Source organism: Esox lucius, chromosome 21 (genome assembly GCF_011004845.1).
Source record: "Esox lucius isolate fEsoLuc1 chromosome 21, fEsoLuc1.pri, whole genome shotgun sequence".
Lineage (NCBI taxonomy): Eukaryota > Metazoa > Chordata > Actinopteri > Esociformes > Esocidae > Esox > Esox lucius.
The window spans coordinates 10442546-10584981 of record NC_047589.1 but is presented as its reverse complement, the minus strand read 5'-3'; the positions used below and the strand labels follow the sequence as shown (position 1 = coordinate 10584981).

Here is a 142436-nt window from a genome sequence, read left to right as displayed (position 1 = left end):
CTGTGAGAGACGGAATCTAAAACAAAAATCCAGAAAATCACATTGTATGATTTTTAAATAATTAATTTGCATTTTATTGCATGACATAAGTATTTGATCACCTACCAACCAGTAAGAATTCCGGCTCTCATAGACCTGTTAGTTTTTCTTTAAGAAGCCCTCCTGTTCTCCACTCATTTCCTGTATTAACTGCACCTGTTTGAACTTGTTACCTGTATAAAAGACACCTGTCCACACACTCAATCAAACAGACTCCAACCTCTCCACAATGGCCAAGACCAGAGAGCTTTGTAAGGACATCAGAGATAAAATTGTAGACCAGTTCCCCCTGTGGTAATGCACCTTGGTGTCCCTGCTGTCCCAAAGGCAAAGATAGCAGGGAAACTTGGTAAACCCGCCTTGGAGACCCATCAGGAATGCCACAATTTCGAAATCTCCTATGACTTCCCAGCCTTACTGGTCATATGTATCCACTTAGACAGCTGGAACTATATTGAACTGGTGGGCTTAAGGCCCCTGTATTTATACTACTATTTATATTACTGGAATGCCATATTCCAGATAGATTCTGTGCTGAGTAAACTTTCTATAACCGTTCTGGTCAGACAAGCAATGTTTGTGGGGAATAATAGCCATTTTCTATACTTTTGAGACATAAGCATTTAGGAAATAACACTTACTCCCCAGGAACCAAATAAAAAATCGTTACACAGTGTTTTCAGTTTTTCACAAAATAAATATCAAAACGTCATTTTGGGGAATTTCGAAAATTGACTACTCTACAGGGTCTTTTTATTGGAACTGCCTTTTTGGGCTCAATAAGCCTATGTTTTGTTTACACTAGCAACTGTATATGGGCTCTGACATTGAATTTCAACTAGTTACCGGCCGTGAAACAACATTTTGTAATTACGGAAAACATATCAATAAAGTACTGGGAAAGAAGTGCTTGAGAAAGTATCCTCGGTTGCATAATTCTTCTCACAAAATTATCAGAAAATGTATACAAATGATGAGAAAAGGGCGGCCTCAACCCACATCAAGATGCAAACCAAATATTTGGCCTTAAATGAAAAAAGCTTCATGGTTTTGTAGCACATAAATATTACCTAGTTTTATGACTACTCAGCCAGGCCGCAAACCCGCCATGGCACAGACACAAAACATTTCAGCCAATCAGAAATGAAAGTCAACACCTAGCCAAGCTGCCATGTTTCGTATTGAATTGAACTGTGAAACCAGACAGCAAAAACACTGATGAGTGTCAAAGTCTAACAAAGGGTAAACTACATGGATTTTCCAAGGCCAGAGTTTAGCCCACTGCAGATCTCACGTAATCCCAGAACTATCAAAGTGCCAACATTTCATTCGTATAAGGTTAGTCCTATGTATGATTATCTGCTTTCTCGTTCAGAATTGTCACTGAAATAGCAGTCAGTTGATATCCTTGTTAACTGCCATAAACTCTCTTTTTATCTCTCTCTGCTTGAATGTACAAAATCAATATCATATTCCCACAACCAGTTGCTTCATTTATCCTGTGTGCTGTAGTATTATTATAATTGTAATTGGGATCAATTTTCCCATATTTCTCTACAACATCGTTTCCTACCAATTTATCTATGCCAGGTGGAATGGAGCCCCCTACCCCCCACAGTAAAATATAAACACAGCTCATCCATATTCTCTGAGAGTCAGTCCACTTTAATATTTGACAAGTGTTTTTCTGTGACCCTTCTGAGGGGATTATTAGACATACAGTTAGGTCCGGAAATAATTGGACAACTGACAGAGGTTTTGTTATTTTGGCTGTTTACCAGAGAATATTCAAGTTATAGTTAAATAATGAATATGGGCTTAAAGTGCTGTCTCTCCGCTTTAAAGTGAGGGTATTCACAACCAACTGGGAGGAAGGGATTAGTAATTACAGCTCTATAATATGTAGCACCCTCTGTTTCAAGGGACCAAAAGCAATTGGACAGTTGACTCAAAAGCTGTTTCATGGACGGGTGTGGGGTATTCCTTAATTATGTCTTCATCAATTAAGAAGGTAAAAGGTCTAGAGTTGATTCCAGTTATGGCATTTGCATCTGAAAGCTATTGCTGTGAACCCACAACATAAAGGAGCTCTCAATGCAAGTTAAACAGGCCATCCTTAGGCTGCAAAAGAAATACAAATCCTTCAGAGAGATGTCAGGCACATAAGGAGTGGCCAAATCAACAATTTGGTACATTCTGGGGAAAAAAGAACACACTGGTGAGCTCTGCAACACAAAAAGGCCTGGATATCCACAGAAGACAACAGTGGTGGATGATCGTAGGATCCTGTCCATGGTAAAAAACACTTCACAATATCCAGCCAAGTGGAAAACACTCTCCAGAAGGTAAGCATATCATTATCCAAGTCTACCATAAAGAGATGATTCACCACAAGGTGCAAAACATTCATAAGCTTCAAGAATAGAAAGGCTAGATTTTGCCAAAAAACATCTAATAAAAACCTGCCCAGTTCTAGAACTACATTCTTTGGACAGATGAAATTAAGGTCAACCTGTACCAGAATGATGGGAAGAAAAAGGTATGCTGAAGGCTTGGAACAGCTCATGATCTGAAACATACCACATAATATTTTAAACACGGTGGAGGCAGTGTGACGGCATAGGCATGCGTGGCTTCCAGTGGCAATGGGTCACTAGTGTTTATTAATGATGTGACAGAAGGAGTTGGATCAATTCTGAAATGTATAGGGATATATTGTCTGGTCAGATTCAGCCATATTCAGCGAAGGTGATTGGATTTCGCTTCACTTTACAGATGGAATATGACACAAAACAATGCTGCGAAAGCAACCCAGGAGTTTTTTAAGGCAAAGACGTGGAATATTCTGCAATGGCCAAGTCAATCACCTGATCTCAACCCAGTTAAGCATGCATTTCACTTGCTGAAGACAAAACTTAAGGCAGAAAGACCCACAAACAAAAAACAATTGAAGACCGCTACAGTAAAGGCATGGAAAAGCATCAGAAAGAAGGAAACCCAACGTTTTTCGTGATGTCCATACGTTCCAGACTTCAAGCAGTCATTGCCTGCAAAGTGTTTTTGACAAAGTGTTAAAAGCAAAAATTGTATTTATGATTGTGTTCATTTGTCCAATTACATTTGGGCCCCTGAAATAAGGAGTCTGTGTATGAAAATGGTTGCAATTTTATTTTATACAATATTTTTGATTCTACCCCTTGAATTAAAGCTGAAAGTCTGCACTTCAATTGCATCTTGGTTGTGTCATTTCAAATCCACTGTGGTGGCATGCAGAGCCAGAATTATGAAAATAGTGTCATATTTCTGGACCTAACTGCATCTTAGGATGCATCTGCATCCTAACTGCAGTTAGCCAGTTGAGTTTGGCGTGTAGCTGGAAGATCACCGGTATCAGCCATCCCATTAGCCTGTTGGAACCAATGTTCAACCAAGATGAGCTACCCAGTGATATTGGTGGCAGCAACATCATTTACATTACAGTGGTACAGCGTCACACACTACCTTCTAATGGGCACCTTCACATATTCTTGAACTGAAAGTGACATTGCATTCATGTTACAGGGTGGTTAAAAAAAATCTTGAAAAGTGGTTTGCTCAACCACAGAGAACAGCTGTTGACCCTCACAGATGAAATTATTGACGTGCTTGTCAAGGTTGGCTGTGAGTCATGTCTGCCTACATGTCAGATATTTTTACGTGCTTGATGAAGGGCTGTTTGGTGGTTCCTTGGGCCGCTTGTTGTGGTCTGCTGAGGTGAGGTTATTGTACGCTGTCATCTTTGATGGATGTCTCTTCTGTGAACAGATATATTCCGTCAGACCGTCCAAAATATATGGCGCATGACCTCATGATGAAACGCCCAAAGTTTAAACCAACCCATATATCGTTCTCTCTTTTACACAAACACAATGAAATAGGTACAATGGATGGACCAAACATTACACCGATGTTGAATGAATATGTCAGTCATGCAGGTTAATGTTATTAGTATCAGTCTCCATTCAGATGGGCCTATTCTATGACATTTTTGTTTATGTGAATACTATATACACTACATACATTAACATGTATATATACATATTAATTATCTAAACAGTGGATTTGTTTCCTTAGCCTAATTGCAATTTAGTTTTATTAATAAAACTATAGTCTTACATTTGTGGTGCTTTATTTCTTGCTGGCCAAGTAAGTGTTGGTGCAGCACGTTCCTATTTGTTTGCTTATCACTTATTTAAAATATGCAAGCTGTAATGTAGGCCTATATCAATATTAAATAAATATTCAATAATATAAAATAAAATTCTTATTTAAAACAGGCTATACAAAAAAATAAAAAATTGGACAACAAAGTCACCACTTTTGGTTACAGTGCCATTTATGGGGACGTTTTAACAGTGTTATGTGCTTTGGTTTACAATATTGATTTGGAAAATAATTTATAACAACCCATAACAACCCATGAATAATTATTTGGTTGCACAGCTTTTGGCCAAGATACAGAGCCATCAGAAATCATCCAGACTCTTTCACTTTCTTTGTGGCCCTTTGCTATGACACTCCAAGTTGAGCTAAGATGAATCCTGTGTCCTTTGATCATGCTTGATGTCACTAGAACTTGATTGGAGTCCACCTGTAGCAAATTAAATTAATTGGATAAGATTTAGAAAGACACACATCTGTCTGGGGAAGGTTATAACAAACTACAGCTTTTAAAGTATCCAGTAGCACAGAGGGCTCTGTCAAATAGAAAAAGGTTGGAACCATTAAGACTCTTCCTAGACCTGACCGTCCAGCTAAACTAAGTTAGAAGGGCCTTGGTCAGGGAGCTGACCAAGAACCCAATATACTCTCTAAAATAGTTTCAGAGTTTCTCCGTACAGTTGTTTTGGGAGAACCTGCCACAAGGTCAACCACCTTTGCAGCACTTCATCAATGAGGCATTTATGCTGAGTAGCCTGACCAAAGGACCTCCTGAGTATAATGCATACGACATGCTGCATTAAGGACACTGAGAGCATGTGGAAAAAGATTCTCTGGTCTGATGGACCAAAAGCACACAGTGAAGACAAATGCAGTCTGTGAATGTCCTCAGGGGGAAACAGCCAAAGCCCAGACTTGAACCTGATTGAAAATCAGTGGGGGAGACCTGAAGGTCACAGTTCATCGACACTCCCCAAACATTCTGACAGAGCTTGAGAGGATCTGTAACATAGAACAGGATAAACTTCCCAAATCCAGGCATGCATAAACACATGCGTTTATAATGCGTGGAATGGATTCCTGGTTTGATGGTCCCACGCAGTGGGGAGGGGCGTATCAGTTTAGCAAATTCAGGGCAGGTATTTTTAGAAGGCAGCAGCATCACACCTCTCTCGGCAGTGTTCTGCCTTGAGCATCTGAAGATGTCTGGTTTCCCCGAAAAAACTCTCTCATGACAGATACTGATGAAGACATTTTCCCACGATGTACAACTGGAGGAAATCTTACTCAGATGCAGCAGACGTGAGAAAACTTCCCCACACCTAGTTACCATTGTTAGAATGGCGTCAGACTGGGAAACAAACAAGAAACGACACTACAAAAAAGACACAAACCTACAAATGTTGCCGCTAGCTTCATCCAATAAAGATGTTGGAACAAGATGTAGAAAGGACCACTAGCAAACTAGCACTGACTACGACCAACTTGGACTTTGTTTAGGCCCATTAATACACTACTACTGACCAGGACCAAATAGGACCTTGTTTAGTCCCGTTAGCACACTAGTACTGACCAGTACCAACTAGTACTGTACTGAGCATCAACCCTGTTGTTGCTTGCTCTTTGGAGTTTCAGGCTGGGTGTTTTTTAAAAGCACTTCATGACAACTGCTGATGTAAAAAGGACTTTATAAAATGTATTTGATTGATTGAAAGAGGACCTTGCTTAGTACTGAGCAGTACCAACTAGTACCTTGTGTAGGCCCAGTAGCACACAAGTATCGATCAGTACCAACTATTACTTTGTTTTGGCACACTAGTACAGACCAGTTCCCACTAGTACCATGTGTGGTCCCAATTGCACATTAGTACTGACCAGGACCAACTAGGACCTTGTTTAGGCCCGCTAGCACACTATTACCGACTAAGAGTTTGCTGAGCACCACTAGCAAGCTAGTACCAACCATTACCAACTAGCAGGTTGTTACGCCCCAACAGTACGCTCGTACCGACCAGTACCAATTAGGCTCATGTTTAGGCCCAATCGTACACAAGTTTTAAATCCACTAGCAGACCAGAAGTATGATTAATTGAAGTGAGGGAATTAGAAAGTCATAGAGAGAACGTGTTTGTTTGAGCACGTAATTTTGACACCTATTCTCTACAAATAAGAAACACATTTCATAGCTGCCCATGCAAACCTGACTTGTATTTCCTGTGTAAACAGCCCATACACACAATGGGTGCAGAAAATCTCTCTCACGCGCACACGCATACACACGCACACACACACACAAACACAAACGCACACACTGCATCACTGCATGCGTAGCTGCCTGGGGCTGCAGTGCTGACCTCCTGTCTCCCTGTTCCCCCTGGTTTTCTCCTAGCCGGCAGCGCTGAGACTGTGGCATGACTGTGATTTATCTCCTAGGGTTCAGGTGATCCGTGGCAGCTGCGCAGGAGAGAAGAAATCAATTTTAATGTCACCGTGCAGCTTCAGACGCCCAGGCACCCCTAGAGCCCAGGCAATTAGTGCTGCTTCCCTCCCTCCAGTCCCCCTCTCTCTCTCTCTCTCTCTCTCTCTCTCCTTCTCCACCTCTCTCCCTCCATCTCCCTCAGTATATATGCGTGTCTTTTCCTGTCTCTTTCTCTGTGTCTATTTATCTCTATCTCTCAATCTCATCTGTCTCACTATCACATTGGCACCACTCGCTTTCTCCCTCTCTTCATCGCTCTCAATCAACAATGATGATGACGAAGTGCTTCCTCTCTGTTCACCTAGATAAGACACAGCCGGATGCAGAAGGGGTGGGGTGTGTGGATGTATGAAACAAAATTAACCTCAAGGGGATTGGATCTTGTTGATTGATTCAGCTCACTAAAGTTACATGCAGGAAATCTGAGGGAAGTTGATAGTATCTTGATTTTTGGAATGTCCTACATACAGTAATTAATATTGCCAGATTTTGGATATGGTGGGAGTCAATTTTACAAACCGTGTTGTAATTTCCTGTGTTTTAACCCACAACAATGTCATACAGCGCCATGGTTGTGGGCTTGTTGCCCACGGGTGGCTAGTAGGAAAACAGATGCACTCTCTACTGTAAGTCACTTTTCATATGGACATAAATTACACATATCCTCTAAAAGCTGAATAACCATAGTGTTTAATCATTATACTAATATATCTATTTTAAAGACAAAAACTACTTTGACAGACCGTCAAACAGAATGGGTCAAAATATTTGAAATGTATATTTAGTCAATGTACTGTAGTTGTTGTCTGTAAAAATTGTATGATCAATGTAACAATTGCGATAGTAACAAACAAAATACACTAAAGGCTCCTTTTCCAACATGTCATTTACAGTAGATACTAAATGTTTGTTTTTACCCAGTGTACTGGAGACACACCTACCTCCTGAAGGAGTCCTTGTATGAAGACTTTCGACATGACAGCATTTATTGGGGATGCCACATCTCATTGGCAACGTACTGTGCTGTGGAAGCATATTTCTGTCTGGGTCATTGTTACATTCCCTCATGAATAAACATCCAGAAACCTTGTCGTTCAAACAGAATGAATGTAACAAAGATGTCTCAGACACTCACAACAAAAGAGGGTATCCACTGAAAGTTGCAAATAGTATGGGATGCCCACAAAATTTACCTCAAAAAGGGAAAACCAAAATAAATACCCACACCAACTAAGCATAGGGAATAAAGATGTGAGCAAACCAAAACTGGAGAACAAAAGTTTGTAGTAGCTTTCGTGGGATCTTTTCCCCTGCTGAAGCTCTGTGCCTGCAGCTCCTACCAGCTGACAGGTGAAGCCACTTCTGACCACCACATACAACAGGCAAAACACATCCTGACCCATGAGGAAGATGTCAACCAGGACAGACGCTAAACAGAACCAAACTTGCAATATAATACAAATTTGAAAAAAGCTTTTTGCAGTCATTTGCATTTGCAGTTGTGGGTACACTGAATGTATAAGCTGTTAAACTGAGCATTGAGGCACAATATTAAATGTCTGAAAACTGAAAGTTGCAAGTAGAAGAACAGGAAATCTTATTTAGGATGTTGCTGGGGAGAAAGAGAGCAGATTTAGCTTGTGTGTCTGAGAAAAACAGGAAACAGATAAACAACACACACATATATTGGGGGAATTCAAGATATAAAACATCAAGGGCAAAGATGACGCTTGTGCTGCATTTACACATATAAGGTATAGAACATAAACTGGACCAATGGCACACTTGCTTGGCTACCTTAATGCCCCCACTTTTAGGTGTGTTTGAAGTATAAATAATGCTGATGTGACTGCTGAATTTCAGACATTGTGCAGCGACACTCTGTCTCCAGAAGCTTCTGTAATAAACGGATGATACGGAATTGATATTGACCTGACTCCTGGTGTTATTCTACTTTCCATCAAACCAGTTTATAATATGTTGTTTATGTGCATCATTTATACTCTAAGTAGAATCACTATCATACCTCATTAAGCCATGAAAATCCAAGTTTGAAAATTAGGTTCTGATGAAATTGGGCACATAAAGTACATTATATACTGTAGTACACAATATATGTATACAATAGCCCGTTTTTGCTTGACCACTTTTACAACCAGTGGCCATAAATCCCAGAATGCATCTTCAAAGGATCTTAACAAATTGGAAACGTGGTCTAAAGTCACTTGTCACCTTGCTAAGGCCGTTATGGATTAGATCTTTTGACTTGAGGTTGGTTTACATCATATTCCAAATAAGTACACTACAGTTCAAAAGTTTGGGGTCACTTAGAAATGTGCTTGTTTTTGAAAGAAAAGCAAAGTTTTGACCATTAAAATAACTTCAAATTGATCAAATAAGAAATGCAAAAAAGAAATATAGTGTATTGTTAATGTTGTAAATGACTATTGTAGCTGGAAACTACAATAGTCATTTATTGATTTTAATGACTTGCCTTCTAGGCAGAGTTGCAAAGAAAAAGCCATATCTGAGACTGACTAGTAAAAAGAAAAGATTAAGATAGGCAAAATAACACAGACACCGGACAGAGGGAGATTGGAAACTCTTTTGAGCTGTTGTGGGAGCAGGTTGACCGTAATGATGCGTAAGAACTCTCCATAAAGCCAATGCAACTTGTGGGAGGTGATTCAGGAAGGATGGGGTGAAATCTCTTCAGATTACCTCAACAAACTGACAACTGGAATGCCAAAGGTCTCCAAGATTGTAATTGCTGCAAATGGAGGATTCTTTAATTCACAAAAGCAACATATGAAAACCACAATTATTATTTCAATTAAAAATCATTGCATGACTATATTTCATGTTCATTTTGTTGTATTTCCTGTTTAAACTAATTTAACATAAGTTTCATGGAAAACAAGAACATTTCTAAGTGATCCAAAACTTTTGAACGGTAGTGTACCTACAGTGGATATAAAAAGTCTACACACCTCTGTTAAAATGCCATGTTTTTGTGATGTAAAAGAATGAGACAAAGAAAAATCATGTCAGAATTTTTCCACTTTTAATGTGACCTTGAATATGAACAATTTAATTGAAAAACAAACTGAAATCTTCAAGGGGGGAAAATGAAAAATAAAAACCTTAAAATAACCTGGTTGCATAAGTGTGCACACCCTCTTATAACTGGGGATGCGGCTGTGTTCAGAATTAACCAATCACATTCAAACTCATGTTAAATAGAAGTCATTACACACCTGCCATCATTTAAAGTGACTCTGATTAATCACAAATAAAGTTCAGCTGTTCTAGTAGGATTTACCAGACATTTTCTTTGCATCTCAGAGCTAAAGCCATGGTCCGCAGAGAGCTTCCAAAACATCAGGGGGATCTCATTGTTGAAAGATATCAGTCAGGAGAAGGGTACAAAAGAATTTCCAAAGCATTAGATATACCATGGAATACAGTGAAGACGGTCATCATCAAGTGGAGAAAATATGGTACAACAGAGACATTAACAAAAACTGGACATCCCTCCAAAATTTATGAAAAGACGAGAAGAAAACTGGTCAGGGAGGCCTCCAAGAGGCATTCAGCAACATTAAAGGAACTGCAGGAATTTCTGGCAAGTACTGGCTGTGTGCTACACGTGACAACAATATCCCGTATTCTTCATATGAATGGGCTATGGGGTAGGGTGGCAGGATGGAAGCCTTTTCTTACAAAGAAAAACATCCAAGCCCGGCTGAAGTTTGCAAAAACAAATGTGGGAAAATGTGTTATAGTCTGATGAAACCAAGGTTGAACTTTTTGGCCGTAATTCCAAAAGGTATGTTTGGCGCAAAAACAACACTGCACATCACCTAAAGAACACCATGCCCACAGTGAAGCATGGTGGTGGCAGCATCATGCTTTGGGGCTGTTTTTCTTCAGCTGTAACCGGGGCCTTTGTCAGGGTAGAGGGAATTATGAACAGTTCCAAATACCAGGCAATTTTGGCACAAAACCTTCTGGTGTCAGTTATAATGTTGAAAATGAAGATTCACCTTTCAGCATGACAACAACCCAAAGCACACATCCAAATCCACAAAAGCATGGCTTCACCAGAAGAAGATTAACATTTTGGAATGGCCCAGCCAGAGCCCAGACCTGAATCCAATTGAACATCTGTGGGGTGATCTGAAGAGGGCTGTGCACAGAAGATCCTCACAATCTGACAAATTTGGAGCAATTTTGCAAAGAAGAGTGGGCAAATATTGCCATGTCAAGATGTGCCATCCTACCCAAAAAGTACTATCATTTTAACAGGGGTGTGTAGACTTTTTATATCCACTGTATTCTTCATCTTATTACTATTGTCCAGAAATGATTATTAATCAGTTGGCCGTGATAACTGCAATCATTTGTGATAACTCTAGGCAAAAGCAATGTTTCTTTGGGTGTTTCTGCTCTTTAAACTTTAAACAGTCATAATCATCTAAAATGTGCTTCACTATGATGAGTTTGGTAAAGAGGAATTACAGAGCTTTTGCCTCTGGGGGTGCAAAATGCATGCAGAAATTTTGTCCGGAAATTACCGAATTGTAATGAAAGTAGCAAACACATGAGCAAAATAATATGTATGCCTGAAGCTAAGGATTTTTGTGGTTTCATAAAATAAAATTATTCATAATATATATACAAATTAGATGGCAAATATTCAAATCAAAATGAGCTATGAAAAAATGAGCAAGTTTTATTTATTTGTCAAATGGTGGAAAACACAGAAAGCTTACTGATAACGTGACATTTTGATAAATAACCAGGCAACACCAGTGCAGTCGGTCTTGGGGGAAACACTGTAAGTCCACCCTAATTCATTTATCATGATCAAATGACATCTAATCAACATCAGATACATGTGCATTATCAATCACTTTGACTTCTGCCTGTATCTTTCACCAGTTGTGTTTGAGTGACACATTTAAAGGTCAGTTATTGATGTGTCAGATGGACAGGAACAAGAAGAGGAGAAAGTGATGGAAATGTAAACTACAGTACTTACTGAAAATCTACACTGCTTTTGCAGTCTTCACTTTTAGCTGCCTTATTTAAAATCTAAAGAATTGATTGCATTATATTTGTTTCTACAGATCTACACAACCTAGTTGAAATTTTCAAAGAGAAATTGATGGAACATTAAAAATGAATACAAATGTAAATTATAAAACAAAGATATGTTGATTGTGAGTGCCTTCACACCTCAAAGTAATTGTTGGATGGAAGAATCCATCAATGCACCTTGGCAGCTGTTACAGCTGTGAATCCATTTCAATATGATTTTGCAAACTTCACACAGCACTTAGGGCAAGATATATATATATATATATTGATAGTTTTTGGAAAAACTTGGTTGGCAATCATTAACAGACAGCCATATTGGAAGCATCTCTTTGATTTTCTCAATGTTTTTGGTTTCTTGTATTCTGATCTTGACAAACACACTCTTCCTTCTCATATCAAGCATAGCCATAACATGCTGCTACCACCAGAATACTTAAAAAAATACCAAGGAATACACAAAATGACATTCACTTGGAAAAGTACAAAGAATGTGTAGAAAGAATGTGAGAAAAATATTTGCACAAACCCGAATTTTGTTTGTTAGTGCCACAAGAGGACTCAGGAAATGAATGTACTTTTGGACCATATCTGAAAACTGTAGGATTCTGTGGAATTCCATACAACACATCACTGAGTTAAACTATCTGTATTCAAAAGGGTTTTGTTGGCAGCATTAAGTTAAAGGCATGCTTGTCAAAAGCAAGGCATTATAAATCGTATAGGGAGCACTGCCATTTGGGAAACACACATCCCTGGTTTTCAATGTCATGCTCATCACATCTCTTGTCTCGAAGCCCATCCCTAGACACTGACATGTGGCAACCGGATAATAGTGTTGTGTACCTGCACTCTAAAGCCCATTCTCTCTCACCATGAAATATGCTGAGAAAGCACTTTTGTCATTGTGAGGTTCTGAATTGATTTGTTTGTTTGTCTGAAGATAAAATGTGATGAAGTCATTAGCTAACTCCGCCAGGCCCAGCAGCCGGAAGACATGTAAAGGACAAATGCTCACTATTCCCTTAACACCCCCCCCAAACCACCCCTCCAAAGTAATGGCTTCTCTGTTGAGAGTTGAGGGTTAGTGCTGTCAGGTTTGTGGAAGAATGTTTTTTCTCTTGTCTGAGTGAAATTGTATGTCCCTTTAAAGGGGTGCACTTTAAAATGCCTTTTCAAAGGTGTTGAGATTCAATCATTTCTTTTGATCTCGCATTCTAGTTTGGTGAAATCTATGTGATAGCCAATTACTGAGACTTATCAATTGCATCATCGATGGGAGATTGTATGGAAGCCTGATTTATCCAGATATGAAAATCATTCCAAATAGTTTAGTTTGTGAGGATGTTTTGAAATGGTGTATTGGGATCCATAATTGGGAAATTGTCCAATTTAGTGGAGGGTTCTCACGCTGTTCTTGATCTTAGGGATAAATGTTTACTGCAAAGACTATGTATCAGACCTTATTGACTCATCCCTGGCAGGAGATAGATGGTGTTGTGAGCTTAGTTTGAGCTGTTGTCTTTGTTCTGCAGCTTGGCAAGCAAGGCTAGGAACTGTTGGAGTGCTCAGTGGTCCTGACTGAATGGCTTAGCCGTACTCAATCTGGAATGTGACTTCAAATTTGCCTTCAATTTGCTTGTGTCTGCTATTTTTGGGATTGCTCCTTCTGTACATCAACATGTTCTTCTTTGGTGGTGGAGTTGAATGCAGCAGCACCTGACAGGAGACTGCTGCAAACAACAGAAAGCTGATTTGTGAAATCCTTAAGTAATGTTTGCTAGCTATGAACTTTGCAAACTGTAGCTAGTTAAAATGTATCACTGCATTAAAGTTCATCCTAAATCCTCTCATCCACTGTGACCTTAAATCCAATGTGGTCGAGGAGAAGTCATTTAGTAGGTAATTGCTGAATTTTGTCAAGAATAATCATGTGAATCCTCACAATTTGAATCTGTTTTTGTTTTGTTGAAAGATAAAATCATCCACGTAATGGGTTGTCAGTTCATTTCTCTGTATAGATGAAGGTCAAATACAAGAAAATAATAATAAACAATATGGTAATACTGTTTTATTGAGAAATTCAATTTTCTTTAAATCCACCCCAAAAGTGATTTGCATATAAGTGAATTTTTTTGCACATTCACTTATCGGCTCCTGTCCTTGAATATGATTAAACTTCTTATAAAGTAGGCCAAAAAGGACATATTAGAGAAGAGGCATTAGGAACATATATTTTTAAAATAACATTGGCAGCACCACTAGTTAGCTGGTAACATCCATTTTGTTTCATATGAAGGATGACTTCTTGGCTCAACTGGCTAGCTAGTTACCCAACTGGATAGTGTTCATAAACAGTGCTGAGGAGCCCACAAAATATTTTCTAGATATGTAATTATATGACAATGACATTGTCATCGAAGAATGTCACAATGATTCATATTTATTTAGTTTTTATTTTATAGCTTATTTTAGACTCTGGACAACAGAGATCTAAAAATGGCACTGTTATGTTGTGTTATGTTACTTGGGATCCAAGTATCTGGAGCTGATTGAACAGAAGGGCTGGGTGGTGAATTAGGCTATGGTCCTGGATGATTGGCTTAGAGTGTTAACAAACTGCTACGGTGATTTGATCCAGAACTGGGATTACGTCAAACTATCAGTAGAATTCCGATCCCTTTCCACAGACTTAAAGATAAGATGAGTTGAACTTGTGACACACCACAAGATACGTTAGCTAATTAGCACTCTCTACACACGTAAACACCACAGACCAAAATTCACCCAAAGCATTGAGGAAAACACCTTCAGAATGAACAGCAGGATTGGGCAGTTAGCTGCTATCCATGGACATGGCTGACGAAAGCTAGTCGGGTCTAGAACACATCCTTTCCTATATTGAAAATGTTGGCTGTCACAACCTGCCACACTAAACTACTGAGTTGAAGCAAAGGTCAGATACTCTTCAGAGAAACTCTTAAGTAAAACTCACATCATGCAAGTCATAATATAGGGATTTTCTGAAGTATGAACCTAGGGACAATTTGACATCAGTACCCAACCTCAACACAGTAAGAAGGCTCATTTCGTAAGAGAACACATTGAAATGTAATGCATACCCTTTAGTCTGGCATAGGTACATTGGAACACTGCCAAAACCAATTTGAGAAATGTAATATGTTTGAAGTGTCCATAAGGAATATTCATCATCTTGCTCTTTTAAATTTCCTAGTCTGCATTATATTCTGATCTTGGTGAACTACTGGACAATTTTGAAAATGGGAATAGCCTATTCATCATCTTTCTTGGCATGCCTGGACATTTTTCCCTGCTTTATCTTTTTTTGTATTTTTGGCGGCCTTTTACAACGTTCATAATATGAGAAATCACAGGGATAGGTTACTTAATATCCTGATTTCACATGGTGCACAACCAAAATTACAAAGAGAAAAATTGACAGTTCCATACATTAATATAAACAGGCATTAGAGAAGTATGGGGCTTCTGTGTAGATTACAGTGATGCTGTGATCCGGATCAGTTGTAGGGCTCAGCTCATCATATATTGCTGTGTAGCAAGTTTAGAACGGGTAAATGTAGCTGCTTTGAATATGCAGAAAACACATTTTACAGAAAGCATGAATTTGTAGATGGAGTCATCGAAGGGGTACCTAAACTTGTTGGGGAGTTTGTTAAGGAAGGTGGTTATGTGTATTGCAAAACAGAGGACTGTTGCATGATATCTCAGACACTTCAGGCACTATTTGCACTATATGAAAGTGATTGAAAATGCTAATATTACAGTTTCACTACCCTTTCTCTGTGTGTACTAAAGACATGAAATTCATTACAGTACACCGTTCTTTGAATTTGTGCCATTAGGATCTTTTGCACAGATCGTGATGTGAAGCATCTATAAACAACGTTCTCTCAGTGCAATATTTTACAGGCTTGTACCTAAAGCATACATATTCACTTTGGTGTGGTCTGGTACATGAATACGTATAGACGAGTCAAGGGTATTTGTTTTGTAACAACATTTGGTACCAATTTCGCAAACACAGCCAAGACTCCATGCAGGAACTTTGATATCACATGATGGTGATGGTACAGCACATTTATATTGCTTGTTTGATACCTGTTTGATACAGTAATGGCATTTTGCACACATGCTATGGGATAGCAGCCTCGTTAACTCACATTATATCTCTGACACCACTGGCCTGAATTGGACTAAACTCATGAATAATGCATATTGTGGTTTAGATCCAGCATTTTCAATATGACAATGATTGGGCCAGGGGATTGCCCCTTCATTTATGATGAAATTATATGCTAACTTTTGTCAAGTTTTTATGATGATTTGGGGGCGTGAGTACAATTCTTTGTCATTAGATTAATTCAGGATTGACCTATTCATGTGTAAGTGTTTAGAAAGATATTATCTTGAAATAATTTATTTCTATGAAGTGCTTGACTTGGGCTGGGGTCCGAACCGTGTTCCAGTAGGCCTGCTTCTAATTTTAGGCAAATAGTGTTCCGGTTCCTTTTTTAGGCATAAGAGCAAGCCTTATTGGAATAAGCCTCATTAACACAATTTTTTATCAACATAGTCTAATGTGCGATTTGACAGTACCTACACTTATTTTATCCCAGGTCAAGCGCTGTCAATCGCTTGACGTAATTGTTGCTTATACTCGGTTGTAGTACAATTTTAATTCCCCAATACAGAAATACATTTGTTCCCAATACTATTGGTGCCCTAAAATATATATATATAAACAGTGCTTTTATTTCTAAACGGCTGAGGCTCTACAAGAAGAAAGTGCGTCATTGTTTCAATTCAAGCATGGGGATGTATTTGCTTTAAAAAACTCTTACATGCCATAAGAGGCTCATTCTTACAGATAGCATACGTCATGTGAGAGTATGTAGATATTAAGTTTGAACTATTTCAGAGTAGTTTAGGAAGGAACGTTTTTGTCACAATGCCAAACAAACCTGGCAAAGTGACCCGGTCTGATTTGCTATGTCCTTAAATTTGGTAGAAATGCCGTATCGCTAATCGTTTGAAGAAATACGAGGTTATGCGGATCCAGTTATAGGCCCCCTTTTAGTGATGTAAGAGTTTGGTAATTATAGTAATAATTTAGAGGAAATGGCACAACTTATGTCTTAATAGGCCACAGTAGTATAGACTAACAGGCAGTGCCTTATTAAACACCGGTAAGCTCATGCTTTGAGTAGAACTAGGAGAAACCTCCGGAGTAGCATGCATTTTTAATGACAACTTTAGCGGGATATCTCGCTGAGTTGATAACAGTGGCTCAATAGTGTCTGTTGGAACTTGTATTTCTGATATTAGATTATTCACCTGTAGAAAATATGGAGAAGGGTTGCTATAGCCTGTTATTTTTGACTGGGAGAAAGTTAGGCTCATAGGCTCTGCCAAAAAGAAGATAAAATATACAAATATAAGTGCAAATGCTTAATTGAACTGAAATAAGGCACGTTTCAAATTAAAATAAATAGATACACGGAAATGTGTGTTGGTCTACTTCTGTTCCTAGAAGGACAGCCATTTTAAAGTAGGCTACACAAAGCATTAGAGTTTTGTAATCGAATCCGCATTCCATTGCAGAGTAGAAATATATAATTTCTGATTGATCTGTAAGCAATAATCGAATAAAAGGGTTTCTGTTAGTGTTAGTATTTTTCTATTATGCTATTCTCCTGTAGAAAATGTGGATGCCTCTGATACATGGGTTCGCGTCAGGCCGGATGATCTTATAGCAAAAACTCTTCTCATCTTTTCACACTGTCTATGTCAAGTAAAGCATAAAAGCCGCCCCTCCAAAAAATATATATTGTTATTTTTATTATTATAATAAGTACGACCAGGCTATGGAATATTAGAAGTATGATTTATTAGGGTTGTAGGTAATCTTATATAGGCCCTACAGATAAAATCCAACGTAAACATCTGCGTGGAATTACATACTTTTGCTCTTAAAAAAACGATTGGAAAGAAAATAATTAGAAATATAGTCAGGCTTGTAAGTCTCTCTTGGAAGGACAGTCATTGTAACTTCTATCCATATTAATGCTTAAGCACGCTTTTGTAATCAAATCTGTAGCCTCAGTCTAATCACCTCCTTTGGGAACAGGACATAGAAATTAGGTGATTGACGACAGCTTTTTTTGAAGGATGTTAATTTAAAATGATTTATTTGCTCTACCGATACATATTTTATATATATATATATATATATATAGATATATTGGTCTTTATCTTGTGTTTTTTCAGTGGGATTTTTTTTTAGATATCCCAAAATGAAACGTTTTTGAATTAATATTAGAGCATGTAACACCAACGCCTGTTTCCTGTCACTCCTGGTTACAGTTTAATTTTATATTTTGCACGGTCATGGACTCGTTGAAGTCCTCTTTCAATGTGGTAGTCGATGATATTTGTTTAATACAAAATAACGCTATAATTTAATAACCTATGTGCATCAAAGTTCCTACAGTAACCAGTAGATATCACGTTTCTTTTCCCAGATAGACAAACACCAATAATGATGGGGTTGTTGCTTTCTCTCCCCTGTCCAAATCAATATTCGATGCCGGGGTTGTTGTAGGACATACTCCACATATTAATAATGCAGGGTGTGTGTCTCTGTCTGTATGTGTGTCTGTGTGTGTCTGTGTTCGAGTTAATGCTAAACGATTGACTGCATCTCGCTTTCAAAGCAATGAATGAAACATCCAAAAGATGGCGTCTGAAAAGTCTTGAGTACCGTTTTGCACATCACATTTGGAAAAAAACAAAACATTGGTAACATATTAAAATCAGAACCACACACTTATTTTCAAACATTAACTGTTTTATTTAATATCTTCATAAGTTTAGCAATCTGATTTTTTATATACCTGTATATAGCCTATTAAATCTGTTTTATAAACCTTTTGGGGTATCTATATATATTTTTCAAAATGTATTTGTTATACACAGTCTCTTATTTACTTATATTATTTGGAATCAGGTACTACTATATGCAACATCCCCAAAAACAAACAAATGTAATACACATTTTTTGAAGGCAGGTGAAACGTGGTCTATGCCTTGGCAACATCAAATAAAGCTAGCAAAATGTCACTTCATCCAGCTATTGATTTCGCGTTCTGAGTATTCTCGTGCTACTGTATGCCCTAATTTTGGGATGTATGGTTTCATGTAGGCTATTCTCTAGAGGTAGCCTATCTTGTAAATGGATGTCAATGCAGGAAATAGAATGGCAACAGTCATAACTACTGATATTCGTTACATTGGCCAATTTGAAGTCGTTGTATTGCGGTAATTTTTTAGCAACCAATTAAATCCTAGAATTGAATGCCTGTAGTCATTCCTGAGTTCTATGCTATTTTATATATTTTTTATGTTAATGATTATAATCATCGTATGAAAGTAGAAATATTTGATCCTTAGACAACCTTTTCCATGTATACTTGGCTCGACATTATACATTAGACAAAATAAAGTAAATAATATCTAAATGGTGAATATAGGAGACCAACCCAGAGCAAATTGCCATTCTGATGATGATTTCGTAGCTATATGTGCCTCGCATTCGCTTACAGGGTATGAGAAGCTTGCAATCACCCGAAATAACAGGGATGTCTATAGGCCAGGGCTACTAATATAAATAATGAATCGTCGAATGTAATACAATGTAACTCCACGATTGTAACAAGGCGATGGTCCATCAACATTTCATCATTTGAACTCAACACCAGCTAAATATTTAATGTAATTGACCCCAGGTCAGACAAATAATGGTGGCGCAATCCCTGAAGACCGCCTGCCAGTGTCTCTTGCAAAATCAAGTCGCCTTCCCCAGATGAAGTATAAATCCATTTTGGTTTAGATGAATTCAAACGTCTCATTTGTTTTTTTTTGTTTTTTTGTTTTTTTTTTGTGTTAATAGCTAGCACTCGTTTTGTTTTCTTCTTTTGTTTATTTGTTTTTCACTTGTATTCTTGTTTTTTTTCTTCTGCTAAAATGCAAGCCAAGTCACTAGGGCGGAAAGTGCCGTTAGCATCATGGTGAGACCGAATGGGACCGTGGATTTGGAGGCCCCGTTCCCCCCGCCACAGAGTTCAAACAAGCTTCCTCGGAACTCCAAATTTCTGGACTCCTTTTTGAGCTTCTCCCATAGGTCTGTTGCTCCCTCTTGGCAGTCCGCAAGCGCAGTAGTTGCACATGAGTGGAAATCATCCCAATATCTGCAAATCAAATGCAAAGGCATTACAACATCATACTAGAATACTGTTGTCAGTCATCCTCAGTGTGACAGCTTTAGAGTTTCTTATAACACTCTGATTATAATCTATTAGTAATAGTAGTAGTGGTGGTAGTAGAACTAGTACTACTATATATATATATATATATGAGAGTGAGAAAGAGAGAGAGAGATAATCATAATGTAATTCTATTACATTAAGTAAAGTTGTGTGACTTGCTTTCGTGGTTCAAAAGTATGTAATGTTGGATGAAGAAGTTTAGAAGTTGAGAAATTCAAGTTTAGTATCATACTCACGCTTTTATAAAGAATTTTGGATTAGTAATGCCATTGGTGGGATAGGAACTTCAGAGATAGTGACTGCAGTAGTAATAGTAACACAGTGTATAATGAGTAGCAAGATGGTATTCTTTACTGGGGAAGTAATGGCTGCAGTACTGGTGGTAGTATAAGTAATACATTGTATATAGAGTAGTGGAATAGTAGCATTTAGTGGGGAAGTAAAGGCTGCAGTACAAGTCTAATGGAACTAATGGGTCTAGAGCGTTAGGTTGTTACATAGAGTTAGTTATGTCAGTTGTAGTGAAGCATAAATAGTCTTAGATTGTTCTTCTCCAGTGCTATAATTAAAAAACAAGGCCTGAGGAGATGGGGTATATGTTCTTTATATCAGGGCCTAAGGCTGGTGATAGGCACAATGCAACACAGAATGCCTGAATACAGCTCACAACCTTTGTTTATTGGCCATACACCACAAATCCTCAATATGCCTTATAATTATTGTAAAATGAGTACCAATGAAATTAGCACAGTGTGGCTTGAACAGTAATTTGACCCATAATCAAGTGGTTTGGTGTTATTGTATATTGTCTGATATACCACACCTTATAGCCAATCAACATCCAGAACACCATCTCAGCTATATTTATATAATTGGACAAAGTTCCATGTCAGTGTATTTGAAAGTAATTGATAATGTTATTGAAAAGCTGTCATTCTGGATTGATAGACAATTTCTGTTCTGATGGCTTACCCCAGTGCTATAATTTCACATTTCACAAATGTTCATGACAAGTCATTCAAGGTAAAGATGTGTTTAGCTTTTGTGTGATTTCAGCCATGCACTTGTGAGAGTGGTGCTCATGAGGTGAAATTTGATGATATCTCAAATAGATTTTCTAACATATTACCCAAATTTGGTGCGTTTTAAGATCCTAAGTTGTATCTTTAATAAATGTTGTTGATGTGGTTAATAAAACCCAGTACTTCCTTTTTGGGTAGAAGTGTTATGTCTTCTTAGTAGACAAAGATTTTGTACACAATATAGAACTTGTCTGAACCTACAATATAGGAGAACTATTCTGCATTCAGAATCTCAGGCATTTATTCTCGAAGTTAAGAGGAAAGTTTGTTGATGTTACTAAAACATCTGTTTCGATATCAGACTTGTAAAGTATAGTTGGAGACTTCATATGCATATGGTTCTTCTTACGATGTTGGAAAGGTAGGCTACTCAATTTGTGTCCATTTTTTTTACAGTGAGAATAAGTCATATCATTTTTTTACTTCGGTATCTTGAATGGATGGGTAATAAAAAATATGGAGAAAGAGTGTGATGTTTTTGAAAAGTAGAAATGTTTTCAAAAAGTTAGTCCAGATAGGTCTGAAGCCGGATTTAAGGTTTGAATGATATTTCTTAAAAAGAGAACTTGCGCCCTAAAGAATAGAACTAAATAACGCAGATACGTTGCAAGCTACACAAAATAATCAAACTAATAACTGTATTACATTGTTCATTGTTATCTCGTTGGGCAAATAGTAGCTTAGCTTATAGTTATTATATCCCTGGTAGGATAAACAAAATCTAAGTTGGTTATAGACCACACATTCTAAAAAAGGTTTCCTTAAGTCACTTGACAGAATCCAAACCCTTACTCTTTATATTTCTCTTTTGTACTCATCTCTCTCTCTCTCTCTCTCTCTCTCTCTCTCTCTCCCTCTCTCGCTCTCTCTCTCTCTCTCTCTCTCTCTCTCTCTCTCTCCCTCTTCCTCAGTTTCACACGCATGCCCACGCGCACAAAACTCACACGCCGCCAACGTATTCACGATTTGCATGACTGCACGTATTCTCCTCCGTTCCCATTATTATAAGGTTCAAGTAACATACATTTCTTGTAACATTGTAAGAACAGGAGCTATATTTTATTTCATTCACACAAGCTATCCGTTTTTACCAGTAGCTGCTCCAGTTCTTCATAATTGAGACACCCACTGGCGGGTGGCTCCCCCTGACTCCGTATCTAATCAAATCTAGGCGATTGATGTTGACCCCCTTAACCCCGCGTCATGTCGATGGTATATCTGATAGCAATTAAGGGGTGAGCTGCAAATAGGGAGAGTTTCATGATGGAGCTTCCGAATTAAACTGGGGTCCCTCGTGCCATCTGGCGCGAACCAGTCTGGTGTAGGGTGTGGTGCGCCTGCCCCATTTTTTTGGTTGATCAAATTATGCATGCCTCCCCCCTATATCTTTTTTTAGAATTTTAACTTACGTGCAGATGGTGTGTAGATTTTCCTTTTCGTCTATCTCCTGTGGATAGTTGGCCATATTCTCCCCCAGTCTCAGCAAGCAGTTGGAGAACCCTTTGAATACTGTATCACATTTCCCTGTCGCTCTCACCGCCTGTAGCAGATAAGCTGGAATTCGAGAAAAAAGGGAAATTATTTCCTTTTTTAGGAGGATTGTTTCCTGCCATTTTAATGACGACGCCCTACCTCTCGATTTTCGATATCGCATGTAGTACCTTACTACGTCAGGCTAAAATAATACTTGTCTTTGATGGTGATTCGTTCTAATTTGATTTCGTTTGTTCATTTTTTTAATGTATTTCCTTGATTGATTCGGATGTTAAAGAAATAGCAAAAATGTAACCATGTAACTTTCGTCAATAAATTGCCTATTTAACGAATTTTCCATAAAAATGTTTTGTTGTTTTAATATGTTTAACTGTTTCTTCAGTAGCACTTAAACATACACTCTGGAGAAGGTGTAACGCCAGCCCACAACATTGCACATAACGAAAATGTCTGCAACAGCGACAAAGGATGATGAGGTAATGCACCGCCGAGTTACAGTGAGAAAAGGGTGTGTGTATCTCACAGCATGGCTTCGTGTTTGTGTGCGCGTGTGTAGGCTATGTGTGTATGTAATGGGTGGAGGTCTTTGGGGTGCAATCGCAGTCGACATAATGTGTGTGTCTCTGTTTATTCAACCAGATTGAGGGGCGTTCAACTTCTCTTCAGATTATTTTCACATAGAAAATGACAAGATTTTTGCTAAACGTACATGCTTTCAATCGAACTCAATTTTGAGGGTGTCAATGGTGGGACGCACCGAGCACCTTTGGTTCGTTAAGCAGGAGATTCGCTCGATTGACTATTGGTTACAACCGTGCCCCATGTCTCTTGGTTGCAAAATAATGCACCATGAAGGCTACACGGTAATTTATCCAAGAATAACAAGGAAATGACAGCGATTTACTGGGTCTATTGTACTTCATCAATGTAGTCCAGGATAGCCCTGCCTACAATTGGTTATTGCGAGACACATTTTGTCAAATTACTAATAGTAAAATCCTTTATGTTTAGGTCAGTTATGTGGTAGTAATATCATCACATTTCCGTTAAAGTGCGCTGTAAAATAATTGTGATGCTACAGTCATTGTCACCCTGCTCTAAAACACATTTGCCTGTAGCCTACAAACATTCCAATGTCAGTAACATGTGATATGCAGAATTGTGCTCTAGCGTCTGACAAGGTCAAGTTACTGCGTAAATTCTAAATACTTGGTATCTCAATCAACCTGCGTGCATTTTACAGGCGTTTTGCGGAAGTTACCTTCAATTATAAAACGGCAAAGCCCTTATGGTAGAATTATACGCAATGCCGTTAGCAGTTAATATGTGCCTTTCTCACTTCGCACAAACCAAGTCTTGATACATTTGAATGAAATCTAATTGCCATTATGGTCAGAAGTTGATGCTTAAAATGTTAAGAATTTCTGCTACGAACTACATGTCCCCTTCGAATTATAGGATGTTTACCTTAGATTGACTACAGTCTATGGAATGATGCAGAACAGCAAATCAAGACAACCTAATATGGCATTTGTGATTTTTTGCTTTAGTAAGACCAATAGCCTACTAGTGATGCGCAAAATAGTGTGTTTAGGAATGGTTATGCCCATGCCATTTTCTTTTTAGGGGCAATTGCAGCCAACATTGTGGGCACTGAAAAGTGTCTCAAAGGATCCATCACGTGTTTCTCGCATCCCTCGCAGGCAACCACAGCTTGAAAAAATGGCATATTGGGCCTACTACTATAAGTCACCAGCCCAACAGAATGAGCTAAAACAGAGTTAATCCTAGCAAACGCTTACACCACACATAAGCAAAAGAAATGTAATTTGAATACCACCTTTGCAGACCACCCAGTTAAATACCAAACACCAGCTGTACGCTAGTAGTCTACCCTAACGTCCAAGTGATAAAAACGACTCTGTTATAGCTCACCACGTTGCACTTCCGTAGGCTAATGCTATGGCTAGGCAATTTCTACCTGTTAGCAGGTACTACATGTCAAATTCACCATGCAATGCTTTACTATTAATAGCCTACATTCTTATGAGGAAAAATCACAATGTTACAATCGAAATTATACCCTCAAATGGAATAGGCCAGAAACATATAGTACTGAAAACCGTATGCATGTAGTCGCCAATAGGCTACATTTATAATATTAATAATATAAAAAAGTGTAATATTAAATATTATTCGAAATAAATGGTAGGCTATATCCTAACGTATAGTCATATCCTAACGTTAAAAATTATATATTTTCTCGAAATCCTACTTCACTCTAGAAAATGATAATATTTTATAGCCTATAATAAAGAAACAATGCACATGCCATTCAATCATTTCGTGAACTCCATCGCGTTCGGACGCTGCGTGTCTTTTTGTTAAATTGTTTATTCACATGTCAAGTCGAAGCATTTTTTTATTTATATATATTTTTTTTTTCACAACGACTCGAGCGGCTGCTGTGTCGTAAATTATTTATAAATCCCTTTCCTCTACAGGATTCTGAGAAGCAATAGCCTTCCATTGGCAGCGTTTGCGTTATGCAATTAAAACAAAATATTGGCCCATATATTCGTGCTAAAGTCCGCATACACGTTTCCACGAATAAATTACAGGTAGACTAAAAGAATAAAACCAAAATAAATATAATGTTAAAGTTTCCAATCGTAGCAAGTTAACAAAAACGTGTAATGTTATAAAACCTTTGGCTTGTAATGGCTACCTGCTTCTATGGGATGAAATTAGATAATGCATCCCGCTGCATAGCTTTAGACAAAAAGTTAACTGATTTTATGAATCCCCCCCAACACCCCCCCCCCCACACACACACACACACACACACACACACGCACACATAAAGCACAAACAAACACACACAAAATAGTTTATAGTTTACAAATGTAAAAACAAGAGAATAAAGAATCGACCATGAAAGAGTCACTCACCTAACTGAACAGCAAGAAACAGTGAGATATATTTGCCGGACCAAGTTAATCCCATTCTACGTGTGGTAAAACCATTGGCGTATGCAGATCTTAAAAACTTGGATGGAAAAACGAGGTTGAGGTCTGAGCATCACACATAACCATCAACTTCCAGAAGCATTCATAGACTCTTTCCTCCGGTTTGCCTGATACACTCACAGTGCGTGAAATGGTGCACCCCTTGTAAAGCGAAGGCGGCGATTCCTCGCCCCCCCCCTCCTTTCACGCCCACATCGCATGCTTGACGTAAAAGTGACTGTCGGACTCCCCCTTTCTCCATTTTCTCATTTGCTCGACTACTATACTCCCCCAGTTCACGTCGTGGATTAATTCAAATACCTGTAGTGATATCCATGTCTTGGTCAACCGCACTCGTGCGCGCCAAGGACCGAACTACTGGTGACTGAAGAGGTGAAAGGTGAAGTTAATGGTTAAGTTTGTACTCAGAAGCCCCTGTCTATACCTGTGCCAGTACGACATTGCTCTGATCAGATGTTAGTGGTGTCTGACAATTTTTAATAATGAAAACGAAATAAACACAGTGGTGTATCGTGCAGTTCCATTCCTGCACGAATCATTACTACAATAACAAAATCGGTTACTTTAGCATCTTAGACCTAGAATCTGGTCTAAGATGGTAAGGCAATATAATATTATTATTATATTTTTCACGACAGCTTTTAATAGGAACAGTCATATCAAATGCTGTGGCTTCGACATAGATAATTTCACTGGAACTCAATTATTTATTAATCAACTCTCCTTTTTCATCAACGCTCAGGTCTGACCTCTGGAAACGAATGCTGTTTGATAGCAGGGTACTTATAGTCTAATCCAAGATCAGATATGCTTGCTTGCTACATTTTCCTATTTGATCAATGTGTTCAATAGTAGCAATATAGGCTATTCTTAAAATATCTAATTGGCATATGCCTTACTCACGTCGAACACATATATGTGCATTTCAAGTGTAGACTATCTTATTGGTCGCATATGTTGTTTTTTTTTTACAGAAAAGGAAAGGGGAACCATCATTTTCACTCGACGTAAAAAATCCTTGTGACCCAGTAATTTCAGATTAAGTGCCAGTTGCAAGGTGTCTATGGGAACCTGTTTGTATATGTGTGCGCTGCATGCGAGTGCATTGTGCGTAGGTGCGCGTGTGTGGAGGGCTAGGTAGCCAAGATGTGTGTGTGTGTGTGTGTGTGTGTGTGTGTGTGTGTGTGTGTGTGTGTGTGTGTGTGTGTGTGTGTGTGTGTGTGTGTGTGTGTGTGTGTGTGTGTGTGTGTGTGTGTGTGAAAAAGTGAGGGAGAGAGTGGGGAAGTCAGACTTACAAATTGATCGCATAATGAGTGACGCTGTAGGCCTATCGGTAAAAAGAGATGGAGGAAAGACATCTTGCTCTCTTCCCTCGCTGACGTCAGCAGAATTTGTAGCGAGCCAATGAGTTTCACTTTTTTCTGTGCCAGACCCGCTGCACCCGGTAGAATACTAAAAAGTTCCCACAGGCGGCTTACTGAATGAGAATATTCTTAACAGAACTGCGCGCGGCGAACCCCCTCGTCGTCTGCAGTGAGTAATTAGGTCCCCCGACAGTTTATTTAGAATGACGACCACCCTACGATAAGCTTTTAGTGAAAGGCTAGAAACTGTAGGCTAATATTTCCTGGAGCCCGAAATACTTTCCCACTGCATTTTCTGAAAGGTTACATTTTGGTTAAAATTTAGTTTATTATTAATATTGTATGTAATTGTTGTTTTTTAACTCTGGTTCTTTGCCCTTGTTTTAAATAAAATGTTCCTCCCTGTTAAGCAAACATCGTAACATAAACCGCCTTCGGTAAATGTTTGACCTATCGTCGAATTAATAGATCCTTAATATGCAAATGATAAACACGTGGGCATAGGCATGTTGGTGTATTCTCATCAGCTCTGTGTTACAGATATTCAGAATAGCCTATCATGTCGCATCTATCTGATAACTAACCATGTTCTGGAATGATCATCTTACCATCATTAACTACAGCAGGTTATTGCCGTGAGGACTATACGTCATCATCGGATGTACTAGGCTATTCCTCAATGATTCCTCAATGAGCGGTAGCGGTAGTAAAGAATCACTCTTGATATTCTGAATTTAGTCGCTCTCTAGTGGTCGATATTTGTTTCTACCGTGTTTATCAAATCAAGGCCAATGGTCGCATTCATAGAATAGACTAGAGCAGTTAAAAAGGGCGCGGTGAAATGCATTATTTCAAGCTCACCTGAACAGTACAGTAAAATCCGAATATAAATTTACAATTTAAATAAAAAAATGTTGATACAAATAAATCGCTGTACTAAAATATGTAGGCATAGGCCTAGCGTGTGTAGCCCGCACTATCGCATCCTAGGCTATATATGACGTTATCAGTATTAAGACTGCGTAAGCCAGTCTTTCTGAAAGTCTGTCTCTGTGTCTATATGTTTGTACATTTGGATAGGGTTGGGTATGGGGAGTTAGAATGTTCATTGTTACACACAGACACACAAAAACAAACACATCTATCTTACTCTTGTCAGTTCCCACCAAGTTCACACAGCCATTGAAGATGAGTGGCACAACTTTCCACAAGCCAGGGTCTTGATCAACTTTATGGGAGGTGGAGGCTGCTTTAAGCCAACGGTGGTGACACCAGATACTTTTTCTAACCCACTCAGTCATGTCAAATCTGTAGATAAGGGCCAAATTAACTTATTTCAATGTATATTCTTGTGAGAGCCGTAATTCATTAAATTCTGTGAAATTTGGTGAAATTCTTACGTTACGTTACTTCGTCACTGTTTACAATTTGAATTATCCTGTTCCAAGTCGAGGGCAGCATAGCTTGGTCCATCATCTCCTTTTTCTTTTCCAAATACCCCAGGCTGTTCTGCTGGTGTCTTCATATACCTCCCCTGAGGAGCTCCTTATGGGAGGAGGCTGTGCAAGCTTGGGGCTGACCTTACTGATTGCTTTCCTCCTTGGGGGCATTGGTGTGATGCTGATGCAACAGGCAGGCGGGGTGCGTTCAACTTACATTGTTCATATTCACACACATGATACCAAGCATGACATCTCCCCATGCATATGATATCCAGCTATTCTTCCTAAAATCTTAGCAAACTCAACCTCAAATTCTGTAAATCGTTTAGCCAAATTAAGGCTAAAAATGACCTGGGTCAAGCCCGCTGTTTTACCTCTCTTTAGGAAACTGGCAACACTTGGGAGTTGATATACTAGGCACAATCCATTCTGAATTGCCAATAGTGTTGACAATATTGTTACTTGCTGTCAGATATGAAAAGTTGGATTACATTTCCAATTTCTTTACCGGGAAATTACAAATCTGTATGACTAAATCACAAATCTGTATAACTAAATATCTCCCCAACATGTATTTTAGGTCACGGCGCCCTCTGGCACCACCTATTGGATATTGGAAAGAATTTGCATTCCTTCTCTCAAGGGGCCTGTTTTTCAAAAGTTATCTGGTTGTATTATTTCAATCAGATCTGATTTTATATTAGAAAATAGGGTTTTCAAAACAAAACAATAGGATTCTGTAGCTCTGAAAAGAGAGAAGGACATTGTAATCATTTTCCCTATTTCATGACCTCGCTGGGCTATGAGGATTCTGACCAGCTGGCCTCATTTACATGTATGTGCTTATGCACACATGTTTTTATGGGGCTAATATTAAACCTATTTTTTAATGGTAAAAATTTATAAAATTCTTATGAGGCATGAACACCACAACCTATCATTATGTTTGAGCTGATTGTCAATCAAATTTATAGTAGGCCATGGCTATTATCTTTAATAATAAATCTTCTAAACCAAAACAGTGCACTTGTGCAGTAAGCAACCACAACATGCTTGTTCCCAGACTGGAAAATTAAACTTTATGAAAAAACATAAGACATAGTCTCAAAGCTGTAAGTTATGTCTCCCTAAATGAGGAAAGGAGGGACCAGTATAGGATGCATATGCTGTTCTATTGGCATTCGTTTCAAGGTGAATAAGGATTTGAGAACGACTTGATACCGAGGTGGTACTGTAAAATCATGGCTCCGCCCTCAGCACACAGGTCCTCTCTTCATCATTCGTTAATGGTGGGGGGGTCAACCGTCACTTCAGTATAACTCATAATAAAGGACTTACAATCACACCCCAAGCCTTGTGAGGCAGGGCGCAATGAACACCTGTGTGCTTTTCCATGTGTCCCGTGTAGCTTAGTTTGTAATCATAAAGCTGGCATTGCCAGGGTTGCAGGTTTGAATCCCACAGGGGGTTAGTACTGAAAATGTATGAAAATGAATGCACTCAGTACTGTAAGTCGGTCTGGGTAAGACCATCTGCTAAATGGTGTAAATGTAAGCTGGCCATGCGGAACACTCAACAGGGCTGTCCCATGGCGGTCTGGTAAGAGGGGAAGTTCGAGTACGCCTGCAGTATTCTAGAGCAAGGTAGAATACGCAGGCTACCTACTCAACCACTCCTGTCTAGCCCAAAAGCAGGGATTTAGAGCACCATTGTTTTGCTCAAGTTTAATAATACAAATTAATTTCCACAACCTGGGATAAAATGACCCTGGCTCTATGTTCCAAGTACAGGTTTCTTTTCTCCCAGTTTCTATTGCAAATCAATTTTCACAACAGGAGTCAAGTTGGGAAACACTGACTAAACATTGACCATTATGGCATTAGGGATGGAAACCTACAAGAGGTTAAAATAAAAAATATATATTATATGTGTACAAATATATTTTCTTACATTAGGGATGATGTTACACATTATCCTAAAAGTGTGATAAATGTGTTATCACTTTACTGTTGAATTAAAACAAGCTTTTCGGTTATGTACTACTCTCTGGACGTTGGGCCAAATGCTTGCTCTGGGGGAGGGCTGCACCAATGATATGCTAGGGATTTCATCACATTAATTTTACAGAACAGTGTTAATGGACCATTTTGGGGAATTAAATGAACAACTAGATGTGTATTTATAAAGGTAGCTCTCTATTAGGGTTTAACAAATGGAACAGGTATATCAAGATTCACTCCCATTCTTGGTACAGAAACTGTCAAGAAACGTTAAATTATAATAAATTATTAAATGGACAGCATGGCGAAAAAACTTCACTGATAATGACGAACAGCAGGGCTTAGATCTGGGCGCCAGTGATAAAATAAATAGCTGTTTATGGTTTTGAATCTCCAGTAGATGTGTTAATAGTGGACAACCAGATACTTTCCTTGCAAAATGACCACCACAAGCGAGTTATCATTAAGTATAGACAGCCAAACTCTGAGCCAAAAAAAGAGAAGGACAAAGCTGCGTCTTTCATTCAAAGGTGAGCTAACACTAATGTAATTATCAGTGTGTAGCATTATATCCTTATAATATTTGCATATCATAGAAGGCTCTGTGTTTAAACTAGTCTACACAACCAAAATAATGTGGTGACTGACAGTCTTCACTTTTAACTGAGTTGACTACTAAAAAATTTAACTTCCATGTGTATTTCTTAAGTGGGCATTTCTTGCAATTATTTCGGGAAGCACATTTGGTGTATTCCCTGGAGAATATTAAACACTACTCTTTATATGAGGTATAATATATATGGGGCCAAAGAGCAAGCAATATAGTCACTCAGTCACTGTTATCATGGCAATACCTCAGGGCTAGAAAAAGAAAGATTGGTCCAGATAAACAGTACATCTGCATCATACAAGCTATATCATCAGACAGTGGAAAGCAATTTGCTCATGACTTGGAAAATGATCATTGTTACTGGAATGGAAGAAAGCATTACTATCCCCCTCTTGTTTGATAAGTCATGTTATTTATTTAAATTCAGTTTTGTAAACATTAGAGGCAGGAATCTACGCATTCCCCTTAAAAAAAACTCTAAAATTGAAATAAAAATTGTTTCATGAGTTTGATTTTGAAAAAGCTTTTATTGTTAATCAAAAGCAGTGAGCAGCTGCACTGTTACAAACAATTAAGCAGTTAATTAAAAAACAAACACAAATAATTATGAAATTAATTATTACTGATATTATATGTGTATTTAATCAATTAAACAAAAAACAAAGGAATTACTTTTTGTCAATTACATGTTACTTTTTCCTGCAATATTTGCTAGACAAAGAAAAAGAGAGATTTATTTTCTCAAATTTCAGTGGCTTCTTTAAAAGTTGTACATTTTCATTATGATTAAAATCTACTAAAGTTAACACTGGGGTGTTGATTAGAATGAAGGTCATGATTGCATGAGAAAATGAAAGTCAGCAAAGGTAAGCTGGAATAACAGTCAGCTCATTTTAAAAACCAAAATCCCTGGGTGTTATGTATTATCTAATTTAAAGGCATGAAAAACTCTTAATTTCTTAGTTTTTTTAAGTTTTGCATTTTTTCCCATGAGAATCGTGATAATACTGGTAATATATAAAGGGCAAAGAATTTTAAATTACCTGTTTATTAAAAACTGCAAGTTTAAATATGTTTTAAATCAAATTACATGCATTTAAAATTATATGCTGTCACATAACTAAAAGTTCATTCCTAGTTAAACTGATCAGATATGACTAATCATTTTGAATGAAGACCTTATGGAAGGGCCCTTGAATGTCCAGTATTAATGTGATTGCTATTTAGCATTGCAGAAGAAACAATAAGATAAACAAATGCGCTTTTTGCTGTTTGGGGTTATGACCTCCCAGCTCCATTTCTGGAAAAATCTGATCAGTGATATGGTATTAGCTTCACCCCAACCAATCATAGGCTTGGTGGAATTGCTTATTGACCAATCAATTCCTTTCAGATGGTTCTCAGACATTTGTACGTGGGGGGGCTTTCCCTGACAATTCTCATGGCTGGATGGAGATGATCCAGTTGCCTCGCACGTTCCCCAACTTTGGGCAGTCCAGGACAGCATACAGCATGTTTTCCCCAGACAATGTAGGAGTACAGGATTCCGTCCAGGAGATAGTGGCCCCAGGTTCGATCAAACTGCACACGCACACACACAGATTGGCATACTAAACAGATTATTTTTCTGAATGTAAAGTCTTTCATTTGAAAATTGTAATTCCCATACCTGAAGGTCTTTTTTCTATGTGACATGATTCTGGGTCCTGTCATGGCCATGTTCACGTCATGCAGGGCAAATGTGAACGGGTTGGTGAACTGCACTGTGACAAATGTCACCCGGTTCATCCTCGCTGGTCCATTCATCTGTTAAAGTACAACCCATTTACAACAGTCATATAGTAATATACATAATGTATGGCAGTACTCTAAGGTTTATCAATGTTCTTGGGTGAAAAAGACCTCATTATTTTATTGAACTATGTATAGTAAGAAATTAAACACTGCCTGATTAATAGGACTAGTTAAACCAGACGAACCGAAAAGACAAACTCGGGGGATTCCAGGTGTAAAGTGTCCATAACCATCAAGTGCTGGCTATTTTCCATGCAGGTGGCTGTCACAGTGAAGCGCACGTGGGACTGGAAACTCATATGGGGAAGGTATTCTTCTGCCAGCATGTCCACCTGTACTCTCGATGCTGTTGGTTACAAAAATACAGTTTTGAAAAACAAACCCTGAAACAGACAGATTCAATCAGTTCAATGAACAAGAAAAGTCTGGCAGCACCTGACTTTCATAATAAGGGTCCCTTAATCTTAACCCTTAAAATACCCCAAACTCCCAAATCTAAACATAACCATAACTCCTATACCTAACCCATAAGGTGTGACCTGATCTCTAATTCTAACAAATCATATTTTGTGAGGATCACTCCTCAAAACCGGTCCTCACTTCCCCAGAATATTATTTAGGCAGTGTGTAAAACTAAAACATATCCTCATCTTCCCAGGAATTTGTCTACACACACACATACAGTATATACATGCAGTGTTGGTACCACACAACTGTAAAAGGACTGTCAAGTTAATTATTTCCTGTTGGTAATGGAGGATTTCATTTTTAGAAAAGTTGTTTGAAAATGTATATAAATAGAATTTGAACTTAAGGATTTGAACTTAAAACCCCAAAAGACATGTGGAGTACATCACAACGCCTCGTTGAATGGTAACACCGGTTCCTACTCACTCTCCATGGGTTTCAGAGTGATTTCGATGTCCAACTCATTAACCTTCGCCGTGTGAATGTTCGTGTAGTACACCACAGAGCCCACCATGTAGGCCTGGATGGTGCGTGTTTCTTGGCTCCGGTTCTGAAAGACCACAGTGACCTGGAAGGCGTCGCCCAGCCGTACAGGATGCACCGAGCGCTCCAGAGTCATCTCCACATTAGGCTCCTCGCCATCGTCTTGCATTTCACTCACCGTCCCGTAGGTTTGCTCAAGTCTCTGCATGATCTCTTGCTTCTCTTTGCTGCCTGTTTTGTGGGGAGTTGGAGGGTTTACAGTTAAAATCAGTGATGGTCTAGCAGGATCTAAATCTCTCCAGAACACACATCACTACAGCAGGGGTTTGAATCTGGCACGTGGCTATGTTAGCAAGTCTCTCTAATCTTATTCTCTATCCAATACAATAAACCCAAAGAAATACTAGAGGAATGTTAAAAGGAATTACACAAACAATCTTAAGTTTCAGAAATAAACAGACTTTCTTAAAATGTGGAGTAACACACTTGCTAGCCTACTATACAGGGGTCACTTACCTTTTGGGTATTTGTATGTCTCTGTAATGTCCACTGGGTCATAATTGTTTTCGCCAATGGATTTTGTGATGATTTTTCGGCCAACATATTCTGTGTCCACTTTAAATATCTCACTTTTACCAGTTTTTGGATCAATCTTGTGCATGTTAACCTTGCTGTTCACCTGAGGTTTAAATGAAGAGACATATTTGTGACGGATTCTAAATATGTAATGTACTTTATAAAGCATAATCCATCATAAAAATCTGTTGTTTTACCTCAGCAAACACAAATATGGAATCATATTGATGGCTGAGCAATCCCTCCTTGACAGCTTTGACAGAACAAGGTCCACAGCGGTAATATCCTGCACGGATAATGACAACAACTAATAATGTTTTCCACTTATTTGGACTGTGGAAGGATCGATCAGACAGTAGTTTTGGTCAGAGTCCCATTTCAGAGATTCAGAGATTGGTCATTTCAGTCCCCCCACATAGATTTTTGTTTTAAAGATTTGATAGGGAGACGGTTTAGAGCACATTTTGGCGTTTCCGACCACTGCAGTATATGGCTCGCGCACACAACAAGACGGCCAAATATATCTCAGAAACTGAACTTTACCAAAACAACTGTATGTGTAAAATAGTAAGTGTAAAATGATGTCTAACATGCTAAAAAATGAAATATCCCGTTAGCCATTTGTTTGTGGGCCTTATGTACAGTGGATATAAAAAGTATTACCACCCCTGTTAAAATGCCAGGTTTTTGTGGTGTAAAAGAATGAGACAAAGATAAATCATCTTTTTCCACTTTTATGTGACCTATAATGTGCACAATTATGCAACCAGGTTATTGTAAGGTTTTTATTTTTCATTCTTCCCCCTCAAAGACTGTTCACGTTATAGGTCACATTAAAGGTGGAAAAAGTTCTGACATGATTTATCTTTGTCTCATTCTTTTACATCACAAGAACCTGGCATTTTAACAGGGGTGTGTAGACTTTTTATATCCAGTGTATGTTCTCACTTACCATCGCTGGTTTCCTGGGGGGTGGCATCTACCACCTGCCATCCACCGAGGTTATGGGCAGCAGGGAGATCAGGCCTGGACATATATGCCTCGTTCCAGCAGTGGTAGTTCCTATGGAAACAATGGAAACCTCTGTTAAACATTATGTGGTACCTTGCACCAATCAGGAAAACTATCTGGCACCCTACACCAATCAAAAAAACTATGTGGCCCCCTGAAACTATCAAGAACACAATCTGGCCCCCTGTAACAATCAAGAACACTATCTGACACCCTGTAACAATCAAGAACATTATCTGACACCCTGTAACAATCAAGAACATTATCTGACACCCTGTAACAATCAAGAACACTATCTGACACCCTGTAACAATCAAGAACACTATCTGACACCCTGTAACAATCAAGAACATTATCTGACACCCTGTAACAATCAAGAACATTATCTGACACCCTGTAACAATCAAGAACATTATCTGACACCCTGTAACAATCAAGAACATTATCTGACACCCTGTAACAATCAAGAACACTATCTGACACCCTGTAACAATCAAGAACACTATCTGACACCCTGTAACAATCAAGAACATTATCTGACACCCTGTAACAATCAAGAACATTATCTGACACCCTGTAACAATCAAGAACACTATCTGACACCCTGTAACAATCAAGAACACTATCTGACACCCTGTAACAATCAAGAACATTATCTGGCACCCTGTAACAATCAAGAATGCTATCTGGCCCCCTGTAACAATCAAGAATGCTATCTGGCACCCTGCACTCATATTTTCTTTCATTTACAACATTTTCACCTTCACCATGCAACCATACACCATGCTAAGCTGTTTACAGTATCAAGGTATTTCATTATTATTCAGAGTGAAAGAACGAGTTGGAATATAACTACCAATGCAGAGCTTGTGCTTTTCCCTGGAAATATTTATAGTTAGTAATGATATATATGTATATATATAACTACCAGACAGAATCCTTGGAAAGGCTTTCATTCAGCTCAAGTCGAGTGCCATTGAGAGTGAAGATAAGATCTGTTACTATATTCCCATTACTGTCATGAGCAGAGTTGAAGTTGGTGATCACCCTGGCAGGGATGCCCAGGCACCGCAGGACTGAGGGAGAGGAGAGGCAGGGTTAAAGAGGATAGACAGCACATACAGTACCAGTCAAAGTTTCGGTCCCACTTAGCCATTCACTTGATTGTGTATTTGTTGTGTATAAGAATGTTATTCAGATGAAACCAGATCAAAGGAAGAAAATATAATAATAATATCATGAACTACTGCCCCCCCCCACCCCCCCCATGTAAAAATGTGCAGTCAGAAGGTTGTTTTGTGACATCACAAAAAGCCCTTTTAATTTTAAAGTGGCCTATTTGGTCTCTATTTTGGCACATCAGGAGGGTGGATTGTATCAGCAAATATGAAAAGGAATTTTTCCAAATAATCCCAGGGTAAAAAATACATAGCGTTTCTTATTTCATGTGTCTGGTTTCAGCTATTTACTAATTAACTAGATCTTCAGTCAGTATGGAAAAAAGCCAGGCTAGGTTTTTCCCAAAACTCTTGTCAGTTGTCAGATCATTAATATACTTCTATCATTATTGTATTATGGATTGGTATGTTTTCCATCTGGTTGATGTTCATTTTGTTCTTTTTGGAAACACCACCGAACAGCTTTGAGGGGATCCACTCTTTCTGACAAAACAGGCTAATTGCCAAGTGTACCTCAGACTAGTCTCACTACATCAAGAGACATCCTAACCCGAAAATTCAAACCTATCTTGACATCACTGATTGGATATATGATATGATAATATCTTTGATAATATGATAATACGTGGAATGTGATCAGACCTCACCTACTACATCTTCTTACTAAAAAGTCTATTTTCATAATGTGATCATATGAATAATATTTAATGTGGCACTCACAGGTGTTGAACACTCCAGCAAAGACCCAGCACTGGGCATACTTGACAGGTCCCTTGCTAACATACTCAAGCAAGATTTGGACACTGCCGATCCATAAGGTTGGTGCTTTGCCATTTGAAAAGTCTTTGCTCCAGTTGCCAACCAGGACCCCACGATTCCTCTGAAAGTTAATCTTTTTCCACAAATAAGAAAAATAAGAAAAAAAGAAGTCAGTGCACGATATATAAGGATATGTTCTTCTGAAATAAAATGTTGACTGCCATTGAGGCCTTGGTTGTCCTCGAGGGATTGGTTTTGAGTTTTCAAACTTTTGCAAGACAATATTTGATCAAGCTACCACACCCCTAACATGTTAATTATTTTCTTTATTCAAATTAAAATCAACTATTACAAGTTTGTATGTAAACAAACAAACATTAATTTTGTTTACACTTGTTATGGAACTATGATATACAAATAATAAAGAAAGAATAAAGGAAGAAGAGGCTAGTTGTGAACCAATCTGTATGTTTTCTCTCTCTTGTTCCAGATGAGAGAAGACAAAAGACAGAAACCCAAAATCCTGACAGCAGCCATCAGGGCCCAAAGGCTGGGAGGTCACCAACCAGCAGCCATCAGGGCCCAAAGGCTGGGAGGTCACCAACCAGCAGCCATCAGGGCCCAAAGGCTGGGAGATCACCAACCAGCAGCCATCAGGGCCCAAAGGCTGGGAGATCACCAACCAGCAGCCATCAGGGCCCAAAGGCTGGGAGGTCACCAACCAGCAGCCATCAGGGCCCAAAGGCTGGGAGTTCACCAACCAGCAGCTGTTTCATTTTCCCCTTTGCCTGTTTTGGGTTAATGAACGCCTTCTGGTACCTCACACTAAATCTAAGTTTTGTGCCTCCACCCACTACAATATATTCTATAATTCTCACTAACCATTGAAGAGCCATTCCGGCTAACATGGAAAACATTGCCTCTGCTTTTTATAGGCATTTGTGAGTCGTCCAAGATCCGGATACAGGCATCTAGGACTCCTTGCTCAAACTACAATTGAGGCAAAATAGAAGCACACTTTAAAATTAACACAAATAAAAAGAAAGAACTATAATGACGCCACCTTAAATGTATATACAACGTTTACATTGTTCTACAATATTTGATCATTGTGTGTGTGTGTGTGTGTGCGCGCAAGTGCGTGTGCATGTGTGTGTGTGTAGTCATTCACTTCACCTGCCCAAAAAGCCATAGTTTTCCAGAGCCTGAATCGTCCTGGTACATGCAGCCCTTTTCATTCATCACATACTCCTGTCTGTCTGCTTCATCAGTCATAAACACCTCATCTTCTGCAGATATCAAAAATACATTGCAGCCTCAAGATGTTAATATACAGGTTCATTCATCTTTCCAAATAATTAATGTAAGCATGTATTTACTGTGTTCTTGCTGAGAACCTGTTACACATTCGTCATTTAAAATGTTTTTATAATGCATGTTTGTCTGTTTTTATATATTTACTATAAGCTCTTGCAAGCCATCATGGTCAAAGGTTTCTTATGGTTAATCTTTGGCAGTGTACAGAGGGAAACCAGATTGGGCCGGGGTAAAACACTACAATGACAGATTTGACTCACCAGGCACCCAGGCGTTGAACAGGATATATAAATATATACTCGGTGACCTGTTTACTCCGCGGTTACCAATGATGGCCAGATTCATCTTGTGCTTTCCAACGATAGTGCTCGGAGAAGGAGTGATGCCCACCACGCATATGTCTCCTTCTTTTTGGATTATTTGACCCGTCCACTTCCCACTTCGAGACGAGGTGCTGTCAAAGCTGACAATGTTCTTTGTGCCATTGGTAACGCAACAATTGGTACCTAGGGTGAAATGAAAAGGTCGCCACTCATCTTCCAGGTGTTTCCACATTATGTTATTTGTTGTATTAGTTAAAAGAAATCAGACCTCTCTGAAAAAAAAATTATAGGCTGTTCCAGATCTTCACCTATACAGTACGCCAACAGCCTGGATATTGAAAGACCTTCATTACAATAAAAGCCTTGCATAAATCTACATTTTATTTTTCATTCAGTTGCCTTTACAAAAGTTGCCTTTATAAATGCGTTTCCTACCATTCAACTTCATTTTCCCAAAATGGGAAATCATTCATTTTTCCTAAAGGGGAACCCTTTTTCGATTTTACATGGAACACAAAATGATTTAACCAGGAACCAAAATGTTTTCCCCTACAATGACAGAGGAAGCTCCCTTTAAGAATCCTTTTTTATCGACTGTAAAATAAGTTGTAGCCCAAGGAATTCTCAATTACATCAAGCAACTATTGCTAGTCATTTGTTCATAATTGCACATTAATTTAATTATGAATTTGACTGCAGGAGGAACCTGCAGATCATCAATAAGGGATTGTCAATTAAAGATACATATTATTGTAAGTTTAATCTAATAAGATTTCCTTAATTCAATGAATGAACTATGTTGTCCTTTGTCACCTACAGTTATTAATTCATTATAAGAAAACTTTTTTTATGAACAATATAATATAACATATAATATATAACAATATAAAAAGCAGACATGAAAATCAATGGAAGAACAATGGCAAAAAAAATCGTACCAATGTAAAACTCCATCTGGAACTTGTCGTTGGGAGTTATAGGCTGGTTGAAATGAAGGGTTATCTTGAACTCCTGACCCCTTCGGATGATGAGTGTGTCTTTCATTCCAGCGTACAAGTTAGTGTTATGGTCCCTCAAGTTCTCATTTTGCATCAAGTCCATGCTAACACAGCTCAGGTTGGCTGAAAATAAGATCAGAGGATAAACAATGATTTTTAAACCATCAGGTATCATGTGAAATGAGACGAGGACACAGTAAATTAAAAATACTCTAAAATGTCAAGCAGGTGAAGTACCACTTTGTCTCAAAGCAATTCTATGGAGAAGTTACTCAGGTCTATTAAATTATGCAGTAGCCACTGTGGTGCAGCATTGCAGCAAACAGTGTTCTAAAGCATTTTACAGATATAAGATTTTATTTTATGATGGCGGGGTGTTTGAAGGAAGACTGAAGACTGTTGTAAATCTTAATCCTGGAATACTGTGCATCAAGGAAGTTTTGACTTTCAGGTTTGTCATTTTTTCTGAAATATTGAAGCTTTATTTCATGCAGGGCAAAGACAAAAATGTTGGTTTTCAGAATGAAAAAATCCAAACTGAAACATGATTTAAACATCTTGTTGGGCCGGCGGATATCACACAATAGCCCTTTGAGGCCAAGGGGTGTCAATGTACATTATTAAATAAGACCAATGACTTGTGAAAATATGCATCAAATAAATATGTTTTGATTACATATAATCTCCTGATTATCTGTATCACACTGACAGACAGACACACACACTTGTACCATCTGTGAACGCGCCACGAGGCATTGGCCCCATCGTCCCAAAAGACTCAAACTCCAGCAGTTCCTGGTGCTCAGCATTGGAGCAAGGCAAGGGGCTTTTGAGGCGTCCACTGAAGTTTTTCCATGGCTGTTGCACAGAGTGAGACATGATGAAGGCAGGATTCAGTTCTGTAGATTGAAAGTGAATAGCTCGGTTTAAGGGAAAGATACTATTTACTGTATTCACTGGCAGTTAACATCTATGACAGCATTATCCTACTCATTGATATGATATTGATATGGCTAGCTAAAAAGGTGGAGAATTTCAGTGTGAGACACATTTCTGAACTACAAAATTTTAATTATTAATTTAAGATGTACAACTAAACTGGAAACACTGTACAGGCATGTTAATATGCACTAGATAAAATTATTTGACAAAAACTAAACCTACACGTCCAAATATGTTTTTTTAAATAATTCTTCAAATAGTATGCATATGCATAGTTACAAATGCAAATGCATAGTAACAAATGCAAATGCATAGTAACAAATGCGAAGGTTGAGCAATGTTCAAGAACTTTGAAAAGTTGTCAGAATTCCCGTGTCTGTCTTCGAAGACAATGCATTTAAGGTTACACCCATTGTAGATCATTTTCAGTGCTATGGAATGATTGGGACCTCATTGAAATCAAGCCATATGACAAATATACATATCCTGCCATACAGCATCTTGTCCCAGATTAGATCTTAATCACCATAGGAGCAGTTTCTCAGATACAGATTAAGCCAAGTTCCAACTAGACAGTTGAAAAACATATTTTTAGTCAAGAACAAGGCTCAGTCTGTGTCCTGGAAAACAGGCCACAAAGTATTGAGCTGATCATTTCCACTTACCTTGAGAAGTCAAAAGCTCAGGTAGAGATGAGGTTGGAGGAAGCGTCGCACCAACAGATGCCAAAGGACGTTGCCATTGTGTTTATATAGGTCTTTGAGTTCCCTCTTTCAAAACCTGCCCCAGGCGGTGTCAAATCTACCCCAGGCGGTGTCAAATCCACCCCATGTCATTTAAGGAAGTTTCAAGTCTATAGTTGCTGATTGTACCTTTTTTTTTTTAGATTAGGGTGTCCTGACCTTCGTAAAAACATTGAAAACTAAATATTTTTTTAGAACTTCTAAATAAACAATCAGTAGTATTGTAAGTGGGAAAGAACAAAATCATGATGATCTACACAACTAGTTCTTCGGAAGTGAATTTATATTGACATTTATAGAGTGTGGTTGGTTTATGGATTAACCATTTTTATATTAACACTTAATATAAAATAGAGTGGACACACCTTATTTTTATTGTTTTTTACAAGGCTTTCATTGACAGTAGAAATCAGATGGAAACATGTCAAGTGGTGACACAGAGGTGAAGGTCAGAGATGGGTATTCAACCTTGGTCTCCAGCAGGGAGCTTCATTGGCGCATGGAGCCAGAAATGTTACTACTGGTCCACAGCTCATCAACTTAAATACTATTTTTAACAGTAGAACGTTTAGATACCGTTGTTTAAAGCTACGGTATCATGCATTTACCTCCATTTTTTTAACACAAGGATGTTCTGAAACTCATATTATAGGCCTTCAAGTAGACATCAACAATTCCAATATCTTCTCTAAAATCTGTGTGTATGCTAGTTAAATATATATGGATTACCTACTTGTTTTCTCCCATTTCCAGGAATCTTACCAACTGGTAAATGTGTATTGGAATCCAACTATTTAAGAGATCCAACAGTTGGAAAGTTTATTTACCCACAATGTACAGAATGACTTCCTGGGTTTGAAACACTTTTGAGACTCCTAAACCCTTTTAAATTAAACAGCAATTAAAAATAACAGGTGTGAAAAAAATATTTTAAATTACAATTGTTTTGGTTCTATCCATTTGAGTAGCACAAGATTAATATATAACCAATGCTGGAACTCTATTGCACATATGCATTTTTAAATGTTTACAGTGTGTGCCTCGATTAGGTAAAAAAAAGAAAATGTGTACAACTAAACTGAGTGTATATTAATGTAAAACAATAGAACATGTGTTTTAAAACTAAAATAAAGCCACAAAATACCCAAGATGATTTACAACAACTAACACATACTGCAAAATACTCCAAATTATTGCAGACACATAATAATAAAAAAACCTGAATGAGATAGTTTAGAGCCTTTGTATTTATTGTTTAACATGCTTAAACTCCTTTTCAGAATGTATTTGGTAATAGCAATAGACGACTAAACTAAATGTGACAGCTACTCCGGAATTACAAGAAACCTTTTCAGAGATCAACTACAAGAAAGAGTGAGAATAAAGCCACATGGCTGGATTTATAGCTAAGAAATATGAATATTTTATAGCCTATATACATATTGGAGATAAGGGTGTATAGATTATTTTTATTCAAAGTTTTATTCAGATTGGAAATTGGAGAGGCTGTAAGCTGATATAGGCTATTTAGTTGGAATTTTACTCTCAACGTATACAAAAAAATTATAATCTGGGGTGAATTAAATATACCATAACAATGAATGTGTAATACATCATTAGAACACTTATATAGTTCTGTATTTTTATGCATGTCTTCCTTTAGAACAGCAGATACAGATTTGTTTGACATCTTCCTCTCCAAATGTCAGAGATGAAATACAGACAGTGCAATTTCTGCAGATAGTTGAAGTTCCTCATTTCAACAATTTCTGTAACCCTGACTGAGCAGTAAGCCTTCCAGCTGGGTCACTCTGACATTTTTTCAGTCACTGGCTGCTGAAAGGGCTTTGACATGACCCGCTCATTCAATAGACTCAGCATGACCTGCATTAAGATTCCTTTAACGTCTTGGTTGAAGACTCCACAAGCAACTGTTCCCATTGAGATTCAGAGTCCAATAATCTACAAAATCCATTAATTAAATAAGCACATTTAATATTGCATTCATTGACAAACATGAAACATAATCCATATTAAGTTACATGTGGCAGAAACATTGGCATCAGAAAGTACCAAAATAATTTTGCTGTTTTATGGTCTTAATTTAGAATTGGTTAAATATATAATGTGTATGTACAATGGGGAGAACAAGTATTTGATACACTGCCAAACAAAAATCCAGAAAATGTCATTGTATGATTTTTAAATAATTAATTTGCATTTTATTGCATGACACAAGTATTTGATCACCTACCAACCAGTACGAATTCCGTCTCTCACAGACCTGTTAGTTTTTCTTTAAGAAGCCTTCCTGTTCTGCACTCATTACCTGTATTAACTGCACCTGTTTGAACTTGTTACCTGTATAAAAGACACCTGTCCACACACTAAATCAAACAGACTCCAACCTCTCCACAATGGCCAAGACCAGAGAACTGTGTAAGGGATAAAATTGTAGACCTGCGCTAGGCTGGGATGGGCTACAGGACAATAGGCAAGCAGCTTGGTAAGAAGGCGCAAACATTTTCTAACTGTTGGCGCAATTATTAGAAAAATGGATTAAGTTCAAGATGATCTCTCCCTCGGCCTGGGGCTCCATGCAAGATCTCACCTCGTGGGGCATCAATGATCATGAAGAAGGTGAGGGATCAGCCCAGAACTACACGGCAGGACCTGGTCAATGACCTCAATCAATCAATCAATCAAAATTTATTTATAAAGCGCTTTTTACAACAGCAGTTGTCACAAAGTGCTTTACAGAGACACCCGGCCTTAAACCCCAAGGAGCAAACAACAGTAGTGTTGAATTTCAGTGGCTAGGAAAAACTCCCTAAGAAGGTCGAATTTTAGGAAGAAACCTAGAGAGGACCCAGGCTCAGAGGGGTGACCAGTCCTCTTCTGGCTGTGCCGGGTGAGATATTAAGAGTCCAATTGGAATAATAAATAAATTTCTCTTGGCTAAATCCAGAGTATATTCGATTTTAGACTAGGTCAGAAGTATGACCAGGTGGACAAGGACAGGAACAGCAATGGTCCCCCCAAACCAGGTAATCCGCAGGTGTGGACCAGGACCTCATCTCCTTCTAAAATTTAAAATTGGAGGAAACTGAGAAAAGTTAGTAGTACATCCCTCATGTCCCCCAGCACAATAATATAGCAGCGTAACACCTTGGAAACTGAGACGGGGGGGTCCGGTGACACTGTGGCCCTACCCGGGGGAGGCCCCGGACAGGGCCCAACAGGCAGGAAATCAATCCACCCACATTGCCAGGCATCAACCAAAGGGACACCCACCAACCGCAACCCCCCTGAATGAGGGCCGAGTATTGCTAGCAGCGTACAGCCCAACTGCACAAGTGCGCAATAGAGAGTCAACAACAAGCCAGTGACTCTTCCCCCGAAGGGCATTGGAGGGAGGGCATCCCAGTGGCGACGAGAGCCCACCTGGCAAGACAGCAAGGGTGGACAGTATCAAGCCTACTGGTCACCTTCACGCCCCCGGGCCAGGCTACACCTAATTATAAACCGTGCTGTAGAGATGAGTTTTTAGTAGACACTTGAAAGTTTGCACTGAGTTTGCATTTCTAACCTTAATTGGCAGATCATTCCACAGGAGTGGAGCTCTATGAGAAAAGGCCCTGCCGCCAACTGTTTGTTTAGAAATTCTAGGTACAATTAAAAGGCCTGCATCTTGCGATCTAAGGTTACGTGTAGGTATGTATGGCTGGATCATTTCAGCAAGGTAAGTAGGAGCAAGTCCATGTATTGATTTATAGGTTAAGAGTAAAACCTTAAAATCAGCCCTAACCCTAACAGGCAGCCAATGTAAGGATGCCAGGACAGGAGTAATGTGTTCAAATTTATTTGTTCTAGTTAGGATTCTAGCAGCTGTGTGCAGCACTAATTGAAGTTTATTTATTAATTTGTCTGGATAACCAGAGAGAAGAGCATTGCAGTAATCTAATCTAGAAGTAACGAAAGCATGAATTAATTTTTCTGCATCAGTTTTTGATAGAAAGTTTCTCATTTTTGCGATGTTTCGAAGATGAAAATAAGCAACTCTTGAGACATATTTTATATGTTCTTCAAAGGAGAGGTCAGGGTCAAGGGTAACGCCAAGGTTTTTTACAGTTTTTTGGGATACGACCATGCAGCCGTCGAGGTTCACAGTGAGATCTGCTAACAAAGCTCTTTGTTTTTTGGGTCCTAAAAGGAGCATTTCTGTTTTATTTGAGTTTAAGAGCAAGAAATTCTCTGTCATCCACTTCCTAATATCTGAAACGCATGCTTCCAAAATAGCTAATTTAGGGGCTTCTCCATGCTTCATTGAAATATATAACTGTGTGTCATCAGCATAACAGTGAAAGTTAATATTGTGATTTCGGATTACATTGCCCAGAGGGAGCATGTATAGTGAGAAAAGTAATGGGCCCAGAACCGAGCCTTGAGGAACTCCAAAGCATACCTTTGACTTGTCAGAGGTTATGCCATCCACACTAACGAACTGATATCTTTCAGATAAATAAGATTTAAACCAGGCTAGAACATGTCCACGTAGCCCAATATTGGTTTCCAGTCTCTCTAAGAGAAGGGAGTGATCAATAGTGTCAAAAGCAGCACTAAGATCAAGAAGCAACAGGACGGATGCGGAACCTTTGTCTGAGGCCATTAGAAGGTCATTTGTTACCTTCACGAGTGCAGTCTCAGTACTATGATGGGATCTAAAACCAGACTGGAATATTTCATAAATGTTTTTTGTCTTTAGGAAGGCATTCAGTTGTTGGGAAACACATTTTTCTAAGATTTTTGAGAGGAACGGGAGGTTCGATATTGGCCTATAATTGTTTAATATGTCGGGATCTAGATTAGATTTTTTTAGAAGAGGCTTAATTTCCGCAATTTTTAGTGAGTTTGGTACGCATCCGGAGGAAAGGGAGCAATTTATTATGTTCAGCATTGGCTGACCTAGCACAGGAAATAACTCCTTAAGTAATTTTGTAGGAATCGGGTCTAGCTGAGAGTTTGTGGGTTTAGAACTCATTACAAATTTTGTAAATGTGTCGAGCGATAAGGTATCAAAAAACTCAAGTGTCCCCATTGACACCTGATCAGGGAGGTTCCGGAAATTTTTTGGACAACTGAGATTTTTAGGACCATAACTATTTAAGGATTCAGTTATTTGTTTTCTAATGGTGACGATCTTTTCATCAAAGTAGTTCATGTATTCATTACAACTAAAGTGAAGACCCACTTCACTTGCTAAGCTTTGCTTTTTTGTTAACTTTGCAACTGTATCAAAGAGAAATTTTGGATTGTTTTTGTTCGCCTCAATCAGGTTGGAGAAATAAGCTGATCGAGCAGACATGAGGGATTTTCGGTATTGTACTGTACTGTCTATCCAGGCTAGTCTAAATACTTCCAACTTGGTGGAGCGCCTCAAGAGAGCTGGGACCACAGTCTCAAAGAAAACCATTAGTAACACACTACGCCGTCATGGATTAAAATCCTGTAGCGCACGCAAGGTCCCCCTGCTCAAGCCAATGCATGTCCAGGTTCGTCTGAAGTTTGCCAATGACCATCTGGATGATCCAGAGGAGGAATGGGAGAAGGTCATGTGGTCAGATGAGACAAAAATAGAGGTTTTTGGTCTAAACTCCACTTGCCGTGTTTGAAGGATGAGTACAACCCAAAGAGCACCATCCCAACCATGAAGCATGAAGGTGGAAACATCATTCTTTGGGGATGCTTTTCTGCAAAGGGGACCGGATGACTGCACCATATTGAGGGGAGGATGGATGGGGCCATGTATCGTGAGATCTTGGCCAACAACCTCCTTACCTCAGTAAAAGCATTGAAGATGGGTCGTGGCTGGGTCTTCCAGCATGACAACAACCTGAAACACACAGCCAGGGCAACTAAGGAATGGGACAAAATCCCTGCTGCAGTGTGTGCAAACCTGGTCAAGAACTACAGGAAATGTATGATCTCTGTCAATGCAAACAAAGGTTTCTGTACCAAATATTAAGTGTTGCTTTTCTGATGTATCAAATACTCATGTCATGCAATAAAATGCATATTAATTACTTAAAAAACATACAATGTGATTTTCAGGATTTTTGTTTTAGATTCCGTCACTAACAGCTGAAGAGTACCTATGATAAAAATTACAGACTTCTACATGCTTTGTAAGTGGGAAAATCTGCAGTGTATCAAATATTTGTTCACCCCACTCTGTGTGTATGTATTCTTACATCAATCTAAACACGATACAACACAAAAACAAGTTTTTAAAAATGTGTGCCAATTTATTTAAAATGAATAACTGAAATATCTCATCTACATAAGTATTCTAACCATTTTCCATGACACTTCAAATTGAGCTGAGATGCATTGTATGTCCTTTGATGATCCTTTAGATGTCTCTAGAAGTTGATTGGAGTCCATCTGTGGGTCAAATTCAAGTGATTGAACATGATTTACAACTAAATGCAAAAGATGGCTGATTTGCAGCTAGTCTGTAAAGTCATGAATCCAGTGAGCGTTAAGTGGCAGGGGGAATTACTCCTTAAAAACAAAAAATAGATCCTCAGATGAGGAGGGCTCATGCCTTGCTAATTCTAGACCGATGGTGTTTTGTGTCCCTCCATTTTAAATGCCAACTATCAGCAAATACCTTGTTACCCCCATCAGATTTTTGGGATGCATAGTTTAGTAGGGTGTGCCTTTCATTCTTAAACCAGTACTTGAATGTTTGGTACTTTTTTGGAATGGGTGGTATTAAGTTTCCTGAGAATTTCTTAAAGTTGTAACTGACATATTTAAGGGATAGTAGTAACAATGCCAACAGAATAAAAGCCATTTTGATAGAGTTTGTGTTGTCTAGTTATGTCTATTTTAAGCAGCAGTCACTTATCTCCATTAGAGAGCAGTTTTACTTGGGTTAGAGGTCAGGTGGTATGTTTGGTGTATAAGGTCAGAGATAATTATTTTATTAATTAAAAGAGAATATCTCCCAGCTATATGCGACTGGACATTTTTCCTTAGCATGTCAAAAATACTTTTTCTCCACTGATGCATCAAGTGGCAAAATGAAATATTGCAGTAACCTCTACAGAGAGCGTTCCCTAACCAAACCAATTCACTTTTTTATTGGCTGATGATATGGTTTTATTTTAATGTTATTTGACCAGGTAAGTCGACCTGGCTGAAGGGGCTTTTAATGGCACGACAGGACAAGACACAGCACAAATACACAGCAAGACCCAGATTTATAATTGTTTCCAATGTCGGCAACGGTTTTGAAATAGTTGTCCATACAAAGTGTATAGAACAAGAAACTGCTGGAATTAAGTTTAATTTACAAGTGGGTTTTGGTTATGAAACGAGAGCGGTACAGCCATTACCAACAGGCCAGTTGTATAGCGTTTTCGACGGTATATCAGCAGCCCGAGTAACCTCTCAGAAGCATGTCACTGAGTTTATTAATTAGCTTGACAAGGTTGTTAGAACCTTTAGGCTTTACCGTAATGAAACAATCTAAACAACACATAGGGAAAAATACTTACAATATATCAGTAGTCGTTTAACAATACTTTAAAATACTTCTCGACTCAACGGGATCTGGTTTGGACTGTTACTGTTAAAGTATGATAGGTTTTTTTAGTCAACATTTTTGTTTATTTAGCAATGGTATCAACAAGTTCTCCCCTCTGCATTTCAATATCCATACAGTAGATGGCGAAATACACACGAATTCTTGAAAAGGGCATTATAACCAGAAAATGAGAAGTGGGAGGGAGTATTCTACTTTCGTCGTCGCTGTTTGTTTATCCTTCGTCCATCTTGCTAACGAGAAAATAATATTGGGACTTAGAGGTAGATAGAACAATATAAAAGTGCAAAGTGATCGAGTTGCTTCGAAAAGGCAACTTGATTAGACAGAACTTACTGTAGCCAAGAAGCTACCTAACGACGTTAGCCAGCTAGCTAATCTTGGTGAAAAGGGATGCCGCTGCAAACCAAATCAGACGGATTCGGACAACCTTTGTACTTAATGTCGTCTCATTTAATCGGCAGAAGCAGTTTTTCGATAAAAGCTTTGACAATAAATCAATGTCAAACTAGCATCGTTTTAAGTTGCTGAAGACTAGCTAGGAAGATACATTAGCCATTCATACAAATGAGCTAACTTCAATGCTAACTAACAACAACATATTTTGTACATCACAATCTCCAAAGAGACCTCATCATTGCAGTTGGTGAAAACGTTATTTCTGTTCTACAAAGACTTTCGGCATTACCTTTGGTAAGAACAATATGACTAGCTACTGCTGTAATGTTTTTATTATTGTGCTGTATAGCCAACGGTAGCTAACAAGCGTAGTTTCGAGGGGGGAGGGATTAACTAGCTTTGAAAGAAAGAGGAAGGGTTTTAAGGGCTTGCCTTTTTGTTTACCTTCCATATGCTATGTCCCCTATGGTGGGCCACCATTTTATCCTGATTCAAATGTAGGTCAGTGGAACCAGTAGTAACGGTAACTACAGTAGCTAATAATGTATCTGGGTTTTATCACATCCTTTTCGTCGGTCCGTTTTTATTCAGACTATTATTGCAGTTAACCTACTTAACTGGGCGAAGATTAATTACCTTGGCCTGACCCTGACAGGTTGCGGCATAGCATAGAGATACCATTTAGTTGATGAATATATGAAACCCTACAGTAACGTTTTCCTGTCCTTTCACAGGCAGCGATGAAATTGCTAGAAAATAGCAGTTTTGAAGCTCTCAGCTCTCAACTCTGTGTTGAAACGGGAGAGTCTCACATCATTGGCAGGTAATTTCCATCACAACATTGTGGATCAAATGACCTATCTAATCATGTGGCTCAGAATGTTCTGTAAAGCCTGTCTCGCTGTTGCATTACTAAAACCAGTTCCAGTTTTAACAGGGTCTGAATGTGCCATCTTTTGGTGGAGTTGTCTATCAACTGCAGGTATTGGTGCGTTCAGTGCTGCTCCTCAGGTGCATTTCTGATTGGGTTTAGACATTCCGTTTAAGTGGGAGCATCAACAAAACCTATATTAGGGCTGTTCAACTCTGGTTCCTACCAAACACCCAAACTCCTGTCACAGATTGGTGTAATGAAACCTGGCTAGGGTGTCTCTTTGTGAAAGATCAGTATTGTAGTTGGCTACTTGATAAGAGCCCGGGACAAATGATTCCGTATTGGCCGTTATGCGTTAGGTCTGCGGTGTAAATGCGATAAATGGTTCTATGGACAATTGTTGAACAAGTGTTCACCCCACCAATATTCTTGGGAATTAATTATTTATATTACTCAACTAACGTACTAAACAGCAACCGGCCTTCGGCAAATGGCAGTAGCTGGGATTGTGTTTTAGGAGCAGTTGGTTATGAAACCAGTGGGTGCTGTGCAGATTGAGGTCATGACCTGTGTCCTGGCCTGTGACTCATGGCGGTAGTCTGATGCTGGACAGGGTGTCCCCTGACAGGTCTTTGTGGCTATTTGCAGACTGTAATGGAGCCTAAACACACTCACACCTATACAGCTGCCAAGAGCCTGTGTATAGTCTGCCTCTTCCTGGATTATTATGGGCCATGATGGCCACATTAATGCGGCACTTCGAAGCCGTTTTCCAATCCATAAAAACACACATGGAGAAATTTAGTTTTCCCCTATGAAATCTGTCGTTTTTTAATTTAACTCTTTTACTTATAGGTGGATGTATTTGCGACTAGGCCTGATTATTAACTCTTGTACATATTTTTTATTTTAAACTGCGTAGTGGTGAGAGACGCGGACCGCCGCAAAGGAGACCGAGTATCTAGTCAGGGACAGGGATGATCATCTGAGGGCCAGCAGGCTACAAGCATCAGTAGCTACATACAGTAAACCAAGCAAACAAGCCAACAGGAAAATACAGCCGCGTCGGCTGAACTCGCTGTGGAGGCAGTAAATTCACCATATGCGGTTCTGTTTATAGGCAATTGAAATGCAGAGCTAAAATCCACTAGTATGGAATTCCATTTGGGTCTCAGTATGAAAGGGAATGAGCCAATTGACCAATCAGCCCTTGAATATGACCTGCTGTGACTATACGTGTACAGTATTATTACCCACTGACATAAGCTAGCTAAAAGGGATTAGCTTCTCCAGCATTTTTTTGTTTTCCCTGCTTGACCAGCAGTCTTGCAATGCCGACATCTCTGCCTAGGGAGAATTCTGCTCCATTGAAAATGAATGAGCCTCCCCGCCCACCACTTGCTGTCTGAAACCACCTACAACCGTTAACCAAGCCAGAACTAATATAGCTTGCAAATACAATTATTTCTGAGGGTTTATTTCAAATTATATACCTGTACATGGTAACATCACTGTTTTACGCTGTTTTATGGTCTTCCAATCCTTCTAGCTATTAAATAGTTACGTTCCAGTCTGACCAGACTGCAGACTTTATTAACAGAAAGGCGAGGCTTAGTGGTTTTAGTTCCAGACAGACAATGCTGGATCATCTGGTTGGCTATTTTAATAAAATCATATGCAGAGATGGGGCATTTTATAGTAACATGTATGCCTTGAAATTCTAGCGCATGCATGCTTTAACAATGAAAAGCGGGCCGGGTGAACGAGGCTTGCCTATTCTTTTCCCCTCGTTTTTTATTTTTATTTCCTCCAATTTCTCTGTTAATGGAAACTAGGCCAGTCATGTGGTCCCTGTGATCTTTGCTCTTTCCTATTAATACTGGTCCACAGTCTTCGAGCCAGAGTTTGGATTGCGCAACATTTGTTTTACATAATGTGGCGGGGGGGGGGGGGGGGGGGGTCATAAACACAGCGCTAGACTCATCTGGTGGCTTTCTACTCACACCCTACAAACACACTAAAGCTGAGACAGAGGCCAGTTCAAAGCAATTAACCCAGAATAAACACACCACTTTCGAGGGCCAGGAAATGTGTGTTCACTGTATTGCAGTTTGGACATGACTAGACCGTCACAACACGTCCTCCAAGGTCTGTGGACACGCAAACATTCATTTTCAATACAACGCCTTAGGTTAACTTTTTTTTTGCCTCTGTGTCTTCAGGATCGAGAGTTACTCCTGTAAGATGGCTGGTGATGACAAGCACATGTTTAAGCAGTTCTGCCAGGAGGGGGAGCCACATGTCCTAGAGGCCCTTTCACCTCCCCAGTCCAGTGCCACCAGCCCACCCCAGTAAGTCCTGCGGCCATGCCTGGTAGCCGTCTTTATGGCACACGCAAATAACCCTACAGGAAACTGAAGCCAACCATGGGAAAGATCTGCACTTGAACTCTATGCTGTGCTGTGCACTAATGAATACAGCTCCGAGTGGATGCTTGTTTGTCTGTTATTTGGCACATAAATGGCATATAGTCTGTCTTTCTCTTTCTAGTTCTCTCTCTTACTATTCCCCACCCACTCCCCTGCCTCTTTCAGTCTCTCTATTTCCATTTAGTTTTAATAAATAAACCTAAATTGAAGAAGATTTGATTCTAATTCCCCTTCCCTTGTGCAGACTGGGTAAGAGCAGCGAAGACGGTGAGAACCCACTGAGTGACAAGTGCTGCAGGAAGACCTTGTTCTACCTCATCACTACGCTTAATGAGTCATTCAGGCCCGACTATGACTTCAGCGCTGCCCGGGCCCACGAGTTCAGCCGGGAGCCCAGCCTGAACTGGGTTAGTAACGAACGGTTCAGCTCCTCTCATAACACACCTCTTTAAATCAACCCAAATGGAATCTTTTTCAAGAACCATTTCTGAATGACTCATCCATATAAAGATACTTTGAACTATCCTAATTATGTCCTGAAATCATATTGTTTATAAGCACTATTGTTATTATTTTTTTATACCAGTGGTATATTTAATGATTGAGGCCAAGGTTTTTTTTGCCCAATGACCAATTTTGATGTCAGAAAAGTATAGTGGCCACAAAATGTGGGGGGGAAAGGCAAAAACTATAATTTTATGTGGGGACATTCGTCTACAAAATATATCCAGAGAATGTCATCAGGCAATATTTGGATGTCATGCTCTGTTTGGAATGTATCTTTCCATGAATACCTATGTGGAGATTGCATTAGAATAAAAGTGTACTATGTCTCCCCCAGGTGGCGAATGCAGTAAACAGCAGCCTGTACTCCTCAGTTGGAGCCGAGTTCAACTCCCTGGGGCCGGAGTTGTGGAACTCCATCGACCAAGAAATTACCCTACAGGAATGTGACATTTACAGGTTTGTCCACGTTTGCTTTTCTGTTTCCTGCCAGACGTGTAAGTAAGCACTCAGGCACGAGGCTGTGTGGCATATGGCCAATATACCACGCCTAAGAGATAGTTTTAGACCCAAGTGTACACAGCTCTTAGCTGTGGTATATTGGCAATATATGACAAACCACTGAGATTCCTTATTGCTTTTCTAAACCAGTTAACAACTCATATATGTATTCAAATGGGTGGTTTGAATATATGTATTTTTTTTAAAAATATATTGTGTGTATATATATATATTGTGTGTGTGTGTGTGTGTGTGTGTGTGTGTGTGTGTGTGTGTGTGTGTGTGTGTGTGTGTGTGTGTATGTGTGTATGTGTGTATGTATATATGTATGTATGTATGTATGTATGTATGTATATATGTGCTTTTTGTCCTCAGCTACAACCCTGACCTGGACTCAGATCCCTTTGGAGAAGAGGGCAGCCTTTGGTCCTTCAACTACTTCTTCTACAACAAGAAATTGAAAAGGATTGTATTTTTCACCTGTCGCTCTGTCAGGTGAGCAGTTACCACAAGCTTCAGTCTAGTCGCCTGTATTCATTGGTGGACTTATGATGCAATTTCGTGGTCCACTGTGTATTTTTCACCATGTGGGTAAGAACAACATGTCTTTGCAGGTAGCACTTACGGTTTAGAGGGTGTCTTTCCATCAGAATGCAGCAGGCGATGATTGGGGTTGATGCGAGACAGCTGGTACACAAACCAAAGCCTGGTCTCCCCCCAGTATGAGACTGTTATCCATAACCAAATGGACCAAGGGTGTGGGACTAACAAATCTACTTTAAACGAGGCCTGGCCGATGGGACGACAGGAGAAACATCTATAGTTTCAGATTTAAAGATATTTGAACTGTTTGTGGCTTTTAACAACTGTTTTATGAATAATATGCGTTGCCTCATTCTTGCCAATCCTCTGAAATTTTGTAAATCACCTGGACGTATTTTAAACCTCTTCAGAAACAATCCAAATCAAGTACACAGAGGACTCTCTATTTTCTGCTTCCTCTCTGCAGTGTCCTGAGTGGGTGTGGCCGCGGTTGTCTGGACAACGAGTTGGACATGGAGCTGGATGATGACGAGGAGACTGATGGATTCACAGAGGACAGGTTAGATTGTCTTACCGACATTCCCTTACGATGCCGCCCAGCCCAGCGGTGCCGCCCAGCCCAGTGGTACCACCCGGAATGAGCTGGCGTGGTCCGGGTTGACTACCCGCTAACTCCTCCAGGGCGCTGATGTGCATTGGGTTGCATTGAGGTTTTCTAGCCAAACCGAACCCTGCCTGACGACAACCTTGTTTTCTCTCTTCGTCTACAGGTTACCCCGAGCCCTTTGTGTGTAACACGTTCCTTGTGGAAGTCATGGCAAGGCCCAAGCTTTAGACCCCCTCTCCCTCCAAATCCATTGTTTTCTTTGAGCATCTCTGTCTTGATATTCTGTGCAGCCTGACCCAGGAAGCAGTCCTCCCCTTGACAAGTTCCTGTTTCACAACTGTCACGTCAGCTGGTTCAGACCCTTTACCTTGTAGGACATTGAATGCCCAGGGTTCCTGGATTCTAGGTTGTCTGGTACATGAATGGACCCGCCGTCTTGTCATTTGATTGGAGGACTTCTCGCTGAACTCCAAGTCCTTTCGAAGCACATTCTCTTCACCTTATACCAAGCCTGCTTGGATGCTGCACTCTTTGAGAAACCTATTTCATTTGTCTTGGAGATTGTCAGGTAAGGATATGGACAGCTAATCCTGACAAAGCACACTGTTGTTATATTGTAGACCCCCCAACCCCCACCATATTGCTTCAAAGAAATGTGGGTGGAGATAAAAGTCCACAATCAGACACACCAGCAAAGGTGGGAGCAATGGAGGGGAAGGGCTACATGAACCCCCCCTCCAATCCCAGACTGCTAGAAGGTGGGGCATGGAAAAAGATTGACAGTTTGTCATCTCATTTCCTTTCATGATTTGGCTTCCATCATTGTGCAGCTTTTACGTTTGACAGCGGTGTTACTGTGAGAACCCGAACAATTTTATAGCTCAGAGTTTTGAAAAACATTGCTGCTTTTGTTATGGAGTCCTTATGTTCAATCTTATTACTGTGTCTGACTTCTGTGTAGACTGGAGATGATACTGCCAAGCAATATGACATCAGACCTGCAGCTTATACAACATATCTCATTTTAATTAGACCCCGTTCTGTCAACGAGTAACCATCAGTGTGTGATTTTTCTTTCAGTTTCCCCTTATTGAGTTGATGCCGATCTAACGTAAAGCTTGTGTGCATTTTCTACTGCTGCAATCATCCTTGTCTCTAATGCCAATAATTGCAACAGCTTTGGTTTGAAGTACAAGTGAATGTACTGAACAAAGGCCACACAGTCATTAGATATTTTAGTAATGGTAATTAAAATGTTTTACAGTATTTTTTACATATAAAGACCCATTTATTTCTGTGTTCCTCGTGTATGGGTTGTAAACTCCCTGAGGTCCTCTGTCCGGGACCTGTTTTGATTATGCTGTATGTTAATAAAGTGTTTGAAACCAAGTAGTGTCTTCTGTGTTGTCAGAGTGGACACATGCAACATGTTTCTAATGGTAATGACTAGGAAATGGTACAGCCAAACATGCAATTTTCCAAAAAGAGGAACGTGTTATGTTACAGTCAAATCTCGTCCTCAGCCTATTGGATACATCCTGGCTTGACCACTTGAAATGTATTTTCCCATACACCACCACCACCAGCCTGCACAGTGGTAACAAGGCATGATGGATCTATGTTCTCATTCTGTTTACACCAAATTCTGACTCTACCATCTGAATGTCTCAACAGAAATCGAGACTCATCAGACCAGGCAACATTCTTCCAGTCTTCAACTGTCCAATTTTGGTGAGCTCGTGCAAATTGTAGCCTCTTTTTCCTATTTGTAGTGGAGATGAGTGGTACCTGGTGGGGTCTTCTGCTGTTGTAGCCCATCTGCCTCAAGGTTGTGCGTGTTGTGGCTTCACAAATGCTTTGCTGCATACCTCGGTTGTAACGAGTGGTTATTTCAGTCAAAGTTGCTCTTCTATCAGCTTGCATCAGTCGGCCCATTCTCCTCTGACCTCTAGCATCAACAAGGCATTTTCGCCCACAGGACTGCCGCATATTGGATGTTTTTCCCTTTTCACACCATTCTTTGTAAACCCTAGAAATGGTTGTGCGTGAAAATCCCAGTGACTAAGCAGATTGGGAAATACTCAGACTGGCCCATCTGGCACCAACAACCATGCCACGCTCAAAATTGCTTAAATCACCTTTCTTTCCCATTCTGACATTCAGTTTGCAGTTCAGGAGATTGTCTTGACCAGGACCACACCCCTGAATGCATTGAAGCAACTGCCATGTGATTGGTTGATTCGATAATTGCATTAATGAGAAATTGAACAGGTGTTCCTAATAATCCTACAAATAGGAAAAAGAGGCTACAATTTGCACGAGCTCACCAAAATTGGACAGTTGAAGACTGGAAGAATGTTTGGCATAAACAGAATGAGAACATGGATCTATCATGCCTTGTTACCACTGTGCAGGCTGGTGGTGGTGGTGTAATGGTGTGGGGGATGTTTTCTTGGCACACTTTAGGCCCCTTAGTGCCAATTGGGCATCATTTAAATGCCACGGCCTACCTGAGCATTGTTTCTGACCATGTCCATCCCTTTATGACCACCATGTACCCATCCTCTGATGGCTACTTCCAGCAGGATAATGCACCATGTCACAAAGCTCAAATCATTTCAAATTGGTTTCTTGAACATGACAATGAGTTCACTGTACTGAAATGGCCCCCACAGTCACCAGATCTCAACCCAATAGAGCATCTTTGGGATGTGGTGGAACGGGAGCTTTGTGCCCTGGATGTGCATCCCACAAATCTCCATCAACTGCAAGATGCTTTCCTATCAATATGGGCCAACATTTCTAAAGAATGCTTTCAGCACCTTGTTGAATCAATGCCACGTAGAATTAAGGCAGTTCTGAAGGCGAAAGGGGGTCAAACATAGTTTTAGTATGGTGTTCCTAATAATCCTTTAGGTGAGTGTATTTTTATGTATAAATATACAGTGGATATAAAAAGTCAACACGCCCTTGTAAAAATGCCAGTGATGTAAAAGAATAAGACAAAGATAAATCATGTCAGAACTTTTTCCACAAGCTTTTGTTTTCTAGTAAGCCCGAAGTCTATCTAGAGCCATAAAAACATTGTTTCTGCTATGTCCCTTGTGGAAGCTAGGGGTGTCAACAAACCAATATCTCCTTCCAATGTGTTAGCAGTGAATTGCTGTTGAACATTTTAATATTAAACTAACTTTACCACTGTAGGTTTCCACAGCGGTTTTCCATTATGATACTGTTGAGATCTGCATTTTTGGCTTGTATCTCATAATTTGTATCGACATTACCTGTTTCAGTTCTGAGCAAGAACAATTGTGTAAAAACGTCTAAACCTTAATGTGTAACTCCTAACCGGTCAGCAATGTTAGAGATGATGTATTTGACATTAATTAAACCATTACTTTATACATCAACTAATTTTAGCTAAATACAGATTATTAATAATAAAATATGTAAAGACAGATTATTATCTCTGCTAAAGCCCACAATTTGCTGAATTTTGATTGGGCGATTTAAACGCATGCGCAACATAGTTCATGGATAACACCCATATAAAACGTCATCATCAAGCAACCATATATCATAATAAACAAGTATGCGATGTGGTCGTGTGTAGTTAGCTAACATTATGTGCAATTGAAACACCCAGGTTTTGAGTTGAGATATTTCCAGATGTTTATTACTTTGTTAGATATCGGTTCTATTTGATAGCGCTTTATTTTTTTGTTTATTTCAACCGCAGTTCACTGTTGTTAGCCAGCTTATGCAGATACTTTAGATTGCGGATGAAAGTTATCCAATCCATATTCCATTTAATTATTTTGGGGATATATTCAACGTCAGTGAATATACGTTTATTACCTTCTAAACTGTGGGAAGGGGATACACTTCCAAACGCTCTGTGATGGTGCTTCCCTTGGTAGATCTTTGTGCCAAGGAGGTGGTGAGTGATCACAGTTCCTCTCCAGGCTGGCTTGGTTGCGTACCCAGGGAACTGTACAGACCTCTTCTGGATGCTGCCTTCACCAACTGTCGCCCGCTAGCTGTCGGGGAGTTGGTGCAGCGATGGCCGGAGCGGACTCTGCGGGTTGGCGGCCGGAGGAGGCAGGGTCAGAGTCCCCCAAATCGACTGTGTGTCCAGGCTCTCTTGCTTGCAGTGGTAAGAGGATTGGCGGACAAGAGGTAACACAATCCATCCTTTGTTTTATTATTTGACAACATTCACAACTCTGGGTAAATATCAGAATTATTGTTCATCTTAAGTAGTAAAATCAAAACACAATCCAATATGCCAATCCAATTACGTTTTTGTTGTCATTCAACAGATGTTTTTAACCAGTACAACATACAGGAGCAACTGCGTAGGGACAGTGGCAGATTTTTCACCTTGACAGTTCAGAGATTCAGGGATTCCATCTTGCAAACTTTTGGTTTATCTGCTAACCCTTATCCAGACCAACCCCCCCTGTGAGAAAAGCATCCACACCCTAGGGTTTCAACTAATCTACAAAGAGCCGACACACACATGAAACATCCCGACCGGGACAACAAATGTCTAGTCTTTGAGCACGTAATCACTTCAGTATGCCTCCTTTCTTTTAGGTGTGCTCTCCAGGTGCTGGATCTCTGTGGGCTGCAGAGTGAGGAGGGGGGAGTGGGGGACCCTATGGGCGGTTGGTCCCTGACCGTAGCCCTCTGCACCATGGTTGTACAGGCCAGGGCCGGAGCTCAGAGGGCTCTCAGGAGGGATGGAGAGCGGGAGAGGAAGAGAGTGGCGGCCATGGAGAGGGAGAAAGACCTTGTCAAACGAGAAAGGGAGAAGCCAGCGAACGAGGAGGAAGAAGGAGGCAGGCCGCTGGCGAAGTGTGTGAGAACCGAGAAGGCGGGTCCTGAAACGTCCGGGTGTCCGGGAGAGGGGGAGCGGGTCAAGGGGGTGAGGAGAAGGATGGAGATGGAGAGACGGAAGGAGAGCGCGGCGGCGCCGGTCGGCGGCTCGGCTGGCGAGGAGTCTGACCACTCTGAGGACACCGAGGTGGTGGTGGTGCACGTGCGGGCCGACCTCTTCGTGAACGCCCGCTCCTGGGACCGCGCGCGCGCAGCCCTGGGCACGCCGGGCCCCCTGAAGCTGCAGTGCAGGTACATCCGCGTGGAGGAGCTCTCCGTCTCCAGCATCAGATCCCTGCTTGACCTCCTGCCGCGCAGCTGCCTCATGGGAGTGGACATCCGCTACAGCTGCCTGGGGGTGGCCGGCCTGGCTCTCCTCCTGCCTCAGCTCGCCGCGTTCCCCGCGCTTTCTTCCCTGCGCCTGCACTACTGCAACCTGGACGTCCGCAGGGACATTGCCGGCCAGGAGGGGGCGTTGAGGGACTTGTCCCGGGGGCTGGGACAGCTCGGCCAGTTGCGCCGCCTCAGCCTTACTGCCCTCCGGCTACCCGGACACCTAAGGATGTTGCTCAGGTAGGACACAACGTTTCAGGACAGAGGTTGCGTTCACATTCTTCCAAAGCACTCAAAAAGGCCTGTTTTTCTTGTCGTTTTGTCCCGCAGCTCTCTGTCCCAACCACTCGAGGTCCTGGAGCTCCCTTACCTGAGTCTGACCCCGGCCGACCTCGCCTACCTGTCCTGCAGCCCGCACGCCTCCTCGCTGCAGCAGCTGGACCTGAGCGAGAACCGTCTGGACGAGTCGGCCGTGCCGTCGCTACGTCAGCTTCTGTCCCGGGCCTCCGGCTGCCTCGTGCACCTCTCCCTGAGCGGCTGCGGCCTCACCAACGAGCTGCTGGCGGCGCTGTTGCCGTCGCTCGCCCGCTGCCGGAGCCTGAAGAGCCTGGCGCTGGCCCTGAACCCGCTCCACCTGGCCGGGCTCCTGGAGCTGGTGAGGACGGCGGTCGGGATGGCCTCCCTCCGGCAGCTGCTGTACCCCAATCCCCTGGAGGACTACCAGCCCGGGCTGCCCCCCATGCCGACCAGTGCCCAGCTGCTGGACTGGCCTCTGGATGAGCTGGTGGCGGTCCATGAGGCCACCAGTCTTCAGCTGGACAGGGTGGTGGGGGAGAGCGGCCGCTCGGACCTCTTCCTGACCAGCGACCTGCTCAACTACGATAAAGGCTGTTGAAAGAACAAATGGGGGACCCCCTACTTTTGGAGTCTATCTGTGCCTGCCTGCCGACAATCACTAATAATAATTAATGTAAAACTTATTTCTCAATGTTTGAATACCTCAGTATTGTCGGCAATACTTTTTAGAATGCTAAACAGGCTGGTGAAGGGAGTACAGCAATGGCTGGAATGGAGTTGATGAAATCGTTTGTTTTCAAAATGGTTCCATTCATTCTGTTCTAGAAATGTCCTACGAGATAATCCTCCCATTCAAAGTGCCACCATCCACCACATGTAAAATATTTCTTATTACACTATGCGGACATCTAGAAGAAAGCAAAACAACTGATATTCACCCAGTTCAGATGAGTATCAGCGTCTTGGACGAAAATACTTCAACAGATGTTACTTAAATGCCAACAGAAACTCTGAATAGTTGTTTACATATTCAGTTGTGGATACACTGTACGTATGTCTGTGCCAAATGTCACTGGATATCCTCTAATTATAAGCAGGGGTAACATAGCTCGGATAGAGAGATCGTTATCACTCCAGACCCACCAAGTTAAGGTTACAACCTCTACGGTTGTGATGCTCACCGTTTACGTCATATGCTTTCCCATTTACCACAAGTGCCCGTGTATAACTGTTGCCTAAAAACAGCAGGCGATGTGGTTGGTTGACACACCTCCATTAGCCCTAGTTAATCAGAAAACATTTGATCATGTGATATGTTACCGACATATTGTGAATGCAGCAATCATATTGAGAGCGATAACCCTGATTGTTTGTGGTGGCCATCGGCTTTATGATTTCAAAGCTTTCTACGAACTCTGACAAGGCAGATATGTTTTCTAAGAAGGACATTATATTACTGTATGCATCTTTCCTTAGTTGTTCCATACTTTATCCATTAATTCCTCTGCCTAAGGTTTCCTTTTCATCCTTTAAGGTGAACTGCTTTGACATAATTTTGCTTTAACTGATGTCCCAAAAAGCTAAATACTGTAAGGTCATTTTTTTTAATTGTTTGCTTTAATACAAATATCTCTGGCATAACCATCCATATCACATCTGTATTTCCCATGTACAAATCCACAACAGTTGAACTTGAATCAGTGAACGGAGTACTTTTCAAACCAACCCAAATGGACTAAAGATATGTTTCATTTAAACAAGGCGTTTTCTGTTTGGCTGGTCATTGTTGGAGAGGTGGAAAAATCTTGGCTGAGGGAGTAAAACCTGGCTGCCTGGGAGACTTATCTGTAATAATTCACATAGGACTGCTCCAGGAGGAAGTAGCGTCGTGGTGAGGCCTCAAGACGGTGCTGGTCCGCGTGGACCCGAAAGGGGAGCGGGCTGACCTTGGGCAGGGGCAGGGTGAGGAAACGGGTGAAGCCCATGAGAACAGGCCGGTTTGGGAGAGGGGGCAGGATCACACCTGTTTTGAATGAGAACCGGACCAAGATGAGATGATACGTACCAGCTCTTCACTGAACCGCCTGTTGAGGCTGTTCGATTGGTGCAACGGTGAGGGCTCATCTTTACCTGGAGGTCTGCGTATTCTCGACATGGTGTAGGTCTCTCCAAGACGCTGGATTGGCTTAGACCTAGATGACGACACACGCGTGTTCAACAAAGTGTCAGATTATTGGATCACAAGTGGAACTGGTATGGTTTGTTCAGTTTCTGTCCGAATGGTAACATCTTTCAGGGTACCTGAGGGATTTAGGGAGGAGCAATACAGTTCTTTTGCGTCCCTCTTGTGGGATGGGCGGTGCATTCAACGACTCTGCCCTTTCCTGGCAGAAGTAATTGAGCACGTCCACACATGTGAATAGGTTTTTATTCCCGGTCTCCGTTAGAAATATAGCCCGGTTCTGCATCTGCATATCAGAGAGAAGAGACCAGCTATCACTGGTGGCCGGTGGCACTTGAAATCGTACGGGTTCGAACACTTGGTTTCTATAAATCGGATAAACGTTACGTTCAAGTTATGATCTTTTTACCAGCCTCTTGTCAGCCGTTGGTTGACAGGCCAACTCTGTTAAATGCACAAGATCCAGTTTGTCAGGGATCCTGTCGAGTCACCCTGCGCTTGTCCGTCACCTATACCTTCACAGGATCTCATATGCTCCTATTTAGAGGTGTCAGGCTCAGTGGAAAGGACATTGGCAGCATGGGGTGGTGCACAGCTGATTCAGATAAAGGCAGTAGTCTTCTGTTCTTCCAGCACCTGCTGTTATACTTCTCTGACCGGGCTTCAGTCAGATCCGCTTAAACAATGTTTTGCCGTGGCTAAATTTACATTATTAATACCATGCTCACACACACACACGCACGTACGCGTCTCATTTGGGAAAGTGAAAGCGTTCCTGTTAAGGTGGGTCAGCCTGGTAGCTGTTGTTGTTTTTTAGTACCCAAGACCACCCAAGATAAAAAAAAAGCTAGTGTGTAAATACTGCAATGCAGGTTTGGTTGAATTCCGCCCTTTCGGTTCATAGTAGTGGTTGAGGTAAGTTCCCCATAACTATGTAAAAGCAACCTTGAGCCACTGGAAAAGTACTATAGAAATCCAGTGAAATCTAACCTGGTATTTTGAGGTCAAGCAATCCAGCCATTCTGCAGCCATCTCACTCAGGCTCTCCCAGCAGTCGGTTTGGTCCCGGGCTATGGAGCCCCAAGAATCAACCTGGAGGACCAGCCATGGGTCAGCCTCCTTCACGCCCATCTCCTTCAGCAGACACAGCACCATGCTCCTGTTGAGCGGAGGACCGGACACGTAGGGTTAGAGCTCAACGATCATGAAATATGCAACCCAAATGGCACTTCACTATCCAAAAAGAGCACACGTTTTTATTTTCTCTGGCCCATGTGTCTGGTCGATAGTATTGCGCTATTCAGCGAATAGTTTATTAGCGTCACGCAATCACAGCCAATCAGAGCTCAGCCTTCACAGGAGGCAGATTTCAGGATTCCTAGGTTAAGTTGGACCACGCAGCATAGACTCACCGTAGCTTTAGGTCTTTGTGGGCCAGCAGAGTGAGTAATGTCATGATGATCTCGTTGCTGTCAGGACTCACACACACCAACACATTGACAATTTCACTTACCACCCGCCGCTCATCGTTGGTCTGAAACACACACACGCATAAACAATTTAAGGGCTAAATCCTTTCTACCGTTACCTGCTCTGTGTTTTGGTGATGTTGGAGGTGTAATTACGTTGGAACTGTCGAATCATAAAACAGCTCCCAGCCTAAATCTTGAGCATGAGTGGGACGGGGTACAGCAACCACTCACTGATCTGACCGCCGTAATACTGTTCCACCTCAGACACCAGATATGCCAGTGTTCATCCATCTTAGGCCAAATAAGTCAACCTAGGCCTGAATTCAAAGGGCAAACAAAGCAAACGGCAGCTACGAAGATACGAAGCATGCCGACTCTACTAGAAAGGACCTACCATATTCGATGAGATGCTTTTGCGCAGAGTGACCAAAAGCCCTTTGCTGAGCTGCTTTGTGTCATGTAGCTCCCCCTGTTGGCACAGAGCGAGCAGCGCATCCAGCATCTTCAACTTGGGCTGGTCTCCACAAGCCTGCATGTGTTCCAGAATCTGCATGGAGAATTCTTCTGGGCACAGTGACCCTTGGATAAGCTACACGCCGTAGAGTTAGGTATAAGAACAGGAATATTCTTAGAATGGTTTTAAAGTCAACCATTTTGGCAAGAGAGCTGGTCAACCATGGTTTGCCACTGCTAAGTCATTGTATAAAAAAATGAATTTGACGAATGGATCTGCACTACGCGTGTTTGCGTTAGCTTGCTAGCAAGATATTTTAGAGGGTATTTAAGTAAAAAGTATAAAACTTGTTAGCGTACGTGTTTTCTGTTAACATTAACGTATTTAAGGTTGGCAGTAATTCAGTTGCACAGTTTCTGATACGTCTCATACCTTCAGGGATTGCACTGACAGCAAAATGCCTTATGGGTAGAAAATATATGGCGTGGCTTCTGAAGTTCTATCCCCAATAGAAAAATGAGTGACCTTCAGGTCAGAACACTCACCCTTTGGTCTGGGTAGATGCCCTTAAACCAGTCCTCCTCCAGAAACTGTCTGAGGAATCCAGGGATCTCTGGGATGGATGTGCGAGGCGGGGACGGTGTCCATGTTCTAGGGGGAGTGGGTGGTAGTGTTCCCGGTTTCGGTGTCTTTGTGTGAGGGGAATGCAAAGGAATGAATGTGTTTTGATATCAACCCGTATTCCATTCGAACCATCGCAGTGAGCCCACCAGCCGCCGCTGTCCAACGCCCACTCACCTTCTCTGCGTAGGCTGGTTTCTCAGGCAGGGGAGGGGGAAGCGGGGGGCTCTCGTGTTCTGGGGGGGTACCCACCAGCATTACAGGGGGACATATGTCCAGTTCCTCGTCGATCCGATGAACCAGAAGCTTGACGTCATCGGTTTCATCCTGTGAGAAAAAAAGACTTGAGCCTCTCTCATTTCATCAGACAGCCAACACAGAATAGGTTGTGTTCAGAAACCGTCCTACCGCCACCTCCTGCTCTGGGCACGGGGGTTCCCTAAATGTCAGCCTAAATGTCTTCTTCGGGACTGTGTTCTCCACCACCACGTCTGGCCACAGCTGGCCCACCAGCACCGAGTTAGGTTTGAAGCCCATTGGGTTTCTCTGCGCTGGAGCTGGCTCACCAACCTGCAAAGTGTCAGACAATAGACCGAGGTGTGGTTGGGTTCTCTCTTACTTAACTGGAAAGAGAAGGATGACAGGTTTTGGAGGTCTTTCACGTCTGAAACAGAAGATATGATCTGACCAAACAGATCTCACCTGCCCCGGATTGGTCACGGGTGGCAAAGGTTTGGCCAAATTGGAGTTCGGGAAGAAGCCCTCCCTGGAAGCGGGTGGGGTGAGCGGGCGAAGCTCGGGGAGTTTCGGAGGAAACAGAGCTGCGTGAAGATCAAACATGTCCTCATCGCCGACCTGCTATGCAATCAGAACCAACTGTCTCATTATGCATTTCCACACGCAAGTAACAACATTTTTACACTTTCACTAAAATATCGGTGATGACATATGAGTATACAGAACGTATACTGCCTGTACATAACAACGCTGACTCCCTGACTCCCTTCGGCAGAAGGGCAACGATACTCGTTTTTTGCTCAGTTGTTTTCCATTTTAGGAACCTTGATATTGAAAAGCGGGCTGTAGATCATCCTCATGTAACGGTCGAAGGCCTCCTTTCTGGTTATTGGGGTAGCTGGGGGTTTCCTCTTCTTTCTCTCTGCGGTGCCCTCCTGAAGTGATGCCAGGTCTCTGTTCCGAGCCAGCAACCCCTCGTACACCTTCAGGACAGCAACAAGGTGGAGAATCTCTCAGTGCACCACAGGCACATTTACTACGCCGTAACACACACATTTAGCAAACATCAAATATAACCGGAAAAACAACGCAACGCTGGGTATTGATCAATATTCATGTAATAGCTCCTTCAAATCCCATGTCTGCTCTGGATGCTGCCACTTCTCCCCTTAAATCATGTTCATTTCTATGATAGATTGATACAGGAGCTATTCTCTGTCTTTCTTTTCAATAAAACCTTTTAAAACAATTATTTGGCATTATATGACAATGTACAGTTACATATTTCCAAAGCCTACTTCAGGAAATAATTGTTAATTTACAACATAACCTCATCATTAAATGAATAATAAAAAAGATCTTCAAGTGGTAAATTATTAGAACAGTAATCACAGTAAGATATAATCAGTCTTCTCTCGGGTTGCACTCACAGGGTCTTTGTTCAGGTCTTGCTTTCCCTGGGGTTGTTCCTCTGGCATGGCAGAAACCACAGGCCTGATGGTAGACAATAGAATGCCCAAGAGGGACACTTAATGATTTTGGTTTAACCAAGTGGACCAGATGTGTTGAATTTAGTATATTACTAAACTTATTAATTAGCTCAGCTCATCTGGTGTGTTACCCCTGGTTAGGACAAAATCCAGGGGTGTATTCATTCCAATTCCCCCACCCCCTGCAACAGGGAGAAATGTTGCCAAACAGAAGCAAATAGGACAAAGAAAAATTAATTGGTGAAATGAACACATCCCTGGCTTCCTTGTGGCCTTCCAGAAGCCTTTCCCTGCTCTACAGTAAATGTAGCATGCAATATTAATGTAAATGAAAAATACATTGATTCTATGTCTGTTATTTTGGCCCAAAATGTCACTTTAGCCCTGTCCACACACAGTTTAGATGCCCTCTGCTGGCAGAGCTAAAGAGTGTCTCTCTCACTGATAACACCATAGATTCACACCATAGATTCTGCAGTATATCAGCTGGAATGGTAGTCTGTGTTTATTTGACACTCTACACATTAGGCTTAACTAAACTGACTGAATTAGGTCCTGTTGGAGATGGAGGGTAGCTTACTTGGTCTTGGTCGTTGGGGTGGGATTGATGGGCTGGTCAGGGACAGTATCTGACATCTCAGTACAGAGCTGTGGATACATACGTAGTCAGAGCACAGTATCGTTACAGAAGAACAATTTGCTTAACCTAACGACTATCTGTTGAAATATGCCCGAACACCCAGTTTTTCTCCCCAAATTAAAAATATCCAATTTGTGATTAGGGCCCTGCAGATTCGGGACAGTCAATATCAAGATAGGTGTCTCCCAAACCTCTCCAAAGCATTCCCCAGCCATTGTACCTGGAGATGGAAGTCGTGGGGCAGATGGGTGCTGCGTATCCTGTACAGGTCCCCTCTGATGCCCAGGAGCAGGTCTCCTCTCTCCCCACTGTAGGCCAGACACTCAGGCTCTGCACTCAGGTGGATGGTCCTTAAAGGGACAAAAGCTGAAGAAATTACAAACACACACACACCGAAAACACACACAAACGTGCACACACACATGAACACACTGAACTCAGACCTGAGGAGGCAGTTCTCTTCATCCCAGAGGCGAACTGTTCCGTCCTGACTGCTGGAGGCAAAGACTCTGAGAGGCGGGCACACACAGAGACCTGCAAATTCAAGGGCACACATGAATAAAACAATGGAGAAACCCTCGTTGGAGGAGCACCTGTGTCATTGACATACACTAACTTCTTAAGTATCTCATAGGTAATAATAATGTACAAAACAAATCAACGGAATTCATGTTATGCATCTAGTGTCATGTTAAGACCATGGTTTTGGGGTGTCCAATACCCTCTCATTCTAACAAAAGCCTGATTTAGGGGTACGTCTTTTCACATGGTATTCCTTGATTGTTTCCATCGTGTCCTGTCTATTGATTGCGTTGGGAGCGACCGATTTCTGTATCCTGATCAAGGTTACTCCCTATCCTGTCAATTAATTGTCCAGATCAACTGTAATATATGAATGTGTGCTAACCTAGGCTACGTTGATTGAAATGAGCAGGGCTGTAGGCTGAGGACAGTATAGTTTGTTAATGTTTGCTGGATGTCAAGTGATACTTAAGAAGCTAGACCAAAAGTGAAGCTTTGGGTGAGGATAAGTGAATCATGTAAATGTGTGATTTTGTTCACACCTTTTCTAACAAAGATTCAATCTTTTAATCAAGAATACATAAAGCCCCTTGTAGCCATCAGATTTAGAGCAACCTATCCGGCAATTAGTGCATCTTCTGATTCTGACTTCAAATTGACTTGCTCCCGTGCAACCGAATAAATCGACATAACCAAATACTACTTACGTTTGAACGTTTACAATTTTATTACTCAGAGAAATGTGTTGTGTTTCACCATTCAAAAGTACACACTTATACCCCTTAAACCCTACGGAAAATAACTGCTGCATTTTGGGAAAAACGTATGGTGTTCTGAATTAACATTAACTGACCACAATACATAAACCCCACTACACTGAAGCGTTTGATACGCACAGTACACCAAAGCGTTTCCAAGTCTAAAACGGTACACTGTGTTACGGTCCCTTCTGTCGCCGTCTCACCTGTGATAGCGTCCAGATGGTCATCGCTGGGCTCATGGTCGGCACGACTCTGGTTGAGCAGATTGAAGTGCACCAGCCCATAGGTGGCGGTAGCGGGCTCCTGGAAGGCCAGGGCCAGCAGAGGCCCCAGCAGGGCCAAGCGGAGCGGAGGCTGCCCACAGACGATGTTCAAGAGCAGACTGAGACACTCCTGGGCGTAGGGGAACACCTTCCAGACCAGCACCGCCTTGTCCTCGCCTGTGAGGGAGCGGGAGGATGAGGATCACTGTCGACATTATAATCGTCATGGTCACCGTGGCCGGGCTCCAGCAGAGTGCCATGTACCTGCAGTGAGTAGGTAGCTGTGCTCCGGGTCTGCCTCCAGGGAGGGGATTCTCTGGCCGTGGTGGGCTGGGGTCCGGTACTGCAGCTTGCCCGTATCCAGCCTCAGCACGCTCACACAGCCATGGTCGTGCCCCGACATCACCAGGAACCTGTCCCCGGGGAACAGTCTTAGGGAGTGAGTCATAGCCACACTGCAGGTGGGCTGCCCGTTGTTTTGAGCTCCGCGGCGACTTTGTCTCGAGATTCAGGCGTACAGTGATTGGGATTAGTGGAGATGTGTTGGAGAATGGGAGAGGTCACTTTTAGACAAGGTGAAATCACTTTTGATGTAGTCTGTATTTTTTTGTTTATAAACCCCGCACGTTGGTCTGGATGTGTAATATGTTCTTTATTTCTGCATAATCTACAACTAGAATCACTATCATACCGCTGTTAGCCATGACATTCTAAGCTTGAAAGGTTTGAAATGGGGTAAATATCAGCATCTAAATGACATAGTACAACATTTTCAAGGACTCGTTTTGGCTCAACAGTGCCACTTTTACCCCCAGTGGCCAATGATCCCAGAACGCATCATTAAAAACTGTGTTTTTGGGGGAGCTTGGCCATTACAGTGGGGCGTTCATGTGACTGAAGTGCATCTTTAATATTAAGGGACGGTGAATATGAAGACAAGTACGGGACACGGTTCTTACCGATTCTTGGCGTCTTGAAGAGGTTTCTTGTTGCTGGGTCTTTGGCCTCTGCGATCCTGCAGGCTCTTCCAGTCCTCCAGTGCTCTCTGTCCGTCGGCTATGTTGCTGTAGAGTACCATGCAGGAGGCCGGGCCGGGCCCTGCGAGCCCCTTATCCCCCTCAATGTCTGTCTGCTCCTCCCTCTGCCACGGCCGCTGCCCGAACCCCTCCAGCTCATCCACGAGTGTCGCTGGATTGGTCAGCGTGCTGGCCCAGATCAGCGCTCCGTCCTCCATCAGGACCAGCGCCATCTCTTTAGTCAAGCAGTACTCTGCGCACCTCACCCGCCGCCCTGCGCTGAAAGAGGTCAGGACGTCCCCCGTCTCCGCGGCGACCAGTGTGATGTCACTGTCCCCACTGACACAGAGCACGCGTGTGGGGTAGGGAGGCTGGGAAGGGGTGACCAGTATCTGTCTGACCGGGCCGCCCAGTTTCCCTCCAAGCCTGCAGTGTAGATCATACAGGCTGGTGCTGGTCCAGAAGTCCACCCCACGCTGGGAGAATGTATAGAAGGTGGCCCCTTTCATGGGACCCCCCAGGGCCACAGGGGGCGCCACTCCTTGGAAGAGGACACACTGAACCTGGTCGCCCTCTTCCAGGCTCCAGGAACGCAGCGTCCCGTCCAGGGAGGCAGAGAGCAGCAGGCCGGACTCAGGACAGCTAACCAGAGAGGTCACCAGACCTGTGCTCCACAACCACCCAATCACACCCATGGCCAAACACATCCTGTACGTTAGAACCACACATTGACAGTATTTGGCCTATTTTAACTGTGTAGAAGTGTTTGTTTAAAAAAGGCACTCTGGTCAAATGACCATCTGTCTGAAATCTTTTCACCTGAAAGGTTCCATCTGGCTAACAAATGATTGGTTCAGAAGACAAAATAACAGAGATATCTCTGATATTTTAGCCTATTGAAATATACAGAGCATGTACCCCTCCTTTAAGACCCGCTGTACACCTGCATTTCATTTCCTGTCTCAGACCGGTTGAGATCTGTTTCAGATAGGTGATATTACTTTTTGAAACTGTGTGTGTTAGGAGGAGCTTGCCAATTTCTATATTAAATGATAACGTCGAGAGGAGTGTACATTAAAAAGTGCTACAAAGAGGCACGCTCCCAGTCATTTCCAGCTCTCTGAGACAAAATGTCCCAGCTGCAGAGACACTTGAGAGTTGAGAAATGTTCAACTTTATGCTAATTTCCAGAAGGCGGGCAGTGATGGAAATTAGTGAATACCAACGGCAAGATAGATGCTCTCTGCAACTTGATGTCCCTTCGCTAGCTCCAAAAATTGACCAGAAGCGTTGCGGTGCCCGGTTTCCCCATTATGCTACTCTGGCTACATACAGAGATATAATTCTAAAAATGGATACATGGAAGAATGTTTCAGAGATTGTTGGGATCACGCGTGAGTGATACATGCATATCGTAAAACAAAGTAAATTGCTATTTGAACATTGTGTTGATATGTAAAAAAATAAAAATAGTAGTGGAGTCACGCAAATAATAAATACTTATTAATTATTGCGGAGACTGAAGTTTCCCCTATAATGGTTGACTGGTTGTCGCTGGCATAGATTAGGAAGACATGCCCCGCCTGAGAGGGCAATGTGCCTGCTGGCTGGCATGCCGGGGAGGGCTCAGGGACAGCTCGTGAGGGATTGAGCAATTTGCAAGTTGAGCGAGTGGACAGTGTACACATAGGGTAAGACAGCAAGATTTGACTATCGAATGCACTTGACTAGCATGAGGAGATTTCTATTTTTCCTCAGACTTTCTTACCCGAGTGCCCTACGAATGCCATTTGCAGGCTCCAGTCGGGACCCCACACTCGAATGGACACATCTTTAGATGCAGTGACCACACAATCTGAAGAAGAGCTGTAAGCCAGTGCAGTGATATCCCTAAAAACACAAGACGGATGTTCACTCTGTTTGAGTTAACATTCAGCCTAGAACCGACCAAACAATCACAAACACACCTACCGTGGGTGGAGGTTCCTTCTGTGTTCCAAAACGTGCCCGGCAGTGAGGTTAACAACCACCACAGCATTGCGGTAAAAGACAAAGGCCCTGTGAGGTCTCTCGGGACCACCCGGGGCCAACGCCAGCTGGGTAAAAATGCTGTCGTGCCCAAAGCCCTCTGTCACCCTCACCTGGCACACCATGGGAGTCAGACACCACACACACACGTTCCCCATACCCGCCGTCACCAGCTCCAGGGACCGCTCCGTGACCTGGCACACCCGCACATCCAGGGGGTCCAGAGCGTCCGCGAGGAGCCTCAGCTCGCCGTCCAGCAGCGTTAGCCTCGACCCGGGGCCCCAGCCCGCCAGACGCCCAGGGAGTCGAGTGGACGTGAGGCCCGCATAGGGAACGGAGGTGCATGGGGCGTCTCGGAGACGCCCGTCTGGGTGGTAGAAAGTGACAACGCCATTCCTGTGAAGGCTGACGAAACCTGCCGCCCCCTCGCCGTAGGTCATGTGGAGCACTGGGTCGACGGAGGGGAAATGGCACAAGTGCTGGAGGCCGTGGATGAGAACGCTGGGTTTGTTATCTAAGCCGATCATCTTGGGGGAAAGAGTGAGAGAGCAGAAATGAGTTTTGGAATATTGCTGCGTCACTTAACAATGTTGCAGTGCCTCCAACCCAGAGAATGTCACCCTATTCCCTAAACAGGGCACTACTTTTGCCCGGAGCTCAAATCGTTCTGGTTATAAGTCGTCCATTATAGAGAACAGAGTATAATTTGGGATGTATCCAGGGTATCATTTGGGATGCGCAGGAGAGATCTTCACCTCGTCCATGTTCTGCTTCATTCCCGACCTGAGGAACTTCCACATCCTGTGAGCTTTCTCCTTTGAGCTCTCTTCCACCAACGTCCCCCTACTTCTCTGTAACTCTGACCCCTGCGAGCCTCTAATCGCCCAGACTGCACCGCCCTCATCTCCTCTTGTAGGGTAGGCGGTAACCAAAAACTTGCTGCACTCCTGGTACGAGTCGGATTCAGTGGTGCTGGTAGGAGAGGCCTTCCTCAGCGCCTGCACCAGGGCACTCTTCCCATCTGTTGAGTTGGGTTTGGACATTTTGCATGCTCTTCTGCTCTAAATCTGATGGGGTGGTTTGGGGATTCTAAGGCAATCACATTTGTGTTTAGGCTAATATGCTCAGAATATCAGACCCGTTCGGTTAAAATGTTTCCTGACTGTAAAGAAGAATAAATTACAGTTACAGTATTCAACCTATACTTTCTATAGACCAGATTAGAACTCCAATGAAGACTATGACATTTGAGCGTATTGATAATATACAGCAGTATTTGTGCTTCAGTGCCTTCTTCATTAGTGCATTTTAAAGCCTACTTTGTCGAACGTTATCTGAACAAGTCTGACGCCAGCACGACAGATTTCGATTAAGTACATGTTCTAAATCATCAACGTTGTCAATTTTTTGAAACAGAAGGAAAATATTCTACTGACCGTGGCCATGGTAGCATCCGTAGTTCTTAACAGTATTTCCTTTTCACATTAAGGGCTGTTGTCAACGAATCAAGTTACAACAACACTGTACTATTAAACATACATTTCACGTGTCTTCACAGTATTGTTTTGAACAGTCGTTTTGGGGCTAATGTCCAACTGATCATTCTAATGCATCCTAGGAGCTGATACATATTCGGTCTAAAGTGGATTAAGACTTGAAAACACAATACCATCTCTAAAGAAGGCAGAAATGTGTATCATAAACCTCTGTCATCATTTTGATGACAAATAAAAACGTTAATCAGTTCGTTAATATTAGGGGCTGTCCACCGAATTTTAGGTATAACGTTAGCTATCTTGACTGACTTTACTAGCTAAAATAGCAATATTGCAAACCTGCAAAGAACATTTTATGGTTTTCTACTAAATATTAGCCTACTTTAGCCATGTGGTCGTGAGGAAGACAGTTTTGAACGTTTCAACACTGCGTCCCTGGCAACCGTTTCAATCCCGCCCACAAAGGGTAAAGCACTTACAAAATATAATGCATATATTATTTTCATGTGATGTATTCTACCTATAACCAGATGGATGCCTGATTTGTGACGTGCATGCAAATAACGTATTGCACAATTACACTTTATTCAGCTGAACATAAGTGAATCAAGAACTTTACTGCTATATTGAATCAAATTGTTTTACGTACTTAGATTTTCGATTGGGGTCATGGTGATGCTGCTGGTTTAGAGACGGAGTTCACAAAAACATACCACGGTTTACGTGAAATTATTGTAACACCCCTGGTCGGGATGCTAAATCAGGAGCCGGAGTCAGAGGTAAAGAATGCCAGGTAGAATTTATTAACCCTAACAAGACAGCTGTGTGGCCACTGTCTACGCCCAACAATACCTGTTAACACACAGGTTCTTTACAAACTCTTAGATCTGTAGCTAGCTAAGACAAGTACACCTGTCACGGTCCTCTATCACACACAGGAGTGGAGCCACGAGAGAGAGAGAGCTTCCCAAAACCCCACCTTATATAAGCTATGGCCTGAGACCCCTGGACCCGCCCCTGCTGTCCCCAAGTCCCCCAGAGATGCCCTCCTCACTGCGGGACGTCCCACCAGGTAAACCAGCCCCACCTAACTGTCAGGCCCCGCCCCCTAATGAAGCATAACTGACCAACTTAGAACTTTAAATGAACACAGGGTCGCTACATTATTATATAGGTGGTTAACATATAAGACATTGACAAACATCTGCTGTAGCTATATATTAGTGAATGATTAAAGAATGCTCACCATGAAGAAAAAGAACACTCCAGGGGATACATACTGATGTTTCAGTTGATGTTTTTAATGCATTACATTAATAGGCTTCACAGAAGGCATTTAAAACGTTCTCCTTTCATATAATGGGAGATTTGTTAATATATTTGGCGTGATAATGAGAATACCGGAGAATGGAAATGCTGGAGTGTTTTTCCACTTACTACGAACTTGTAAATTATTTTTTAATGTCTTGCAGTCAGAAAAACGACCACAGCCAGAAATGTTGTTCTTTAAAACCAATTATGTTAATAAAAGTGAAACCAGGACAGGAATGACACCAGGGCAGCAGAGGGCAGGATAGGCCATATAGTGTATCAGGTCCTCCTTCAGTGAAGATGGGGATGTAACTGCAGGAACCATCTGGAGAGCATCAAACTCAGCATCTGTGATAAGACCACAGAGACTCATTCTTGTGTGTGTGTGTGTCTACCTGTTTGTAGTATGGTAAAGCAATGTGAAATCAATGTACCTAATTACTTAGAGTTGCCTCACCCAGAGGCTATTACACAGGCTATTGCTTGCTTAAAAGGAAGGTTCTGTCTGGACAAGTTCCATCAACCTCTTTACTGCACCTACTTGATCTCCAAAGCAAGAATCTAGAATAATTTTAGAATGTTACAATATTGTTTTATTTAAGCCTAATCAAAATCTTTTGGACACAGAGTTAAACCAGAGAATACCTTTTTTCAACCGATGCATAGCAATCATATTATGATTATAAAGTATAACACTACAGAGAATATTTATTTGAAGTAACAAAACATGTGAGCAATTATAAATAGCTTTCCCATAGACAAAATAATGTAATTATAATATTTATATTTACAACATCACATCAGTAAAGTACAGAAGTGGAATGCAAAATAAATCCCTGGTTGTAACAATAAATCAAAGAGTCCGATACAGTATGTTCCATTAGGCTCCCAAACTCAGTCCCTTTTTCCAAGAATAAGTGAAATGGCCAGTCATTGTTTACATACACATTTAAACTTCATCAGTTATAGCACATCTAAATGTTATCTAAAAATATCTCAATGGCGAACAATTAAGTCAAACAATTAGCAATCAATAAAATAAAATATCAATGGATTTTCTTTTTTATTGTTTCGTAACCTTACCTTTGCCCCATTCATCAAAAACCTATTCAACATTTGGAAGTACAATAACAAGAAATGTTATCAATGTTTGTATGGGAAAACAGAGGTTGAATTTCCCAAATCATTGAGCGGGTATTGTGTGAACCCTATTCATAGGAACCAAGTCGAGGGAAACAGAAGTCAAATGGGGAAGGCCTTGCTGAATTTGTCTACAAGGAAACGCCTGCATGATTTTTTAAATGGGTTTTTTTCCACTTTTTTCCTTCAACTTCAGAACACCTCAAGCATCATGCTCTTCAGTTTTTCCAGGTCAGCAGATTCAGAAACTGTAAATCTCTTGCTAAAACACTGCATTTCTATCTTTCCCGACTGCATTGCCAATGCTATTCCTGATGTGTTCTGCTTTGCAGGATCACCAAAAACAGCCATGGCTGTTACACTGAGGAGAAAGAAAAACAAAGATTTACCATCCGTCATGAATGTACTGTTAAAAATATAAAAATAAGTGTGCCTTCAATCACTAACTCTTTACAGTTCTGTGCATGAGGCTATAGCTTCTGCAGTATTTACAAATGAAACCCGCAGAAAGTTTGCACTTTGCAATTTCCTATTACCAAAAAGTTTACACAGAACAACTCAGCACAGCCAGGACCACCATTTCAAAGAGGAGTCATTCACTTTTACCTGTCGCCATTAATTTTTTCAGTAATGACAGGTTCAAAGTCTTTTTCCACCAGGTCCCAGATGTGTAGGCAGGAGGCGGCATCCAGAACACAGAAGACCGCTGGCCTGGTCTGGGCCCATTGTACAGACACCACCGGCTGCCCTGCAGTACAGCTGCTCCACTCCATCAGAGGCTGTTCATTCAGCACTGTGTGTAGTCTGACACTACCGTCCCCACAACCCACCTGGAGCACGAGATGCACACACGCACATTCCACAGGTAAACCTTCACACACACACAGCCCACAGGTAAACCTTCACACACACACATTCCACAGGTAAACATTCACACACACACATTCCACAGGTAAACATTCACACACGCACAGCCCACAGGTAAACCTTCACACACGCACATTCCACAGGTAAACCTTCACACACGCACAGCCCACAGGTAAACCTTCACACACGCACATTCCACAGGTAAACCTTCACACACGCACATTCCACAGGTAAACCTTCACACACGCACATTCCACAGGTAAACATTCACACACACACACAGCCCACAGGTAAACCTTCACACACACACACAACCCACAGGTAAACCTTCACACACACACACACACACACACACACACACAGCCCACAGGTAAACCTTCACACACACACACACACACACACACAGCCCACAGGTAAACCTTCACACACACACACACACACACACACACACAGCCCACAGGTAAACCTTCACACACACACACACACACACACACACAGCCCACAGGTAAACCTTCACACACACACACACACACACACAGCCCCCAGGTAAACCTTCACACACACACACACACACACACAGCCCCCAGGTAAACCTTCACACACACACAGCCCACAGGTAAACCTTCACACACACACACACACACACACACACACACACACACACACACACACACACACACACACACACACACACACACACACACACAGCCCACAGGTAAACCTTCACACACACACACACACACACACACACAGCCCACAGGTAAACCTTCACACACACACACACACACACACACACACACACACACACACACACACACACACACACACACACACACACACACACACACACAGCCCACAGATAAACCTTCACACACACACACAGCCCACAGATAAACCTTCACACACACACACACACACAGCCCACAGATAAATCTTCACACACACACAGCCCACAGATAAACCTTCACACACACACAGCCCACAGATAAACCTTCACACACACACAGCCCACAGGTAAACCTTCACACACACACAGCCCACAGGTAAACCTTCACACACACACAGCCCACAGGTAAACCTTCACACACACTTCCAAACACACTAGCACATGAATGACTCATTCATGCACTCAGGTGCACGGATCCACATTGAGTGCCAAACTCACCAGGAAAATGGGTTCTCCGAAGGGAGAGAAGTCGATGGAGGTGACAGTAACAGGTCTGAATCCAACCACCTGAGGCTTGTAGAACTTCGGAGTAGTCTTTAAGCCATGGCTAGTTCCATGATTCACAATACCCTATCAAGAACAACATTCACTGCACATTACATATCCTTTGACACAATATGGATTCAGATTATTTCCACATTAACCTGGAGGAAAGGGAGGGATGAGTCATAGATGGGACTTTATACCTTACAGTGCCCTCAGATTATTAGCACCCAGGTTAAAATTGGACATACAATTATTTGTAAAATTATATTGTTTGATCTTAAACTAAAAATATTATATTAATTTAACCTATAATTTAGTTAAAATTGTTAAAAGAGAAAAGTTATCAATCAAGAAATAAGGAATTCTGTCTCATTTAATTTTGTGTGCTCTCTGGCCTTTCCTATGTTGATGCATGACTATTTTAGTATAGACACTGTCAACTCGTATTTATACCCCGTGAAGCAGAATTTCATGGATTACCCATTGTTCCCAAAGACTCAGATTAACATTAAAAAGTCTAATTTTATCAGAATATGAATTACATTTTGTTCATAGGACTTTCTAAAGGTTCAAATAATAATATAATTATTATTTCTTGATTTTTTTCTTTGAACAATTTTCACTCAGGTAAAAATTAGGTTAATATGAAATTCTGAGCACAAGATCAAGCTAATAAACACCAAAACATTTTCACAACCTTATTGTCCATATTTACCTGGGGTGCCAATAATTCTGGAGGGCTCTGCACAAATGACACATCTACATTATTGGCATATTCAGGATGCTAGGCAAACACATGACACAGAGATGCTCACCATATTTGTGCCTATAAAAAAATTGCTGGAATCAGATGGCAGAAGTTTTAACAGAAGAGTCTGTAACGGAGTTGTTTTTTTAGGTTCCCGTGATGAGGATCTGAATAGGGAAATAAAGACATTTTACAGTTATTTAGCAGACGCTATTATTCAGAGCGACACACAGTATTTGCGCATAGTTTCAAATGTTACTGTGAGATCTTTTACCTAATGGGGCACTCCATTTACAGTATTGTGCAAAAGTCTTAGGCAGCTGAAATTTGAACTAAAGCCATGAATTTGGATACTAAGTGTTAATTTGTGTAACTCCCCCCTCAAAAAAATTATATTAGTATATACATTCATACTTTTCTGTACTGGCCACCTATGGGAATCAAACCAAGTAGTAGTGATAGTAGTGAGTTAATAGTAGTAATGACAGTGACTGCGCAAGCAATGACAGTGACTGCGCAAGCAATGACAGTGACTGCGGTAGTAATGACAGTGACTGCGGTAGTAATGACAGTGACTGCGGTAGTAATGACAGTGACTGCGGTAGTAATGACAGTGACTGCGGTAGTAATGACAGTGACTGCGGTAGTAATGACAGTGACTGCGGTAGTAATGACAGTGACTGCGGTAGTAATGACAGTGACTGCGGTAGTAATGACAGTGACTGCGGTAGTAATGACAGTGACTGCGGTAGTAATGACAGTGACTGCGGTAGTAAATATACTGACTGCGGTAGTAATGATAGTGACTGTGATAGTAATGATAACATACGGTGGATATAAAAAGTCTACACACCCCTGTTCAAATGTCCGGTTTTTGTGATGTAAAAGAATGAGACAAAGAAAACATGTCAGAACATTTTCCACTTTCAATGTGACCTATAATTTGAACAATTGAATTGAACAAACTGAAATCTTCGAGGGGGAAATGTTTTAAATTAAAACCTTACAATAACCTGGTTGCATAAGTGTGCCCACCCTCTTATAACTGGGGATGTGGCTGTGTTCAGAATTAACCAATCACATTCAAACCCATGTTAAATAGAAGTCATTACACACCTGCCATCATTTAAAGTGACTCTGATTAATCACAAATAAGTTCAGCTGTTCTAGTAGGATTTTCCTGATATTATCTTAGTTGCATCTCAAAGCAAAAGCCATGGTCTGCAGAGAGCTACCAAAGCATCAGAGGGATCTCATTGTTGAAAGATATCAGTCAGGAGAAGGGTCCAAAAGAATTCCCAAAGCATTAGATATACCATGGAACACAGTCATCATCAAGTGGAGAAAATATGGCACAACAAAATAATTACCAAGAACTGGACGTCCCTTCAAAATTAATGAAAAGGCAAGAAGAAAACTGGTCAGGGAGGCTTCCAAGAGGTCTACAGCAACATTAAAGGAACTGCAGGAATTACTGGCAAGTACTGGCTGTGTACTACATGTGACAACAATCTCCCGTATTCTTCATATGAATGGGCTATGGGGTAGGGTGGCAAGGCGGAAGCCATTTCTTACAAAGAAAAACATCCAAGCCCGGCTGAAGTTTGCGAAAACAAACATCAAGTCCCCCAAAAGCATGTGGGAAAATGTGTTATAGTCTGATGAAACCAAGGTTGAACTTTTTGGCTTTAATTCCAAAAGGTATTGTTGGCACAAAAACATCACCCAAAGAATACCATACCCACAGTGAAGCATCATGCTTTGGGGCTGTTTTTCTTCAGCTGGAACCGGGGCCTTTGTCAGGGTGGAGGGAATTATGAACAGTTCCAAATACCAGGCAATTTTGGCACAACATCTTCAGGCGTCCGTTAGAAAGCTGAAGGGGAAGTTCACATTTCAACATGACAACGACCCAAAGCACAAATCCAAATCCACAAAAGCATGGCTTCACCAGAAGAAGATTAATGTTTTGGAATGGCCCAGCCAGAGCCCAGACCTGAATCCAATTGAACATCTGTGGAGTGATCTGAAGAGGGCTGTGCACAGGAGATGTCCTCACATTCTGACAGATTTGACGTGGGCAAATATTACCACATCAAGATGTGCCATGCTAATACACTCCTACCCAAAAAGACGGAGTGCTGTAATAAAATCAAAAGGTGCTTCAACAAAGTATTAAATTAAGAGTGTGCACACTTAAGCAACCAGGTTATTGTGAGTTTTTTTATTTTCCCCCCTCAAAGATTTCAGTTTGTTTTTCAATTGAATTGTTCATGTTATAGGTCACATTAAAGGTGGAAAAAGTTCTGACATGATTTATCTTTTTCTCATTCATTTACATCACAAGAACCTGGCATTTTAACAGGGGTGTAGACTTTTTATATCCACTATAAGCAGTGACAGTTACAACAGTAGTAGTGGTAGTTTCTACACAGTAAGGAATTATAGACATGTAAGATGAAAGTTGCTCCCTATCTATTGATGTTAATATATCCTGTCTTCTTTCCAGTACATCCACTGGATAGCAGTAAGAGATCACATTACGTATCCTGGCCACTTTAAACCAGTTCCATCTGGTTTGAGTGCTTAGTCACTGTTTCAAAATGTCTGAATGGATTTCCAAGCCTGACATTTTAAAATTACCCCAGCAATCATCCACTGCTAGCAGTAAGATTTTAGCTAAATTGCTTAGACAAGCCTGTAGCTTTTAAATGACATATTCTGAAAATGTGACCGTATCTACGGTTACAATTGAGGCAGACTGGAGCGTGACACCACCAACTCGTTAACAAATACATATTTGATCACGACATCAGTCTAGTCAGCAGATAACAACTGTCTACGTGACGCGCAAAACAAGCTTGAATATCCAGCAGCTGTGTCCTGCAAGGGACACATTGTGGGTATTTTTGGCCTGCTGACTGGCAGTGATGAATGACGGTTAGATATAGCACATATCAGTCTCACCTCTCGCTCATGGTGAGGACCGTGGAGCTGTGGAGCAGTTTCACTTTGCCCCCAGGTCGGAGCCCTGCAAGAGACAGAGAGCCAGGGTCAATTTTTGTGACAAAAACAATATACGATTTCAAAAGTCGCTGAGGAAACTCACCCAGGTCCGTCTGCGAGCCAGCATTGTTTGCTTTGGGGAGCTCCAGTACGACCTGTGGGGCAGAGAGGGTAGCAGTAGTGTTGTAGACAAGCACAGGGTTGACCGTCACCAGACGTACCAGGGGAAACATCCATGAGCAAGCAAACACGTTTATTTACAGTATATAGCACAGTTCATACATAGAAGCAATTCAATGTGCTTTACAAAGAAAAATAGAAAAATGCAATAGAAAATAGAAAGAAAAACACAAGACAACAGACAAAATAAGAGTTTTATCAGACTGTTACAATTCTCTAACCACCCTCAAGGGGGAATCTCCAACCCGTTATCTCAATCCTTGCACTCCAGCGTTTGGATGAACCCGGCAGTCCCTTCGTGAGTTAATCTCTGTATCGATGTCTTACCCGGCTGTCTCCAGGGGGACATTTATGCCTTTTCTGCACATGCATTGTATATTCATCCTCGATGAATTACAGTTGCCAAAACTGTTTACTTCACCACGCCGGTAACTCAATCCGTGCGCTCCAGCGCTTGGATAAACCTGTCAGTCCTTTTGTGAGATAATACCCTACATCGATGTCTAAACAGCAGCACAAGAACATGCATCAGATTGTTACATTTACACAGAGGTTAATCCTCTGATAGCACCAGAACTTGCATTACAGAAAAATTATTTAAGGTAAAATTATAGGTCAAATGTAGAAAAAGAAAATAGAAATAGCATAAAAATGAAATAAAAACAACTGATAGATTCTGTAGTAGATTCCATGAGGAAGCTATAAAAGCTGTAAGGCTAAAAGTGTGGTTACGTTTAAGTGCTCAGTCAGAGGCACGTGAAGAGAGAAGTGTTTTTAACCTGGATTAAAACATTTATACGTTTGGGGCATGTCTATAATCTTCTGGTAGTTTATTCCAGTTGTGTGCAACATAACTGCTAAAAGCAGCTTCGCCATGTTTAGTTTGGTCTCTGGCTCTACCAGCTGACCTGAGTTCATGGATCTGGATCTAAGAGTCCTGCTCGGTTTATACTCTTCAAACATATCAGAAACGTATTTGGGGCCAAAACCACTCAGTGATTTATAGACTAAAAGTACCACTTTAAAGTCTATTCTGTAACTGACTGGAAACCAGTGCAGAGATTTAAGAACCAAAGCTCTGTTCTCTTGATCTTGGTTAGCATTCTAGCAGCAGCATTCTGAATGAGCTGCAGCTGTTTTACTGTCTTTTTGGAGAGTCCAGTTAAAAGGCCATTACAGTAGTCAACCCTACTAGAGATAAAAGCATGGATGAGCTTCTCTTGGTCTTTTTGGGACAACAAGCCCTTGATTCTTAAGGATAGAATGCTGTTTTGGTGACCACTTGATATGATTGGTGAACGTGAGATCTGAGTCTATCAGAACACCAAGATTAAGGACCAATTCAAGGTAGAAAAGAGCTGGAGTTCTCAAACAAAGAGACAAGAACTAATGTAATTTTCTCTGCGTCAATCCGTTGTTAAGGGGAAGCATGCGGGTTACTGGTATGTCGATAAGAGGCTTGCGTCAGCTGTATGTAAATGGTTAACCAAACAATGGATTTAAACTCAGAAGAAAAAAAAAAGACTCTCTGCCTTCTGTGCTTGGTGCTAAAAATCCTTAATTAGTCCTTTGGGAGGTTTTTCCTGGTATGTATTTTTCACCTTTATGTAACCAGGTAAGTCGATTGAGAATCAATTCTCATTCACAATGACGACCTAGCTAAAGGCACAACATTTGCAAGACAACACAAAGTTACATATGAATACAATCAAAAACATTTAGTACAATGGAGTAAGCATGAGTCAGTCATTGGCAGCAGAGAGTTCAAAAGAATGACTGTAAATTGGTTTTTTCGGGTTCTTTTTGAGCACCACTCCTGCTTTCTTTGTCTGCTGTTGAGCGGAGGCCTTTGTTACACAGTTTTATTGTGCAAACAGTTATAGCACTGTCAGACAAGTATTGGACAGCATTTTAAACTAGAAGATAGACATACCCACGTATTCAGAACCCCATTTTCATCCAGAGAAGCCAACTGGAATGACAATCCTGATGACTCTGTGTGACATGAAAGACTTTAGATGGAAGCAAGCCATTACAAATGCCACTATAAATGTGTTTCTCATAGGCAATTGTCTTTCCTTACTCCCAAAGTGTGCACTTGTCTACTTCCCTTCACCGACTGACAGTAATATGACTAATAATAACCACTAGCAAGGGCCTACAGGAATCTTTTACATTTGTAGGAGAAATAGAATATAGGGACCCATAGAAAGTTAACCAGAGTAGTACCTTGGTCCGAGGAAAACATGGAAAGGTCCGGTCTCAGACCTTCACCCATGATGGCGGGGATGGCCTCCACAGAGATCACTGAGGACATGTGGCTTGATGCTGCCAGCACAGCATCTAATGACAGGGCGACAGAGCAGGTGACCTACACATATTACCCAAACCTATTCAAAAACAGGCAGCTAGATTCCTGGAAACTATGAGTGGAAAAATACAGCAAACTCCAAAAGACATTGGTATCCTAAAATGGAAGGGGGGGTATGTACAAAATGTTCTGTCATTTCTAAATAGTTCATTAGATATGGATTAAAATACCCTCAAATTAAAGCTGCCAGTCAGTATTTTAAACCCAGAGTAATTGTATCATTTAAATTCTGAATCACTGTGTCTCTTTCCGTTCAGGAAGATAATCTTTAACTACATATATAATTGTACATTCCGCATTTTAAGAGAAAATACCGACTTCCCTTCCATGCAACACTAAGCACACTTATCAAACCGAAAAAACATAGCCGGAGTAGAAATGCTTTGATTGCTGACCGGTAGAGAAAGTTGGGTGGCGGAGAGTCCAGTCATTCTCTCCTATCCTTAAAGTGTAATGGGCACTGGCTTGCTCCCTGAGGTCCCAGAGGACAATGGAACCCACGGACGTGCCAGCAAACACCAGCGTAGCTTTACCAGGGCTGAAACAGCAGCAATTCACCTGCAGAGTAACATCGAATGTTTCATCGAATGTTGATGACACTGAGAAACATGGTAGCCATAATAAAACACATATCCACATAAAGCACATAAGAACCTAAATACCAGATTCAAATGCTCTGTAGAATGGTTGCAAAATAACATTCCCAAAAGCACAGTAGAAATGATAGTGACTGCAGTAACGATAGTTAAGTCAGCTACGTCGGACCATCAGGAATTATTGTTCCAGCAATATCCCATGAGGGACTTGAAAACCTGGGAATTAAGGGCAAATTCTCAGACTGTTGGAACTCCTTCTAACACTAGGCTCAGAGCAGCAGGGATTTCGCGGTTACCTCAGACTCGTAGACAAGGACCTTGTGCGGCCGGGAGGGCTCCCAGATGTTCCAGACACAGATGATGGTCTTTCCGTCAAGGCGCACGGCACTGGGCTCGGCTGGGGGACGATGAACGGACAGCATGGTCTGCCTCTGCACCTGGGAGAAGTGAACCAGGCTGACCGGACGCCCTGCAGTCAGGGATAACAACAGCAGATACAAACTAGTACACAGAGAAGCATAGAAAAACAGCGTCAGCTGTTACGAGCGCTGCCTTTGGGAATGCTGGGCAGACTTTCAGGTCTGGACGGGGGTATAACAAAGCGCTCGGCGTGAGCTAAACCGAGGTACTTTTCCTAGGGACGGTTCTGCGCTGCGACGTCAGCACGGTGAAATAGCTGAACAGGAGGTGTAAGGTAACGTACCACATAGAAAGGGAAGATTGGTGTTGAGCGACAAACAGCCATCACTGAAAGAGAGCGTGTCTGCTTGAGACTTCAACCTCTTCAGCGACTGCTTTTCGGCCCGGTCTTCTTCCAACAGTACCGCCACCACCTAATTACGCACGAAACAAACAGCCTCAGTCACAGGTAACGGCTAGAAGACGGGGAAAATCTGCACTATGGCAGCGACCGAATGTTTACTTTGACTGGCAAAATTGGTATTGTACCTGCGAGGCTGAGCAGAGAAATTTTACAAGGCGCTGCGAATCGATGTTCAGTTTGGGTCCAGATTCATCAGGCGCCTCGATAGAGTGGGTAGGACCTGTTGCAATGTGGGGGAAAAGCATGTTCCAAATAGCAGCATATTCTAAATAGCAGCATATTCTCTGTATAGAAAGCTACTTCAGGGTAGGCCTTGGATGTTCTGCTGCCCATGGTACTTTCAAAAGTTTCCTTGCCATCCAGACAGAGGCTCTACCGCAGAAAAATGAAGCTTTAACTGCGGTCTACTCGTCCATTGTATAACCCAACAACAGAAGTGCTTCCCTAAAAGCTGCCTGGGTTTAAACAAACATCTCTTTTCAGAAAGAGAAAAGCTCAGTTAATAGGGACAGAGTAGCGAAGTCAAAAATAAAATCTCTCCTTTAATATACTATAATAGACTGCAGCAAAGCTTCAGAATATCATAGAGGGGAATCGATATCCCCATATGCATCGGAGTCACGTCTTTTGCTGACATTTTGGAGCTTGTTAGATATCCCTTTTGCCCTTTTCTTTAACAAAGTGAATGTGGTTCCCTCAGTCAATTGAAGCCCTGGTTTTAACCAAACACACCAAGCCCTTCCCAGGCACGGATGCATTTAATCAGTGCGTCGGACAGTTTTGGAGCATTTGGCTATGCCATCCAAGGGAGAGAAAAAACCTATTTGTGTACTGGTCAATTTGTGTACTTTTATTTAACTATTAAATGGTTCTTTTTTTAAACCAGAAAGTCTACCAAATTTTACTTTTTTCCACCTGTTGTTTACAAAAACCATTGTGAATGTGCAAATGATGCAAGAGAAAAACGAAATCTATATTATTTAACAGAATAAAAACATGCAACGACTAAAATGTCTGTCACACTGCATTACCTCTAACATTCATAGCCTAGTCCAAACTACAAGAGATTGGTTTACGTTAAGAGTTTTAGTAGACTGATAATAAGTAAAACAACTACAGAAATGCATGCAACGGAGTCTGACAGTGTCATTACAAGACAAACGATCGTGTCCGTTTCCTCACCTCCACAAACTACGTTCCAATCCGCAGGATGCTGGGTCCACTTCTCACTCGTCTCAATCTCTTCTGTTTGAATATCTCGGTCGGCGTTGTCCTCATTGCACTGAACGTAAGCCTGGGAAGTGAGCGTGCTTCGGTTTGAACTATCTCACGATTGATGTATGAAAGCCGACTGCTGACATTGTGTTAGAAGCAGACATGCGTTCAAATACTATACTTTTTAGTGTTTGTGTTTACAATATTTGCGAATAAATAACATTTTATTTTTCTTCGTACTGGGCACCCTCAATTAAACACGGGTAATTATTGTTATTTTTTTATTATTCAAAATGTGATTCGAACCCAGGTGTGTTAACCTCCGACAAACCTGTTTAGTGTTTGTCGTTCCAAACCTTTTGATGTACATGTCATATTCATTGACGGGGGGCAGATCCAGGAGGGTAAAGGTGACGGACACGTCTAGGTCGATCAGACGAAGCAGCTCAGCACTGCGTTTCCTGGGGCGGGGCCATATCACACAGAGGATGAAATGTCATAAGAGAGTAACCGAAAACATAGAGGATGAGATGTCATAGGAGAGTAACCGAAAACATAGAGAATGAAATGTCATAGGAGAGTAACCGAAAACATAGAGAATGAAATGTCATAGGAGAGTAACCAAAAACGCACAAGTTGAACACGGCAGCTACTCTACTATCAAAACAAGGTATACATACACCAACAGAGCAAATTCAACAAAGATAATAAAATGCACATCTAGAACAAGAACAAACACTTCAATCTACTTCCACTGTCTTCCAACAGCTGCTCAATTTCATCAGGTTTATTCATAGGGTTTTAAATACTTCTTCTAATTCTGTCAGATTTAGCTGGATTCCCCTACATTTAAACACTAATGACACTCATCTAGTTCCAGTCCACTTACTTCTGTTTGGTGGCAACCATGTTGCTGAACTCACGATGCTTCGCAGCCATGAAATTTATGAACCTTCCGTGCTGCTGTAAACCTTTACTTGGAGGTATTTCTGAATCTATGGACAAAAATAATTCAAATTATTTCACTGGTCGTTATAAAAAGAAAACCTAAAAAAAAAAAATCCAGGGTTATATGAACCAAAACAGGAAGTCACCTAGAATTCGAAAAAAAAAAAAAATACTTTTGTTTTTTTGTTCTGAAATGTTTTGATACCCTGGGAGATATAGGACCTGCTGGTGCGAGCTATACCTTGTGAAGTTCGGGGCGTGTCATCCCTCTCTGTGCTTAGTCTGGGGTGGGCAGAGCCCACTCTCTTATTCTCTTCATCCATGGCTTTCTGAATGGCCTCGACTTCCTTTTTCCTCTGTGACCTTATGTCCTCCCTCTCATCCCTCTCTTCATTGTTGGGTATCTGTTTGTTGTCCTCACCTTCACTCTCGTCCTCTTCCTCAAAATCCTCCTCATAGTCCTTTGGAGATAAAATACACAGTAACATTATAATTACACTAGTGATTACATCGTCTTATCCACTACTTGAGTAACTGCCATATTTAAGCTAGTTGCAATAGTGCTTGTCAGTGCTTGAACACATTTAAAACACTCACCATTTTCTGGAAAAGCAATCCGTTTACAGCATGCAAGATATAAAATGAAACACAACCAAAAAGTAAACACAACTGAGTTGCTGGGAAGGTTCACCATCGACAGCCATTGGCTGGTCTTACCTCAAAATCCTCTTCATAGTCCTGAGCTCCATCATAGCCGTGTTCCTCAGGCGTAGCTTCCTCGATTTCCACCTGGGGAAGCAGTTCATTTCAGTAGTGTCCAATAAGGTGGAGCAGTTTATTTTTAAGATGAGGTCAGTAGCATGTATTCATTTACCAGCAGTTAGTTCATGCAAGACCAGGGGTACGTTCAATTCAGATCAACATTTCCTACACCGCGCGACCGTTTGTACTGAGCCCCATGCTCAGGCGATTCAACAGCCTTTAATGGGAAGACTGGACACATTTTGGGAGTGAAATCACAAAACATGTAAAGTGCGTCATACATAATCTCCCTGGCAACTGTAGTTACGCTGTCATCTGGTCAGTACAATACGGTTTCCATTTAATTAAATGCTGAACAAACAACTGGGATGCACATGGATGGTCAAATACAAGAACGTTTACAGAAAAAGTGAATCCACGTGAACGTTACCAGTCAACAAACAGGAGCCTATGTGAAGGCAAGCAAAGCAATGTAGAGGTGAACAAAATGGACCATCCCAAGCCTTTCCCAGTAAAAGGAGAAATATCAGAAACGAGTGATTCTCAATTAACACACAATATTGAAAAAGTTTGTCTCCTTACAGACGTCAGATAAAAGACAGATAAAAGGCAGCCCATACAAAGCAACAATTGTCCAAAATAAGTAGCCGAGCTTGGTAACTCTATTGAGGGCAGATAAATACGGCCATGCGAAAATCCCCATGCTCAAAAAAGGTCTTACAAGCTCCTCTGTTTCACATAACGGTCTCTGACCAGATCTCCACGCTGACTTCACCACTACGTCCTTAGGAAACAGGAAAACAGAACGATGAAGCCCATATGAGAAACCTCAGCTTAATTCAGTCGTCGTAGTAGCAGTAGTGCATCCCTCCTCCTATTCCTCTTTTTATGTTGGACTGAGTTGTGAGACGCTAAATGCACTTCGGATAAGCTTGTGACTTAGGAGTGACGCTAACCTCTGTGTTCGCAGATTCCCTGTTTTCCTTGTGAACTCTGACATCTGAGGAGGATGATCTCTTGGTGTCGGTCTGTTTTGCGGGATCCCTCCCCAGGCCTGCTCCTTCTCTGTGTCTCCTCTCTCTGTGTTTCTCCCTCTCTCTGTCCGCCCTCCTCTGTTCCCTGTGTGCTCGCTCAAGCTCCGCCTCTCTGGATTCACCCTTGTGTCTCTGGCTTTCACCTGAATCCTGTAATGAAGATAGACACCAGGATTGGAGCCAGGACATAGGGTAAACTTGACATGCTGAACCAGGGTCAGTTTGGCATGTTCCCTCCACTAAAATATTGAGTTTAGGATTAGGGTGAACGTAGCTGATCTTAGATATGTGTCGGAAGAAAACATCAGCCCAGAGTGTGAGTCATTCTTTGTTGGTGGCGTTGTTACCTCATATTTAGTAATGGGAATAAAGCATGTATTGTTAGACAATTAAATAAAATAATACATTTAGAAAAGGGTTTAATCCAAAGCAACTTGGAGCCATGCGTATGTGGACTTTATGTGTGGGTGTATGCACCATGGAGTCTCAGTTGGTCCGTACATGATCAGCACAATCAAACATCTGCATGGGCAAAACTGAAAACGCTTACATGCTGGACTCTCTGTTTGTGTTTCATTTCTCTCTCCTTTTCTCTTCGATGATGCTCACTGTATTCTAAATTCAAATAAAAGAATGAAAACATTTAACAGAATACTGCGGTCAGGTAATGTGTAGATTTATTTGTCAGCTGGAAAACGTTACCTCTGTCCCCCTTCTGTTGGGACTGCTCTCTTTCCGTGGGCCTTTGTTTCCGTCCCTTGTCCCTCGACTTCTCCTGTGAGCCATCTTTGTAGTGTTCGCTCTCTTTCAGATACTCCCTCTCCATGTGTCTGGCTCTCCTCTCTGGATCAGGGTCTTTTCTACTCCGGCCCTCCCTGCTTTCCTCGCCTCTCTTTCTATCTTTCTCAGGCCTTCCCTCCCAGTCCCTCTCATCTGCATCTCTCTCTTTTTCCCTTTCCCTGTCTCTTTCACTTGTTTCTCTTGTCTTCTTTTCCCTCTCCCTTGCCCTCTCTTTCTCCTTTTCTCTTTCCTGTACCCTCTCCCTGTTTTCCTTTTCTTCTCTGTCATGTCTTTTATCAAGCCTGTCTCGGTCCCCTTCCCGGTACTTCCCACTGTCCTGATTTTTGACCCTGTCTTTCTCTCTCTCCTCCCTTAATCCTGTCCTGTCCCTTGAGCCATCTTTTCTTCTGTCTTGATGTCTTTCTCTCTCTACGTCTCTGGATTTGGTTCTCTCTCGGGTGCTGTCTCTGGGATTCACACTCTCCTTTCTGGCATCCCTCTCTGGGTCTCTGCGCCGTCTCTCCCCAGACTCCCCAGACCTGTATCTTCTCTCGTATTCACCTCCCCTCCTGCCAGATTCTTCATCATGTCCTCCAGCCTGATAGCCAGACACATTATCCATTAGACCTGATACAATCAGGATAAGCTGATCATAAACATTTTAGGGACATGTGACTAAACATACCTTTAAGTGCCTTCTAAGATCATCTGATTTCCATGTATCTTCCTTCGTAATTTTCTTAATAAATAGATAGGTGCGTTATTCATATTGTCGACAAATACAGCAATAACCAAAAGTGACTTATGTTATTATGGATCGGTGCATATAACGTTAATAGCTAGGTCTGGATAGTTTTCATTTGAGTGATAACAAGAGAACTAAATAGTCTCACATATTGCTTGTAAATATCTGTTATCGGCAACTCATAAATCAGATTTTCTCAGGTTGCATCCAAATTGTCCGCTAGTAAAAAAACGTTTGCTACCGTAGTTTTCAAGCTTAGTAAGCTAGCTAGCTAGCGCTGTATTGCTAGCCTGTCTAATATGTATGTAATTATTGTGTATCCGGTCATTTTACCTTCTCTGGATGCATATTATCGCTTGTTTCTTCCTCATATTATTCGACTGATATTAGAAATATATCTTACGAAGTTTTGTTGACATTATTCAGCGCCATGACACCAGATTTCGATTGCGCAAGCGCACATGACTGAATCTAAGTTAAAGGCGTCGTGTTCGCTTGACAACAGGATTTTTAATCGATTGACGATGAATATTTACAAGCAAGGACGAATCACCATGGATACTCAACCCAGATGTATCACTAGCAGATCAATCAATTAATTATGGTAAGATTTGTGGTAAGAACAAATTAGTATTAGTCTGGAATATAAATAATAACAGCCTAAATACATTTTTACCATTAAGCTGCACTGGTGCTTACTACGGGTATTGCTATACCCTGGGGTCGGAAACATTACGGAGAAGTATGCCTACTGTACATTTATAAACTCATATGTAAATGATATATCAGTTTCTCTGGATACGAGCGTCGGCTCAATGACCTGCATCTCAATTACCTATTTCAAATTACATTGTAAAATTACATTACATGTGGGTTACCTTGTCTGTTTTTTCTGTATGATTTATTCTATATGTAATTGGCATGTATGCAACTGTGTTGTTAAGAAAGCGCAACAATATAAGGACTGGGTATATTTGTGCCCAATGTTTTGAGGTAAAATGACGCTGACGATGAATGTTAGTTGTAGGCTATTGTTGTAGTTATTAAAACTTTAAAAGCTCATATTGATTTATATCAGCAAAAAAACGCAGGAGATTGCAGTTCATGAAATATGTATACAGTGGTCATCCATAGCCTACATGATCTTGCTTTTACCGTTTGTGGGCACGGGGTGGCGATTATGTCTATCACATTGAGCTATGACCTACAGTTCCCTGAAGGAGAGGAGACGGAACTGGAATGCGCCCTGGGAGAAGACACGCGTTCATAATGTAAAACTGCAGTCTGTAGTAGGCTATGGCAAGTGGACTACCCGAACTCAACGCAGCGTGACATTGTTTGTTGTTGAAAGGAAGAATAGAACGATGACGGGGTGTGATGTTTTCTCAGACTTCATTGCAACGTAGAAATAAAAGTAAATTCCCACTTTTTCGAAAGGAAATGGGCTTGGAGGACAAGGAACTAACGTAAGCGCAATCTGGGGTTGATTCCGAGATGGTATGTGCGCGCTCCGCGCTGGAGGGACATTAGTGTCAGTTTTAACGGAATAGAAGACTCTCTTCTTCGGGTCTATACTCTAAACTCTATTGACACTGGCTGCAAGGCAGTAATGTCAAGAGACAGTATGACGGCTGTACAAGGTGCCCATGCACATAATGGGAGTTCTGCTGGATCCAAGGATAATGGACAAAATGCCCAGAACCCTGCTGACATCGAACCCCATACAAACGTAGTGCAATCCGCAGACATCAATGATGGTACGTCTGGGTCTTCCGCGCGTGACCTAACCCAGACATGGATTCAGTTTATAAAAACATTTGTGTTCATTTTCCCCATTTATGTTTTGGGATATTTTGAATTCAGTTTCAGTTGGCTTCTAATAGGACTTGTAATAATATGCTGGTGGCGGAGAAACACGGGAGGAAAGACAACAAGACTTTACAGAGCTTTGGCATTTTTTGAAGAAGAGGAAAGAAGTGTGAAACAAAGTCTGTCAACTTCTGATTTACCATCATGGGTAAGATCAAAATATGCCTTAAAGTCTACTTTGGGATTCACACAGGATAATATTCTTAGCAGACGGTTTCTATTTTTTAGCATAAAAAGAAATTTAGTAGAGAAATCAGGGTTAAATGCAGTGCTTAAGTGTACAAAAATATAATTTTCACCTGGTCGAATCAGGGATGCAAACCAGCAACCAAGTGGGTACTGAACTAACATTCGAACCATAGGCTGGAAGGGAAGGGTCAAGTAATATGGACTGACTATATGACCGACTACTTTAGGCTACATTATATTAAACAATTGAGCTTCATTTTTCCATATGTCAAATAAGCCTATGGTGTACAGCATCAGACAGAGTTTCTAGGAAAACCATCAGAAGACAACATAGTTGACCTATAAAGCACTGATCACACAGCTGTCCTGAGCAGTGACATTGGACTAAGCCCTGTCTAAATGCAGCATGGTACAATGGCAAACCAGGCAAGAGGTGGGAGGGACAGATGCCCAACAGGCCCCTTGGGGACCCTGTTATTTTAAGATACATTGCTATGCCGCTATTGTGTCAACTTAAAACACTTTGCATGCATATTTATGCCTAGAAGATGCACCTTATCCACCCCAATGTATTATTATCCTGGTTACTGTTCTGCGTTGGATGCATTTGGCATGGAAATAACAGTTGGCATAGTGGCATAGACAGACTAGCACTAAAGTGTTAATAATTATAGGGCCAGAAACCCCAAACATTAGTCAAAAATAATGGCACCTTACACAAGTGGAAAACAGATAAATGTGGATATCCTGCTAAAATTCTGTTGCTCAGCGAGTCTCAAGCTCAGATAGTCTTACATGTCCCTTCTGCCCTTTCAGCTGACAAGGTGACTACTAGAGGGGTTAGGGGATAAACTGGGGTGATGACCAATTTTACATTTTTATCCTAAATGTTTGACATTGTCACACTGTGTCATACCACTGGCTTTTCTCCTAAGTGACACTTTTGGATTGGGCCCTGCAAAAAAGCTCTGCAGCATCTCTTAAAAGATTACTCTAAACTGAATTTTAAATTACATTCAATGTCTACCTCATCCGTCCACAGGGGAAAGTGCATGTTCGTAATTGCACCACTAATAGATTGTTTGTAGCATGGTCTAATCTGTGGAGACGCTTTAGGTGGCCAGTCAGGAGTCCCAGTAGCCGATATAGATATGAGCCCAACCAGCGTATATCGTTAAGCCAGCAGTGTGATATCACCAGTAACAATGATTCAGTTAGTCATTTCATTTGAGTGTTTCTTCTTCAGACTGCACTAGGCATAACTTTGATCTTCTAAACTCTGCCTGCTCTTAGCTGGACTTGCTGCACTCCATTTAAAAAGGCTTTTGCGCTGTTGTTGACAGGCTTTCACATGCTTGCCTCTGGCACCGAAGAAGACACTGACAGATGGTGGTTAACTACATCAGGGTAACTCACTTGGTAACAACATGGCACTTGCAACACCAGGGTTGTGGGTTTGATTCCCACAGGGGACCAGTGGGAACCTTTAGGCACTTACGATTGTAACTCTGGATGGAAATATATTATATGAACTTAGATGTAAATCAGTCTGGACATTTCAAGTTGGTCTGAAACACCCATATTGGGATTTTGTGGAAGAGGAGGAAGTTTCAGAAGCTTACTGTCCTCTCTAAAACAACAAATATACATTCAGCATACTATAGGATCATTAAATATATATGAAGCTAATACTTGCCCGCATCCCTGTAAAGCTAGTGTATCTTCCTAAACTTGCTTTCTGGACTGGAATCAAAATCCACAGTCTACAATCAATGTTTGTGTTTACCAGTAAACAGTTTTATGTGCCTGTGAGGTAGTGAAAAGAAAAAGGGGAGGTCATGTAAAACAGCCCGGTATCACATCATATAACTTATAAGCATAACCATTTCCCCTGTATGTTTCTCCTTGAGACAAGCTGAGCAAGAAGAACTGTGAAGGCAGACAGAAATCCTGTGCTGTCATACATGAATAGTTACAGCCGACTGCTCCTGTTTGTTTTGGTTTGGCAGTAAATATGCTGTGAGTCATAGGCTACTGCTTATTACAGCCTACACTAAAGTAAGATCTTGCTTCTTATTCAGGCTCCCGAGAGACAAAACAATCCCCATCTCTGGTGTGCTGCTGTGCAAGAAAACAAGTAGATCCTTTTCCTGGCAATCCCTTAGATGGATAGGGATGCATGTATGTCCATCATAATGGAGTTTTATTAACACCACCTCTAGGTTCATGATATGTTTAAAGTTTAGACCCAAGTTGTTTCCATTATGTGCTTGCAAGTATTTCCAGTTATAAACTGGACAGTTTATAACTGGAAAATAGACAGTGCTGCGCATTTTAAATCATATCTCAATTTCGGTCTAGAGATATGAAGAGCACTCAACACTTACACCGTCATTTGATATCACTCGTCACGTATTCTTTGAGTAAATTATGTATGCTCAAGCCCCATCCGCTACCCGCTATTTTGTGAATTGGTTGCTTAACAGGGTGTCAATTTGAGTGCTCCTGATTGCATAACAGAGGCTTTAGCGAGTTGTAAAAAAAGCCAGACCTGAATCTGTCAAACCTAGCGCGCCACTCTCGCTGTCTCTGACCGTACACGGCCTGCACTCCCCTACGCTGTCACACCGCTGGTTCAGCGCTTTTCTCAGCCGCATTATACAGCATCCTATAGCTGTCGGGGGCGTCGTCGTTCCCACCGCTACATCGCTGGAGCCGCCGCTCCCAAGGGTGCAGTACGCAAGACAGCACTTTTTCGTGGTGTTGTTCGGAAAAGGCGGACTCTAAGAAGTTTAGTTTTTGTACTATGGCGAGTGCAGGCACAAGAGAGCCGGTGTTAGCAATTCATGTGGTGTGTGCGCGCTTGTGTGTGGATGCAGTGTGTGGGTTGTGTGGGCGGTGTGTATGAGCTCAGGCCAGGGCTCTCATGTCTCTCTCTCTCTTTCTCTCTCCCTCTCTTTCTTGCTCTGTGTGTGGCTCAGTGTGGTTGTGCAATATTCATAACCAGCTACAGTACTGTCATGTCTTTATAATAGCCAGGGATTCTTACCAAATGTCACCCATTCCCTGGAGAGTGCACAATACTATTGACCAGTGGTCGATTTGCCCTGGGCCATGTAGGGAATAGAGTGCCATTTGGGACTCAAACCAGGCTGCAGCCAGACTTCTGCTGAACCTATCTGCAGAAAATCTCCTGACCAGCAGCCATTTCATTTTAAATTAAAAGACAGTAGTTTAAACCATCAATTCAAACCCCTTCAAAACATTGTATGTTAGTGCGATAGACCCATGGGTGTGATTAGCAGTGTCTTAGGTAGAAATACTTTTTTGAGCGACAAACTATCCAACAGAATCTATGAAAAAGCTGAGACTACCCAGAACACATGTAATCTTTAGCGCTCTTTGAAGCTCAGTAGTCACTCAACATTAGTCAGAAGACGTTCCCAGGACATGTAATCCCAGGACATGTTGACTATAATGCTGCATCAAGATCACATAGATTCTGTCCCAAACTCCCCACAGTTGGCACTGACTAGTTGAGTATTCATTTCATACTGAGCAAACATTTTCTGGGGCTTTTTCGGGGACTTGGGCTCTGGGATTGACAGGTTTACGAATGAATCAGTGAGTACAAAGTGCTCCTTGAAGATTAGCAGATACATTGTTTTGAGCATTTAAACAGTAATTAATCTAAACCCATAATGCTTTATTTTCCTCCTTTCAGGTCAACTTCCCAGATGTTGAAAGAGTTGAGTGGCTAAACAAGGTACACTATCTGAGAACACACTGTTTCAGCTTTCACTCTTATCCTGATGAAGAGCTACTTTCTCTACTCGGTCTTGTGATTTAGATACTGCTTGTACATTATCTGTTTACCACCCCTCATCTCTCCCTCACTGCAGCACTGTTGCTATAGATATATACTTTGGGTTGTGCTGCACACTGTGGTAGAGTGAACATACCTGCTTGATTTTCACAGCATGTAGGTAATGCATGAGACAGAAAGTCGATAGCCTCCAGAACCAATCCCCCAAAGGACCACTTGAGCCCTGAAGTATTTATTGTTTACACATAATTCCCATAATTGAACACAGAACTATTAAACTGCCACCAAGCGGTTGAGGTCAGTCAGGGTTGTGAATTCCAAGTGATGAAGTTGTTGAAATACTTTCTCATCACTTTTAGGATTTTGTTTGGCCAGTGTTCACAAGTAACCTGTCACTTTCATGATGTTGTTTGGCCGGTGTTCACAAGTAACTTGTCTTTTTCCATAACGACTGAAAAGACAAGCGGATCCTAGAGCAGATCAAGTTGTTAAACAGTCAATTCAGTCAAATTATCTACTTCCATTTGTGTAATGACTTTACTGTACACCAGTTGGAACGGGATCCCTGTGCCAACTCACAGATCCATTTCTCCTCCATGCGTCCTACAGACTGTGAGACAGATGTGGCCGTACATTTGCCAGTTCATAGAGAAGCTGTTCCGCGAGACGATCGAGCCAGCCGTGAAGGGAGCCAATTCCCACCTCAGCACCTTCTGCTTCAGCAAGATCGACATGGGCGACAAGGTAAACATACGGCAACGCTTATCAACAGGAAATTGACTCTGCCCGACCTACGCTCATTGTCCCTTTTAGGTAGTAGGCGCGTGTTTGCTACATAGTTTTCTGGCGGGGGTCACAGGACAGTGGCAGAGTTCATGTTGGGTGAAACAGCTGTAGTGGTAGAGGCCCACTGTGGACCTGGTGATGTCATATTTTTGTGTGTGTGTTTAGCCTTTGAGGATCAACGGGGTCAAGGTTTACACGGAGAACGTGGACAAGCGTCAGATCGTCATGGACCTACAGATCAGGTGACCCGGACAAGGATTTGGGTTTGGACAGATTTGGCTTGCTATAGAATTGAATGTTTGTCGTGTGTGATTTCCCTGATTTCCCGATTTTTTCTCTTGAATGAATGACGTGCATACTTCAGTGTACTTAAAAATAAATAATGCTTGTAATTTTTCTTCTTTCAGTTTTGTTGGAAACACTGAAATTGATGTGGATGTCAAACGATACTACTGCAAAGCCGGTATTAAAAGCATACAGGTATTGCGGATATTCTGTTCTCCTCTCTGTAATGTCTTATAATAAGATACCTTTAGTTTTTTTGTATGTGTTTTGTTTCAACATGTCCCTTGGTGTCGATATTGAATCTGGTGACTTTATTTTTGTTCTATAAACCTTTTAAATGGTTTCTCTGATTGTTGATTAAAATAGTTGGTTCTGCAATGTTCTTTGGGAGTTAACTGTCCTCGACTGACAATCTGCTCAGGTTATCAGTCAAGGACAGTTAACCCCAAACAAATATTGTGAATGCATATAAAAGTGACGTTGATATTTGCTTGCTAAAGTCTGTTGGGATGAAAGAATCTGCAATATGATATTTTTTGCCAACAACCTTAGATCTGTTTTTAATTAAAAAGAATGAATTGAAAGAATTGTGTGATCTGTTGTGTGAAAGAAAATGAACAAAAGTACATAATTAATGTTTATCTGTCCTTGGCCATTGCATAGCAGCAGACTTGCAAAATATTGTTTGTAGGAAGAGCAGTCAATCGCTCTCCTTAGAGACAAACAGCCATTAGAGCTCTTTGAGATATTAATCCTATTATACAGCACCGACTCACGCTGGGGTGTTATTCTTTTGTTTGGATTTGTATTATTATAAAAGATAAATTCTGGGATTGAGGGAACTTAAGAACTTAACTCCATTAAAATCGATTTTTTCACTCATGTTCATTAAATATAAAGACTTGTGTTTGGTGTGGGGTGGGGGTTTGGCTCGTAGCGCAGTATCTAAATGACCTGCTAGACTTGGAGGGATATGGTTAGCTTGTTATCTGTGTAGGAAGTTGAGGATGACAAAGACCACATATGTTATGTTGGCCTGATAGCAATGGCCGGGGGCTGTCTTTGTAATGTCATGTGTCTGCTGTGGCTGTCCAGCCGTTAATGCTGGAATGTTCCCTTCAAGCTCATTAGCTGGGTCAAGGACCGACAGTGTCTGTTCCCTGATACTGAAAGCTCCTTTAATGATGTGCCGTATGTTTCAGTGTCTCTGCCAGTGAAAGTGTTTTTATGCTTTTTTTAATGCTTTTTTATTTTTTTGGGGCATTTCACAGCTCCATGGAGTGTTGAGGGTAGTCATGGAGCCGTTGCTAGGTGACATGCCACTGGTCGGAGCCCTGTCCCTGTTCTTCCTGAAGAAACCTGTGAGTTCTACACCTGACGTGCATTTGACATGCACCTCCCCTGTTTTAACGTTTCGATTTTAGGAAGGCGTCAGCTGCGGTTGTTCGACAGTGGCTAATTTAGAGCCGGCTTCCTTTATCTAGCACTGTGCCTCCGGGCCTATGTTCTGCCTAAACATTTGGCCGATTTAAGTAAGATACCAATCCCCAGCGGAGACACTGGCGCCTTAAATAGACACAGATCGAGCTAGTCCTACTTTGGTGGATTTCTTTGCAGGGGCTAGGGCAGCATCAGTGCTGACTGGAGAGATGGGAAGCGTGATGAGAGTGTGTAGTGAGGTCGTTAGACTGTACATTGGTTTGTTTAGAGGGTTGGACAAAGTGGGTGTTAATTGCGCAGTGTCGGAGTGCAATTAAACTGATCTCAGTGTAGACAACAGACTCTGCTTCAGCAAGTTCATGTCTCTGGCTTTGGATCTGTTATCTCCGTCGCCTGCTGCCGTCCAAATGTTAGGAAAACAGCAATGCACAATTTATGCTGGAAATGTTGAGGTAAAGCATTTGGATTCCAAATATCCTGGGGTGGCCCGCTTCGGTGTAGGGATTAGGACTGAGTAAAATATTCTCTAGGATGCCTCACAGTGAACAGGACAGAACTTTGCTCTCCTCCTTAAATGGTTACATGTTGACTGCCAAATACAAGGGAAAACATTCTTAAACAACTAGCTGATAGGAGGATACCATATTAGGCAATGTCCTCGTCTGTGCTGCATTGCCAGAGAGATGCAACACGAACGCAGAGAACTGGAGGGAAAACGGCAGCCTAAAGACACCGCAGGTTTAGCAATGAACAACCCCAATTCAAATGTTATATGGTAATGCGAGTGTACATGGTCTCTGGGGACTCTCACTGCCACTGTACTATCCCCCATAATGGCTTTTCCTCCCCTTCGACAGTGGTGCATCCAAAAATTTTTGGGAGTAAGTTCCAGGGCTATGAACAAAAGGTATTGTCCATACATTGGTAAGTTAGGGAATGGCTAATTTCTCAGCCTTGCAGGCAGCACTCCAGTCAGACCTCCTAAACAGAACACCATCTATGTGTAATCAGAGCCGCTCCTAGGCATTAGTGACATAGGTGGTTGGGTAGGGCCCCTGGCTGCTAGGGGGCTCCAGAGTGCTAGTGAGCCCCAGACCACTAGGGGAGAGGGGGCCCCCAAATCAAATTTAGCTTAGGGCCCCCAAACGGCTAGGGTCAGCACTGTGTGTAATGTACGGTAATCAGCACAGGCGGAGGGCTGTTAAAACGCAGTTATATTGATTAGTTTGGGCCAAGAAACCCATTAAAAGTTCTGACTAAACGACAAAAAAACTGTAGTAGTTAGAGCTGTCTGACTCATAGACGTTAACCTTCTCTGGATTAACTTTACTGTCTCTCAGATTCAATTGAACTTTTATATATATATATTTTCCGATTTGTTCTATGACACAATGATAAGATTGTTATAACACTTTCATAAATGCATATTTTTAACAACTTAAACTTGCGGTCAGAGAACTTCCATGGAGGAACAAAACAGCATCTAATCTCAATAGACCTTGTTTGCGTGTCACAAGGCACCATATTCACAATGTAGTGTGCTACTGTACCTTTAGGGATTCTACACAGGGAATAGGGTGTCATTTGGTACGACACTAGAAGTGGTTCCAGAGGATTGTTTTGTACTAAAACCTTCGGCTGGTCAAGTGTTTGTCCAATCTGTGGCAGGTATCTTTGGTGTCAGTCAGCCGTTATGACTCACACTGTACAGTCTAGGGAGTGTCCCCATGTCAACAGCAATGTTAAAGAGGCAGTGATAGGATTGTATTAACCTGTACAGGGAAGCCTTTTGGAACCAGGCTGATTGCTGCATTTATTGCATAGATTGCAAATAGGATCAATCTTACTGCAAGGTCCCTTATAGCCTTTACTGCCAAAAAGCTGCCTATGAAATACATTAAAAAGAGACAGCTCGTGAGTCAAGCCAAATTATTGTTAAATTAACCCATCTGTGGGTGATCGAAACAATCCTACAGAATGTGTTCTGTCCACTGTTCAACTGTTGTTTTATAGTCCCACATGTTTTGGATTGTACTGTGTGGTGACCACAGCAATATAAAACAATGTTTCGGGACACATTCTTGAATTTGTTTATGGTGTAAAATTGAAAGATTCCAGAGGAAATCGGTTTTCTTTATCTGGATGCAATGCAATCAGCTTTCTTGGCTTCTGTTTCACGTTGCTGCCATTGTCATAATGCTGTCAGTTGTTTTTAATCATCCAGAGTTTTGCACTGACACACTTTGGTATCACAGAAGTCTCTTAACAATAAATTGCTGGAATCAATATAGATTGTCTTCTATCGCATCAGTCTTTTTGGCAAGTGTCCTTTTGTGCATTTGTTGGTTTTATTACATGCCATTTGTTTTAGATCACTTAAAGAAAAAAGAAAATCACTTGTGTGGCTAATTAATCTTTCTTTGTAAATCATATTTTTTCCGTTGCAAGAAAGCTAAATCCTGTTTGTTTTCATTTAGCTTCTGGACATCAACTGGACAGGCCTCACCAATATATTAGACATTCCTGGACTCAAGTAAGTAATCAGAGTGTCTTTTGTACTCTGTGGTGAGGTTCCCCTTAGGTGAAAATATAACTGACCTGAAATCAGCGCCTGGGGGAAACTTCACCCTATTTTGTCAGGTTAAGATTGAATTACTTTGAGGTGTGATTAGTAAACATATTTTTCTCGTGCTTGGATGTGATTGGAGTGGTTTAACGGCAAAGACGCCCAGATGACGTCAGCTAGAAGGACCGTTTCCTTATGGCTGTTAATGCTTTTTGGACCATTAAATGTGCATGTGGAACTACCTTCAAGAAAAAAAAGGCTCACACAGCTCAGAAAGCAAGAAGGTTTTTACAGTTGAACACGCTGTCATTTTCATTTGGGCAACTCATCTCTGACTTTGTAGAGATTTATAGTGTCTAAATTGGACCATCCACCAACTCTCCTGGGTTTGCTGAAATACTCTACATCCACACTCTGAAATGACAGAGTAATGGGCAGGAGACTTTGGGATTTCTTAGGGCTCATTTTAATAAAAGAGCACATTTGATGGTCGGCTTATTAAGAATTGCTGTTGACATTTATTGTTGAACAGAATGGACATTACTCTAAGCAGGAGTAGGCTCACAACTGTCGCCTCTCACAAGCAAATAAAAAAACACCAAGAAAATACACAAGAATTCAGTGTGTCTGAGTCACGTACACTGAGCACCGACAGCAGCTAAAACAAACACAACTCACAATGTCCGCATAAGACGAGGGATTCTTTAGAATACATTTCCCTCTGCTGGTAAAGCCATTACACAGACCCAGGCATTGTTTCTGTTGCATGTACGTATGCATACATTGTAAGTACGTGTTTGTTTTGGAGGGGATGGGATTAAGCAGAATTCAGGGTGTACACATGCCAGATAAAGTGATCGTAATCTTAATTACTTTCACTTCTTAGTTTCTATATGAACATGAGTTGACATTGGCCTTTATGGTGTATTCATTCATGCAGAATTTCACTGTAGCCTAATAAAGATTTAATGACACAGCCGCTCCCCTTGCAATCTTTTCATTTCGATACAGGTGTTGTTACATCTGCAGCTGTCTTTAGTGATGTAATGGATCTGGACAGCCAGTACACACTGATCGTGGTCGCCGAGCCTCTTTGGCTCACATGCTTGGTTCATGAGTTAAGTGGGGGGGGGTGTGTGACATCACCCATGGAACCTGACATATGTGTGGATGAGTCGGTGGGGGGGGGGGGGGGTCTGCCACACGGTGGGGGGAGGTGGGCCTACAGCGACGCGTGCCTCTAGGTCAGAGGAAGTTCTGGATAGGACCGGGTGGAAAGAGCAATGGACGCTCCCCACCACGGTGCGACAGACAGAGCCAGCTGCATGTTGAAGGATCCACTGCGTCAGTGAGCGTAGAAGCCCCCCTTCCCCCGTCCCTCACTTTTCCTCTCAAATTCCATGGACGTTATTAAGCGCAGGTTGACGGCAGGCGCGTTGTGGTTTCATTGTTGGTTTCTTCCCACTGCAAGGTCAGTGGAACAATGACAGATAATAATGCACTAGGCTGTCTACAATGTGTTGTCTGTGTGTGTGTGTTTGGGTGTGTGTGTTGGTGTGTGTGTGTGTGTGTGGGTGGGCGTGTGTGTGGGTGGGTGTGATCCACGTGATTGATCCCATACTGTTGAGGAATCATGTTCCCTGTATGGCTGCTTAATCTGCTCACTAAGAAGCGCTTTAGCTGTCTTGTCAGCTGCAAGATTAATGCTAGGATGTTTTAATCAAAATGTGTTTCTTAAGAAACCTTTCGAGAAATAGGAGAGAAAGACGGTACATATTTTACAACATTGTGTGAATCCTCTCATGCTGTTTTTTTCTGTGTACTAAATTAGGCCTAGGTGAATAACTCAAAAGAGAACAGAAAATATACTGCAGAAGTTATAAGACTCTATATATAATATATAATACTCTAAGCTAACGACATTGTAATTCTCATGTCGTTGAACCTTATTTTCAGTGACCTGTTTACTGCTAAGCGTTGACTCCCTGTCGGATCAAATCCACCAACATGAACGAATCCATTCCAGTGTCCCTACCGTCTGATTAGACAGAAAGAAAAAAAATACCATTATGCTTAACTGAGATTAGTTATGAATATTTTTAGCCTAAGGTCCTACTCACTAACTGTTGTTTGTTGTTCTGTTTCTGTCAGTGGCTTCTCTGACAGTCTGATCCAGGATATTATCTACAGCTACCTAGTGTTACCCAACCGAATCACTATCCCACTGGTGGGGGATGTCGAACTGGCTCAGCTACGCTTCCCTATGCCAAAGGTACAGTGGCCTTTTTATGCGGAATCACTCACTGTGAACCTATTTTACATAATAATTAAAAGCTAAGAAGGAAAAGTTGTTTAATATTTTGACACATGCTACTCTGAAGCCGTTTTAATGTTGGACTAACTTAAGTTTTTTTTATTAATTTTTTTATGAAGTGATTCTTTTGTTTTATGTTTGCTGTTTCACCAGGGAGTCCTGAGAATTCACTTCCTTGAGGCTCAGGACCTGGAGGGGAAGGATAAATTTCTGGGGGGGCTGATCAAGGGGAAGTCCGACCCGTACGGTGTCCTCCAAATTGGCAACCAGCTCTTCCAGAGCAAGACCATCAAAGAGAGCCTGCACCCGAAATGGAACGAAGTCTACGAGGTAACGCTTGCTGGAAATGAGCTCTTCAAGTACCACCCCTTATGGTACAGTAACTGCCCCCAGGGGCAGCAATGTCTGTATTACCCTTCACTTGCTTTAGTATCAGCCCCAGACTGGGGTCTGATCCCTAGTGTCTGCCCTGCTACAGCAACTGCCCTAGACGAAGTGGCTGTAACATTGCAGAGAGGAGGCTGGACACATGCGCAGGCATTTTATGAAAAGAACTAAGACATAACAAAACTGCAACAAACACACGGAAACGGAACGACGTTACATTGTCATGTAAACCAAACAAGGACCAACAAGACACACTAGGAAAGGCGGAACTTAAATAGGGACAGTGATGGTAATAATGAAAAACAGGTGTCCATGCTCCAAATGAGGGATATCACTGGTATTGCAGCTTGCCATACCAGGATGTGACAGGAGCAGAAACCTCAACCTCACATCTTTTTGATACTTCAGATTTAGATTCAGTATATGGGGTGTTGGAAAAGTACACATTTCAAACACTACAAACCTTTCCTTTTGTAACTGCCACATTGTACCCACCATGTTTTGTAAACCTCTCTGCTGTATTCCATGTGAACAGCTGTACCGGAGATAGATGATGTGTCATGTACTTGTCCTTATCAGGCTCTGGTGCATGAACACTCTGGCCAGCACCTGGAGATTGAGTTGTTTGATGAGGACCCAGACAAGGATGACTTCCTGGGGAGGTAAGCTCCTTTTCTGCACCCCCCCCCCCCCCCGACTCAAAAAGGCTATTATCCCACTATTGTGACCCAAAAGCACATATACCCATCTCCAGAGGCCAAGGTTTGATCCAAGTAACTTCCTTGCTTCCATTCTAATCTCTCTGAATAAAGCAACAATTATTTTAGTGGTAACTAATGAGGTTCCTAATTAAATGCTTAAGTCCTTACACAGGTATAGACTTAAATTGCATGAGACATAATTCCCATTACTCCTTGCACCAAACCTGAATGGCGCTCTTCCTGTTATTTCACCATTAATTTCTTTCATGCAGAATTTTGCAATCCACTTCAAAAAAAGGTCTGTGTTTCATTAAAATACTTGCACAAGTCTCATCAGGACAAGAAGACATTTGTCCATGTTTTTACATCAGTTCTAATAAAATATTTTGGCTAAATACTGGAAAAAGGTACTGATCAATTTCACCACGTCTGACTGCTGAAGATATTTACACAGAGTGGTTGTAAGCCTACACGAAACACAGATCTTATTTAAAGTAAACCAAAACATGTAGAGGTATCAATCAATCAATCAAATGTATTTATAAAGCCCTTTTTACAACAGCAGTTGTCACAAAGTGCTTTTACAGAAACACCTGGCCTTAAACTCCAAGGAGCAAACAACAGTAGTGTTGAATTTCAGTGGCTAGGAAATACTCCCTACCAAGGCCGAATTTTAGGAAGAAACCTAGAGAGGACCCAGGCTCAGAGGAGTGACCAGTCCTCTTCTGGCTGTGCCGGGTGAGATATAAAAAAATGCATGTGGACCAAATCCAGAGTCTATTTAAATTTAGAAAAGGTCAGAAGCATGACCAGATGGACAAGGACAGGGACAGCAACGGGCCCCCCAAACCAGGTACTCCGCAGGTGTGGACCAGGACCTCATGTACTCCTAAAGTTTAAAACGAGAGGAGACTGGGAAAATTCAGAAAATGCTTTCCTCATATCAACAACGATTTATAGTGGAGAAGGAGAACTTAGTGGGGAAGGAGAACTGACCCAATCCCCCAGCACAATAGTATAGCAGCGTAAGACCTTGGAACTGAGACGGTTATTAGTTTATTTGTAGTCTGAGAATTTATAGTACAGCTTTTGAAACTTGTTTGCAGAGCAAGTGGACAGTAATCCGATAATCCAGGATTTGGGGGGGGGGATTATTAGATCTACAATATCTATTTCCCGTGACAGGACTAAATCTAAGGTGTGATTGTGGCAATGTGTTGGACCTGAGACATGTTGGATGAAACCCATTGAGTCAATTATGGCTTCAAAGGCTTTTTGAAGATGATCATTGAACCTTTCCATATGAATATTGAAATCGCCAAAAATTATAATACTATCTGCCATGACTACAAGGTTAGACAAGAATTCTGGCAACTCATTGAGGAACATTGTGTATGACCCAGGGGGCCTATAAATAGTAGCTATGTAAAACGAATTATCGGCCTGGTTAACTTTCATGAGTAAAACTTCAAAAGAATGAAAATCAGTGATGTGTTTGAGAGTACATTTATATTTACTGTCATAAATATTTGCGACACCCCCTCCTTTTCGGGACGCACGAGGGATATGATCACTAGTATAAGCAGGAGGAGAGGCCTCATTTAAGGCAGTGAATTCATCAGGCTTTAGCCACGTTTCACATAAACCAATAACATCTAGTTTATGATCAGAGATTCATTCATTTACTGCAACTGCCTTTGGAGCAAGGGATCTAACATTTAGTCCCATTTTGAGATGCGAGGTGATACAGTCATTTTTATTTTTATTTGTGACCGAAGTGGAGGAAGGCTTTATCTTAATAAGGTTGTTTTTGTTAGCAATACCTTGTTTAACTTTTCTTACCCTGGAACGAGTCACAGTGGCAATAGGTAAAGCTGTACTAACTACTCTGGCTATGCTATCGAAAGACTCCACTATGCTAGCAGGCTGGCTAACAGCCTGCAGCCTGACCTGCACCCTAACTCATGATGAGGCTATAGGAGTGAGACTCCTGTCAATGTTTCTAGATAAAAGAAGAGCTGAAAAAAGAAAAAAGAAGAGTCTGTTGCTCCTCAGCAGATCAGGCCTGACCCTATTTCTGTGAGAGTCCCAAAAAGAGAGCCAGTTATCTACAAACTCTATCTCCTGCGACGGGCAGAACTCTGTAGAGCTCGTCACCACCCCTAGCTGGGATGCTTCGTAACCTCTGACTGTTTCAATCTAACGTCGTTGGTGCCAACGTGAATAACAACATCTCTGTACTCTCTATACTTGCCAGTTTTAGACTTCGCTAGCACCAACCCCAGATTTGCTGCTACGTCAGTGGCTCTGCCCCCCGGTAAACAGTGTACGATCGCCGGCTGATTCTTTAGTCCAATACTGCGGGTAATCGAATCGCCGATGACTGAAGTTTTTTGTTTTTCAATGCCACCGGTAGAACATGCCGATCATTCCCCTCCGAAGACGGCTCGGGCCTTGACTCCGACTCCGGCGGGGAAAACCTGTTGCAAGTCTCAGTTGGATTTAGCAACGACTCAGGTTTATCTGGTCGACGGCATTTCTTCCCAGTGACCAAGAGAAAGTTCTTGCCGGGGGTCTAACAAGACTATTGTTTCTACCTGGTGGCACAGACGCAGTTTTTTCTATTTCTACACTAGCATAATCCTTGCCTGACATTTGCGTCAGAAGCCGAGCCTCTAACTCTGCTATCTTTCCTGAAGACGATAGTTCTCCGTGTTGTAGGTACACTGTATACACACACACGCACAATGTATTTCCATAGCCTCGGTAAGTAGGGTTGTTAGGGATGAAGCATCCACTCTTGGTGGTGAGTTAGCATAACCCTGCAGTGCAAAGACACTTCTGGTGTTTTATGACTGCTTGGGTGAGTCTGGCCCTGCAGCATAAGGTAGACCAATAAACTTCCAACAACCAGTATTTTTACACCAGCAGCAGTCTACAGAGCCCCAGACGCTAGACAGCCAATCACAGCCTTCCTGTAGCATCCTCTTCTTACCAGACACCAAATCCTTACTTAAAAGAGAAGCGTGGCCTTTGGAAGAGAGAAAAAGAGAATCATTATTTTTTTGATACGCTAAGTATCCGTGGTCAGTGAATCCCTCCCAAATGACACCCTATTTTCTATTATATAGGGAATAAGGTCCGATTTGGAACAGATCAACTGCACCCTTCAGGGTGCTGACTGGGTTGTATTTGCTGTATCGGAGATGTTCTAATCAGACAGGTTACCCCCAAATGACTTCTCACCCAATCTCTGTGTGTCTCTGACCTCAGCCTGATGATCGATATGACTGAGCTTCACAAAGAGCAGAAGGTCGATGAGGTAAATCCGCCCCACTGTTCCAACATCTTGTTATATACAGTGTATGTGTATATATATATTAAATATTATATATCAAAATAAATGTTCAGGGACATGGTTGCAAGAAAATAAATGTTCATGTACAAGGCTGCAAGAAAGCTTTTTAAAAAATTAACAAGGCACTTGGCTCCAGTTCAGCACATCGACTTGTGAGATTTTTATATCTACATGATCTGTCTTCTAGAAGATATTATGCTGTCATCCATCAGAACTAACATTCACCTTGAAAGCTTTTTTACTGCGATTCCCTCGCCGCTTTACTCTGTTGAGATTTGGTGTGCGTATCAAACAGCACCCTATTCCCTTTATTGCGCACGTCTTTCGAAATGGGCCCTGGCCGTCAGCAATGCGCTGTAAAGGGAATATGGTGCCTGGTGGAACGTACCTTTGAACAACTTGTCGTTCCAGTGGTTTGACCTGGAAGAAGTGTCCACGGGGAAACTACACTTGAAACTGGAGTGGCTCTCTCTCCTCCCCATCCCAGAAAAGATGGACCAGGTAGAGTTACTAACCCACACCTTTTCAGGGTTGATAACTTCCCCCCTCCGCAACGCATATTGACAGTTTTAGCCCTTGTAGAACCACATCTTACTGATTTAGTACAGTAAGTAGGGATTAGAGTGCCCTTTTGTATGGTTTAGCCTGCCTCTTTTGAACTTAAGTAAAACATTAATGTTTAATCACTCAACTGTCTGTCTTTGGTGAGTGATCTACCTTGTCTCGCCTGACCAATTAGGTGTTGAGGAGTGTACGAGCTGACAGGAATCTGGGCAATGATGGACTCTCATCTGCGTTGCTGATGGTGTACTTGGACTCAGCGAAGAACCTTCCAGTGAGTAGAGCTGGATCTTTCGGTACAAAGGTTTGGAGTCGAGGAAGCGCTCTGGTTTTGGAGTGAGGTATTCAATTGCTAAATGTTGTCGGTAGCACATTTCACTATGGTTGATTTGACAAACATTTAACCCATGATTTATACAGTAATGTTAATGTTAACAAAATGTAGAGCCATCTTGTGAATAATAGCACCAAGAATAATCCGACATATTTGAACTTATTGGACATGTTCTCCTCTTCGTAAATCACTTGAAAGTAACATTTTGAAATATTTCAGATACCCCCATTTTCAGAATACATTTCAAGGTGTAGTTATGAAAGCAATCCTCTGCAGTTTATTAAACAGTTCAGGGTTTTCAATTGACACGTCACACCTGTCTATCTGATCGTCCACAGAGAGGAGTCCAAATCAGCCCAGGACATCCTTAATGAGCCTGTCAGCGTGTTAGCCTCTTTAGCATCTTGACCTTCTTTTGTCCCTGTCGTTTCTTATAAAGAGCGTCTTCACAGGGAGCTTTGGGTGCGGGAACGTAAACGAGAGGAGGGCATCTGGCCTAGTCTTTTGTGAGAACAGTACGCCAGTGTATAGAACCTTATTTGTGAGTCCTCCGGTACTCTGCATTCTGCATTAGCGGTGTGCTGTGGGATTGACCCCGTAACAGACTAGCTCTGGTCCGAGGCTGTGCCCTCCCTGTCGCTAAGGTAGCGTAAGTGAGGGCCTCTGACGGAACCAGAGTTACGTAACCAACCAGCTGCAATGAGACCTACAGCATAAAGCATGACGATTTTCTCTGTCGCATGGTAGCAAACCCTAATAATATTGTTATAACAGTCATTTTCCGATAACCCGCGGATCATGAATTTATAACATTGGCAAAATAGAAATTCCAGTAACTCAAGATTACAACTTGGGATTGAAGAGAAGAAAGATCTTTCATCTCCTACCAGGTGTCAGGGTGTTGATTGACGGGACCATTTGTTGCTCATCACTGCGAGGGTGCGTTGGGGGTTATCATTCTTGCTCTGTCTGAGTCGGGGTGACAGGCAAGGATGATGGTGCTTCTACGATCGTCTAGGTGACCTTTATCTCTAAGTGAGGGAATTTGTAAATACTGGCAGTTCTCTTATAAGCATCAATATGCACCTCATTCCTTCCCTTTGTCCAGAAAATTACGAATCTTTCCATGCTCTTTCTGACTACTATTTTTCTTTTATGCAGCTTTCTTTGGTCATTGTGAAGTCTCTCCCTTTTTTTATTGGCCTTCTCTCTTTTTTCTATTTCTATTTTCCATGCCTTGTTCTTCTACGAAACCGAAAATACACACCATTTATCAAAAGCATTTTCCTGATATCCTTTACTACGAGAAGTAACATATACATGAACTTAAGTGATATAAATAGGTCTGCTTATATGGCTGATTGTTAATTGGACAATAGATGTCTACAACAGTCAGACAGGAAGTAATAGTCTGAAGGGTGATAAAAAAAAAAAAGAAAAAGAAAAGCGGTGCGCAATTATTTTACGAATGTACGTCTCTTACTATTTGTCACATAAATTCAGTAAATAATGGATTCAAAATAATAAATTGTGGATTTGTAACCTTGCTGTCCACATGCTGATCCCTAACTGTGGTCCAGGAAGTTGTTTGACTGCATTAACTAACGAGTGAGAGTCCAGCCTAACGACGCTAAACCTGATCACTATCAGTCCACTCATCCTACTAACTCTGGCTGTGATTTTCTCCCCCGTCTCCAACCTTTGGATATAAGAGCGACTTATTTCATTTCAACCATGACGTGTTGAAGCAAGCCTCTGTCTTTAAGTCCCTGAAGGTAAAGAGAATGAGTGGAATGATGCATGCCAGGCACAGATAGCATGCATCCACAGCCTGTCTTCTCAGTTATGCACCATTCCTTTCTTCTACTGCGATGATTTTGACCACACGTTAGGGTGCTACATGTCTGTAAACGCTTTGTTAAATTGTTGACAATTGTTCATTTGTGCTTGAAGATGGAAGATCATTCAGTCTGGGCTCTTTTATGGCCTCACTTTATGTCATTTTATTTACTGCACACAATGGCAACTGGTTGTTCACATGTCTGGACGTCTTGAGCGCCTTGAGCTCTGTACTTCTACAAACTGAGGTCATATGTATTAAGAATCTCAGTTGGACTGCTGATACTGGATGGTTCCATCTGTCATTTGACAAGTCATTTAAATGGAAAAGTCCTCCTTCGGAACACTCTTCTCTGAGACATTTGATACATACGGCCTCAGAGGTTTAATGTCATGGAATATCATGTTAAATGTCAAAGTTAAACACATTTACAACATACCTATGATAGATGAAGAAAGACAAAGAACTGGAGGGGGGATCCAAGCTCTAAATATTTTGTGTATTATTACATGTAGGCTTTGAAATTCAACCCGCTACATATTAAAACAATTTGACCATTCCTTATGCCCTTTCACCTAAAATACACTGAACAAAATTATAAACGCAACACTTTTGTTTTTGCCCCCATTGATCATGAGCTGAACTCAAATATCTAAGACTTTCTCTATGTACGCAAAAGGCTTATTTCTCTCAAATATTGTTCACACATCTGTCGGAATCAGTGTTAGTGAGCACTTCTCCTTTGCCGAGATAATCCATCCACCTCACAGGTGTGGCATATCAAGATACTGATTAGACAGCATGATTATTGCACAGGTGTGCCTTAGGCTGGCCACAATAAAAGGCCACTCTAAAATATGCAGTTCCATCACACAGCACAATGCCCCAGGTGTCACAAGTTCTGAGGGAGCGTGCAGCAATGTCCACCACAGCTGTTGCCCGTGAATTGAATGTTAATTTCTCTACCATAAGCCATCTCCAAAGGCTTTCAGAGAATTTGGCAGTACATCCAACCATCCTCACTACCACAGATCACGTGTAACCACACCAGCCCAGGACCTCCACATTCAGCATCTTCACCTCCAAGATTTTCTGAGACCAATCACCTGGACAGATGCTGCAACTATCGGTTTGCATAACCAAAGAATTTATGGACAAACTGTCAGAAACCGTCTCAGGGAAGCTCATCTGCATGCTCGTTGTCCTCATTGGGGTCTCGACCTGACTGCAGTTTGTCGTAGTAACCGACTTGAGTGGGCACATGCTCACATTCTATGGCGTCTGGCCCTTTGGAGAGGTGTTCTCTTCATGGGTGAATCCCGGTTTTCACTGTACATGGCAGATGGCATCGTGTGGGTGAGCAGTTTGCTGGTGTCACCGTTGTGGATCGAGTGGCCCATGGTGGCGGTGAGGTTATGGTATGGGCAGGCGTGTGTTATGGACAATGAACACTGAGGTTATGGTGTGGGCAGGCGTGTGTTATGGACAATGAACACAGGTGCATTTTATTGATGGCATTTTGAATGCACAGAGATACCATGAAGATATCCTGAGGATCATTGTTGTGCCATTCATCCACGACCATAACCTCATGATGCAGCATGATAATGCACGGCCCCATGTTGCAAGGATCTGTACACAATTCCTGGAAGCTGAAAACATCCCAGTTCTTGCCAGCATAATCACCGGATATGTCACCCATTGAGCATGTTTGGGATGCTCTGGATCGGCGTATACGACCGCGTGTTCCAGGTCCTGCCAATATTCAGCAATTCTCACAGTCATTGAAGAGGAGTGGACCAACATTCCACAGGCCACAATCAACAACCAGATCAACTCTATGTGAAGGAGATGTGTTGCACTGCGTGAGGCAAATGGTGGTCACACCAGATACTGACTGGTTTTCGGACCCCCCTTTATTGTGGCCAGCCTAATGCACACCTGTGCAATAATCAAGCTGTCTTATCAGTATCTTGACATGCCACACCTGTGAGGTGGATGGATTATCTCGGCAAAGGAGAAGTGCTCACTAACACAGTTTTAAACAGATTTGTGAACAATATTTGAGAGAAATAGGCCTTTTGTGTATATAGAGAAAGTCTAAGATCTTTGAGTTCTACTCATGATAAATGGGGGCAAAAACAAAAGTGTTGCATTTATAATTTTGTTCAGTGTAAATTGCATCATATGAGTTCGAGGACGTGTGTTTCTCATGCTGTTTTACAATCGTATCTTAATCTGCAGACTCATACATGTCTCCCAATATAGTGACCTAAATGCGACCAGAACGTAACTAATGGGCCATGGTTAAAGAAGTGCTGTACACAGGGGTTGTGGTGCCACTTGGAATGCACACATTCTCAGCAGAACATGGTATACTTTATAAACCAGGTAGAAATGCTTACACTTTGGGGGATTTCAAAGCTGAGAATGATGTTGAAAGTCTGCACTTTCCCAACCAAAGTCCAAAAATGACTCCTCTGCCCATGCTTAAGTAAAGAATAGGGATCAATTTGGGATGAAGCCTAAATTATATTCTCCTTTATGTAAGGATAGAGGCTGACCCATTTCTGTTCATTTTCAATGATTTTCAGTACTACATGAAAATGGATAATATAATCAACTGAAGGATAAAAGAGTTTTCAGTGCTGTTGTAGCTTAGGGACACTTATTCAGAGACACTCTTTCCCTGATCATTTCTTACAGTCAGGCAAGAAAACAAGCTGTGAGCCGAGTCCTTTCGTTCATTTGACAGTTGGGAACAAATCATTTGAGAGTAAGGTAAGGAACTGCAGTCGCTAATGATCATTGTGTTTTAAACCACCCTGGTATTGCAGTGACCCAATAGACATGTTCATACAGTTATTCCATTCAGATTCATTCTATACGGGTTACCTTCAGATCCGCCACAAGGCCAATGAGCCTATTTGGGAGGAAGCTTTCTCATTCCTTGTCCATAACCCCAGGAGGCAGGAGCTGGAAGTGGAGGTACTGTCAAACACCTTAACGCCTAACATTTCTGTGTTTTTTTAACCATAACACAACTGATGTGCACTTGTATTGGGAATTACAGGGTCTCCGATGTTAACCCTTTGTTGGCTTGCCTGTGTATGTCCAGGTGAAGGACAACAAGCACAAGTGCACCTTGGGTAATCTCACAGTCCCCCTGAGTGGCCTGCTGGCAGAGGAAGACATGACGTTGACTCAGCAGTTCCCCCTGAAGAACTCTGGACCCAGTTCCTCAATCAAACTGAAGCTAGCCCTCAGGGTAAACGTGTATGGAGTGACCGAGTCCCAAACGGCATCCTATCCCCAATCCAGCGCACTGTTTTGAGGGGAAAGTAGTGCCCTATGTAGGGGCTAGGGTGCCATTTGTTACCAGCAGCTTAGTTCAAGTTACTAATTGGACCACGTGTAGAAGAGGTCATATGTCAATCCTCAAGGCATTGTTCTCCGGGCCTCCGTGTCCCAGGTTCTGTGTCCAGAGAAGCAGACGAGTATTTCGGACCAGCCGTCCTCCGTCCAGGTGAGGAAGGCCAGTGTGGCGAAACCAGCCGTCCCCTCCCATGGATCGTCCATGTCAGAGGCGCCCCTCGCCCCAGCCCCCGGCACCCCCCCGCCGCCGCTGCCCGCGGACACCACCACTGCCCCGGGCGTCCCCACCCACCAGCGCGAGGAGGAACGGCGCGGAGCTAGCCCGGTCAGGAGCACCCCCAACCTGAGCACAACCATTTCCAGCTCCCAGAAGTACCTGTCCCACAAAGATTCCATGGCCAGCCTGGCGTCGGACGTCTCTCTGCCTTTCGCCACCATGGAGCTCCAGCAGAGGCTCCGGCAGCTGCAGAAGTACAACAAGCACGCACACGCGCGCACATCTGCAGCCACCAGGCCAGGTCAGTCTAATCCGGTAACCTCTGTTGTTTTTGTTTTCCTTCAGTGGTTCTGCTTCCAGTCCATACCCCCTGGGGGAGATCCAGCTGACCGTTCGCCACAGCTCCCAGAGGAACAAGCTGATCGTGGTGGTGCACGCGTGTCGGTCAGTAGGTTCACCTGCATACAATCCTGGACCAGACCGTGCTGCACACCCAATAGGCCGCCCCGTGCCTGACCGCCCTCTTCCCGTGTACGTTTTTGCCCTCAGAAACCTCATTGCGTTCACCAAGGATGGATCGGACCCGTTCATTCGGATTTACCTGCTTCCTGACAAAAGCCGCACAGGCCGGAGGAAGACCAGCGCCGTCAAGAAAAGCCTGAACCCAGTGTATGACCAAACGTAGGTTCTGACCAATGAATGTGTGTGATTACACAGCATGTTGGTTCTGACTGTAACTGTCTCTTCAGGCCTCCTGCACAGAATCACATATACCTAATGTTCGTTTTGCTGGGTCAGGTGGAGTTCCTTAATGAGAAAGAACAGGAAGGCCAATCCTACGCTGTGCGTTTTGTTCGTTTGCAGGTTTGAGTTCAGTGTGTCCGTGGTGGAGCTGCACAGGAGGAGCCTGGACATTGCCGTGAAGAACGGAGGGAGCATACTATCCAAACACAGAGGCCTCCTTGGGAAGGTAGCATCTCCTCACAGAATATTGGGCCAGGTCCCAAACGGCACCACCTTTGACCAAAGCCCTACGAGTCACGGTGGTTAGATTATTAATCGGCTAGGATTTGGGACGGATGTAGTTGTACAAGGCAAACAGGGGAATGTGACGTCCCCACTGGGCCAGTCAGTGGCCATTTTGTAAATGCCGGATCTCCGTAACAAGCCCATGTTTTGGCAAAATGGTGCCATTGGTTTCTGAGATATCATGTGTTACCTGGTGGTTGTTGACTGCTTTGCATATTATAGGTGACGGTGGATTTGAGTGGTGAGGATATATCCAAGGGCTGGACACAATGGTAAGATTCTCCTTAACCCAATTTCTTGTGTTGTCGCTGTGTTGTCTTGTGTTGTTTCATTTTATAGGGTGAATTAATAAACTAGAGTAATGGCACCTAATGGTTTAGTTGGTAGAGAATTCCATTTGAAACACCAGGGTTTTGGGTTTGATTCCCACAGGGGACCAGTACAGAAAGCAATTGTGAAAAAGTATGTATTTATTATGTACTCATGCATCTTCTAAATTATTAAACTGATTAATAAAAAAGTATATTTTAGGATTGCATTTTGTGTGACAATATGGCCATAGAAATCCTATATATCTAATAAGATCTTGTTTATCGGTCATGTTTTTGTTTAATTCTATTGCTGTTTATTTCGCCCCTGGTTTTTCAACTTTTTGCTTTCTCTTACAGGTATGATCTCACTGAAGATGGCAAACGCAAAATGATGCAGGCATAGACATGTTGAGTAGGACACCAGAAGACATCATCATAAAAACATCCTACTTTTTCAACCACAATGACTTGAAATTGAAAAAAAAATAAAAGTAATGTTGGTTTGACAAAAACTTAATTTGTATTGTTAATTGACATTCATCAAAACACATCTTCTGCTTTCAGTTCACTTCATCACCTATGAAAGGGCACATCATTTTCATTCTTTTTTCCTTAATTTGTGTGTTTATCATGTCAATGCATGTAGAGATACCACTTGGAAGTTTACAGTGACCTGCAGTTTTCAACAGTGTTAATGTTTTACAAAATGAAGAAATAGCCCTGTTAAAAGCTAAAGGTTTATCAAAAAATGTTGGTTAATTTGTCACATGTACTGCCTTGTTTTCTAAGTTGTTGATATCTTTACCTACTGGGCTAAAAAGTAAAAAGAAAATCATATTTGCAGGGTTTCATTGTTTTTTGTTTCTGTACAATGGAAGAACGTTATGTTAAAATCCTATATATTTTTCTTTGACATTGAATGGACTCTATTGATAGTATGTATACACTAGAGGGACTAATACGGCTACTGTAGTAGTTACAAGCACAATGGGGATGATCAGTAAATTTTTTAAATATATTTTGGTCATAGGGTGTACTTTGATTTTTGTTTACATCCCTGTGTTTTCCTCATGCTTACTGTTATCAATTACGAGTACAGTGATCAAATGTTATACTACTGTATGTGCATCTAGAAAGATGTGATCAGAAATTCTGGTATATCTGAAGGGATTCGGTGCAATATAGAATTATGTTCAGATGGGTTATAGGCCTACTGTATGACGGGCAGTGATCTTATGCTTAGTGAACAGGAAGTGTATCTAAACAGATAAGAGTTTGATTATTGTAAAAAATCTATTGCAAATGAATAGATGTTAATGCCAGTGGTCACGCACCAGACGTTATTTCTTTTGCAACTTGTGAAGGATTGTTTTTATTTGTCGAGTGATGACAGAATGTGCTAGGCAACTCCTGAACCCAAAAGCAATGCAAATATTTTCCATATTTTCTATTACAAACATCTAAAATATGTCAGTTAATCTCTCCTGTGCCTTATCAACATTACACTCCTTCACATTAAAAATGTACAAGTCAGGAATAAGTATATTTCTGATTTGCTTTGAATAATAAATAATGATTAAGTGTTGTTCCTCTTTAAATATTTTGTTTTACCAAGACTACAGACCATAGATAATAGACCACCTTGTGTCAAACGCTAAGGAAAATCGCAGATTAACAGACTAATCAAAGAAATTGTGCTCAGTCGTTGATTTCCATGTTAGAAATCTCCGCTGACATCTGAAATGCTAGTGAAGCAAAGTGGACAGAACCTAGCCTATTCTGACCTTGAGCAGGACATACTTTAACCTCCCTTTTTTCAAAATAACACTTTTATTTTTTAAATGAGAAAATGTCAGTTATCTTTCGGTCCAAATACCAGGGAGATAAAGAAGAAGAAAGCAATTCTATACACGACCGTATGGAGTGCAAATAATACTGCGTGCAACGGGCTATGGCTCCCAAGTTCGACTCAATGGTCCCAGTGTATAGGTTGCTACATAATTGTTTTGCGGTTCTTAAGCGCCATCTAGTGGTTTGGGATAAACTTTGAGATGTTTGTTAACTGATCAATTATTTATTATGTTTCTGTAAATGAATAGCAAAAATCAATGATACAAAATAAAGACATTTCCATAATGTGTTTCTGTGTGTGGAATCCACATTTATGAGATAGTAGGGGATTTTTTCGAATATACAATTTACTGACAAAAACAACTTGTCTTGCTATAAAATTGCAATTAAAAAAATAGAAACAAAGAAACAATTCACTTTCAGTAGTAGGCTTGCTGCAGTTTTAGAAGAGAATAAAAATAAACTACAATCAAAGACGAGGTATTTAGAAACTCGTTACAGTCATGTTTTTTCCTGCAACAATTAACAGAACACAATACGATATTTACAAACAGTTTACAATACAGTGGGGGTACAAAACAAACATAACATGGGTATTACAGAGACAAGTGTATACTACCTATATAAATGTATAATGTAATAAATTAAAATGTTTAGGATATTTTACCTTAGAAATATTTTGCATACATTGGTGATGGTGACAAGTAAAAACGCTGCCACTTTGTAACTGGTATTCACTTAACATAACCTTGATAAACTTATTCTTAATCAAATTGGAGAAATCAGTCCAGAATATTTAGGAATAAGTTCAGAATATTTTGCAAACAATTTAGAATGTAATCACTTATACAGAAAGGTCAGTCATTAATGTGTACAGTAGCGTCGTGCGTGCATTCAAATTACGTAATGACGTCGGAACATATTCCGGACACCGTCGAATCAAATAATTGCGCGGGGAAGCTGTTGGGGTGAGTCGTTTACTTGTTAGTTAAGTCATAAAAATAAGTAGAAAAACCACATAAACACGAACATATAGATTCACTTAATGTAACGTTATATTGTATGCTAATGCATTTTTTGTAATATTTCAAATAAAAAATGATAGCCTACTATTTATGTTGCTTAATATCGTCAGTCATGTTGATTGTTGTTGTTTTTAAACCAGTCTTACAGATTATACGAGAGATTTGACTGCCTTTACACGGCTTCCGTCGGAGAAAAATGTCTAAACGTCAGGCATTTTTAGACTCCGTCTGCAAAGAAAATGTTGGGGAATTTCTTAATTTCACTAAACTCCATGTAAGTTCCTTTAGCGATAGCTACAGTACTATAGCTATTGTTTTTGGCAGTTGTACTCTCTCTTGTATATGTTTGCTTGTTGTTGTATCAGTTTGCATATCTACATTTCCTTCTGAAACGGTTTTCGGTTAGATAATATTGCTACTGTAGTTAGACTGCAAGGGCTGTCAGGTCCCTATACAACCGAAGCAGGAGCTTGGTCCGCATTGCCGGCAGTAAGTCAGACTTGTTCCCAGTGCATGTTGGACTCCGGCAGGGCTGCCCTTTGTCACCGGTTCTGTTTGTAATTTTTATGGACAGAATTTCTAGGCGCAGCCAGGGGCCGGAGGGTGTCAGGTTTGGGGACCACACGATTTCGTCTCTGCTCTTTGCAGATGATGTTGTCGTGTTGGCCCCTTCTAACCAGGACCTTCAGCATGCACTGGGACGGTTTGCAGCCGAGTGTGAAGCGGTGGGGATGAAAATCAGTACCTCCAAATCCGAGGCCATGGTCCTCAGTCGGAAAAGGGTGGCTTGCCCACTTCAGGTTGGTGGAGAGTGCCTGCCTCAAGTGGAGGAGTTTAAGTATCTAGGGGTCTTGTTCACGAGTGAGGGAAGGATGGAACGGGAGATTGACAGACGGATCGGTGCAGCTTCTGCAGTAATGCAGTCGATGTATCGGTCTGTCGTGGTGAAGAAAGAGCTGAGCCACAAGGCGAAGCTCTCGATTTACCAGTCAATCTACGTTCCTACTCTCACCTATGGTCATGAGCTTTGGGTCATGACCGAAAGGACAAGATCCCGGATACAGGCGGCCGAAATGAGTTTTCTCCGCAGGGTGGCTGGGCGATCCCTTAGAGATAGGGTGAGAAGCTCGGTCACCCGGGAGGAGCTCAGAGTAGAGCCGTTGCTCCTCCACATCGAGAGGGGTCAGCTGAGGTGGCTTGGGCATCTTTTTCGGATGCCTCCGGAACGCCTTCCTGGGAAGGTGTTCCGGTCCCATCCCACCGGGAGGAGACCCCGGGGAAGACCTAGGACACGCTGGAGGGACTATGTCTCCCGGCTGGCCTGGGAACGCCTCGGTGTCCCCCCGGAAGAGCTAGAGGAAGTGTCTGGGGAGAGGGAAGTCTGGGCATCCCTGCTTAGACTGCTGCCCCCGCGACCCGGCCCCGGATAAGCGGTAGAAGATGGATGGATGGATGGATAGTTAGACTGCATACACCCCCTGCGCCAACTACAGTGGTCACATAACTGTTACAGTACTTCATTTCAGATCAGTAATATGACAGTTGATGAACTCTAGAAAGTATATTATTTCTACTAGTTACACGAGCTACTGTGGTTGCAAACTTTTGGCCCTTAATGTATATAATTATATTTATATCTAAATACAATTAAGTGTGTATTGTCTCTCACACTGACCCATTATCTTCTGACCACATCACTTGACTATTTAAACAGGCAGCCGCATTCTAATACGATTCCACTAATTGGCCAGTAACGTCTGCATTGAAAGTGACCTGAGGTGAAAAGGTCCGATATGGTTTGAAAAAGACGTCTAAAGGTAGTCCTTGTTGGATTTAATGTTACCACAGAAGGACACAGCTGAGCCTTTTGACCTGGAAGAAGTCCTGCAGGAGCTTCCGAATGGCCTGAGAGAGGCACTGTGGGCCAAACTAGTCACCCTTCTTTGTGACCAGTTGGCAGCCGTCCCACCGGAATGCTGGGACGCTGGCTTAGAGGAGGAGAATGACATGGAGGTGGAGGTGTCCCCCAGCCTGGTGAGTACCAGTTGGTTGTGTCAATTTAAAGTTGTACAAACACAAAGCGCATTTAATTTCACGGGTGGAGTCTTAATTTTGGAAGTGAATCCACAAAATGTTGCTATCCAGAATCACATTTACATTGGTTGTTTTTTACTTGAATCAGGTTTTGATGGAAAAGTCAAGTGCTTATGGTTTTTTTGTTGTTGTTGTTTTTTTTGCCCCTGGAAATCAACTATCGTATGTCCTGACAACTCTGTTCTATATTGTTTCATTCTGGACAGGACAAGAACAGTTTTATTTATTAAGCGGTGTCTACTATGCCTTGACTGAGAGATGGTGATCTTGTCCTCTGTTCTTGTTCAGACACACACCATGTCTATCTTAGAGGGAGTGACTCTTGTGGTCACAGCTTCCGTGCAGGTCATTGAGGATGGCGACACCTACAACGCCCTCTTGGAATGTGCCAACATATTAAACGGTATATTCCTACAATTCAGTATTAAGTTGACACTCCAGAGCCATTGTGATTTCACTGTTTTGAAAGTAGTGCCTAAATGGGTCCCTGAAAAGTGTGCACTAGTGTACTACGTCATCCATTTTGTACCTTATGTCACATCCCACAAAAAACGTACATTAAATACATACGTATATGTATTATATATGTTTGTTTTTTTTAAATTTGTGTTACCAATTCAAATTTGTACAATGTTATGTGACTGCTTGAAATCCATGGCTGCATTTTAAACACTCCTTGTTTCATAAAAATAATGTTTCCATTTATAGCATTGTGTATTATAGTATGCAATTTGATGTTTAGAAAGACATGTTGAGACGGTTTTAGGTCTGAAGTCCAAGTCTCTCTTTCCGTCTACCCAGGTGTCCTGCCCTCCCTTCCTGCCTCCGAGATGCCCCTGCGACAGGCTGTCTATGGCCTGTGTGAGGCCTGGTGGAAGAAAAGCCTCCTGGGCAAAGAGGACTTGGGCCGCACAGCTTTCCTCGTATGCCTGGAGAAGACCCTGATATTGAAGAAACCAGTACGTTCTGTGTGGCAGTAACAGTGCCCGTCTACACCTTTTGATCACTCTCTGTCCGGATTTTTCTATGACTGTTTTTTGTTTATTTTACTATTCATTCTTTCAAGAACATATTTCATTGGATGAAAATACAGGATGGTATGCTGCATGTTTTTGAATTTCACATATCCTTTTGGGTGGTTTTATGTGTTTGCTTCATATCTGCCAATCACTTCCCTGTTTTGTTGAACCCCCTGTTGCTAATCATCATCTCCATCACAAGCCTGAGTCAAAAAGACTCATTAAATCTGGTTTATCTCCGCTCCCTGGTTTTAACAGAAGCGAGCGCTCGCTAATCACCCTGTACTCTCATTCAGGGATCAGTTTTATAATTTGATTTGATAAAGTCTATGCTCTGCATTTTATCTGTCAGCACAGATGTTTTCCTCTAAATTGGTCTATCTGATTGAGGTGCATATTTGCACTGAAATAATGTATATTTAAATAAGGCATGAGGGGCTCACAATTCCACGGCTTAGGGCTGATTCTATCCACATCACAAAGTATGTTAGCTCTGTACCACAACCCCTTTTACTGTACAGCTACTATAAACTGGTTACCAATGAAATTAGAACAGTAGAAAGTATATATTCGTTAAAAATACAGTTGATAGTGGGTATTCAACCCTACAAGGTCCAGAGCCTGTTGGTTTTCTGTTCCTCCTCATTAATTGCACCCACCTCCTGTCCCAGGTCTATATAAGTCCCTGGTTAGAGTGTTGCAATGAAAAAATGGGAGTCAAACTGGCCTCAAGGGGCAGATATGAATACCCCTGCTGTAGATTCATAAGATGGTCAGTGTTGTCCCTTACTCTCTGGATAGATGGATTCCCTGTTCCAGACAGTCTCTGTGTTTGTGACTGTTTAATCACGTTTGGTTTTCTGGGAAGTTAATTATATCATGGTATTTTGTCTCACTTGGACACATTCGTCTCCGTTGCTGATCGGTTTGCTGACCGCTGTTGATGTGAAATTCTCTGCGTGTCCTCAGGGGCCCGAGATCCAAAGGCTGTGGTCTTTTCATGAGGTGCTGCTCACTGTGGACTTTGCGTCGGAGGACAACAAGGAGCTAATCAACATGCTGCTGCAGTGCTTCCTAAGCGTCAGTCACATCAGAAATGAGGAGGTATGAGTGTAGGAACAGAGTTTCTAAGTCCTGAGAAGTACATTAGAATACTTCTTCACAGACTGGAAAAAAGCCTGAAAACCCTGTCCATCTGGGCCTTCTGGCAGACTCGAGCAAACGCTCAATGAATTTAAATACATTTCAAGTATTTTTTGTGTGTGTGTCCTATCACACTCAGTTGTCTGACACTCATGGCTTTCTCTGACAGGGGAAACGTCTCATGGTGTTCCTGTTTAGCTGGAATGTGGACTTCATCCGAATGATCCATGGAACCATCAAAAACCAGCTGCCCTACTTTGCAAAGTATGTGTTTGAATGTGTATTTGACTATTCTTGTGTGGCTGGAAAATATCTCACAGATCTTTTTAAAATGTCAGATAAATTGAGATGTCGAGGGTTCAATCCCCGGGCAAGTCAGACCTAAGACAAAAAATGGGGACCCAGTGCGCCTCAACAGACTAGCCCTGGGGGTACTTGAGGACTATTTTCAGTTTACAGAAACCAAAAATAGTCCTCTCGTCAGTAGCTGTCTTGAGGCAACAGCTAGCTTCTAATTGTTTTTGGAGCGCTTGGTTGAACTCCTGTTCATTTTCCCAGTTTCCTCATTGACCACATAGCTGAGATTTACTTCCGGGCCTGGAAGAAGGCCTCTGGGGACTTCCTGGAGCACATCGAGAGTGCTTGTATCCAGGACTTCATGCAGCACGCTCTGCTTCTGCACCGGACATCGCCGGTCCTTGCTAAAGTCCGACAGGTGAGGGAATCTGTTTCTCTTAGGGTGCATCCCAAATTGCACCATATTCTCTAAATAGTCCACTTATAAGTAGTCTCTCTGTGAGAAACAGGGTGCCAATTGGTATGTCGATAGTAATACTTCAGCTGCCAATTTGCTGTATTTTTCTTATCTTTCCTAACAAAACTGCTAAGGCCTCAGCATAATTTCAGCAAACCTTCCGCTGGCATACTTGGTCACAACTCACTCTTACATACTCACAGTAATGTGATTATTGTGGAGAGCCAGCTTTAAAAGAACGACTTCTCTAACAATTCTGTGTACATGAATGCGTCTGAAATCACGCTACCTGACAGGACTTCGGTCAACTTATAAAATCCCATTCGAAACCAAAATAAACGCTCTACTGCATGTTATCTCCGAGCAGCCTATTTGATGCAGAGTTCAGACATAATGTTTCCTTATGATAATGGCTTCTTCATTTCACCAATGCCATTATCAGCTTGATACATAATTACCATTACGCATATGAACATGCTAAATCTGTAAATAAATGGCTTGGGTGGATGTACTTCTCATACGTGTAACTTTACTCTCCCCTTTCTAGATTCTGAGCTACTTTCACAGACGGAAGGCCCGCCAAGGGTTGGAGGAGATGCTCCACCGACTTTACAAGCCCATCCTCTGGAAAGCACTGAGTGTACAGTCAAAGTTTTCCTTGGCACAACGCGTTCTCTCTGAATAGGTGCAGTTTTTCCTCACCCGTTGAACTAATGAAGGAACCGTCCCTGTCACAGGCTGCCAACTCTGAGGTCCGGGCCAATGCCACTCTGCTCTTCACGGAGGCTTTCCCCGTCCACGACCCGAGCCAGAGCAGTGAGAAGATGGACGAGACCATTCAGAAACAGCTCAACGCCCTGGTTGTAAGTCAGATTTGGAACCTTGAAATGGCCTAAGCTAAGCTGACACGAGAGGCCAGTAATAGAGAACGTGAACATGGGTCTGCGCGGGGTTAACCACTCTCTCTAAGCTTTGTGAGCTTTTTTTTTTTAATGCTTAAATAATGAAATACTGTACAATGTTTTTGTCACTGTTTTTGTAATACTTCAGTGCCTCCTGGAGGACCCTCAACCTCTGGTGCGTTCCACAGCCACTCTGGGGGTCTGTAAGATCCTGGCCAAATGCTGGGAGGTCATCCCCCCCTCTGTCATCACCGACTTCCTAAAGAAGCTGGTCCTGGAGCTGTCCAACGACATCAGCTCTCCTGACGTTCGCTGCGCCGTCTTCAAGGTGACCGAACAGCGTCCCGAACTCTCTGTGGGCTGTGGTTTGTTTTGGATTGAGGCGTTTACTTCTCGTATAACCGTCCATATTAGTTGGCTTACTCTTAACATGCCGTGTGTCTCAGGGCTGGTTGTGGATGGTAAGGTTTGTTTGTGTCAAAACCACTTATACGTCTTTAATAAGTCGATGTAAAAAGCTTTTCTAGACATCCAAAGCACTTTAGTTAGTAAGGGCAAACCCACTTAATTCGCCACCGATTGTATAGCATTCCACTGGGCCTTGAACAGTGACCAATTTGTTCCAGAACCCTACACACACACACACACACCCTACACATACCCCCTCTCTCTAACTGGTGCGAATGTGAAACCTGACCTCTGAGGATGATGAACTCCCCAGTGTTTGGCCATCGTGCTGGACAACGGCTTCAGCCACGCGTTGTTGGAGCAGCTTCTTCCAGTTCTAAAGAACAGCCTCCACGACACGTCGGAGAAAGTGCGCGTTGCCTTCCTCGACATGCTGCTCAAGATCAAAGCAGTGCGAGCCGCCAAGGTAAGACAACAGCGTTTGTGTGCATGAGTCATTGCGCTTGTGTTAATTGTACTGGATAGTGTAGGAATGTACAGCTCTGGAAAAAAAATAAGACACCACTGCACCTTTTTCTTTCCTTTCCAAAAAAGTTGGAAAGGAAGGTTTTGAGTGAGGAACAGAAGGGTTAAAATTAAGAGACATTGCAACTTGAACGTTTCTGTTCCTCACTCAACTTTCCTTTTCAACTTTTTTATAAAGGAAAGGAAAAGCTGCAGTGGTCTCCTAAATCTTTCCAGAGTTTTATATCCAAGTGGATGTCTTTGTTGTCGTCTGTTTCTGTTGTTTTGTAAATACTTTCTGGATGGGAGACTGTTTTGTGACTTTAGTAATGGCACCAACTCGGCAAATGCTGTCAAACGTACCATTTAATGCCCCCCCGCATGTATTATTTTCCAGTTCTGGAAGGTATCCTCCATGGAACACCTGCTTGCCCGTCTGGCAGTGGACTCGCAGCCCGTCTCCAAGCGAATCACCAACCTCCTCTTCAGTTCCTTCTTCCCCGTCAACCAATCGGAGCAAGTGTGGTGCGAACGCTGCGTCACTCTGATTCAGATGAACCCCAAGGCGGCCCGGAAGTTCTACCAGTTCGCCCACTTCTACACCGCCCCCACTAACATAGGTGAGTTTGGCCCGCAGCTGCGAACGCTCTGTTTCCCAGGGTGACATTCGAATCCCACCTTGATCAAGTTCACTGTTCAGGTCCTTCCCCAGTAGGGAGGAGGATTTAAGGGGAATGACTCATAACATCTCCTATGCTGGTGGACGTTATGAGTCATCCGAAGTTGTGGAGAAATCCTTGAATTGCAGGCGGTTAATTCTGTACCTCTTGCGTCCTAGTCAAGCTGATGCTGTCAATCCGCCGGTGTCTGAACGCCTGCATCCAGACTGACAACATGAATGAGACCAACTCCAGCAACAAGGAGAATGCCACTGTAAGGCCGGTTGACGCTACCCATGTTGCCCAACTCACACAAGATTCTTGTTGGTCCCAGGAGTTTGTTGTGCTACAGCCGATATACTGCAGTTCCATCATTCAAATTGCAATCTTGGTCTAGTACATCCACCTGTTATGAAAGAAGAGATGTACATTTAAAGTAAATCTCCAACATGGAATAGATGACTACTGTAGAATAACGGCTATCTCCAGTGCTCTGACGGTCATGGTGATTTGAAGCAGGATTTTTCTGGTTGGAGTGTGAGTAACGAGCTGAACTGTCCATTTATCCAGCCCCATCACCTGGCGGTTCACCACAAGTGACACACTGTTTTTCAACTCCTAAATTGCCCTTTTCATAACCACATTCCTTGCAGATTCTGGATGATGTGCTTTCGGTCAAGGACACGATGACAATGTCCAGTCTCCTGGAGGTGGTGGTGATCTTGTGGAGAAGCATCCAGAAAGCCCTGGAGCACAACAAGGACGCCCTCCAGTACACCACTGCCAAGTTCAGCTCTGTCGTGCCCAAATACTTCAACGTGTTCCAGGTACGAGCTGGGCCAGATCAGCGGTCACGCCTTGTATCTCAGTAACCTCACCTCATCCCCGATGTGAGCCCTTTTTCACACACCCTTTATGGATTTCATGGAAAATTCCAGATATGCCTGCTCCAGTCCAATGCGTTTAAATACGCTGGGGGTTGTGAATAGCGCACACTTCAGGGAAATGTCTCTCACACGGTTAAAGGGGTCCTCTCTGTGGTTTTGTCTGTTTAGGAGGAGCGTTGTACTGTTCCCCTCATCCAGCTGGCCTCCCTGCTGCCCTCCACCTCCGTCCCAACGTTCAGGTCAGCTGGGGTTAACGGAACTTGTCTTATGCTAGTTTTCACTTCATACCCTCTCCAGCCTTTTCTCTGTCAATTCCAAAACCTCATTGGTGTAGGAAACGTTCGTTTTAATTGCCTAAGCCGGGGGGTGTATCAGAATAAATGTGATATTCTGATATTAACGTGGTATCTACAGAAAATCTGTAGATTTATTTTTTGCTATCAGTCAAATTAATCTTCAACTTTCTTTTTTTTTTTTTTCTTCTCTTTTTTGGCGAATGAATTACACTCAAAATACAAGTGTATGGAGGGAGTCTGTAACCATAACTCTACAAAATATAAAAAGAACAGTAACACTTAATGGATAATGAAAAGGTAACCAGATGAACTGATAAACAAAAGATCCACAAGGCCTAACACCGAGAGGAGTTTTTTGAAAAATAAAAAAATGATCCTAGTGAATAGGCTACGAAAAGGTGTTAATTCAATCGCTAGTGTATAGGTCCAGACTTGTAGTTTGATCACATGAATCGTTTGTCCATGAATAAGCTATGGGAAACTGAGAGGGGTTTTTGGAAAAGTACAATGTCCTTTTTTCCATGTAAATAGGCTACAAAAAGAGCGCATCTTTGCAGATCTGTCCCAGGGTTCTAGTGGGGCTAACGAGTTGATTTCAGTGCTGGTGCATATGTCCAGTCTCCTTGTTTAAGCACATGCATCGTTGTCTGAAGGTGACATGAATAAGGTATTGAAAAACCGTGAGGCGTTATGGGAAAAATACGACGTCCTTTTTTCCATGTGAATTGTCTACAAAAACGGTGTGTCTTTGTGGATCTCTCCAGGGGATTCTAGTGGGGCTAATGAGTTGATTTCAATGCCATTGCATAGGTCTCCTTGTTTGTTTATAGGTGTCCTGAATAAGGTTTCGAAAAACTTCAGTTACGATATTATCATGTGTGTATTATTAACATGAAATCACTATTTAATTGTTGAAATATCACGGTTATCGTCAATACCGGTATATCACAACACCTCTACTTCACACCCCTGAGCCAGACTGCAGTTAATCTTAGACCATGTCGATGTGATTAGTCCCAAGTAGACACTTGAAAGTTTGCACTGAGTCTGCATTTCTCACCTTAATTGGTGGATCATTCCACAGTAGTGGAGCTCTATGAAAGAAAGACCTGCCTCCAGCTGTTTGTATAGAAATTAGAAGGCAGAATCTTGCAGTCTTAGGTTACGTGTAGGTATATATCTGGATCATTTCATCGAGATTAGTAGGAGCAAGTCCATGTATTGCTTTTTAGGTTAATAATAAAACCTTAAAATAAGCCCTAGCCTTAACAGGCAGCCATTGTAAAGATACTAATACTGGAGTAATGTGTTCAAATTTTGTTCTAGTTAGGATTCTAGCAGTCAACAACACACAAACAACGAAGCCATTCGCCAGTGTTAGGTCGATTAGTTTTGGAACGAATGGTCAGATAGTGAAAAGGTTGCCTTTTCCTCACGGTAGCAGGTCACAAATTCTCTGACTTGACTGCAATACTTTGCCTACCAGACGTGGAAGTTCATCAGCGTTTCCATTTCCAGTGGGTCTGTAGGATCTGAGGGAAATACTACATGTCAGCCATGAGCATTTATTTGGAAGCTCAAGCTCCATCTCACAGTTCCTTCTTTTGTCGCCATTTGCCCACTCCCTCATTGACCTGCCCACACCCTCCTTCACCGCGCCGTCACCCCGTCTCTGTGCTCTCTGTTCCCCAGCTGTGGGGTTTTGTCCCGGCTGAGGAAGCTGGAGGCGGGGGCCAAGCCGTCCCAGTACAGTCAGATGATGGAGTGCATGTGTAGCTGGGGCCAGGCCGGCCACCTCCTGGAGCTCATCGCAGACTGGCTCGCCGAGGCCTTGCCCACCTCCGCGGTAAGTCGCCTCACTCCCATCCCCATTGGAGTGCGGTCAAAACCAGTGCGCTTCTTAGGGAATAGGGTGTCATTCGGGGCACAACAGGTTAATAGGTTTGTCTCAGTGGGAACAATCAGTGGCGTCCTTTAATATTGTCATGTTGCATTGTGTTGAAGGAGGTAGTAATTCGTTTGCACGGTTATCAATCTTACTGTGTTCATTGAATTTCCAGTTAACTCTGGGAGCTAGGTGGGGGAAATAGAAACGGGCATTGTTCTGATTTCTGTCAAATCGGCTTCCTCCTCTCTTCTCCAGGGCAAAGGGAACAGTCGTCGGAAAGTACGAGTTCAGGAGGAGCAGGAGGCCAAGCCAGACCTGGGGCTTGATTATCTGGAGTACCTCATCAGCCGTACCTCTACACGGGACTGCGTCTTGCCCTTGTGGCAGGGTCAGCTCAAACAGCTGTACAAAGTCCTTGGGTCCTGGAAGGTACACTGGTTTTCCATGTGTGTGGATGTGTGTGTTAAGTAGGGTCGTCACCGTGGGATAGTCATCAGTTCTGGTTGACAATTTGGAAGGTGTATTTTTCCATATAACAGACACACAAGGATTGAATTAAATCAACTGAATGTACTGAGCTGCTCTGATGCTTAGAAAAGTGCTTTGGGTGAATACATATCCCAAATGACTCTATTGGGTGCCAGAGATCAGGATAAAAAAGAAACCAACCGTCACTGATTCTGCGTTACGCTCCTAAAGTGGCCGTTTGTTACATGCAAACATAAACGCCCAATCACTGATTTGAGTGTAGCCAGCGATTAGGTTCCCATGAACTGCAATTTATTTTCAATCCTGCGATGCAGTATATATTATCTTGAGAGGTAATGCATTTATTATGGCTCCTCACCGGAGGCCAGGGATTAAATCCCCATCGCCGCTGTTCACCTCGGTCTCCACTTTGCCCGTCTCCCTCAGATTCCTACTGTTAATTAAAGCCTTGCAGAAAACGATCGAATAACTTAATAAAAATAGGAACGAAAGCCACTTCTGCTCGTTGCTATCTGGATAGACCGCACAAATATAATATATTACACAGAATATGTAACAACTTTCTTCTTCCCTTATTATTGAAGGCTGTGTGATTTTTCCACAAACTAGAAAAGGGATCTGTGAAATAATACAGACTATTCTTGTTCTGCCAAATACACCTACAGTGATAGACTGTGACAGTTGCGCAAGCCTCCGCAATGAGTAAGACCGCTGATACAGGCGCGAATAAGCCTGGCTTGAAGAAAATATAACATTTCCCATGGCTAGAGAAATCTGTCCCTGGACAGCCTAGTGACCGAACAGTCAACCGGTGGGCTAAATGGGGTCAGCCCCAGTAGAGAGACGGTAATGAGAGAGCGTGTGTGTGTGTGTGTGTTTCCCAGTCCGTGCTCTACTGCCATCTGAACTCCTCTGAGGCCCAGGCCGCCGTTCCCGGAGCGGAAATGGCTCTGCGGGCGTTCACCCTACACGCCCGTCTCAGTGTCCACCTCCAACACAAAGTGAGTCCTGACATCTGCAGCCCCTCCTCCACGTTTCACCCGTCTGTTAAGACGTCACTCCTCTCCTGTTCACCAAACTACTTTGAATGTTCCGTCATTGTTTTTAGCAAACACCCGCATTTGCACAAAACTTGAATTTCAAAATCCCATTTCTCTAGTTTTATCTACCTTAACGATCAGGTCGTTCGCTTTACATGTCTAGTGTTATTGATCCGTATTTTGTTTTGCCCAGTGTTGCTACTGTAATGTATTGCCTACAAACACCTTTCATAAACAGTAATAACCACTGAGGCTTGGTTAACCGCCATTGCGTCTGCTCTTCCCAGTTTTCAGAGGACCGGGATTTCCTGGTGTCGCTGGAGAACATCGCAGCGTGGGTGGCAGAGAGGGTGCTGCCCTTCCTGGTCAGTCCCAGCGAGGGTGGGGTCACCCAGAAACAGCAGGACCTGGCCAGGCTGGTGGTGGAGGTAAGAGCATGAACCCTGCTCATTACCCGGAGGTACCATGGATGTCAAGCTCAAATCCTGGAGGGCGCCAGTTGTGCCGTTTCCTTTCAATTTGTGTCCAATTAAGACCTGGACATCCAGGTGATGGGAGTTCCTAACGAATCAATTACCTTAATTGATCAAGCAAGTACTAGGCAGGAACAGAAATAGAAAACTACATACAGTTAGCCCTCCAGAAATTGAGTGACATCCATGCTTAACCCGCAGAGGGGAGGAAAGTCAATCCAATTAAAATGTTGAGCCCTTTTTATAGTTGCCGTTGTCTGTTTTTCTGAAAAAAGGCTCTTATTAAACCTTCGTTCAAACCACAAAGGAGCAGCCTCACAATAGTCTTGTATAAAACAGTGTTCCAGTATTGGCCTGGACTTCAGGCTATGTAATGCGCAGCTTTCTGTCCTACGGTCAGATTGATTATTCCTAACCTTTTATATTCTTTGGGTTCTAGCCTATGCATCTAGGTCGTGTCCCAATTTGTTCCATATTCAAGCGTACTACTTTGTATTTTTGGTGCACTCTGGGTCATTTGGGACGTGTCTTTACCTTAGCCTGTTGATAGATTGTAATTCCACTCCAGTTCACATTCTCTCACCTATCACTCTGCTCTACTCCCCAAGGACTAGAACAGACTCCTTTTGTTTTTTGAAATGCAGTCTGGTTATTTCTGCCATCACTCTCATGTCTGTTGTCCACAGGTTGAGGCTCTGATCAGATATTGAAAGCAAACCCCCGGTTTATCTAATAAGCTCTTTTGTCTCATACCTACAGCTCATGGACCAATTTATAAAAATAGGCTGCAAATATAGATTACTTATTCAATGCATTGTTTACAGCATATAAAATAGAGCACCAAAAAGCTATTCTGAATGAATCGATTAAAAATGTTGGCTATAATAAATACTGATGGTGGAAATTGATTACTTACTGTGGTATTAAAGTGGGAGAAGTGGTAGGTTTTCCTACTCACAAAGCATGTAGAGGTCTGTAATATTTATCATAGGTACTCTTCAACTGTGAGAGACGAATCTAAAACAAAAATCCAGAAAATCACATTGTATGATTTTTAAATAATTAATTTGCATTTTAATGCATGACATAAGTATTTGATCACCTACCAACCAGTAAGAATTCAGGCTCTCACAGACCTGTTAGTCTTTCTTTAAGAAGCCCTACTGTTCTCCACTCATTACCTGTATTAACTGCTCCTGTTTGAACTTGTTACCTGTATAAAAGACACCTGTCCACACACACAATCAAACAGACTCCAACCTATCCAAAATGGCCAAGACCAGTGAGCTGTGTAAGGACATCAGGGATAAAATTGTAGACCTGCACAAGGCTTGGATGGGCTACAGGAATAAGTTCAAGATGACGGTCCCCCTGCTCATGTCCAGGTCCGTCTGAAGTTTGCCAATGACCATCTGGATGATCCAGAGGAGGAATGGGCGAAGGTCATGTGGTCTGATGAGACAGAAATAGAGCTTTGTTGTCTAAACTCCACTCGCCGTGTTTGGTGGAAGAAGAAGGATGAGTACAACCCCAAGAACACCATCCCAAACGTGAAGCTTGGAGGTGGAAACATCATTCTTTGGGGATGCTTTTCTGCAAAGGGGACAGGACGACTGCACCGTATTGAGGGGAGGATGGATGGTGCCATGTATTGTGAGATCTTGGTCAACAACCTCCTTCCCTCAGTAAGAGCATTGAAGATGGGTCGTGGCTGGGTCTTCCAGCATGACAACGACCCGAAACACACAGCTAGGGCAACTAATGAGTGGCTCCGTAAGAAGCATCTCAAGGTCCTGGAGTGGCCTAGCCAGTCTCCAGACCTGATCCCAATAGAAAATCTTTGGAGGGAGCTGAAAGTAGGAAAACCTGCAAAATCGGCAGTGTATCAAATATTTGTTCTCCCCACTGTAAATGAAGGCCCTGCTTCATTGCAGCAACTCTGGTGGACTCTGGATAGTTGATGTTGAGATGCCTTGAACATCTGATGCAGCTCTAGTTCTTATAACAACGCTCGCTCAAACAAGACATTTAGTAGATTCCTTACTCGCCGGAAGGAACGTCATGAAGCTGAAGGTCATGAGCTGTTGACCAACTGTTTCAAACGCTCGATGCTGCTTGCCAGTTGTCTTCCAAATAAAACTCTAAATTCTGTTTCTATGATTCCAACAGTTCACTCAAATATTTTGTCAAGAATACATAAACATCCATTATTAAATTTTCTGCCAATATCTTGTAGCTGTTTGTGTCATGACACATTTTTGGTGATGTTTGGCAGAATCTACTGACAGTCTGCAGAGATGTGATCCGGGTGGGTCTTGGAGACCAAGAGTTCACGGGGCAAGTTCTTCATCTGTGCTCCGTTGTACTCGTCTCTGGTGAGTATGTGGACATTATAAAGACACACTTCCGGACATTAGGGACATTCAGCCTTTATTTGTAGAAACATGACACGTTAGGGTCTTTTGAAAATGCATGTATAGATCCATAAATCAACTTTGGTATAAGTTAGACTCACATGTTTTCTGTTGACTGAACTAATAGGGCATAATCTCCATTTAGTTTGGTGAATATGTATGTGAGGGGTTTTGACTTGCGTGTGTGAGGGGTTTTGACGTGTGTGTGTGTGTGTGTGTGTGTGTGTGTTTTTGGTCTAACTATACTCATGGGGACCAAATTAGTATATTAAAACCAGAAAAAATATAACTCATGGGGACCTTTTGCTGGTCCCCATGAGGCAAAAGTCAATTTCCGGCTCAGAGTTTAGGTTTAGGGTCATACTTACAATTCATTTTAGAGTTAGAATTGGGGTTTCTGTAAGGTCCAGGCATTGTTGGTTGAGTTTAGGGTTAGGCATAAATGTTACTTTATTGAGGTTAGGTTAAGTTTTGGGTTAGGGTTATGGTTAGGGTTAAGATCAGGGCAAGGGAGTATGCAATTTCTATTAGCCATACATTTGCAAGCTGCCATAGCCATACAAACTTGTGTGTGTCCTCAGAGAAGGGCTACCTGTGTGTGCCCCTGCTACTCTCCATGTTGATGGAAGTGGCAGGGAACTACGTGCCTGAGAACAGGGCCCCGAACGATCGGCAGTCCATCATCCTTGGTGTGGTCACCAACATCTTCCAGAAGATCCTGGAGGTCATGGCTCGCCGCCTGCGTAAGGCTCCCGAGGAGGGCCAGGAGGTGAGGTGGAGGGCCGACTCCAAATAAGTCGTATTCATTTTTATCATTGTTAATGATTGTGTGTGTTTTTGGAGGTATTATCTTCAGGGCTTTTGGTTGCTAACCCTTCAGCTCGGTCATAAAGCGTGCGTGCGTATGTAGACTGGTGGGGTTGGCACCGTCACCACCATCTTGAGACACTGGTTCCCGTTTTCCGTTACTGTACCACCTACTAAATTTGGCACAGCCCTTTGTAACCCTGAATGACCTCCTGTGCATTATACCAGTAAGCCCATAGACTCATGACGCTTTTACTTACCCTTTGTTTATAGGCCAATTACCCTGTGGTCTTAATAACCCTGGTGGGGAAACACTGTCCTATGGGACCGCCGGAAAACCAGTGTCAACTCCAGTCGGTAACTTCATGATAGCCCCAATATGACCCTGTTGTCCAAAGTCAAGTCTGCCATTTTGGGAAGTGCTATTTTCCTCAATATACGTGTTCCCCAAATGTTCTGCTAATGTTTTCTGTAGGCTCAACCTTTTTAGTCAGCAGAGTCAGTGTTTTGCAAGAAGGCGTGTGAGGAGTTAATTTCTGCTCCTTCTTTATCTTATGAGGGAAAATTCACCAGAGTGTTTATAAACCGACTCTGGACATTTTCACCAACGGAAGTACTTCTGTGTCCAATACTCAGTTATAATGTTTATGACAAAACAATTTTCAAGTGAGGCGCACAAACCAATTTCCTGTGATGAGCAGGTATGGACAGTTGTTTTGTCTGGCTTGTGGATCCTTCTGGTTTCTTCAGTCATTGTAAGTTTGACTCGGCCATTGCAGATTGACTCGGCCATTGCAGAGTATTCCACTTCTTTGCCTTAGAAAACACCTGGGTTGCTTTAGTAGTATGTTTTGGGTCATTGTCCATCTGTAAAGTGAAGCGCCGTCCAATCAACTTCGCTGAAATTGGTTGAATCTGAGAAGACAATAGATCCCTATACACTAAAGAATTCATCCGTCACATCATCAATAAACACTAGTGACCCAGTGCCATTGGAAGCCATGCATGCCCATGCCATCACACTGCCTCCACTGTGTTTTACAGATGATGTGGTATGCTTAGGATCATGAACCCTTCCAAGCCTTCTCCATACTTTTTTCGTCACATCATTCTGGTACAGGTTGATCTTAGTTTCATCTGTCCATAGAATTTTGTTCCAGAACTGGGCTGGTTTTTTAGATGTTTTTGGCATAGTCTAATCTGGCCTTTCTAGTCTTGAGGCTTGTGAATGGTTTGCACATTGTGGTGAACCCTCTGTGTTTGCTCTTGTGAAGTCTTCTCTTTATGGTAGACTTGGATAATGATATGCCTACCTCCACTTGGTAGTTCTTCTCTTGGCTGGATGTTCTGAAGGGGTTTTACCTTTACCATGGAAAGGATCCTATGATCATCCACTACTGTTGTGTTCCATGGACATCCAGGCCTTTTTGTGTTGCAGAGCTCACCAGTGCTTTCTTTTTTTCTCAGAATGTACCAAACTGTTGATTTGGCCACTCCTAATGTTCCTAATATTTTTTGCAGATTAAGGATGCCCTGTTTCACTTGCATTGAGTGCCCCTTTGACCGCATGTTGTGGGTTTACAGCAACAGCTTGCAAATGTAAATTCCACACATTCCTTTTACCTGCTTAATTAATGAAGAAATAATGAAGGAATAGCCCCCACCTGTCCATGAAACAGCTTTTGAGTCAACTGTCCAATTTATTTTGGTCCCTTGTAAAAGAGAGGGCTACATACACTCACCTAAAGGATTATTAGGAACACCTGTTCAATTTCTCATTAATGCAATTATCTAATCAACCAATCACATGGCAGTTGCTTCAATCCATTTAGGGGTGTGGTACTGGTCAAGACAATCTCCTGAACTCCTAACTGAATGTCAGAATGGGAAAGAAAGGTGATTTAAGCAATTTTGAGCGTGGCATGGTTGTTGGTGCCAGACGGGCCGGTCTGAATATTTCACAATCTGCTCAGTTACTGGGATTTTCACGCACAACCATTTCTAGGGTTTACAAAGAATGGTGTGAAAAGGGAAAAACATCTAGTATGCGGCAGTCCTGTGGGCGAAAATGCCTTGTTGATGCTAGAGGTCAGAGGAGAATGGGCCGACTGATTCAAGCTGATAGAAGAGCAACTTTGAACATGGATCCATCATGCCTTGTTACCACTGTGCAGGCTGGTGGTGGTGGTGTAGTAATGGTGTGGGGGATGTTTTCCTGGCACACTTTAGGCCCCTTAGTGCTAATTGGGCATCGTTTAAATGCCACGGCCTACCGGAGCATTGTTTCTGACCATGTCCATCCCTTTATGACCACCATGTACACATCCTCTGATGGCTACTTCCAGCAGGATAATGCACCATGTCACAAAGCTCTAATCATTTCAAATTAGTTTCTTGAACATGACAATGAGTTCACTGTACTGAAATGGCCCCCACAGTCACCAGATCTCAACCCAATAGAGCATCTTTGGGATGTGGGGGAACGGGAGCTTCGTGCCCTGGATGTGCATCCCACAAATCTCCATCAACTGCAGGATGCTATCCTATCAATATGGGCCAACATTTCTAAAGAATGCTTTCAGCACCTTGTTGAATCAATGCCACATAGAATTAAGGCAATTCTGAAGGCGAAAGGGGGTCAAACACAGTATTAGTATGGTGTTCCTAATAATCCTTTAGGTGAGTGTATTAAAGAGCTGTAATTTCTAAACCCTTAAATTCCTAAACCCCTAAAGCTGAGAGACTGCACTTTAGATATTCACAATTTAACTGTAACTTGAATATATTTTGGTGAACAGACGAAATAACAAAACTTGTGTCAATGTACAATTATTTACGGGCCTAACTGTATTTTGCCCAATGACACTGGGTCCATGTCAAGCTTCTCCGAATCTGATATAGGATCAGATTTCCCCCTTATCATCATCCTATTTAATGTGGTCAGACAAGCTCCGCCCATCCCGAGTCGCCTTGATACCTACACATCCCTTCAACTTGCAAACGTGAATGGAGTACTGAAGGTGGTTTCTCTGTCCTCTGGTTATTGTAGCTGTGGCACCTAGCGGTTCCCTGTCTAGGTGACTTCTTTCAGGTGGTGCAGGCTTGGACGGGCATCGACTCCAACCCCTTAAACGGGGTGTTTTCAACTGTCTGCGCCGCCATTCTTGCAGCGACCCAACACTCCCTACAGAAAGTAAGTGGAAGCCAAGACGCCCAGTACACTAGAAATCCCTACTTCCATAGAGACAATGTAATTGCCAACGCTAATGGGTAGCATATATAGAGCATGTACTGATAGCACATAATTAGTTTGCAGTCAATTTAAATGAGTCCGCTCTCGACTTACAGCTGTTCTGTTTTTAGATTTCACATCCGCAGGAGGTCACAACACCTGAGACAGTCCAGGATTTGCCACCTCTTGCCAGCATCTTGCTGGATGTTCTGCTCAAATCACCTTCTGCCACCAGGTAATGAACTACCTCCTCTCCAGATTTGCGATTTATTTGTCTCCACACACACACACGTTTGTACAGCTACCCTCATGGGGACCAGAAAATAGAAATTGCGTGCTGTCCTTGCCTTAATCTTAACCCTAAACCTAACCTTAACCTCAATAAAGTAACATTTATGCCTAATCTTTACCTAGATGTAATGCCTAACCTTAACCGTAAACTTAACCAATAACCCCTAGACCTTAAAGAAACCTCAATTCTAACTATAAAATCAATTGTAAGTTTGACCCTAAACCCTGAGCCGTAAATTGACTTTTGCCTCACGGGGACCGGCAAAAGGTCCCAATGAGACCATTTTTTTTCTGGTTTTACTATACTCATTGGGGATTTGGTCCCTATGAGTTCAGTAAGACCTAACCCACACACACACACCGGTTCAGTCTATTTTGACCATTTCTGATGAATGAATGCAACTAAGCAGTACATCACCACACAGGGTAATAGTTTGAGCTGAAACCAGTGATAAATCAAATGTAAAAGACAGACGATGCAATATGCTTTTGTCCTCAGTTTCTATACCAAGGCTTGTTCTCATTTCCAGGGCATTCTTGGTGGAGATCCACTCAACTGTCGACTCAGAGGTCATTGACAGTCTCATTGGATTAGCTGCTGTTCTTCACATTCTGGGAGTTTTCAGACAGAGTAAGCAAAACTGTAACACTGATACAACATAGTCATTTCTAACAGCGGAGTAACACTGGCGCGGCCCATATAGTATGTACTGACCGACACTGGGGCGAGGCTCATATAGTGTGTACTGCGCAACACTGGGGCGAGGCTCAAATAGTGTGTACTGAGCGACACTGGGGCGAGGCTCATATAGTGTGTACTGAGCGGCACTGGGGCGAGGCTCATATAGTGTGTACTGAGCGGCACTGGGGCGAGGCTCATATAGTGTGTACTGAGCGACACTGGGGCGAGGCTCATATAGTGTGTACTGAGCGACACTGGGGCGAGGCTCATATAGTGTGTACTGAGCGGCACTGGGGCGAGGCTCATATAGTGTGTACTGAGCGACACTGGGGCGAGGCTCATATAGTGTGTACTGAGCGACACTGGGGCGAGGCTCATATAGTGTGTACTGAGCGACACTGGGGCGAGGCTCATATAGTGTGTACTGAGCGACACTGGGGCGAGGCTCATATAGTGTGTACTGAGCGACACTGGGGCGAGGCTCATATAGTGTGTACTGAGCGACACTGGGGCGAGGCTCATATAGTGTGTACTGAGCGACACTGGGGCGAGGCTCATATAGTGTGTACTGAGCGACACTGGGGCGAGGCTCATATAGTGTGTACTGAGCGACACTGGGGCGAGGCTCATATAGTGTGTACTGAGCGACACTGGGGCGAGGCTCATATAGTGTGTACTGAGCGACACTGGGGCGAGGCTCATATAGTGTGTACTGAGCGACACTGGGGCGAGGCTCATATAGTGTGTACTGAGCGACACTGGGGCGAGGCTCATATAGTGTGTACTGAGCGACACTGGGGGCACTATTCTAACAAACCAGACTCCAGTGGAGGTTTGAGAGCATGCAGGAGCGCTAGAGGTTTGAGTTTTTTATTATTTGCACTACCAAAAATGCGCTACCAAAAATGATTAGTTAATAAATCATTAGTTAAATTAAGTTGTTGTTCTTCCACTGGGCTTACACTGCTCCCAGGTTGTTGCTGTAAGTAACAATGTGTTTGTCGCATAGTTACCCGGTAAAAGGAAAAAAAAGAGAGAACAAGCAAGCCTCATGGCGAGTGTCACAGGAAATGTCTAAAAAGATTCACTGTTTTCAGAATGGTTGTTATCTTTGGTTCAGTTTTCTTCCTAGGTTCTGACCCCACAGGGAGTCTTTCCTAGCCACGGTGCATCTATTTCTTCTTGTGGCCTTAAGGGTTTTATATAGTTCTGGCTTCCGCCGTTAATTATGTCCAACAAACTTGCGTTTATCGTTAGCCTTAACTGCAGCCGACCTGGGAGCAAAACTTTTTCTGGCATGAGCACAGCACATAACACTATGAACTGTTCTTGGGCCTGAGCCAGCCTTCCTTTTTCAGGGAATAGAAGCAGGTTTCATTTAAATTAATGACTGAGGCATCCTGGGTCGCATGGCTTTAATGACTGTTCCTGTTATATTTCCAGCTGGGAAGTTTAAGGCAGATGTGAAGCGTACAGCCGTTTCCATCCAAAGGCAGCTTCAGAAGCATCACGCTGTCACGGCTGCGGAAGAAGGACACATCCAGAGGTGACTAGTCTAACCAGTGTTGTTAGGCAACATATGTAGTTCACTACTTCTGACAAGGGCCCTGGGCTGGTTCTAGGCATAAGCGGTCACTTAGGGTCCCTGACCATTAGGGGGCCCCGACCGATAGGTATAGTACATTTTACTCAGGGCCCCCAAAAAGCCAGAGCCGGCCCTGCAAGGGTCCATGGGAACAGGGTGCTGGGTCCTCCATGGGGAGGATAGTCTGTGTTACTTTTAAGTAGTCGGCAATCTGGAATCACATAGACAATGAACCTGTTTTCCAATGCTAACATGACAGCCCTGATGATGTTACATTCTAAAGTTTTTCTTTTTTTTTCCCAGGGTGATCTATGAATCCGCAACCAGCACTTTGAATGAGATTCTGATGCCATGCGTTTGAGGCGGGAAAAGCAGGAGAACAAACACAAGCTCATATTAGACGTTCTTGAATTGTTTTTGTTGGCAGTGCAAGCTGCTTTTGTAGTCTTGTGTGTTTTTTGAAGCTTTTCTATTCTGTGTGATCGCTCACGATGTATGCTATGGGCGATGCATTTTGCCACTGTACATTGTATGTTGCATAAACCGAACTTGGTGGAAAATTGTACATTTTAAAAGAAGTGAGTTTTATGTCTGGCATTGTAGATTGCAAATCACTAACTGGCGAGATCATTATCTATATATATATCTATCACTGTCTCTCCCTCTTTCTTATTTTATATATATTTATATATATACAGTGGATATAAAAGGTCTACACACCCCTGTTAAAATGCCAAGTTCTTGTGAACTTGTAAAAGAATGAGACAAAGATAAAATCATGTCAGAACCTTTTCCACCTTTAATGTGACCTATAACGTGAACAATTCAATTAAAAAAAAGAACAAAAACTCACAATAACCTGGTTGCATATGTGTGCACACCCTTAAACTAATACTTTGTTGAAGCA

The 142436-nt window shown here is 42.0% G+C and overlaps 8 protein-coding genes across 21 annotated transcripts; 4 read left to right on the top strand and 4 right to left on the bottom strand.

Annotated features, from left to right (window-relative positions):
- Positions 1-19863: 19863 nt before the first annotated feature.
- nrn1a (neuritin 1a) lies at positions 19864-25938 on the bottom strand. The gene is made up of 3 exons (XM_010900933.4): positions 25712-25938; positions 22676-22820; positions 19864-20106 (listed from the first exon to the last, which is right to left on the bottom strand). The coding sequence occupies exons 1-3, from the start codon at positions 25764-25766 to the stop codon at positions 19878-19880; spliced, it is 429 nt and encodes a 142-aa protein (XP_010899235.1). The 5' UTR covers positions 25767-25938; the 3' UTR covers positions 19864-19877.
- A 5911-nt stretch (positions 25939-31849) lies between these two features.
- Positions 31850-41760, bottom strand: LOC105028302 (coagulation factor XIII A chain). The gene is made up of 15 exons (XM_020041735.2): positions 41720-41760; positions 40844-41011; positions 40053-40235; positions 39052-39297; positions 38651-38763; positions 38357-38464; positions 37436-37607; positions 36466-36613; positions 35479-35588; positions 34724-34812; positions 34467-34629; positions 33894-34181; positions 33185-33345; positions 32875-33011; positions 31850-32786 (listed from the first exon to the last, which is right to left on the bottom strand). The coding sequence occupies exons 2-15, from the start codon at positions 40989-40991 to the stop codon at positions 32645-32647; spliced, it is 2208 nt and encodes a 735-aa protein (XP_019897294.2). The 5' UTR covers positions 40992-41011; positions 41720-41760; the 3' UTR covers positions 31850-32644.
- Positions 41761-49561: 7801 nt separating this feature from the next.
- maf1b (MAF1 homolog, negative regulator of RNA polymerase III b) lies at positions 49562-56655 on the top strand. 3 transcript variants are annotated; one of them, XM_029116298.2, is made up of 8 exons: positions 49562-50102; positions 50543-50631; positions 52905-53033; positions 53356-53518; positions 53953-54074; positions 54492-54611; positions 55126-55218; positions 55430-56655. In XM_029116298.2, exons 2-8 carry the CDS (start codon positions 50549-50551, stop codon positions 55452-55454), a joined length of 735 nt encoding a protein of 244 aa, XP_028972131.1. In that variant the 5' UTR covers positions 49562-50102; positions 50543-50548; the 3' UTR covers positions 55455-56655. The 3 variants fall into 3 exon arrangements, with proteins under 3 accessions (XP_028972131.1, XP_028972132.1, XP_028972133.1); XM_029116299.2 differs by lacking the exon at positions 49562-50102 and adding an exon at positions 50241-50331; XM_029116300.2 differs by lacking the exon at positions 49562-50102 and adding an exon at positions 50287-50305.
- A 2051-nt stretch (positions 56656-58706) lies between these two features.
- Positions 58707-62244, top strand: si:ch73-174h16.4 (leucine-rich repeat-containing protein 14). Of its 3 annotated transcripts, XM_020041909.3 has the most exons (4): positions 58707-59057; positions 59105-59445; positions 59866-60720; positions 60811-62244. In XM_020041909.3, exons 2-4 carry the CDS (start codon positions 59168-59170, stop codon positions 61373-61375), a joined length of 1698 nt encoding a protein of 565 aa, XP_019897468.3. In that variant the 5' UTR covers positions 58707-59057; positions 59105-59167; the 3' UTR covers positions 61376-62244. The 3 variants fall into 3 exon arrangements, with proteins under 3 accessions (XP_019897468.3, XP_034145254.1, XP_019897469.3); XM_034289363.1 differs by having other exon boundaries at positions 58707-59445; XM_020041910.3 differs by lacking the exons at positions 58707-59057; positions 59105-59445 and adding an exon at positions 59478-59730.
- Positions 62245-62511: 267 nt separating this feature from the next.
- On the bottom strand, positions 62512-73698 carry wdr97 (WD repeat domain 97). Its single transcript, XM_029116294.2, has 22 exons — positions 73219-73698; positions 72407-72990; positions 72204-72325; positions 70379-71099; positions 69684-69832; positions 69360-69596; positions 68317-68407; positions 68094-68223; positions 67814-67881; positions 67365-67415; positions 67174-67237; positions 66568-66726; positions 66209-66361; positions 65915-66076; positions 65684-65833; positions 65431-65574; positions 64826-65020; positions 64372-64493; positions 63950-64118; positions 63079-63245; positions 62908-62969; positions 62512-62800 (listed from the first exon to the last, which is right to left on the bottom strand). The coding sequence occupies exons 1-22, from the start codon at positions 73504-73506 to the stop codon at positions 62619-62621; spliced, it is 4170 nt and encodes a 1389-aa protein (XP_028972127.2). The 5' UTR covers positions 73507-73698; the 3' UTR covers positions 62512-62618.
- Positions 73699-75261: 1563 nt separating this feature from the next.
- Positions 75262-92162, bottom strand: wdr60 (WD repeat domain 60). 4 transcript variants are annotated; one of them, XM_029116387.2, is made up of 24 exons: positions 92032-92162; positions 91639-91692; positions 90876-91551; positions 90724-90788; positions 90096-90323; positions 89861-89923; positions 89095-89166; positions 88975-88980; positions 88619-88838; positions 88319-88424; positions 87761-87890; positions 87397-87508; positions 86340-86434; positions 86095-86224; positions 85688-85860; positions 85191-85353; positions 84654-84767; positions 84358-84419; positions 82348-82399; positions 82206-82269; positions 79306-79405; positions 78443-78574; positions 77017-77240; positions 75262-76771 (listed from the first exon to the last, which is right to left on the bottom strand). In XM_029116387.2, exons 1-24 carry the CDS (start codon positions 92044-92046, stop codon positions 76603-76605), a joined length of 3225 nt encoding a protein of 1074 aa, XP_028972220.2. In that variant the 5' UTR covers positions 92047-92162; the 3' UTR covers positions 75262-76602. The 4 variants fall into 4 exon arrangements, with proteins under 4 accessions (XP_028972220.2, XP_028972221.2, XP_028972222.2 ...); XM_029116388.2 differs by lacking the exon at positions 88975-88980; XM_029116389.2 differs by lacking the exon at positions 89861-89923.
- A 776-nt stretch (positions 92163-92938) lies between these two features.
- esyt2b (extended synaptotagmin-like protein 2b) lies at positions 92939-118671 on the top strand. Of its 7 annotated transcripts, XM_029116368.2 has the most exons (24): positions 92939-93455; positions 93582-93715; positions 97481-97522; positions 98192-98326; positions 98534-98610; positions 98776-98848; positions 99925-100014; positions 102571-102626; positions 104811-104931; positions 105127-105303; positions 105940-106022; positions 109335-109383; positions 109831-109920; positions 110159-110254; positions 110754-110855; positions 114861-114935; positions 115017-115142; positions 115273-115422; positions 115627-116000; positions 116092-116190; positions 116296-116427; positions 116611-116716; positions 116998-117047; positions 117444-118671. In XM_029116368.2, exons 1-24 carry the CDS (start codon positions 93308-93310, stop codon positions 117487-117489), a joined length of 2631 nt encoding a protein of 876 aa, XP_028972201.2. In that variant the 5' UTR covers positions 92939-93307; the 3' UTR covers positions 117490-118671. The 7 variants fall into 7 exon arrangements, with proteins under 7 accessions (XP_028972201.2, XP_028972199.2, XP_028972198.2 ...); XM_029116366.2 differs by lacking the exon at positions 110754-110855 and adding an exon at positions 112027-112089 and having other exon boundaries at positions 92939-93715; positions 115056-115142; XM_029116365.2 differs by lacking the exon at positions 110754-110855 and adding an exon at positions 112027-112089 and having other exon boundaries at positions 92939-93715.
- Positions 118672-119839: 1168 nt separating this feature from the next.
- Positions 119840-142094, top strand: ncapg2 (non-SMC condensin II complex, subunit G2). The gene is made up of 27 exons (XM_010902792.5): positions 119840-119905; positions 120103-120236; positions 121811-121996; positions 122345-122459; positions 122858-123015; positions 124045-124179; positions 124388-124482; positions 124777-124933; positions 125520-125612; positions 125710-125835; positions 126023-126202; positions 126596-126748; positions 127184-127406; positions 127625-127719; positions 128099-128272; positions 128501-128571; positions 130321-130474; positions 130772-130945; positions 131890-132006; positions 132333-132473; positions 134794-134893; positions 135514-135701; positions 138789-138932; positions 139103-139206; positions 139793-139893; positions 141388-141490; positions 141833-142094. The coding sequence occupies exons 2-27, from the start codon at positions 120159-120161 to the stop codon at positions 141888-141890; spliced, it is 3423 nt and encodes a 1140-aa protein (XP_010901094.1). The 5' UTR covers positions 119840-119905; positions 120103-120158; the 3' UTR covers positions 141891-142094.
- The last annotated feature ends 342 nt before the right edge of the window (positions 142095-142436 follow it).

Excerpts from the sequence above, each read along its gene's own strand:
- wdr97 (XM_029116294.2), bottom strand. The coding sequence starts at position 73,506 with ATGTCCAAACCCAACTCAACAGATGGGAAGAGTGCCCTGGTGCAGGCG. Across the intron at positions 66,727-67,173 it reads AAGACCTGAACAAAGACCCT|GTGTACGAGGGGTTGCTGGC; the intron begins GTGAGTGCAACC and ends GCTGTCCTGAAG. Across the intron at positions 64,494-64,825 it reads AAAGCATCTCATCGAATATG|ACCAACGATGAGCGGCGGGT; the intron begins GTAGGTCCTTTC and ends TGTGTGTTTCAG.
- nrn1a (XM_010900933.4), bottom strand. The coding sequence starts at position 25,766 with ATGGGATTAACTTGGTCCGGCAAATATATCTCACTGTTTCTTGCTGTT. Across the intron at positions 22,821-25,711 it reads GTTTCTTGCTGTTCAGTTAG|CTTATCTGCTACAGGCGGTG; the intron begins GTGAGTGACTCT and ends CTCGAATTCCAG. Across the intron at positions 20,107-22,675 it reads AATCTACACACCATCTGCAC|ATATTGGGATGATTTCCACT; the intron begins GTAAGTTAAAAT and ends TTTGATTTGCAG.
- wdr60 (XM_029116387.2), bottom strand. Across the intron at positions 87,509-87,760 it reads GAACGACAAACACTAAACAG|GCTTACGTTCAGTGCAATGA; the intron begins GTTTGTCGGAGG and ends CTCACTTCCCAG. Across the intron at positions 82,270-82,347 it reads TGGCTCGCAGACGGACCTGG|GGCTCCGACCTGGGGGCAAA; the intron begins GTGAGTTTCCTC and ends TGTCTCTTGCAG.
- si:ch73-174h16.4 (XM_020041909.3), top strand. The coding sequence starts at position 59,168 with ATGGTGCTTCCCTTGGTAGATCTTTGTGCCAAGGAGGTGGTGAGTGAT. Across the intron at positions 59,446-59,865 it reads AGAGGATTGGCGGACAAGAG|GTGTGCTCTCCAGGTGCTGG; the intron begins GTAACACAATCC and ends CCTTTCTTTTAG. Across the intron at positions 60,721-60,810 it reads CACCTAAGGATGTTGCTCAG|CTCTCTGTCCCAACCACTCG; the intron begins GTAGGACACAAC and ends TTTGTCCCGCAG.
- LOC105028302 (XM_020041735.2), bottom strand. The coding sequence starts at position 40,991 with ATGTCTCACTCTGTGCAACAGCCATGGAAAAACTTCAGTGGACGCCTC. Across the intron at positions 38,764-39,051 it reads GTTCAACGCCTGGGTGCCTG|AAGATGAGGTGTTTATGACT; the intron begins GTGAGTCAAATC and ends TGATATCTGCAG. Across the intron at positions 33,346-33,893 it reads CACTCTGAAACCCATGGAGA|CATCGAGAGTACAGGTGGAC; the intron begins GTGAGTAGGAAC and ends TGTAACCAACAG.
- esyt2b (XM_029116363.2), top strand. The coding sequence starts at position 93,308 with ATGTCAAGAGACAGTATGACGGCTGTACAAGGTGCCCATGCACATAAT. Across the intron at positions 98,611-98,775 it reads GTCATGGACCTACAGATCAG|TTTTGTTGGAAACACTGAAA; the intron begins GTGACCCGGACA and ends TTCTTCTTTCAG. Across the intron at positions 109,384-109,830 it reads AAGAGCAGAAGGTCGATGAG|TGGTTTGACCTGGAAGAAGT; the intron begins GTAAATCCGCCC and ends TTGTCGTTCCAG.
- ncapg2 (XM_010902792.5), top strand. The coding sequence starts at position 120,159 with ATGTCTAAACGTCAGGCATTTTTAGACTCCGTCTGCAAAGAAAATGTT. Across the intron at positions 124,934-125,519 it reads TCCTTGCTAAAGTCCGACAG|ATTCTGAGCTACTTTCACAG; the intron begins GTGAGGGAATCT and ends TCCCCTTTCTAG. Across the intron at positions 128,572-130,320 it reads ACCTCCGTCCCAACGTTCAG|CTGTGGGGTTTTGTCCCGGC; the intron begins GTCAGCTGGGGT and ends TCTGTTCCCCAG.
- maf1b (XM_029116298.2), top strand. The coding sequence starts at position 50,549 with ATGAAATTGCTAGAAAATAGCAGTTTTGAAGCTCTCAGCTCTCAACTC. Across the intron at positions 54,075-54,491 it reads CAGGAATGTGACATTTACAG|CTACAACCCTGACCTGGACT; the intron begins GTTTGTCCACGT and ends TTTTGTCCTCAG. Across the intron at positions 54,612-55,125 it reads TTCACCTGTCGCTCTGTCAG|TGTCCTGAGTGGGTGTGGCC; the intron begins GTGAGCAGTTAC and ends TCCTCTCTGCAG.